General features: G+C 39.1%; 1 protein-coding gene across 1 annotated transcript; it reads left to right on the top strand.

The window, feature by feature from the left end:
- Window positions 1–6,231: 6,231 nt before the first annotated feature.
- On the top strand, window positions 6,232–120,211 carry LOC106093257 (5-hydroxytryptamine receptor 2A). The gene is made up of 5 exons (XM_059368217.1): window positions 6,232–6,864; window positions 99,643–99,843; window positions 109,062–109,769; window positions 113,338–113,740; window positions 118,518–120,211. The coding sequence occupies exons 1-5, from the start codon at window positions 6,279–6,281 to the stop codon at window positions 118,924–118,926; spliced, it is 2,307 nt and encodes a 768-aa protein (XP_059224200.1). The 5' UTR covers window positions 6,232–6,278; the 3' UTR covers window positions 118,927–120,211.
- Window positions 120,212–127,696: the final 7,485 nt, after the last annotated feature.

Here is a 127,696-nt window from a genome sequence, read left to right as displayed (position 1 = left end):
GGGGGAGGGGGCAGCATTAGACAGCAAGGAACACGTTTTTATATCAGCTTTCTACTATACTTTTAAATACCTTACATTTGATATCCATATTTTCCCAATCGGTAAATATGTCCTGTTGGGGGTTATGGGACGTAGGGAGGTCCCTCAGGCACCAAGGAATACATTTTTATGTCAGATTTGTACTCTACTTTTAAATACCTTTCATTTGATACCCATATTGCCCAAAGCGGTAAAAGTGTCCTGGTGGGTGGTGTTTTTGGGGAGTGGGGAATCCCCCCCATACTTAAAGTGACATTTTTATGCCAAGTACGTACTCTTCTCTTAAATACCTCTCATTTGATACCCATATTGCCCTAAGCGGTAAAAGTGTCCTGTTGGGTGGTGATTTTGGAGATGGGGGGGGGGGGGGGGGGGGGGGGACCTCCACCGACACTAAGGACGACATTTTTATGCCAAGTTCGTACTCTACTCTTTAATAATTTTCATTCGATACACATGTTGTCCTAGTCGGTAAACATGTCCGTTTGGATGGGGCGTCCCCCATGTTAGTTGACCCCAAAATTTCGTATTTCTGGGGTACCATAAGGTGGTGGTATGCAAAATTTCGCTTAAATTGTTGCACCTGTCTCCGAGATCTGGTGTTTTTGAGAAGTGGGATAAGGGGGAGGGTCCCCTTCGGTTATAAAAAAAAATTTAGTACCTTATTTTCACCGGGGCCTCGAATTCAACCATCTGTGAAAATTTAATAAAAATTGTTTCCCCGACACTAAGGGTGACATTTTTATGCCAAGTTCGTAATCTACTCTTAAATACCTTTCATGTGATACCCATGTTATCCTAGTCGGTAAACATGTCCGTTTGGGTGGGTTTTGGGATGGGGCGTCCCCCTTGTTTGTTGACCCCAAAATTTCGTAATTTTGGGGTACCATAAAGTGGTGGCATGCAAAAATTTCGCTTAAATCGTTGCACCCATCTCCGAGATCTGGCGTTTTTGAAAATTGTGATTAGGGGGAGGGACCGCCCCCCACTTCGGTTATAAAAAAATTTAGTAGCTGATTTTCACCGGGGCCTCAAACTCTACCATCCGTGGAAATTTCATGAAAATTGGTTCTGCCGTTTTTTAGTCTATACAGACCACACAAACAAACTTACGAACAAACAAACTAGCAGAGCCCAACAAATTCATTTTTATATAATAAGAAGAAGAATATAATGAGAAGATAGATTGTAGACTTTTTGAACTTGAATAGTTTATTATATTTCAAAATATCCCTTTTATTCTTGGATTGCCTCATATAAAGAAGTTCGATATAGTTAATTTAGTGGGAAAATAAATTATTTTGCGATAATAGATGCGTCGTTTTCATTATTTTATATGTTAAATTACTATGCCGTATGTAATGGCATTCCTGTGCATAGACTGACATAACCATAATGCCAACATTTGAACTAAAACTTTTTTTTTGATCATATTCGAAATTTATATTAATTATTGCTGCTTAAATGTTATGTTAAGGAGGCCACAGTAGCGCAGAGGTTAGCATGGACGCCTCGGATCAAATTCTGGCTAGACCACCAGTAAAAAGAAGTCTGCGGTGTTTTCCCCTCCTAATGCTGGCAACATTTGTGAGGTACTATGCTACGTAAAAACTTCTCTCCACAGAGTTGTCGCACCGCAGCACGCCGTTCGGACTAGGCTAAAAGAAGGAGACCCTTTTCATTAAGCTTGAACTTTAATCGGATTGCACTCATTAATATGTGAGAAGTTTACACCTGTTCCTTAGTGGAATGTTCATTGGAAAAATTTGCATTTGCAAATGTAAAGTCATGGGTGGCGTATGGGGTATGTTTTGTGTTCAGCACTATCACTCATACGTACCAGTGCACTTGCTGATAATCAATTTTTATAGAATTAATTTTAAACTGCATCACAGTGCTCTAAAATATTTCTCCCAATTGGATATAAAACAAGTAAAAAGGCGTTAAGTTCGGCCGGGCCGAACTTTGGATACCCACCACCTCGGGAAAACCACCTTTCGTCAAAATCCTGTGAAAAATGCAAACCTTATTCCCCATAGCAGCTATATCGAAATATGTTCCGAGTTGGACCAAATACTAATTAGTACAAGTCATTGTTCAATTGTGTATAACAAAATATTGGTCTTTTTAGCAGCTATATCTAAAAATGAACCGATCTGAACCATATACGACACGAGATCCTAACATAAGTAACTATGTCATATGGATTAAAAATGCGTCCTTTATGGGGCCAAGACCTTAAATCGAGATATCGGTCTATATGACAGCTATATCCAAATCTAAACCGATTTGGGCCAAGTTGAAGAGAAATGATGACGGCCCTAACACAACTCACTGTTCCAAATTTCGGCGACATCGGACAATAAATGAGCCTTTTATAGGCCCAAAACTTTAAATTGAGAGATCGTTCTATATGGCAGCTATATCCAAATCTGCACCGATCTGTGCCATATTATAGAAGAAGGTCGAGGGGCTAAACTTAACTCACTGTCCCAAAGTTCGGAGGCATCGGACAATAAATTCGCCTTTTATGGGCTCAAAAACTTAAATCGAGAGATTGGTCTATATGGCAGCTATATCCAAACCTAGACCGATCTAGGCCAAATTGAAGAGTAATGTTGAAGGGCCTAACTCAACTCATTGTTCCAAATTTCAGCAAAAACGGATAATAAATGGGTCTTTTATGGGGTCAAGACACTAAATCGAGAGATCGGTCTATATGGCAGCTATATCCAAATCTGAACCGATCTGGGCCATATTGCGAGAGGATGTCGAGGAGCTTAAGACAACTCACTGTCCCAAATTTGGGCATAATCGGATACTAAATGCGCCTTTTATGGGCCCAAAACCATTAATCGAGAGATCGGTATAGATGGAAGCTATATCCAAATCTGGACCGATCTGTGCCTTATTGCAGAAAGATGTCGAAGGGTCTAACACAACTCACTGTCCCAAATTTCATTAAAATCGGATAATAAATGTGGCTTTTATGGGCCTTGGTCTGTATGGGGGCTATATCATGATATAATCCAATATAGCCCATCTTCGAATTTAGCCTGCTTATGGACAAGAAAAAATCTGTGCAAAGTTTCAACTCAATATCGCTATTTTCAAAGACTGTAGCGTGATTTGAACAGACAGATGGACATACCGACGGACTTGGCTAGATCGGACAGACGGACGGACATGGCTAGATCGTCTAAGATTTTTGCACTGATAAAGAATACATATAATTTATAGGGTCGGAAATGGACAATTCGATGTGTTGCAAACGGAATGACAAAGCGAATATACCTCCATCCTTCGGTGGTGGGTATAAAAAAGAATGTCCCTTACCATCGAGCTTAAACTTGAATCCAACAGCACTCACTGATGTGTACGAAGTTTGCCCCTATTCCTTAGTGAAATGCTCATCGCGAAATTTGTCCATGAAGGGTGTTGTAGGGTGCATTGCAATGCCGGCATCGCCTGACTTTTGCCTTTTCTTACAGCAAAGCATTATTTTTGGAGTTGTGCGTTCATTTCAGGCGTTGTATGAACTGTAATTTCAATTTTAATCTTTTTCCCAAGTATTATTCTCTATGGTTCTTTTCACTTCTTTAGTTTAATGTTTATAAGCACATTCATTTTCATTAGGTTTCTGTGTAATAATCTCTCAACAAGTTCAAGGTTTTTTTTTTATGCTCTTAAAACTTTCACTTATAAACATGAGTCTTTAAAATAAACCACCATGTATAGATACATTATTGCTAGTCACTGAAACATGACTTTCACTTTCTTAGTTGTATTCAGAAACATGTTTTTGGTCTCTTTATAAAAGTTCTCTTAGAGAGGCTAAGAGAGCAAACGAGGTGAGTTTCTTGCTTTTGTCTTTGTTTGTGGTGACTTCTATGTACCATGAATGAATTGAACTCCGAAAAGCCGGCATGCGGCGCATGTATGTTGCGTGGTGAGTTGGACATTATGAATGATGGTTTTGGTAGGAATGCCAATGTTTTCAATGTAACTGGCAAAGGTAGTTTAAAGCAGTGCGTCGTATTGTTAACAAGCATAGAACGGTGCTATGGCAACAAAAACCTCAACGTGTGTGGGTGATGCAAATAAGCAACGCACCAAACAAATGTGCTTTCCCTATTAAGTTAGTGAGTGTGCATCGAAAAACAGTTAAGAGCAACAATTATGAAAATAAATGAAAGGGGAAATAAGTTGTGATAAAATTTAATAAGAAAATATGTAAATAAAGAAGGGGGGAAAAAATAATAGAAATTCAAAGAAATGAAGATAAAATTGAAATAAATTATTGAACAATAAATTGCTGAACAAAAATGAAGATAAAATTTTTCAAATAACAATATCGTATACGAAAAAGAATTCATAAAATATGATTGCCAAAATGTGTGACAAGAAATACTAATTAAAAATTATATAAAAAAAATTAATTAAAATAAAATAAGAAAGTGATTATTCGAAGAATTACAATGTTTGGTTGGATAATATAGAATTAAATAGACGAAATAAGGAATTTCAAGTGACAAATTGATAAAGGAACTAAAATAAATAAAAAACTTTTATACGAAAACCAAAAAGAAAACTAGGAAAAAGGAATGTGAAATAATAATAATAAAAAAAATAATAATTTACAAAAAGAAAATATTAAAAACTTAAAAAAATACTATTTAGTAAAAAATATAAGAAAAATTAAAAAAATAATCGAAACAAAAATAATAAAAAGAAAAAATAAAATAAAAATATTAAAAATGCTGCATAAAAAATTAAAAATGTTCTATGCAATCTCTGGCTTTCCTTTTCCACTTGCAAAGAAAATCTCCGATCATTGAGCTCGTCTCGAAAAAGAAACAAACAAAAATATTTTACAAAATTATAAAAAGAAGGAAAATGTTATAGAAAATTTTGAAAAATTTCTGAAAAAAGTAATTTTTAAACATTCTACTAAAAATAACAAAAGAAATGGACAAAGCTATTAATCAAATAAATATCTGATATATATTTATGTTCACTATATATTTGACAAAAACACAAAAATTATAAATTTTCTTTTAATGATAATGATATGAATTAAATTTTCTTAAAAATTTTAATACAATATTAAAAAACTTAAATCTGTAAAAATTAAAAAAGTGATTTTTGAACAAAAAATAATAAAAAAAAACTATTAAATAAAAAAATTTTTGACAAAAAAATTCATAAAATATACATTATTAAAACTATGCATAAAAAAACTAAAAAATTGTTTGTGTGAAATTAAAAATTTGCTAAAAAACTGAAACTGTGTTTGAAATATATTTTGTTTTTTAACAAAATCAAAAAAATAAGCAGTTAATTTAAGGGGAAAGTGAAAAGTGAAACCCAGAACATACGAATATGTTGGGCAAAAATAAAATGCAGGCTATGTTCATATGAACGCCTAAAAGTATGCTTCGATTATGTATTGGTCTATGTCCTTTGTTGTACAAGGTGGTGAAAATATTTTAAAAACGGATAAATTGAGCAAAAAGAAAATTCAGGACGTTCGAAGGAACGCCTAAAAGTATGCTTCTAATTACTAATGTTCTGTGTCTATTTTCAAAAAAGGTGGTGAAAATAACATTAAAACATCAAAAAGTACAACGAAATCAAAGAATTTAATTTTGAAATTATATTTTTATTAAAAATAAAAATATAATTAATAATAATAAGTAATATGGGATGAAAAGGAAAATGTATTGGAAGAATATAATATCAAAAAAAAAGATGTCACAAAGCTAAATAAAAACCCAGAAAAAATACCCAAGGCCACTTACAGATCAATATTTCAAGGCCACAAAATTCATGCAGAATGGGAAAAGTGCAATAAAAGTTTGTTTAGTAAAACACGCAAAAAAGGTGACAAATAAATTTTGGCTAAGCTTAAAAATAAATTTAAAAAATTGCTAATATCTATAAACACAGGAAATCACAAAAATGAAGTGGACAAAAAGCAAAAACTAAATTTTTAAAGAGGCTAAAGTGGGTAAAGTAGTTTTTTCTCTAAAAATCAAAAACCCTTCAACAATCCCAAAGAGTAGAAGCCCAGAGCAATGAATCATCACCATCAATAATAAGCAACAAATGTTATAATCTAAAAACTAAAATCACATTGTAATATGTTATGAGTCTCTAAAATCGGTAAAAGCCCATAGCCTTTCCCACAACCCCTATAAAACCAACACTCTTCCAAAAACAAACCGCTACACTACGCAATGACCATAACAAATCGTGAATACAGTGACCTAATCAATTACTTCACAATACGCAATGTTACCGATCACATCATATCATTGGCTTTGACAGTCAATGATTCCAGTGTCATGAATACAGCGGATACATCAAAGTTCATAGTGCCCCCAGGCACCACTTTAATGCTGGAACAGCCCTGGGATAACTTGGACACAGCAGACAACAATGGCAGCAGTACTTCCGCCACTTCTGCCATATTTCTCACATACAATGGAGATAATTCATCATTGCAATTTCCCTCCAATGACACATTGGCCAATCGTACTTTGTTTACGCCTCGCCGAACACGCAGCAATACCGAAATACCATTTTGGCTAATACCCTGCTACACCATCATCTTCTTCTTTGCCATAGTGGGTAATCTTTTGGTGGCGTCTACACTCTTCCAGAATCGTCGTATGCGTACCATCACCAATGTCTTTTTGGCCAATTTGGCCATATCGGATATGCTCTTGGGTGTGCTGTGTATGCCCATAACATTAGTTGGCACCTATTTGAGGCATTTCATTTTCGGTGAATTGGTGTGCAAATTTATACAATTCGCCCAGGGTAAGTAACAAAAAACCTAACAAAACAAAACAACGTAAATTAGATAATCTAAGTGGGAATCTTTTGCCCTAAATAGACTGATTGCGGGGGGGCTAAAAATGTCCACAAGTCCAAGCAAATAATCATAAAAGAGAAAAGTGGGTACACAAACTATTTTGTTGGGGCCAAAACAAACGCTAATAAATCATGATAAGCCACAATTGATGTCATGTTTGCAATACAATCAATTTATGGCATGCGAATGAGTGTGTAATCATTTGGTGAAAATAATACAAAAGAATAGCTGACAAGGTTACACCATTTCCTTTTTATATATATAAAAACAAGTAAAAGGGCATAAAGTTTGGCCGGTACAAATTTTGAACACCCACCACCTCGGGTATATATATTAACCACCTTTCATCATAATACGGAGAAAAAAACCGACAGGAGAAAGCTGTGAGTACCACACAGACCGGAACATTGAGGCCGGATCTATGTGATGTTCATTGCTGTCACGAGAAGCTGGCCTAAGAGCTTAAATCGGAAGATCGGTATATGTATGTGCCAGCCTTCTCCATTTATAGACTCGACCTTAATCATATTGAACACGAATGAAATTAAACAAGAATGTTGAGAAATGAAACATAACATACTGTCCCAAATTTTGGCGAAATCGGACAATAAATGCGCCTTTTATGGACCAAAGACTTTAAATCGAAAGATCGGTCGATATGGCAGTTATATCTAAATTTAGACCGACCTAGGTCAAATTAAACGAGGATATCGAGGAACCTAACACAACTCAATGTCACAAATTTCATCGAAATCCAACGATAAATCCGCTTTTTATGGGTTTAAAATCTTAAATCGAGAGATCGGTCTATATGACAGCTATATCCAAATTTGGAGTGGCCTAACATAACTCACTGCACCAAATTTCAGATTAATCGGTTGATAAATGTGACTTTAATGGGCCCAAGATCTTATATCGGCTGATCGGCCTTTTTGACTTTGAAGGTTTATACGAACATATAGTCCGATATAGCCCACCTTCGAACTTAACCCGCCTACGAAGAAACAAGTAAAACGGCGTTAAGTTCGGCCGGGCCGAACTTTGGATACCCACCACATCGAGTACATATGTGAACCACCTTTCTTCATAGCCCGGTGAAAAATGCATAATTAATGCCAACACAACAGCTATATCGAAATATGATCCGATTTGGACCAAATTCTGCATGGACATTGAATGGTCTAATAAGTATTAGAAGTCATTGTTCAATTTTGTAAAACAAAATATTGGTTTTTTGGTAGCAACATCCAAATATGGGCCGATATGAATCATATACGATACGGATGTTAAAAAGCCTAACATAAGTCACAATGTAAAATTTCAGCGAAATCGGATTATAAATGCTCTTTTTATGGGGCCAAGACCTTAAATTGAGAGATCGGTCTATATGGTAGCTATATTCAAATCTGAACCGATCTGGGCCAAGTCAAAGAGGGATATCGAAGGGCCTAACAGAACTTACTGGTCCAAATTTTGGTGAAATCGTACAATAAATGAGCCTTTTATAAACTAAAGCCTTAAATCGAGATATCGGTCTATATGGCAGCTATATCCAAATCGGCACCCATCTGAGCAAAATCATAGAGGAATGTCGGAGGGCCTAACAGAACTCACTGTCCCAAATTTTTGGCAAAATCGAACAATTATTGCGACTTTTATGGGCCAAAGACGTTAAATCGAGAGATCGTTCTATATGGCAGCTATATCAAAATCTGAACGGATCAAAGCCAAATTGAAAAACAATACTGAATGGCCAAACACAACTCACTGTTCCAAATTTCAGCAAAATCGGGTAATAAATGTGGCTTTTATGGGACTAAGACCCTAAAACGGCGGATCGGTCTATATGGCAGGTATATCCAAATCTGAACCGATCTGGGCCAAATTAACGAATAATGTCGAGGGTCCTAACACAACTCACTGTCTCAAGTTTTGACAACATTAGACAATTAATGCGCCTTTTATGGACCCAAAACCTTGACTCGAGAGATCGGTCTATATGGTAGCTATATTGAAATCTGAACCGATCTGGGCCAAATCAAAGAGGGATATCGAAGGGCCTAACAGAACTTACTGGTCCAAATTTTGGTGAAATCGTACAATAAATGAGCATTTTATAAACTAAAGCCTTAAATCGAGATATCGGTCTATATGGCAGCTATACCCAAATCGGCACCTATCTGAGCAAAATCAAAGGGAATGTCGGAGGGCCTAACAGAACTCACTGTCCCAAATTTCGGCAAAATCGAACAATTATTGCAATTTTTATAGGCCAAAGACATTAAATCGATAGTCGGTCTATATGGAAGCTATATCCAAATCTGAACCGATCAAAGCCAAATTGAAAAACAATACTGAATGGCCAAACACAACTCACCGTCCCAAATTTCAGCAAAATCGGGTAATTAATGTGGCTTTTATGGGCCTAAGACCCTAAATCGGCGGATCGGTCTATATGGCAGCTATATCCAAATCTGGACCGATCTGGGCCAAATTGCAGAGCGTTGTCGGGGGTCCTAACACAACTCGCTGTCTCAAGTTTTGGCAACATCGGACAGTTAATGCGCCTTTTATGAACTCAAAATCTTGAATCAAGAGATCGGTCTATATGGCAGCTATATCGTCACTTAGGTGGGCACATAATACCAGACATGAGCCAACTTAGGGGTGCTGTATGGAAAACAATTAAGGATAACCTAGATTTTCTTTTTGAGGTAACTTTTTTTAGTATTTAGAGCGCACAACAAGCCGATTACTGGCTTCAGCCAACTTAGGGGCGTAGTATGGAAAACAATTAAGGATTTTGTAAGTAACACGGAATTCTTAAACTAGATTTTCTTTTTCGAGGTTACTTTTTAGGTATTTAAGAAAATGTGAGACCTCGTACTAAAGGTTAGACACTAATAAAAGAAAAAGACAGGAGGAGTGGTAAACCTGAGCTGGGGGTGAAGAACCGCTCGTCTCTACGCAAGCACAGATCTACCTACGCCGGAGCCTGAGCCACGCCCCGTCGTAACCATTATGTTCCTCATCAAACCTCAGGAAACCTACCAGAGGTACGTTTGCAAGTTCACCCAGATCACAGAAAAAACGGCTCCCCAGAAAGAGAGCCTACGTCTCTGCAGATCCGGGCAGGACCACAGCAAGTGCTCAATAGTCTCCTCCTCATTCTCATCGGGGTAACTCCTACAGAAGTCATGGTGCGATAATCCCACGCGCGCTACCATGCGGCCTATGGGACAGTATCCGGTTATGACCCCTGCCAAAGTATTCAACGACCTCTTATCGAATGTCAGCAACTCCCTCATCCTCCTCCGGTCGATGACCAACCATAGCGCCTACGCTGTCCGGCAACCATTTACCGAGTCCCACCTCGCCACCGACGCCGCCCTGGCCATCCCATCTTCTGTGTTCAGTAGCTCGACAAATGGCACGTAAGCAAGACCGATGACTGGTCCGTCCTCTCATTTCCTGAAATACCCTCATGCCCAGGAACCTATGTCAGCGTCACATCGTGGGCCCGGAGCCAATCCAGGGATTCCAAACAATCCGTCACGAATCTCGATCTCACCATCCTCGACCCCAAGGCCTTGGGGTCTCTTGAGGCCACTGCAATGTCACAGACTTCTGCCTGAAAGACCGTACATTCGCCCGGCAGTCTCAGAGACATACTAATATTGCGTGCATCAGAGAAGACCCCCAATTCAGTCCCTGACTCCATCTTGGAGCCATCTGTGTTGATCGAGGTCTCATCCTCCTCAAGTACACCATCCGCCCTCCATTCGTCCCTCTCAGGAATTCGAATCGCGAATACCCTCAATCCAGTAGTTGGAGTCCATAAAACCCAGAATCGAACTGTGGCCGCAACCATCCTCCTAGAGCATGCCGAGCTCCCTCAGCCTAAGCGCGACCCTGGCGGCGCAGTTCCAAATATAGGCCCCAACGGGCTGCATATCCAGCATCGCCTCCAGGCCTGCCTGCGGTGTGGATCTCAGTGCCCCTGTGATCCCGACGAAGGCCAGTCTCTGGACCTTCTCGAACTACCACGCACACGTCCTATTCCCCACGGCATTCCACCATAACAGTGCTCCATAGGCCAGTATTGGTCTTACGATGGCCGCATACATCTAATGAAACCTCCTAGGAGTCAGCCCCACTTCCTACCGAACATCCTCCCGCATGAGAAAAAAGCGCACAGTTCCTAACGGCTTCTTTCCTCGGTGTTCCTCTTCCAGGACAGCTTCGAATCAAGGACTATGCCTAAGTACTTCGCCTCTTTCGACAGCCGCAAGGTCAATCTGTCCAAGGACGGGAGTCTGAACTCGGTATCTTGTATCTAAGCGTAAAGACCACCAGTTCCGTCTTCCCTGGGTTCGTCCTTAACCCATTTCTGGTAGGCCATGGCCACAACCTCCTCAGGGACCCTTCCATGATCTCGCTGATCGTCGACAAAAACTTGCCTCGGACCAGCAACACGACGTCGGCCGCATAAGCGATAATCCTAGTGCCTTCTCTACCGAGATCCATTAGGATGTCATTAATCACGAGATTCCATAGAGTCAGTGAGAACACCCTTCTTTGGGGCGTTTTTCTGGTCGCCCGCCTTCTGACCGCACTATCTCAAAGGTTTGCATTAATAATCCTGCCAGAAAGCAGATCATTTCCCCATTGGGAGATTAAGGGGTGAATCTCCGTGCGGTCCAGTGCGGTGACTATCACCCCAATCTCCACATTATCGCAAGCTCCCTCAATATCCAAGATGGCCGCCAAAGTGTAATCCTTCTGTCGGAGAGTCGTCTCGACCTCCTATACCACCTCGTGAAGGGCCGTCTCCACCGACCTGCCTTTGAGATATGCTTGTTGTGCCCCATCGAAGTTTCACGTTGTCAGTCCTCCTCTCACCTTCAGGTCAATCAGTCTTTCCAGTGTTTTCAGGAAAAACGATGACAGACTAATAGGCCTATAATCCATCGTCGTACTGTGGTTTATTCTTCCCGCCTTGGGGATAAATATTGAGATCATACTTTGCATGGATGTTGAAAGTCATAATACAGGTAATTGTTCCAAATTTCAGCCAAATCGGATGAAAATTTTGGGTTCTAGCGGCTTAAGAAGTCAAATCAGGGGATCGGTTTATATGGGGGCTATATCCAAATCTGAACTGATAAGGCCCATTTGCAATGCCCAACCACCTAAATCATTAGGATGTATCTGTGCAAATTTTCAAGCGGCTAGCTTTACGTGTTCGTCTGCTATCGTGATTTAGACAGACGGAAGGACGGACGTGGCTTGTTCGACTCTGAATGTCGGGAGAATTTTTTCTACTTTATTGGGTCGCAGATCAATATTTCGAGGTGTTACAAACGGAATGACTAGATTAGAATACCCCCATTCTATGGTGGTGGTTATAAAAATATTTGCTGATATTCTAGCCGGTAAGTCTACAGCAGCGACGAAGTAAGCGCGACCTGTGGTAGACTTCTTCTTGCATTCATCTCTGTCGAGCTGGCCCCAATATCCAGTCTTCAGTCTTCAGAAACTTTGCAATGCAAATGCAAATTTTGCCCATGAACATTCCACTAAGGAACAGGGGAAAACTTCTCACATATCAATGAGTGCAGCCCGATTCAAGTTTAAGCTCAATGATAAGGGGCCTCCCCCTTTATAGCCGAGTCCGAACGGCGTGCCGCAGGGCGACACCTCTTTGGAGAGAAGTTTTACATGGCATAGTACCTCACAAATGTTGCCAGCATTAGGGGGGGAAAACCACCACAGACAATTTTTTCTAATGGTCTCGCAGGGATTCGAAACCAGGCGTTCAGCGCCATAGGCGGACGTGCTAACCTCTACGCTACGGTGGCCTCCAAACTTTGCAATAATTTAGTCAATTGTCAACCGATTCTCGCGATATTTGGCACCATAACATTTCATATGGCTTTCGATATTTCAGCAGAATTATATAGAAATCGGTTCAGATTGTTATAGCTTTCATACATATCTCTCGTACGACTTTCACTTATAAGGCTCTATGAACTTAAAATTGTCAATCAAACTTCCCGAAATCTGTTAAATGTTGATTTACTAACCATTTGCGCATTTCTTGGGTTGCTTTGACTAATAGCTTTGACCATAGCTTCAGATTTAGATATAGCGTCCATAGTTCTTAAAAAAAAGGAATATTTATAACATTTGCTGATGTTTCTTTAGGAAATGGTATAACCATTTATGTTGTTGTATGCGCCTTTCGGTTCTTTTTCCTATGCAGCAAAATTCCTACTCACAAAAAGAAAAAAAATTTGGCTAGCAAAGCATTTGTTATGTGATCTGACAATCTAACAAACAAAAATTATTGCATACATTAAGGGATTTATGACTACCATAAAATTTGGCAGCATATTTTCCGGCATTCTTGCATAGAGACCAAGGAAATAAAGACATGACTCAACCTCCTCAACTATGCACAGAGTATGGCCCTAGGCAAACAAAACAATTGCTTGACATACACTGAATTTCCAGGGATTAGTTTGAACAATAGCAAAATATACATGGAATTTATTCACAATCCCTCCCTCCCTCTCTCTCTCTCTCTGTCACTCGGCACTAAACGGAATGACTGACGAAAAAAAAACAAGTATAAAAGCAAATATTGTGCCAATGTGGCAAGTTTGATTGTAATCCGATTTGGGATTTATTCTCATCTACTATGCAACACTTCTGAAATGACACACGGCAAAAGGCTTACCAAAAGTTATGTAGTCATGGTGTTTGTTTGTGTTTTGGACGATATGCGAGGGTATAAAATTTGGTTTCATTGTTAAGATTATGTTAAATCCAAAGGGAAAAAGAAAATCGATAAAGCAATGAAATTAAATTTAAATCACTTCGTGTGTTTATCTCAAAACATTGTTTAGTAGAAACAACACTTAGCTGTAGAATCTGCAAGTGTTTCATTGCTATGGATTTTATGATAATGAAAGGAGGATCTAAGAGAAACTAAAAACCATAAGTATAAGGAACAACTAAAAGGTCGTTAAGTTTGGCCGGGTCGAACTTTGGATATCCACCACCTCGACTATATATGTAAACCACTTTTGGTCATAATCCGTTGAAAAACGCATTATTTAAGCACCTATAGCAGGTATGTCGAAATATGGTCCGATTTCGACCAAATTCGGCGCCGAGATTGATCACTATTCAATATTGGTCGTTTTGGCAGCCATATGCCAATATGGACCGATCTGAACCATATAGGACTCGGATGTCGAAAAGTTTAAAATAAGTCACTGTATTAAATTTCAGCGAAATCGAATATTAGTCGAAATCGAGAGATCGGTCTATGTGGCAGCTATGTCCAAATCTAGACCGATCTGAGCCGACTTCAAGGAGCCTAACGCAACTTACTGTCCTAAATGTCAGCGAAATCCTACAACAACTGCATCTTTTATGGGCCCAAGACCTTAAAACGAAGGGCCTAACGCAACTTGCTATCCAAAATTTAAGCAAAATCGGACAATAAATGCGCCTTTTATGTGCCCATGACCTTAAATCGAGAGTTCGTTCTATATGGCAGCTATATCCAAATCTGGACCGATCTGCGCCAAATTGAAGAAAAAACTGAGTGGCCTAACACAACTCGTTGTCCCAAATTTCTGCATAATCGGATAATAAATGTGGCTTTTTGGGTCTAAGACTGATGGGTCTATAGGGGTTATATCTAGATATAGTCCAGTATAGCCCATCTCGGGGACTTAACCTGCCTATGAACAATGAAAGAACCTGCTCAAAGTTTCAGCTCAATATCTTAATTTTTAAAGAGTGTAGCGTGTCTTCAACGCACTTCCGTAGGGACATGGCTTGATGGTCTTAGATTTTTACAATGATCAAATATATAAAGGGTGATTTTTTAATAGCTATAGGAAAGTTTTTCAAAAGACAACACATTAAATTAAAACAAGGCGTTAAGCTCGGCCGGGCCGAACTTTGGATACCCACCACCTCGGGTACATATGTAAACCACCTTTCATCGAAATCCGGTGAAAGTTGCACACCTTATGTCCCATAGCAGTTATATCGAAATGTGTTCCGATTTAGACCAAATACTAATGAGTACAAGTCATTGTTCTATTGTGTATAACAAAATATTGGTCTATTTAGTAGCTATATCTAAAAAAAATCGACACAGATGCCGAACAGCCTAACACAACTTACTGTTTAAAATTTCGGCGAAATCGGACAATAAATGCGCCTTTTATGGCTCCAAAACCTTAAAACGAGGGATCGGTCTATATGGCAGCTATATCCAAATCTGAACCGATCTGTGCCATATTGCACAAGTATGTCGAGGGGTTTAACTAAACTGACTGTCCTAAATTTTGGCGACATCAGACAATAAATGCACCTTTTATAGGCCCAAAACCTTAAATCGGGTGATCGGTATATATGACAGCTATATCCAAATCTGAACCGATCAGGGCTGAATTGAAGGAAGATGCTGATGGGCCTAAGACAACTCACTGTCTTAAATTTCAGCAGCATCGGATAATAAATGTGGCTTTTATGGGCCTAAGACCCTTAATCGGAGGATCGGCCTATATGGCAGCTATATCCAAATCTAAACCGATCTGAGCCAAATTAATAAAGGATAACGAAGGGCCTAACAAAACTCACTGTCCCAAATATCAGCAAAATCGGATAAAAAATGTGGCTTTTATGGGCCTAAGACCCCAAATTCGGCGGATCGGTCTATATGGGGGCTATATCAAGATATAGTCCGATATAGCCCATCTTCGAATTTAACCTGCTTATGGACAAAAAAAGAATCTGTGCAAAGTTTCATCTCAATATCTCTATTTTTGAAGACTGTACAAATAAATGCTTCAATGTTGTCTTCTAAAGCGTCAATGAAAGAGGGCTTGTTTGTATAGACATATGCCTTAACATAGCCCCACAAAAATTGTCTAGAGTCGTTAAATCGCACAATCGTACGTGAAATAAAATGTTCACCGAACTCGCCTCTCAAAAAGTCCATTGCTACGCGTGCTGTGTGGTATGTGGCACTATCTTGTTGACACCACATGCCATGCAAGTCAAGCCCTTGCATTTTCGGCAAAAAAAGTGGGATATCATCTGACGGTAGCTTTCACCATTCATAGTTTCTTTACGATTCGCATCATCTATGAAGAAGTACGGTCTAATGATGCCACCAGCCCATAAACCTCACCCAACTGAGACTTTCTCTGGATGCATTGGTAGCTGTTGCATTGCTTCTGGCTGATCGTAACTCCAAAATCGACAATTCTTTTTATTTGCGTACCCATTGAGCCAAAAATGAGCTTCGTCGTAAAATGGAAGAAGCTCTCTATGAAATTTCGTAACAGAGCACGCATTTTAATAACAAAATTCAATAATATGCAAGCGTTATTCGTTCGTTAGACGATTGATGGTAAAATTATAGACCAAATTTAATATGCACGACAGTGAAACAAAACTCGAAACGTACGTGAGCTGATTAAACTAGTATTCCCAAAAAGATAATAGTTAAAAAATTACCCTTTATAATTTGTAGGGTCAGAAATGGATATTTCGTTATGTTGCAAACTGAATGACTTAATTAATATATCCCCTATCCTATGGTGTTGGGTATAGTAAACAAGTAAAAGCTTGCTAAGTTCGGGAATCTTGGAAACCCACAACCATGGATTCAGCTAAAATATGGGAGCTATATCTGGTTATTGACCGATTTAGACCGTTAGCATTGTTATTGGAAGTTGGAACAGAACACTTTATGCAAAATTTCAGCCAAATCGGATAAATATCGCGGCTTTAAGGGCTCAAGAAATCAAATCGGGAGACCGCTTTATATGGGAGCTATATCAGGTTCTTGAGCTATATCAGGTTGATATGGGAGCTATATCGGGTTATAGACTGATTTGGACCGTACTAAGCACAGTAATTGGAACTCATAACATAACACTATGTGCAAAATTTCAGCCAAAGCGGAAGAAAATTGAGGCTTTCAGGGGCTCAAGAAGTCATATCGGGATATCGGTTTATATGGGTTCTATATCAGGTTCCTGATCGATTTGGATTGTACTTGGCACTGTTGCTGGAAGTCATAACAGAACACGTCAAGCAAATTTTCAGCCAAATCGGACAAAAATTGCAGCTTCCAGGTGCTTAAGAAGTCAAATCGGAAGAGTAGTGAATGGGATCTAAGTGCCTGAGGGATACCTCCATTTAATGTCAAAATTCCCTACAAGGTGCATATATTTAGATATTTAGTTCATATGTTCTGCTGTATCTAATGGTTTAAGTTCTTGAGCCCATGCAAGTTGCATTTATTATCCAATCTTTTTGTTTTTGTTGTTGTAGCAGTGTATAGTGTTCTATCTTATATCTGCTTGATTCTGTTGAGTGCCCAAATATAGGAACTCTGCGACTAAGATGGGGTGCGTCCAGAGGGATGTGGGTCTGAAACGAGTGGGTCTGGCTGGGCAGTAATTACAGGTGACGTGTATTGTGAGGTCCCTGGTCACAGTTGGGACATACATCCTGCACGTTGGCATCAATCCTTGTTCAGTAGGAATTGCGGCGGCTGCAACTGCAGGATCGTAATTCAGCCAGAACTACTTTGGTTTGCCGGGGAGATCAATTTCTTCAGGTGCAATGGGAGGCGGTCGTTCTCCAAGGACCACATTCACCTGGTAGCTATTCGCCACATCTGCTACTGTGTCTGCATGAATGTTGTCTAGGCCCGATTGATACGCTGCTTGATCTAGGGGTTCTCTCATTTAGCGCTGGACCTCACGCTTTAGATAATGTAGATCTACCTTAGAGCTTCTCGGCGGTGAATACCTATCCACAAGATGATGATTTGGATGGTCTCGCGATAACAGCTCAGAAGGTATTGCTTACAGAGTATGTCTTCGCACGGATAGGATCTTTGCCTTCTGATGAAGGTGGTCGACATAAGAACTGAGAGAAAGCCCGTCGCGGTTCGAATGGCGGCATTCTGACAGATCTGTATATAATTCCACTGCTTGTTACAAAGCTGACGGGACCACATGGACTCTGCATTACTTACCACAGACCTGCCAACTGCTTTGTATGTGGTCAATAAGGTTTCTTTGTCAGCACTCCAGGTGCTGCTGGAAAGTAACTTGAGCACCTTGTTCCCACTTTTGACTTAATCGCAAATTGCTGTGGGATGTGGGGAGAATGTGTAAGACCTGGCAAATGTGACATCAAGTATTTTGGAACACATGATGGTCGGAATTGTCACTCTGTCGACCATCACCTTCAGCTCCCTACGCACCCCATGTGTGTATGTAGTGAACAATGTGGCTGAAGATTTGGTGGCAGATATCTTCAAATTTCTTGCAGCGAAATAATAGGCAAGTTCGTTGAGGTAGATGTTTAACCTATCGCAGCTATCATCAATGATTGGAGGGATTGCTGCCATGATCGTACAATCGCACGCATATGATACGATCTCTATGCCATCTGGAGGGGGTGGAATGGAGTATAGGTAGAGGTTAAACAGTGCCGGAGATATCACCCCGCCTTGGTGAACTCCCTGTTTCACTCTAGGGCGTTTCGATTTCTTATCTCCAAAATTCCACAAATAACTGGCGATCCAACAGGTAATTCGGGACCCAGCGTTTCAGGCCTGGTTGGAGGGACATATTGAAGATGTCCTCAAAAAGTTTGGCATGGCTGATCGTGTCTAATGCCTTCGATAGGTCGAGTGCCACGAGGACCGCCCTATCACATGGCCTGGGCTGATTGAAGCCGAAGAAAATGTGTGCGGTGACGACATGCAAAGCAGTTGTTGTGCTATGCAGTTTTCGAAATCCATGCTAATGCTCGGCGAATGGAAATTCTCCAACGAGGCTTGGGAGGAGTGGTCATTCAAGCATCTTGGCTACCGATGAGTGTAGGGAGATCGGTCTGTACGACTCACGCTTAATCGGATTCTTTCCAGGCTTCAATACCGGGATCACTCTGCTCATCTTTCAGACATCGGCTACTATAAGAGTGTTCAAAGACAGGTTAAGGACAATCGTAAAGTACTAGGCTCCACTTTGATCCAGATTCGTCAGCATTAGTGTTGAGATTCCTTCGAGGCCAAGGGCCTTGGATGACATCCGTAACTTCGTCCACGGTAAATTGTGATGGCTGCTCTTCGTCTCGGAGACCATGGTAACAACGAATGGCTTTCCTCCCACCCTTGTCATTCTCGGGATGCACAATAAATAAAACGCCAAAAGTGACTGAGGTCCGGTCGTGAATCTTTTTGTGATGTGGAATAGTGAGTTGTATTATACCGCCCTACATCCTAACCGTGGAGGCTTTAGTAGCGCAGAGGTTAGCATGTCCTCTTATGATGGAGGTGGTTATCCTCTTCTAATGCTGCCAACATTTGTGAGGAACAGAAGCCATTCTTCAAATGGCCGATTCTCTCGAAATTTGGCAGGAAGGATTTTTTATGACTCTCGACATTACTGGTGAATTTCATGGAAATCGGTGAAGATTTAGATATAGCTCTCATATATATTTATCACCCGATTTTCACTCCTAGAGCCACTGCAAGCGCATTTATTGATCAATATTCCCAAAACTTCGTACAATGCTTTCCTCGACGACTGACACAGTATCTGAGAAGTGTTCTCCAAATCGGTTAAGATTTAGATATAGCTCCCATAAATATGTTTGTCCGATTTGCAGTAATATTCCAATAAAATGGTCTTTTGTTAACCTATTCTCTCGAAATTTCGCAGGCAGGATTTTCTTATGACTCTCGACATTTATAATGCATTTCATGGCAATCGGTTAAGATTTAGATATAGCTCTCATATATATATTGGCCGATTTTCAATCCTAGAGCCACTGCAAGCGCATTGTTTGACCAATCTTTGCAAAATTTTGCACAACGCTTACCTCGACGACAGACACAGTATCTGAGAAGTGTTCTCCAAATCGGTTCAGATTTAGATATAGCTCCCACATATATGTTCGTCAGATTTTGGGTAATTTGCAATAATGTTGTCATTTGTTAATCGTAGTTATTACAGTTTGATAATATTTGCTCGCCGAGGTCCATCAAAATTGATTCAGAATTGGATATAGCTCCCACATTGTACTTATAGGGTAGGTGTAGGGCATTATACAGTCGGCACCGTCTGACTTTTGCCTTTCCTTACTGGTTTTATTGTCTTTTTTGCGAATTTTTTTAGTTTAATTAAAATATTTACCCTAAACTTGAATATTGAGATAACGAATCTTAATTCTGTTGCTGAACAAAAACGACAATTATTAGTGAAAATGAATGTTAGGGCTTTATACTTTGCCATCATGACAAATCCTCTTTGACCTTTTCTTCAATATCAAGGGTTGTTAATGTCCCAGCAAGTTGTTGAATATTGCCTGTGGTGAAACGGTTTTTCATATGTTTGACAATTACATACGATTCGCAGAATAAGGTGGCTAAAGCCACTATCCTGAAAGTCATATAAGCAGTATGTTAACAAAAACTGAAATAACCTTTTGTGTCGCCCTTCTCCGAAATCCTTTAAAAACTGAAAATTTATCATGATGAATGAAAATTAATTTGTAACTAAAAGTACAAAAAGTATGAGGGAAAGTTCCGACGAAGAACAAATCACTGTATGTTAACAAAGCTCAAAGAAAATGCTTAAAATATTCATTCTCTGGAGAATTTTTTCTAAAGGAAATCGAAACAGAAAAAGAAATTGCATTGTTCAAAGAGAGGAATTCAAAAAGAAAACTTATGAAAAGGATGCCAAAGAATCTAAGCTGTCGTTACTTTAACTTAACTCTCAGGGGCCCTTCGAAACCACCATATTTAGACAGTAGGGGTGATATAGTATTGAAGCAACAAAAATACCACACAACATCCGATTTTATTTCTTCAGTTCCGAGGAGCCCTAATTTAGACAAATGTAGATCAACATGTAGGAGGGCACCGTAGCGCAGAGGTTAGCATGTCCGCCTATGACGCTGAACTCCTGGGTTGGAATCTTGGCGAAACCATCAGAAAAAATTTTCAGCGGTGGTCTTCCCTTCCTAATGCTGGCAACATTGCCGGCACGCCGTTCGGAGTCGGTTACAAAAAGGAGGCCCCTTATCATTGAGCTTAAAACTTGAATCGGACCGCACTCATTGATATGTGAGAAGCTTGCCCCTGTTCCTTAGTGGAATGTTCATGGACAAAGTTTGCAATTTGCAGATCAACATTTAGTATCTTAAGTAAATGTACGTCAGGGTTCAAATATCTGTATGCGCATCCAACGGTGTTTATTCTTTTACTAATGCTGGCTCCATTTGTGAGGTATACTGCCATATTAAAACTTCTCTACCAAGTGGGGTCGCTATGCGGGAAATCACGCTACAGTCTTTAAAAATAGAGATATTGAGCTGAAACTTTGCACAGATTCTTTTTTTTTTGTTCATAAGCAGGTTAAGCTCGAAGATGGGCTATATCGGACTATATCTTGACATAGCCCCCATATAGACCGATTCGTCGGTTTTAGGTCATAGGCCCATAAAAGCCACATTTATTATCCGATTTTGTTGAAATTTGGGACAGAGAGTTGTATTAGTCCAGTCGACAATCTTATTCAATTTGGCCCAGATCGTTTCAGATTTGGATATAGCTGCTATATAGACCGATCTCTTGATTTAAGGTTTTGGGCACATAAAAGGCGCATTTATTGTCCGATTTCGCCAAAATTTTGGACAATGAGTTGTGTTAAGCTCAACGACATCTTCCTGCAATATGGCCTACATCGGTCTAAATTTGGGTATAGCTGCAATATAGACTGATCCGCTGATTTAGGGTCTTAGGCCCATAAAACCCACATTTCTTATCCGATCCGATTTTGCTGAAATTTGTTGGGCCAGTCGACAGCCTTCTTCAATTTGGCCCAGATCGGTTCACATTTGGATATAGCAGCCATATGAACCGATCTCTCGATTCTAGGTTTTGCACACATAAAAGGCGCATATAATGTCCAATGTCGCCAAAATTCGGGACAGTGAGTTGTGTTAAGCTCAACGATATCTTGCTGCAATATGGCTTAGATTGGTTCAGAATTGGGTATAACTGCCATATAGACCGATTTCCCGATTCAAAGTTTTGGGCCCTTAAAAGGCGCATTTATTGTCCGATGTCGCCGAAATTCGGGACAGTGAGTTGTGTTAGGCCCTTCGTCATCCCTCTTCAATTTGGCTCAGATCAGTTCAGATTTTGATATAGCTGCCAAATAGACCGATCACTCGATTTAAGCTCTTGGGCCCATAAAAGGCGCATTTATTGTCCGATGATGCCGAAATTCGGGACAGTGATTTGTGTTAGGCCCATCGTCAGCCATCTTCAATTTGGTCTAGATCCTTTCAGATTTTGATATAGCTGCCATATAGACCGATCTCTTGATTTAAGGTCTTGGGCCCATAGAAGGCACATTTATAGTCCGATTTCGGCGAAATTTGGGACAGTAAGTTGTATTAGGTTCTTCGACAACATCCTGCAAGTTAGCTAATATCGGTCCAGATTTGAATATAGCTGCCATATAGAACGATCTCTTGATTTAAGGTCTTGGGCCCATAAAAAGCGCATTTATTGTCCGATGTCGCCGAAATTCGGGACAATGAGTTGTGTTGAACCCAACGACATCCTCCTGCAATATGGGCTAGATCGGTCCAGATTTGGATATAGGTGTCATATAGACCGATCTCTCAATCTAAAGTCTTGACCCCATAAAACGCAAATTTATAATCCGATTTCACTGAAATTCGACACAGTGACTTTGTTAGGCTCTTCGACATCCGTATCTTATATGGTTCGGATCGGTCTATATTTGGATATGGCTACCAAAAAGACTAATATTTGGTTCTACAAAATTCAACAATGACTTGCACTTAATAGACCACTCAATATCCGTGTCGAATTTGGTCCAAAACAGACCATATTTCGATAAAGCTGCTATGGGGGCATAAGTTATGCTTTTTTCTCCGGATTATGACGAAAGGTGGTTTACATATAAACCCGAGGTGGTGAGTAACCAAAGTTCGGCACGGCCGAACTTAACGCCTTTTTACTTGTTTTTTTTTTTTTAACATTGCTTCGGAAGCTATGTGAATCACCAAACAGTTTGCAACGCAATTGACATCTTAGAAACAACATACACTTCTCGGAAAACTAACCTTACCTTTTTCTTGGAAAAAGGCAATTGATGGCAACAGGAAATAAACCATCTTATCAAGGGATAAATGTGACAACAGATTAATTGTGTATTTAATTTAGCTGGAAATTCATTTTAATCCCTAGATTGTTATCGAAACATTTGTTTCAGTCGCATTAGGACAAAAGTCAACCGAAGTTGGAGGAAAGACAACTTGGGCCATTTAATATTTTCAATTATTTTTCTCCATTGTTTTTGATCTTGATCAATGGGATGTTTATTTATCTTGATGTTTGCTGTATTTGTCTGCTTTTTGTTGGCTATAAAATTGTGACCTTGACTACATTTTGGGGAGTAAGAAGCAGTGTTTTCACGAGTTCTTTAAAATATTTACCAGCCCATTATCCCTAGAATGAGAACTGAATGGAAATATTTATTTTTAACCTTTTTATTCTCAAGTGTTGGTCAATTGTTGTTTTATTTATTGCTCAGGTATTTTGAAGTTCCTTTATGTTATGACCTTCTTTGAAATACTTTGAGGGTTTTTTTCTAAAGTTGTCTTGATGCAAAGGAAAAGTGTTGGTATGACACAAAAAGGATATCCTATTTAAGTGACTTAAATTGGTAGTGGTAAGCAAGTTATATGTATCAATGTCCAATAAATGTTCCTTTATAAGCATCAAATTGCACAGTCTAAAGATAAGGGTGATAATTTCATTCCTTCCAAATCGGGTTTTCAGGATGAATACACCAAAAAGTTTCTTGAAAATTCTTATTTTTCGTGGTTTTGATAAATAGGGTTTTTACCAAAAATAGTCGGTTTCTAAGTAATGGTTTAATTCTAACCATATCTATAAATATAAAGATAATAACCGCATATATTTAATTGATTTTTGTCTTTTTAAAATATTTTATTGGGGTTTCGCCTTTAAAAGTTAAACAATATTGAATATATCCAAATCTCAACCGATTTGGGACAAGTTTCAGAAAAATGTCGAAGAGCCTAACAGAACTCACTGTCCCGAATTTCGGCAAAATCGGACAATAAGTGCGGCTTTTATGTACCCAAAACCTTAAATCAAGAGATCGGTCTATATGACAGCTATATCCAAATCTGAAGCTATCTGTGCCATATTGCAGAAGTATGTTGAGGGGCCTAAATTAGCTCACTGTCCTAAATTTCGGCCACATCGGGCAATTAATACGCCTTTTATCTGCCCAAAACCTTAAATCGAGAGACCGATCTAAATGGCAGCTGTATCCAAATCTGGGCCAATTTGAGCCAAGTTGAAGAAAAATGTCGAAGGGCCTAACAAAACCCGCTGTCCCAAATCAACAGATCGGTCTATATCAAAATCTGTACCGATTTGAGCCAAATTGGAGAAGATTGTTGAAGGGCCTAACACAACTCACTTTCCCAAACTGCGGCGACATCGGACAATAAATGCGCCTTTTACGTGCCCAAAACCTTAAATCGAGAGATCGGTCTATATGACAGCTATATCCAAATCTGGACCGATCTGTGCCAAATTTAAGATGATTGTCAGAGGGCCTAGCACAACTCACTGTCCCAAATTTTGGCAAAATCGGACAAAAAATGCGCCTTTTATGGGCCTAAAACTTTAAATCGAGAGATCGGTCTATATTGCAGCTATATCGAAATCTGAACCAATCTTTGTCAAATTACAGAAAAAGAGCCTAACACTAATCATTGTCTCAAATTTCAGCAAAATCGGATAATAAATGTGATTTTTATGGGCGCAAGATCCTAAATCGGGGGATCGGTCTATCTGGCAAAAATTGCAAATTTTGCCCATGAACATTCCACTAAGGAACAGGGGCAAACTTCTCACCTATCAATGCAGTTCGATACAAGTTTAAGCTCAATGATAAGGGGCCTCCTTTTTATACCCGAGTCCGAACGGCGTGCCGCAGTGCGACACCTCTTTGGAGAGAAGTTTTACATGGCATAGTACCTCACACATGTTGCCAGCATTAGGAAGGGAAAGCCACCGCTGAAAATGTTTTCTGATGGTCTCGCCAGGATTCGAACACAGGCGTTCAGTGTCATAGGCGGACATGCTAACCTCTGCGCTACGGTGGCCTCCGTCGGTATATCAAAATCTAAACCGATCTGGGTCAAATTGAAGAAAGATGTCGAATGGCCTAACACAACTCACTGTTTCAAATTTTAGCAAAATCGGTTAATAAATGGGGCTTTTATGGGCGTAAGACCCCTAATCATCGGATCGGTCAATATGGCAGCTATATCCAAATCTAGACCGATCTGGGCCAATTGAAGAAGGAAGTCGAAGGGCCTAACACAACCCATTGACCCAAATTTCATATAGGACCGTATTTGGCACTGTTGTTGGAAGTCGTAACAGAACACCGCATTCAAAATTTCAGCCAAATCGGAAAAAAATTGCGGCTTGTAAGGGCTCAAGAAGTCAAATCGGGAGGCCATTTTATAGGGGAGCCATATCAGGTTATAGACCGACTTAGATCTTACTTGGCACGGTTGTAGAAAGTCGAATCGGGAGATCGGCTTATGTGGTACCTATAACAGGTTATAGTACGATTGGGACCGTACTTGACACAGTTGTTTGAAGTCATAACAAAATACTACCTGCAAAATTTCAGCCACATCAGACATAAATTGCGACTCCCATAGGCTCAAGAATTCAAATCGGGAGATCGGTTTATATGGGATTTATATCAGGTTATAATCCGATTAAGACCGTACTTGGCACCGTTGTTGGAAGTCATAATTGAACACGATTTGCAAAATTTCAGCCAAATCGGACAAAAATTGAGGCTATATGGGAGGTTTATATGGGAGCTATATCTAAATCTGAACCGATATGACCCATTTACAATCCCCGATGACCTACGTCAATACTAAGTGCATGTGTTTTTAGAAAAAATTTCATTTCATTACGCGTTCGACCGCTATCGTGAATTCGACAGACGGCCGAACGAATATGGCTAGATGGACTCCGAACTTTGACACGATTAAAAATATATATACTTTATGGGGTCTTGGACGAGTATTTCTAGGTGTAATCAGAATTAGACTACCCCCATCCTTTTATGGTGGATAAAAAAAATTATAAGTAAAATTGATTAATATTTTGATTAATATTTTCTTTGAAGAAAATTTCATTGAAATTTTGTCTTTTGAGAAAATTTCATTGAAATTTTGTCTTTAGAGAAAATTTCATTGAAATTTTGTCCTTAGAGAAAATTTCATTGAAATTTTGTCCTTAGAGAAAATTTCATTGAAATTTTGTCCTTAGAGAAAATTTCATTGAAAATTTGTCTTTAGAGAAAATTTCATTTAAATTTTGTCTTTAGAGAAAATTTCGTTGAAATTTTGTCTTTAGAGAAAATTTCATTGAAATTTTGTCTTTAGAGAAAATTTCATTGAAATTTTGTCTTTAGAGAAAATTTCATTGAAATTTTGTCTTTAGAGAAAATTTCATTGAAATTTTGTCTTTAGAGAAAATTTCATTGAAATTTTGTCTTTAGAGAAAATTTCATTGAAATTTTGTCTTTAGAGAAAATTTCATTGAAATTTTGTCTTTAGAGAAAATTTCATTGAAATTTTGTCTTTAGAGAAAATTTCATTGAAATTTTGTCTTTAGAGAAAATTTCATTGAAATTTTGTCTTTAGAGAAAATTTCATTGAAATTTTGTCTTTAGAGAAAATTTCATTGAAATTTTGTCTTTAGAGAAAATTTCATTGAAATTTTGTCTTTAGAGAAAATTTCATTGAAATTTTGTCTTTAGAGAAAATTTCATTGAAATTTTGTCTTTAGAGAAAATTTCATTGAAATTTTGTCTTTAGAGAAAATTTCATTGAAATTTTGTCTTTAGAGAAAATTTCATTGAAATTTTGTCTTTAGAGAAAATTTCATTGAAATTTTGTCTTTAGAGAAAATTTCATTGAAATTTTGTCTTTAGAGAAAATTTCGTTGAAATTTTGTCTTTAGAGAAAATTTCGTTGAAATTTTGTCTTTAGAGAAAATTTCATTGAAATTTTGTCTTTAGAGAAAATTTCATTGAAATTTTGTCTTTAGAGAAAATTTCATTGAAATTTTGTCTTTAGAGAAAATTTCATTGAAATTTTGTCTTTAGAGAAAATTTCATTGAAATTTTGTCTTTAGAGAAAATTTCATTGAAATTTTGTCTTTAGAGAAAATTTCATTGAAATTTTGTCTTTAGAGAAAATTTCATTGAAATTTTGTCTTTAGAGAAAATTTCATTGAAATTTTGTCTTTAGAGAAAATTTCATTGAAATTTTGTCTTTAGAGAAAATTTCGTTGAAATTTTGTTTTTAGAGAAAATTTCATTGAAATTTTGTCTTTAGAGAAAATTTAATTGAAATTTTGTCTTTAGAGAAAATTTCATTGAAATTTTGCCTTTAGAGAAAATTTCATTGAAATTTTGCCTTTAGAGAAAATTTCATTGAAATTTTGCCTTTAGAGAAAATTTCATTGAAATTTTGTTTTTAGAGAAAATTTCATTGAAATTTTGTCTTTAGAGAAAATTTCATTGAAATTTTGTCTTTAGAGAAAATTTCATTGAAATTTTGTCTTTAGAGAAAATTTCATTGAAATTTTGTCTTTAGAGAAAATTTCATTGAAATGTTGTCTTTAGAGAAAATTTCACTGAAATTTTGTCTTTAGAGAAAATTTCATTGAAATTTTGTCTTTAGAGAAAATTTCATTGAAATTTTGTCTTTAGAGAAAATTTCATTGAAATTTTATCTTTAGAGAAAATTTCATTGAAATTTTGTCTTTAGAGAAAATTTCATTGAAATTTTATCTTTAGAGAAAATTTCATTGAAATTTTGTCTTTAGAGAAAATTTCATTGAAATTTTGTCTTTAGAGAAAATATCATTGAAATTTTGTCTTCAGAGAAAATTTCATCGAGATTTTGTCTTTAGAGAAAATTTCATTGAAATTTTGTCTTGAGAGAAAATTTCATTTAAGAAAATTTTATTGAAAAAATTTAATTTTTGCACTTATCGTAAGGCCTTATGACAAGTCTTTAAAACAAACGGACGGTGATCAAGAATATTGTGAGAGTTCGATGGTGCGTATGCTTTTTTTTGTGGCTTGCGTTACTTATACGCTACGATGCCCACTTAATTCGTCTTTATATCGTACACCACTACTGTGATACAATTATACTCTACACTTCTACTATATATATATATATATTATATAACTTTCTGTAAATATTTGGAGCACCGTAGTTAGAGGTTAGCGTGTCCGCCTATGACGCTAAACACCTGGTTTCGAATTCCGGCTAGAACATAAGAAAATTTGTATCCGCCTATGACTCTAAAAGTCTGGTTTCGAATCCTGGCTAGAACATCAGAAAATGTGTCAGCAGTCGTTATCCCCTCCTAATGCTGGCAACATTTTTGAGGTACTATGCCATGTAAAAACATCTCCCCAAAGAGGTGTCGCACTGCGGTACGCCGTTCGGACTCGGCTATAGAAAGGAGGTCACTTATCATTGAGCTAAAATCGGACAGAACTCATTCCAGTGATACCTACCTGTGTCACCCCTGGGGATTAATTCTCCTCGAAATCGCTTTCGCTTTACTTTGAGGTTCACCCCATATCTGGTGTTTGTGCATATCATCATCGTTGTGTCTGCGTCCAGGTCTGTTTTCTTCCTGCGCAGTAATTGTTGGTCGGATTCCATTACTGATATCCATTATCTGGACCATTGTCCCCGGCGAAATGTTGTCAATCGCTGTTTCCAGTACCCTGCGTATTTCGACTGAGCTCTAGCAGTGGAAAAATGTGTGTCTCACATTGCAAGTTTTGTGGGAATCGGGAAAACATGACCAATTCAGTTAGGATTTTACAACTCTCCACCATTGGATGGGAGTTATAAAGGGTGATTTTTTTGAGGTTAGGATTTTCATGCATTAGTATTTGACAGATCACGTGGGATTTCAGACATGGTGTCAAAGAGAAAGATGCTCAGTATGCTTTGACATTTCATCATGAATAGACTTACTAACGAGCAACGCTTGCAAATCATTGAATTTTATTACCAAAATCAGTGTTCGGTTCGAAATGTGTTCAAGGGCGTCTAAGACCCCATCAAGTATATATATTCTTGGTCGTCAGGCCATTTTAAGACGATCTAGCCATGTCCGTCCGTCCATCTGTCTGTCGAAAGCATGCAAACTTTCGAAGGAGTCAAGCTAGCCGACTGAAATTTTACAAAAATACCTCTTATTAGTGAAGGTCGGTTGGAATTGTAAATGGGCCATATCGGTCTATGGTTTGATATAGCTGTCATATAAACCGATCTGGGGTCTTGCCTTCTTGATCTCTAGAGGGCGCAATTTCTATCCGATTTGACTGAAATTGTGCATGAGGTGTTTTGTAATAACTCCCAACAACTCTTGAATCTTGAATTATTGAGCCTCTAGAGGTCGTAATTTTTATCTGATTTGGCTGAAATTTTGCATAAGGTGTATCGTTATGACTCCCAGGAAGTGTGCCAAATACGTTTTAAATCGGTTGATAACCTGATATAGCTGCCCTATATACCGATCTTGGGTCTTGACTTCTTGAGCCTCTAGAGGGCGTAATTCTTATCCGATTTAGCTGAAATTTTGTGTGAAGTGTTTCGTTATGACTCCCAACAATTTTAAGTACGGTTGAAATCGGTTCATAACCTGATATAGCTGCCGTACAAACCGATCTTGAATATTGACTTATTGAGCCTATAGAGGGCGTAATTCTTATTTGATTTAACTGAAATTTCGAATGACGTGTTTTGTTATGACTTCCAATAAGTGTGCTAAATACGGTCTAAAATGGTTGATAATCTGATATAGCTGCCATATAAACCGTTCTGGGTTCTTGACTTTTTCAGCCTCTAGAGGGAGCAATTTTTATCCTATTTAACTGAAATTTTGCATGAAATGTTTCGTTATGACTCCTAACAATTGTGCTAAGTACGGTTGAAATCGGTTTATAACCTGATATAGCTGCCATATTAACCGATCTTGAATCTTGACTTCTTGAGCCTCTAGAGGGGGTAATTCTTATTCGATTTAACTGAAATTTGGCACGTCGTGTTATATTATGACTTCCAACAAGTGTGCCAAATACGGTTTAAAACGGTCCCTAACCTGATATAGCTGCCATATAAACCTATCTGGGAAGTTGACTTCTTGAGCCTCTAGAGGGAGCAATTATTATCCGATTTGGCTGAAAATCGCGGCTCCTCCCATGACCTTCAACATACGTGTCAAATATGGTATAAATCGGCCTATAGCCTGATACAGCTCCCATATAAACCGATCTCTATATTTTACTTCTTGATCCCCTAAAGGGCGCAATTCATATTCAAAATGGCTCAAATTTAAGGCAATGTCTTCTACTATGGTCCCCAACATTCGATTCATTTATGATCCATGGTGAAGGGTATATAAGATTCGGCACGGCCGAACTTAGAACGCTTGTACTTGTTCACCATTGGTTTACAACATGTAACACCTCATTGGATAAACGTCACCAAATCAAAATCTAAATTAAAAATTTTCAAGTTCATGTTGTAGGAGTTCATGGAAAAAATGGAGCCGAAAAATTAACAAAAAACCAGGAATTGTACTGGTTCATGGAATTAATAAACATTATTCTCTTTATATTCAATGTAAGGAGTGTTTAGATGCAAGGAAATATGCTTTTAGATTTAAGCTAATAAGAAATTTTCTAGAATCAGGATTGTTATCGGAGCCTTTGCGTCACTTCCAGGAAAATTCTGCGAAACATAAAGCCTGAATGATAACTAAGAACTTGAGCTGTTTTCTTTTGTTTCCCATTTTTTCAATACTTATTTTTTTCTCTTCCCAAAAGATATGTATTAGCTTTGAACAAAGGATAGATATTTTATACATGATCCTTGTGGGTTTCTTTGGAAACAAAATACAAAAAAAACAATGTGAGCTTGTTATGGAAAGGATTGAATTGTATTTGTCTGCAAAGAAAAACCACAATGTGGAGAGAATTGAAATTTAATTTTTAAATCTTTCCTTAAGTGTTTGTAAATTGCCTTTTTATACCCTCCACCATAAGATGGGGGGTATACTAATTTCGTCATTCTGTTTGTAACTACTCGAAATATTCGTCTGAGACCCCATAAAGTATATATATTCTTGATCGTCGTGACATTTTATGTCGATCTAGCCATGTCCGTCCGTCTGTCCGTCCGTCCGTCCGTCCGTCCGTCCGTCCGTCTGTCCGTCCGTCCGTCCGTCCGTCCGTCCGTCCGTCCGTCCGTCCGTCCGTCCGTCCGTCTGTCTGTCGAAAGCACGCTAACTTCCGAAGGAGTAAAGCTAGCCGCTTGAAATTTTGCACAAATACTTCTTATTAGTGTAGGTCGGTTGGTATTGTAAATGGGCCATATCGGTCCATGTTTTGATATAGCTGCCATATAAACTGATCTTGGGTCTTGACTTCTTGAGCCTCTAGAGTGCGCAAGTCTTATCCGATTGGAATGAAATTTTGCATGACGTGTTTTGCTATGATATCCAACAACTGTGCCAAGTATGGTTCAAATCGGTCCATAACCTGATATTGCTGCCATATAAACCGATCTTGGGTCTTGACTTCTTGAGCCTCTAGCGTGCGCAATTCTTATCCGATCAGAATGAAATTTTGCACGACGTGTTTTGTTATGATATCCAACAACTATGCCAAGTATGATTCAAATCGGTTCATAACCTGATATAGCCGCCATATAAACCGATCTTGGGTCTTGACTTCTTGAGCCTCTAGAGTGCGCAATTCTTATCCGATTGAAATGAAAATTTGCACGATCTTGGCACGAAGTATTTCGTTATAATATCCAACAATTGTGCCAAGTATGGTTCAAATCGGTTCATAACCTGATATAGCTGTCATATAAACAGATCTGGGGATTTGATTTCTTGAGCTTCTAGAGGGCGCAATTCCTATTCGATTTGGCTGAAATTTTGCACGACGTATTTTATTTTTACTTTCAACAACTGTGTCAAATAAGGTTCAAATCGGTTCATAACCTGATATAGCTGCCATATAAACCGATCCGGGATCTTGACTTCTTGACCCCTAGAGGTCGCAATTATTATCCGATATGCCTGAAATTTTGTACGATGGATCCTCTCATGACCATCAACAAACGTGTTTATTATGGTCTGAATCGGTCTATAGCCCGATACAGATCCCATATAAATCGTTCTCTCTATTTTACTTCGTGAGCCCCAATGGGCGTAATTCTTATACGAATTGGCTGAAATTTTAAACAGGTCTCCAACATATAATTTAATTGTGGTCCGAACCGGACCATATCTTGATATCGTTTTAATAGCAGAGCAACTCTTTTCTTATATCCTTTTTTGCCTAAGAAGAGATGCCGGGAAAAGAACTCGACAAATGCGATCCATGGTGGAGGGTATATAAGATTCGGCCCGGCCGAACTTAGCACGCTTTTACTTGTTATTCATTGTTTAAGTATAACAAAGACATTCACTGTTATGGCTTCTTAAAAAACCTTTGGCATTTCTCTCGTTGATTTCTTGATGCAGTTAGTGTTTGAAAAAGAAAGAAAAGGAAGATTGCGTTCACCGCCACATGGTAAAGGGTATCATAACTTTGGGCATTTATTTGCAAAGCTGAAAAAAGAAGAGCTAGACCCGTTGTAAAGTTCACCGATAGGATTAGTATCAACACACACATTAGTTCCTTATAATTTTATGTTTGAAGATTATTTCATCCAAATGTTGATCGTCATTGTGCCTCAAATAGTCCATACGCTTAGTCCAATAAAGCGGGCTTGCCTGTATAGACAAGAGCTTTGACATAACACCACAAGAAATAGTCAAAAGGCGTTAAATCGCACGATCTAGGCGGTCAATTGACCGATTCCGAACGTGAAATAAAATGTTTACCGAACTCGCCCCTGAATAAGTCCATTGTTACGCGTGCTATGTGGCACCTTTTTGTTAAAATTTGGATATTATATCACGATAGCTCTCACCGTTCACAGTTTAGTCACGATTCGCATCATCTTTGAAGAAGTACGGTCCAATGATGCCACCAGCCCATAAACCGCAGCAAACTGAGACTTTTTCTGGATGCAAAATTCAATAATTTGCAAGCGTTGTTCGTTTATAAGACGATTCATGGTTAAATTATAGACCAAACAGAAGATGTTTGACAGTGAAACTAAACGTGCGTGAGCTGTTTAAACTAGCATTGTCAAAAAGATAATAGTTAAAAAATCACCCCTTACCTCTTGAGCCTCAAGAGGAAGCAATTCTTATCTGATTTGAAGTTTGACAAATTGTTTGGGATCCAACGCGAACAAATTTTTTTGACTGTAAAATGTTCATGCAATATTACTTGTATGCTGGTCCCACTAATGCCGAAGGTTGTCTCAATCTCACGATAGGTCACGTGACGATCTTGCAGTATCAGTTGGCGCGAAATATAAAAGGCAACCCCCCTACTATGGTATTGGAGCTATACCAAAATATGAAACTGAATTGGGGTTATACTTGGTTTGACTGTTGGAGACCAAAGTAGAAGTGATTGTGCAACATTTCAGTATATATATTCTTGATCGTCGTTACATTTTATATCGATCTAGCCATGTCCGTCCGTCCGACCGTCTGTGTGTCGAAAGCACGCTAACTTTCGAAGGAGTAAAGCTAGCCGCTTGAAATTTTGCACTAATATTTCTTATCAGTGTAGGTCGGTTGGGATTGTAAATGGGCCATATCGGTCCATGTTTTGATATAGCTGCCATATAAACCGATCTTGGGTCTTGACTTATTGAGGCATTAGATGGCGCAATTCTTACCCGATTGGAATGAAATTTTGCTCGACGTATTCCTCTATGACTTTCAACAACTGTGCCAAGTATGGTTCAAATCGGTCCATAACCTGATATAGCTGCCATATAAACCGATCTTGGGTCTTGACTTCTTGAGCCTCTAGAGTGCGGAATTCTTATCCGATTGAAATTAAATTTTGCACGACGTGTTTTTTTATGATATCCAACAACTATATCAAGTATGGTTCAAATCGGTCCATAACCTGATATAGCTGCCATATAAACCGATCTTGGGTCTTGACTTCTTGAGCCTCTAGAGGGCGCAATTCTTATCCGATTGGAATGAAATTTTGCACGACGTGTTTTGTTATGATATCCAACAATTGTGCCAAGTATGGTTCAAATCGGACCATAACCCAATATAGTTGTCAAATAATCCGATATGTGGACTTGACTTCTTGAGCTTCTAGAGGGCGCAATTCCTATCCGATTTGGCTGAAATTTTGCATGACATATTTTATTATGACTTTCAACAGCTGTGCCAAATAAGGTTCAAATTGGTTCAGAACCTGATATAGCTGCCATATAAACCGATCTTGGGTCTTGACTTCTTGAGCCACTAGAGGGCGCAATTCTTACCCGATTGGAATAAAATTTTGCACGACGTGTTCCGCTATGACTTTCAACAACTGTGCCAAGTATGGTTCAAATCGGTCCATAATCTGATATAACTGCCATATAAACCGGTCTTGAATCTTGATTTCTTGAGCCACTAGAGGGCGCAATTCTCATCAGATTTGAATGAGATTTTGCACGAAGTATTTTGTTATGATATCTTACAGCTGTGCCAAGTATGCTTCAAATCGGACCATAACCTGATATAGTTGTCAAATAAACCGATATGTGGACTTGACTTCTTGAGCTTCTAGAGGTCGCAATTCCTATCCGATTTGGATGAAATTTTGCATGGCGTATTTTATTATGAATTCCACAACTGTGCCGGCTCAAAACCTGATATAGCTGCCATATAAACCGATCTGGGATCTTGACTTCTTGAGCCTCTAGAAGTCGCAATTATTATACCGAAATAAATTGCCGATTTGCCTGAAATTTTGTACGACGGATGCTCTCATGACCATCAGCATTCGTGTTTATTATGGTCCGATTCGGTCTATAGCCTGATACAACTCCCATATAAATCGATCTCCCTATTTTATTTCTTGAGCCCATAAAGGGAGCAATTCTTATTCGACTTGGCTGACATTTTATACAGGTCTCCATCATATAATATAATTGTCGTCCGAACCGGACCATATCTTGATATCGCTCTAATAGCAGAGCAAATCTTTTGTTTTATCCTTTTTTTTTGTCTAAGAAGAGGTGCCGGGAAAAGAACTCGACAAATGCGATACATGGTGGAGGGTATATAAGATTCGGCCCGGCCGAACTAAGCACGCTTTTACTTGTTTGATCAGACCTCGTGTATGTAAATTAAAATATAATGTATCTCCTACATACATATTTATTTTAATTTGGCAAGCATTACCAGCCAGTGGTAATTTTTGCAAAACTTTTAGCTTTTTGAAACTTTTATGGCTTTTTTTAATTTTCTTGTTGTTTAAAACCAACAAACCCAACATTTGGTTTTGCAATATGCATCTAATAAACGCTTGAGTAGCCTTAAATGTGTGGTTAAACATTTCTTTAGTATTCCATATTGCAATGCAAATTTGCAAAGAGAATTTTTATAATGAAAAAATTAGTAAACCGCCATCCTATGGTGGAGGGTATAAAAAATAATGAATTTGCAAAATTTGTGTGCTGTGTGCAAGATTGCCACTCTAAAATTTTTGTTTAAAACGACAAAAAATTCATTCATTTTAATATTTTTAAATATTTTTGTTTTTTATGGTCAATCTACCCACATTTCAATACAGTTGCTGTACATCAATTTCAAATATCAAATGTATGTCATTGACAAAAACGACTTTTAGGCAACTGGCGCAACACATATAAACCTTTGCATTTACTTACCCAGGAATGACGATATGACAAAATGAGGCTTTCAATGCTTCATTATGTGCGGATGGTTTAATGAGTGTGTGTGTAAATTCACCTTGATGACTGCCCATTAGAGTGTCCTACGTTGTTAGTATACATCGGAAACATATGCAAATGTATATCAGGTCAATATGTGGCCATTATGAAAGGTTTTTGAGAGCATAATACGAACTTGGCAATCAGTTATTTAACTATTAGGACTATATGGATGTATACCGATCTCATGATTTAAGCTTCCACAAAGTCCGATTGTACTGAAATTTTGCAGTAGTGTTTTGTTATGATTTCCAACAATCAACATTTTTTTTTAATTTAAGTTCTAAAACTACATTATATATGGCTGCCGCACGAAAAATGCAACTTTTTTTCTTCACCCATTTTACTGATTTATACTCAACTTTTTTTAGAAAAATTTTGAAAAAAAGTAGCATATAATTCACTGAATTGGCTGAAAAAAAGTAGAATTTTTCGTGAGACAGTCCTATGTTAAAACAAGTAAAAGCGTGCTAAGTTCGGCCGGGCCGAATCTTATATACCCTCCACCATGGATCGCATTTGTCGAGTTCTTTTCCCGGCATCTCTTCTTAGGCAAAAAAGGATATAAGAAAAGAGTTGCTCTGCTATTAAAACGATATCAAGATATGGTCCGGTTCGGACCACAATTAAATTATGTTGGAGACCTGTGTAAAATTTCAGCCAATTCGTATAAGAATTGCGCCCATTGGGGCTCACGAAGTAAAATAGAGAGAACGATTTATATGGGATCTGTATCGGGCTATAGACCGATTCAGACCATAATAAACACGTTTGTTGACGGTCATGAGAGGATCCATCGTACAAAATTTCAGGCATATCGGATAATAATTGCGACCTCTAGGGGTCAAGAAGTCAAGATCCCAGATCGGTTTATATGGCAGCTATATCAGGTTATGAACCTATTTGAACCTTATTTGACACAGTTGTTTAAAGTAAAAATAAAATACGTCATGCAAAATTTCAGCCAAATCGGATAGGAATTGCGCCCTCTAAAAGCTCAAGAAATCAAATCCTCAGATCTGTTTATATGACAGCTATATCAGGTTATGAACCGTTTTGATCCATAATTGGCACAGTTGTTAGATATCATAACGAAATACTTCGTGCAAAAACTCATTCAAATCGGATAAGAATTGTGCCCTCTAGAGGGTCAAGAAGTCAAGACCCAAGATCGGTTTATATGGTAGCTATATCAAGTTATGGACCGATTTGAGCCATACTTAGCACTGTTGTTGGATATTGTAGCAAAACACGTCGTGCAAAATTTCATTCCAATCGGATAAGAATTGCGCACTCTAGAGGATCAAGAAGTCAAGACCCAAGATCGGTTTATATGGCAGCTATATCAGGTTATGGACCGATTTGAAACATACTTGGCACAGTTATTGGATATCATAGCAAAACACGTCATGCAAAATTTCATTCCAATCGGATAAGAAGTGCGCACTCCACAGGCTCAAGAAGTCAAGACCCAAGATCGGTTTAAATGGCAGCTATATCAAAACATGGACCGATATGGCCCATTTACAATACCAACCGACCTACACTAATAAGAAGTATTTGTGCAAAATTTCAAGCGGCTAGCTTTACTCCTTCGGAAGTTAGCGTGCTTTCGACAGACAGACGGACGGACGGACGGACGGACGGACGGACGGACAGACGGACGGACATGGCTAGATCGACATAAAATGTCACGACGATCAAGAATATATATACTTTATGGGGTCTCAGACGAATATTTCGAGTAGTTACAAACAGAATGACGAAATTAGTATACCCCCCATCTTATGGTGGAGGGTATAATGATGATATTTAATGTAGTTTTAGAACTAAAATTTAAACAAGTAAAAGCACGCTAAGTTCGACCAGGCCGAATGTTGGGAACCCACCACCGTGGATTCTGCTTAAAATTTATACAAAAGAAATTAAGTTGTAGGGCATCAGGGCATATATCAGGCTATAGACCGATTTTTGGACCGTACTTGGCACAGTTGTTGAAAGTCAACATTTCAGCCAAATCGGAAAAAAATAAGGCTTCCAAGGAGCTATATCAGGTTATAGACTGATTTGAACCGTACTCATTGCAATCATTGGAAGTCATAACAGTATAGTACGTGCAAAATTTCAGCCAGATCGGACAAAAATTGTGGCTTCCCGGGGCTCAAGTAGTCAAATCGGGAGATCGGTATATATGGGAGCTATATCAGTTTTTTTTACCGCTTTGGGCCGTACTTAGCACAATTGTTGGAAGTCATAACGGAACACCATGACATGGCAAGATCGTTTCAGCCGATCCAGAATATATATACTTTATGGATTCTAAGACAAATATTTCGAGGTGTTACAAACGGAATGACTAGATTAGTATTACCCCATCCTATGGTGGTGGGTATAAAAAAAAATTACTGGTGGTTGCTGGATTCATAACTGAACACTACTGCACAATTTCAGCACAATCGGATCTTATAGCAGCTTTAAGCGGTTCAAGAAGTCAAATAGAGGAAATATATATGTATGAGCTATGTCTAAACCTGAACCCATACGGCCTATTAGAAATCCCCAACGACCTACATCAATAATAAGTATGTGTGCAAAATTTCAAGCGAATATCTTCATTCGTTCGACCACTATCGTGATTTTCACAGTTGGACGGACAGACAGACAGATGAGGACAGACAGGCGGACAGACAGACGGACGGACGGACGGATAGACAGATGATCAAAAATATATATAAATATATAAAGTTATGGGGACCCAGATCAATATTTCGAGGTGTTACAAACGGAACACCTCGTAGTTATAAAAGTGCGGCTGAGCCGAATCTGACAAGCAAAAACGCATTAAGTTAAAGGGAAGTTGGTCTATATGGTAGTTATATTCAAATATATTTCGATTTAAACCATATTCAGGATGTGTGGGAGTCTACCAAAACTCATTGTATCCAAATGACAGCTATATCCAACTATAGACCGATCTGACCATATAGGGCACGGAATTCGAAGAGCCTAACACTGCCTACTGTGCCTAATTTCAGCGAAATCTGTTAATAAATTCGGAATTTACGCATAGACCACACGGAATTTGTTCTTTTTAGCAAGAGATACAATTTATAAACAGTGGCAACTGTCTTCTTGGAAGAAAAGGATGACCATATACTAAGAGCGCAAAATACCTGGGTGTTTTGTTACACAGGAAATTTAACTTTAATTTAAACATTTTGTAAAGGGTAAGAAAAGAAACTCTTGTTCCATTCATTTGCAAGAGAGCCCTGGGGGTATACTGCAGTTGTCAGACCTACGAGTATAATGCTATATGATGTTGTGGTATGGTGAACGGAGTTTCAAAAGTCCACCTACTTTTATCCACCAAAGGATAGATAGTTTGTGCATCACAGCCACACTGAGAACAAAACCTTCTGATGCGCTTTATTTTATACTACGCCTAATGCCTCTGGTCAACAACGAGGCAGCCGGAGCCGACGGGTTACCCGCTGAACTATTTCAGACCGGAGGCTGCACGTATGCCTCAGCTTGTCTGCGCAATCTGGCTAGAAGAACGCATACCTGATGATTGGAACCTTAGCATACTATGTCACGTATACAAGAAAGGAGACAAGACGGAATGTGCCAACTATAGTGAAATAAGTCTTCTCCACATCGCATAAAGGTACTCTCGAGCGTACTGTGTGAAAGACTTAAACTTAAAGTCAATGCAATTGTATTGTGATTTTGCACCTAGGGTTTCTAGGGCACAACTTCTAAGAATTAGTGGTAGATTACGAGTGTGACAACCACCACAATTGACACACCCCACTGTGCAATGTAAGAAAGATTTTTAAATTCAAATTCAAGGTCACATTATTTATCCTTTCAGTGTTTCCACATCATTCAAATGAAAAAATCCACTTATGTCTTTTGGGAAAAAGTTAAATCGTTAACAAAAGCCTGAGCGAATGAAGACAAGAAAATTGTCTTTGACAACAAATCACTTATGACATTTGAGTATTTTTCATATTCCCACCATAGTATAAGCCTCAATCCCTTCATGTGTTCATTCTTTCATACATTCATTTTTAGCCCAACTAACCTTTCGTTCTTTAGGAATCATTGATGGTAAGTTGCAAAGATGATCAAAAGTTTGAAGAGCTAGGTTTTTCTTTTTTCGATATTTATGAAATTTACTCCAATTATTTGCAAAAATACTTGTATAAACAATTTAAAAAGGAAAAAAAAGCACCAAAAGCAAACTAAATTTCAAAACAACAAAGAAAATGTCCTCACAGAAGAGATGACGCCTAAAGTTATGCTTTGTTTTTACATCTACAATATAGCCCTGCAGCAGCATTTGCTTGGCTAAAAGAAAAATAAACTGTGAGGCCTTCAGAAAAGGTGTTTGTAAAATAAATTTTTTTACACGAAAACAACAACAAGTTGCCAAAGCATTCAAGTGCCAAATAAATTATTCATGTATACTAAAACACGCACACATACACATACACAGACGTTGTAGACAAGTTAAATATTTGTATAGAGTATAGACTGATGCCAACAATGGGGCTGCTTTTGTGAATAGAATATGAGAACGAGTAGACGTTTAACACTTGAACAATGATATGTCACGTATATGAAGAAAATGGAAAATCTTTAAGTATGTCAACAACACTGCGCCATCTATGTGTAATTGAATCTCAAGGATATCTATAATTAATTCAAAGAATATTGCGATAATAATTTTAAGTGTTAAGGTTCTTCAATGTGGTGGTACTCTAGATTTCAGTGTCTTCATGGGGTTTGCTAAGACAATGGTTAATTATAGGGAAAAAGATTTAATAATATGTTGAATGAAAATATTCTTAGAAAAAAAAAAAAAAATAAAGCAAGAATGGTTTATTTATATGGCAGCTATATCAGGATATGGAGTGATATATTTACCATAGTTGTTGGAAATCAAACCAAAACGATATGTGGAAAATTTTAGACAAATCGGATAAGAATTGCGCCCTCTAGAAACGCAAAAAGTCAAGACCCAAGAACGGTTTATATGGCAGCTGTATCAAACATAGACCGATTTGGCCCATTTACATTATCAACTGACCTACACTAATAAGAAGTATTTGTGCAAAATTTCAAGTGCCTTGCTTTACTCCTTTGAAACTTAGCGTGCTTATACCTACGATTGGAGTGTCTGAGAGAAGGATTTTTCGTTAAACTTATGGATCATTGTTCATATGACGATGCTGGCATAGTCAAATATATCAAAATACATGGAAGCTGGCACGAAGTGTTATCCAGTTTACATTCATATATCTGTCAAACTAGAGATGAGAGCCGCATGATATTTGTTTTGTAGCCAGCAGAATATATTGTTTAAAGCCACCAAAAGCGTTTGCTTTTGAGTTTGTTTAAAAAGAAAATTATCCGTGATAGCGTTCAAGCGTAGTCGTGTAATTGGATTTAAAATCACGACTGGCTATTGTTGGTGAACTAAAACACCTCAAAGTGAACAACAAGTTTGCGTATCGAATCATAAATTTTTATGGTGGTACGGATTGCTTTGCCAAACGCCATGATGGTGGACTAATGAAACTGCAACCACATCTGAAGTGGTTCGGATTGTGAAGGCTCGAATTTCACGAAATCCACGCCGTAGTGGCAACAAAATGGCTAACGATATGAAAGATCTGACGAGCCCTTAAAAGTATGCTACAATAAAGAATATGAAATAAAAAACGAACTCAAGGCAAAGTCTTACAAGTTCCATAAGGCACATAATGGTACACCATATCAAAAACGTGTTAAGTTCGGCAGGGCCGAATTTTGTATACCCTCCGCCATGGATGGCATTTGACGAGTTCTTTCCCGGTATCTCTTTTTCGACAACGAAGCGATAAAAGAAACGAACAAATGACTATAATTGAATTGAATGTTGGAGCCCATAGTAGAAGTCGTTGTGCAAAATTTCAGCCATTTCTTATAAGAATTGAGACCTTTAGGGGCTCAGGAAGTTAAATTGGTAGATCGGTTTATATGGGAGCTATATCAGGCTATAGATCGAATCAGACCATATTTGATTTCGGATAATAATTGCGCCCTCTAGAGGCTCAAGAAATCAAGGTCCGAGATCGAGATACGGCAGCTCTATCATGTTATGGATCGATTTAAACCATATTTGGTACAGTTGTTGGAAGTTATAACAAAACACGTCATGCTAAGTTTCAGCCATATCGGATAAGAATTGTGCCCCATGGTGGCTCAAGAAGTCAAGATCCCAGATCGGTTAATTATGCAGCTATATCAGGTTATAGACCGGTTCGGACCGGACAAAAATTGCGGCTTGTAAGAACTCATGAAGGCAAATCGGAAGATCGGTTTATATGGGAGCTAGATGAGGTCATAAACTGATTTGGAACGTACTTGGCACAGTTGTTGAAAATCATAACGGAAATACCACATGGAAAATATGAGATTAAACGGAAAAAAAATTGCGGCTTGTAAAGGCTCTAAAAGGCAAATCGGGAGATCGGCTTATATAGGAGCCAACCTGAACTGACATGACCCATTTGCTATCCCCAATGACCTACATAATATTAGGCAGGTGCAAAATTTCAAGCAGCTTTTTTACGCGTTCGACCGCAATCGTGATTTCGACGGACGGAAATGGCTAGATCGACTCGGAGCGTAGAGACGAATTTGCGCTAAATAGAAGAGGGCAGTCGAAGGACCTAACACAACTCACTGTCCCAAATTTTGGCGAAAACGAACAATAAATGCGCCTTTTAAGGGCCCAAAACCTTTAATCGAGAGATCGGTCTATATGGCAGCTATATCCAAATTTGAACTGATCTGCGCCAAATTGAAGAATGATGTCGAAGGCCCTAACACAACTCACTGTCCCAAATTGCGGCAAATTCGGACAATTAATGCGCCTTTTATGGGCCCAAAACTTTATATCGAGAGATCGGTCTATATGGCAGCTATATCCAAATCTGGACCGATCTGTGCCATATTGCAAATAGATATCGAGAGGCCTTACTTAACTCACTGTCCTAAATTTTGGCAACATCGGACAGTAAATGTGCCTTTAATGGGCCCAAAACTTCAAATCGAGAGATCGGTCTATATGGCAGCTATATCCAAATCTGGACCGATCTGTGCCATATTGCAAATAGATATCGAGAGGCCTTACTTAACTCACTGTCCTAAATTTTGGCAACATCGGACAGTAAATGTGCCTTTAATGGGCCCAAAACTTCAAATCGAGAGATGGGTCTATATGGCAGCTATATCCAAATCTTAACCGATCTGGTCCAAATTTCAGAAGTATATCAAAGGGTCTCACACAACTCACTGTCCTAAAATTTTGGCAAAATCGGACAATAAATGCGCCTTTTATGGGCCCAAGACCTTAAATCGAGAGATCGGTCTATATGGCATCTATATCCAAATCTGAACCGATCTGAGCCAAATTGATGACGGATGTAGACTGGCCTAACACTACTCACTGTCACAAATTTCAGTAAAATCGGTTAATAAATGTAGCTTTTATGGTCGCAAGATCCTACATCGGCGGATCGGTCTATATGGCAGCTATATTCAAATCTGAACCCATCAGGGCCAAATTGAAGAAAGATGTCGAATGGGTTAACATAACTCACTGTCCCAAATTTCAGTAAAATCAGATAAACAATGTGGCTTTTATTGGCCTAAGACCCTAAATCGGCGGATGGGTCCATATGAGGGCTATATCAAGATATAGTCCGATTTAGCCCATCTTCGAACTTAACCTGCTTATGGGCAAAAAAAGAATCTGTGCATAGTTACGGGTCAAGATGTGTTTTTTTTAACGACTGTAGAGTGCTTTCAAGAGGCAGACGGACAGACGGACGGACATGGATAGATCGTCTTAGACTTTTACGCTGATCAAAAATTTATATATTTTATAGGGTCGGAAATGGATATTTCGATGTGTTGCAAACGGAATGACAAAATGAATATAATGCCATCTTGCGGTGGTGGGTATTGAAAATGAGGACAATTAGCTGAAACTTTTCACAGATTTTTATACACCATTGGATGGGGGTATACTAATTTCGTCATTCTATATGTAACTCCTTGAAATATTCGTCTAAGGCGCCATAAAGTATATATATTCTTGATCGACATGACATTTTATGTCGATCTAGCCAAATCCGTCCGTCTGTCTGTCTGTCGAAAGCGATCTTGGGTATTGACTTCTTGAGCCTCTAGAGGGCGCAATTACTATCCCATTTGGCTGAAATTTAGCATAACGTGTTTTGTTGTGACTACAAACAACGGTGCTAAGCATGGTTTAAATCGGTTTATAACCTGATATAGCTATCATATAAACCGATCTGGGATTTTGATTTCTTGAGCTTCTAGAAGCTGTAATTTTATCCAATTTGGCTGAAATTTTAAACAACGGCTTCTCTCATAACCCCCAACGCACGTGTCAAAATCGGTCTATAGACTGATACAGCTCCCATATAAACCGATCTCCCTATTTTACTTCTTGAGCCTCTAAAGGGCGCAATTCATATCCGATTTGGCTGTAATTTTTCATGACACGTTTTGTTTTGACTTCCAACAATTGTACTTAGTATGGTTCAAATCGGTCTATAACCTAATATAGTTGTCATATAAACCGATCCGGGATCTTGACTTCTTGAGCTTCTTGAGGGCGCAATTATTATCCGAGTTGGCTGAAATTTTGTACAACGATTTCTCTCATGACCTTTAACAAATATGGTATGAATCGGTCTATAGACTGAAACAGCACAATAAAGATACCGCGAAAAGAACTCGACAAATTTGATCCATGGTGGAGGGTATATAAAATTCGGCCCGGCCGAACTTAACACACTTTTACTTGTTTTTTTCATACGTAGGTTATGTTCAAAGATGGGGGTTTTCTTGATATAGCCGCCATATAGACCGATTTTCATATTTAGAGGCTTGGACCTTCCACATTCATTACAAATACGGTCTTCATACCCCGCTCAGAAAACCAGTTTTCATAATGAAATTTTGAAAACGTTCGGCTAGGCTGAAATTTAATGTTAAATTTTCCAATTTTTTTTCCGCAATTTCTTTTCAAGTTATGTATTCCTTTCTCTAAGGAACTCTTCCACATTACTTACACATAAAATAGGCTTCCTAAAAAAGGCTTCCACATACATTAAGGTTTCTTGAGAAAAGCCTTTAACTAAGAACACGCACGAAAAGCATCTCAAATGCCTTAAAGTGAATAATAACAACTCGGACACCTCCCTTGGGTCTTTCACTACGTAGGAATTAAAATGGCATGCCAAAGAAGAGGAAAAAAAAAACATTTGAAAATGATGATGGCTTTGGAGAAAACCTGAAAAAGCATAAAAGTAACAAAATTCAAGGTCTTTGGCTTGCAAGACGCAAATATAAAATATTTCATTTAGAGATAATTTCTCAATGGTGTGTTACTTTCGTAATGTTGGCCAAAACGTTGCTGGCAAAAAAAAAAAATAAAATGTAAAATTTCGTCTATCAAATACCTATTTATGTAAGGTAGACAGACTTAATGGTTGAGATATAATTTTAAAACGCATAAATTTTAGTCTTACTCAATTTCGCTTTGATATATTGGTGTGCTTTTCTTGTTATCGTGGTTATAAAAAATGTGTGTGTGCAGAACAAAGGACAGAGGTATTTTCTTTCGTCTTTCCGTTTACAAAACATCGAAATATACATACATACATATATATATATATATATTTTCGGCCCTATAAAGTATATGAAGCCTGTTTCGGTTTTTCAAAACGCAGAACGAAACATTTGCAATCGGAAATTTCATTCCAATCGGATTAGAATTGCGCCCTCTATTGAACCAAGAAGTCAAGACCCAAGATCGGTTAATATGGCAGCTATATAAGGTTATCGACCGATTTGAACTTTACGTGGCACAGTTGTTGGATATTATAACAAAACACGTTGTGCAAAATTTCATTCCAATCGGATAATAATTGCGCCCTCTAGAGGCTCAAGAAGTCAAGACCCAAGATCGGTTTATATGGCAGCCATATCAGGTTATGGACCGATTTGAACTTTACGTGGTACAGTTGTTGGATTCATAACAAAACACCTTGTGGAAAATTTCATTCCAATCGGTTTAGAATTGCGCCCTCTAGAGGCTCATCAAGTCAAGACCCAAGATCGGTATATATGGCAGCTATATCAAAACATGGACCGATATGGCCCATTTACAATCCCAAACGACCTACGCTAATAAGAAGTATTTGTGCAAACTTTCATGCGGCTAGCTTTATTCCTTCGAAAGTTAGCGTGCTTTCGACAGACAGACGGACGGACGAACGGACGGACGGACGGACGGACGGACAGACGGACAGACGGACAGACGGACGGACATGGCAAGATCGACATAAAATGTCACGACGATCAAGAGTATATATGCTTTATGGGGTCTCAGACGAATGTTTCGAGGTGTTACAAAGAGAATGACGAAATAAGTATACCCCCATCTTATGGTGGAGGGTATAGAAATCGGTTCAAATTTGGATATAGCTCCCATATATATGTTCGTCCGATTTGCAGTAATACTGAAATAAAATGGTCATTTGTTAATCAATTCGCTCGAAATTTGGCAGGAAGGATTTTCATATGACTTCCGATGTCACAGGAGAATTTCACAGAAATCGGCCGAGATTAAAATATAGCTTTCATATATATATCTAGCCCGATTTTCACTCCTAGAGCCACTGCAAGCACATTTATTGACCAATCTTGCCAAAATATTCAACAATGTTTTCCTCGATGACTACCACAATACACAAAGAGTTTGGTCAAAATCGGTTCAGGTTTAGGTGTAGCTCCCATATATATGTTCGTCCGATTTGCAGTATTATTTCAATAAAATGGTTATTTGTTAACCGATTTTCTCGAAATTTAGCAGGAGGGATTTTCTCTTGACTCTCAATATTACAGGTGAATTTCATAGAAATCGGTTCAGATTTAGATATAGCTTTAACATATATATATCGCCCGATTTTAAATTCTAGAGTCACAGCAAGCGGTGACTAATCTTGCCAAAATATTGCACAATGCTTTCCTCGAGGACTACCACAATATACAAAGAGTTTGGTCAAAATCGGTTCAGATTTAGATGTAGCTCCCATATATATGTTCGTCCGATTTGCGGTAATATTGCCATAAAATGGTCATTTGTTAACCGATTTTCTCGAAATTTGGCAGAAGGGACTTTCACTTGACTCTGTTCCACAGGGTTGCATGTGCATTCGTCGCCCACGCCCTTAACTCGGACTGCGTCGACCTGAAAGGTTTCGAGTTAACCAAGTTTATTGACGACAATCGTTTGGCCTTCACCGCTAAATCGTCAGCCCTTTCATTTCCCTTTACTCCGTTATGGCCCGGCACCCAAACATTGCGGATTTTGCCATTCTCCGAGAAGGCGTTAATCTCCTTCTAACACTGAAAGACCGTTCGTGATCTTACCGTTGTTGGTTGTTATTGCCTTTATGGTAATTTTACTGTCCGTAAAGATGTTCACACTCGACGTCCTCTCGTTAGCACCACACCACCTCACGCATTACGTTATCGACCGGATCTCGGCCTGCAGGACCGTATTGTGGCCAGGCAGTCTAAAACAGATCTCAGTCACTGGATTCTCAATGTAGACCCCGAGGCCCCCTCAGTCCTCTAGCTTTGATCCATCCGTGTAACATAATCTTCCAGATGGCAATGCGGGCTAGGGTCCCGCAAATCCTGTGCCGCTGGCAGCAGTGCCTCGCACTCGACCCTAAGGTTAATCTCAGATATCTGCTGCTGTTAATTACCATGTTTTTTTTTGTTGCGGTCCAGTCTATTAGTCTCAACATATTATAGGACGCAACATTTTTCGACTGTTGCACCAAAGATGTTGTCCTTCCCTATCTTGGCATTGAAATATTCAAGAACGATTTTAACCCTCCGATGGGTGTGAAGGTCCCTGGGGACCTTGTTCAATTTAAAAATTAAACAAAATGCGTATTCACATAAAAATCCATACAAAAACTACAAGGTCCCTGTGCACCATGTGCGGGTATTCTATTCTCGTATTCTCTCTCAAGGCGCTCGAAGAAAATATCTTTGGTCTGCTCGTCCTTTTCTTCCGTTGGGGCATGGGAACAAATTAGGCTGATGTCGAAGATTTTGGCCTTTATGCGGATTGTGGCTAACCTCTCCTCCACCTGAAGACAATGTGTTTCAGTCTCTGACTAAGCGCAAATCCACAGCCAAGCCTCGTGTCATGGCAGCAATAGTATAGGGCGTCACCCTTTGGCATTGTTGTAAGGCCTTTCCTAATTCATAGCACACCCTTTAAGACGGTTATATCCGTCAGTGCGTATACTGCAAATGCAAATTTGCCGATGAACATTTAGTTAAGGAACAGGGGCAAACTTCTCACATATAACTGAGTGCTGTCCGATTCAGATTTGAAGTCACTGATAAGTGGCCTCCTCTTTATAGTCGAATACGAACAGCGTGCTGGAGTGCGGCACCTCTTTGGGAAGAAGTTTTTAAATGGCAAAAAACCTCACAAATGTAGCATAAGGAGGGGATGACTACCGCTGAACATTTTTTCTGATGATCGCACCAAGAATCGAATCCAAGCGTTCAGCATCATAGGCGGACATGCTAACCTCTGCGCTACAGTGGCCTCGGTGGGTATACTGCCACTTCTCTATAAAGAGTCTAGATAATCCAGGTCCAGGTCCGCAGATCATGGTCCTTTTTTCGTTTTCGTGGATCCTCACGTTAGGGAGTTCGTTTCTACTGTTCTTTTGTTTGCTAGAGTATTTTTATACCCACCACCGAAGGATGGGGGCATATTATTGGGGGGCATTTTGTCATTCCATTTGCAACACATCGAAATATCCAATTCCGACCCTATAGAGTATCTTGAACGTCGTGAAAATCTAAGACCATCTAGCCTTGTCCGTCCGTCCGTCTCTCTGTTGAAATCACTCTACAGTCTTTTAAAATAGAGATAATGAGCTGAAACTTTGCACAGATTCTTTTTTTTTTGTCCATGAGCAGTTAAGTTGATATTGCCCCCATATAGACCGATCCGCCGATTAAAGGTCTTTGGCTCATTAAAGCCACATTTATAATCTGATTTTGCTGAAATTTGGGACAGTGATTTGTGTTATGTTCTTCGATATACTTCTGCAATTCGATGGGTTCAGATTTAGATAGAGCTGCCATATAGACCAATCTCTCGATTTAAGGTCTTGGACCCATAAAAGGCGCATTTATTTTCCGATTTCGCTGAAATTTAGGACAGTGGGTTGTTTAAGGCCTTTCGACATCTTTCTGCAATTGGATTATCCGATGTCGCCGAAATTTGGGACAGTGAGTTGTGTTTGACTTTACGACATCGTTATGAAATTAGGCCCAGATCGGTTAAGATTTGAATATAGCTGCGATTTTAGTTCTTGAGCCCATAAAAAGCGCATTTATTGTCCAATTTTACCAAAATTTGAGACAGTGAGTTGTGTTGTGAGATCGGTCCAGATTTGGATATAACTGTCATTTGACGGATATCTGGATTTAAGGTCTTGGGCCCATAAAAAACGCATATATAATCCGATTTTGCCGAAATTTGGAACAGTGACTTATGTAAGGCTTTTCGACATCCATGTCGTTTGTGGTTCAGATTGGGCAATATTTGGATATGGCTACCAAAATGACCACTATTTTGTTCTGCAACATTGATCAATAACTTGTACTTATTAGACCACTCAATATCCGTGTCGAATTAGGTCGAAATCGGACTATATTTTGATAAAGCTATGATGAAAGGTGGTTTACATATATAGCCGAGGTGGTGGGTATCCAAAGTTGGGCCCGGCCGAACTTAACGCTGTATTATTTGTTTTTGATCTCAATATGGTGCTGATCGGATCACATTTCAGTTACCTGGATGCAAGTAAGCACAAAGAGTTTGACCGAATAAATATACCCCTAATACTATAGTAGTGGTTATAACATTTTTTAAGGCAACCTACCTTGTTGAGATACTTTTGGCTACCTCTGCCTTTATTTGATAATAAAATTTCAAAAGTTGGCTTGTGTGGAGGAGAGCTTGTTTTTCCCAAAATGACTATAATATAACTGCAATTTGTTGTACAGTTTTCAAGTAATTTATTATAAATAAACTTTCATCATATGCTTATATGATGAAAATTTATACGCCAATGACATCAGGAGTATCCTGCTCCACTTGTTTGCATTTTGCATTGGATATGCAAATGATGTGAGGCTTTAATCGTTGCTTGCAAGTTACCGCCTTGCAAGGACCTCTCTCTCTCTCACTCACTGCATGCCATCACTGGTGAACTGATATGCTAAAGTGGATTAAAATTCAAGGACTTATTGCGTATACCCCCACACTTTTTGTGAGGCATTGGAAGTTGGGTGTGTGCACGTGTGTGTGGGGGAACAAGAAAAATATATGTACAAATGTGCACAAAAATATAGTTTCCTATGAAATAAAAAAAAAGAATCTAGGAGAATAGTGTGTTGTAGGTTGGTTGTTTCTCTACATTAGTTATAAGTTAGTTGAAATTATTGTGGGTAATAAGATGGTAAGGTTAGGATAGGTTAGGTTTAAAAGAGGATGCGGATATACTTCCGACCAATGCCACTATGAACATACACCTCAGCCAGTAATCGGTTTTTTGTCCGCCCTAAATACAAAAAATCAATTTCGAGAAAGAAAATCTAATTTAGGAATTCCCTGCTATCTAGAAAATCCTTAAATGTTTTCCATATCACGCCCCTAGGTTGGTTCATGTCTAGTATGGTGTCCCCACCTAAGTGCCCCTGTCTGTTAGTCGCGAAAAGCGAGCAATGGCATAGATAATGCTCCAACGACAACGACGAATTTTAGCTTCTACAGCCGTAAGAGTCGAAAGGATTAACAGATATATATGGGAGCTTTACCTAAATCTGATTTGATTTTGATGGCATTTTTTGCATTTAGTTCGACGTCAAATAAAACAACATAAATAAACAACATATGGCAGCTATATATAAATCTGATCCGATTCTGATGAAATTTTGCACACATACTAGGACGTCAAAAAGGCACTTCGAGCCAAATTTGGAAAAGATTGGACCAAAATTGTGCCTTCTAAAGCCTTGAAATACCATATCGGATGAACGATATATATGGGAGCTGTATAAAAGTCGTATTCCATTCTGATGAAATTTTGCACACATATTGGGATACCACAAAAAGCACTTCGTGCCAAATTTGGTGAAGATCGGACCAAAATTGTGCCTTCTACAGCCTTAATAGGTCAAATCGGATGAAAGTTATATATGGGAGCTATATCAAAATCTAAACCGATTTGGATGAACTTTTGCAGATGTATTAAGACGCCACACGAAACATAGCCTGCTAAATTTGGTAGAGATCGGACGAAATTTGTGGCTCCTACAGCTTTAAAAGGGCATATCGTATGAAAGATATATATGGGAGCTATATCAAAATCTTGACTGATTTTTTTCAAAATAGATATTGGACCAAAAAAAGAGACTTATCCAAAATTTTGTGAAAATCGGACAACAAATGCGACCAGTACCTTGGTTACAACAATTCATGGACATAATCGAATCAGGAAGTGATTCTAAGCCGATCCGTATACTTATCGATGGGTCTAGCTCTTCCCCTTCTTGGCGTTGGAAACACATGTACATATCTATAATACCCTGTACCACAGTGGTGGTGTAGGAACCAAACACCGCGCGCAAAATTTCAGCCAAAATGAACAAAAAAATTTTGGCTTCCAAGCGATCCAGACTTGAATTCGTGAGATCGTTTTATATGGGAGCTATGTCAGGTTATAGACCGATTTCAACCGTACTTGACACAGTTGTTGGAAGTCCAACACTTCCAAGAAGAACACTACATTGGCAAAATTTTAGCCAAATCAGATAGAAATCAAGGACTGCAGGGTCTCAAGATGTCAAATCGGGAGATCGCGTTATATTAGAGCTATATCAGGTTATAGACCGATTTCAGCCGTACTTGGCACAATTGTTGGTCTTAGTCTTAGCAGAATAGTATATGCAAAATTTTAGCCAAATCGGGCAAAAATTACCCACTGCAGGGGTTCAAGGTGTCAAATCCGGAGATCCGGTTAGGTGGGAGCTTTGTCATATTATAGACCGATTTCAACCATACTTAATTTTACTAAATTTTAGCCAAATCGGACAAACATTTCGGCTTCCAGGTGCTCAAGATATCAAATTGGGAGATCGGGTTGTATGGGAGCTATGTCAGGCTATAGACCAATTTCAACCGTACTTCAAACTGTCCAGGCGATCAAGAATAAATATACTTTACTAGCCGAACCGAGCCCGCTCCGCTGTGATTTCTTTAATTCTCTAATATCTTTTGAGGGTTGGGATACTTCGCCTTGAATGTGTGTATCGAATTCGTGACACTGTAGCCTATGTGCGCCTATAACGCTGGATGCCTGCGTTCAAATCCTGGAGATAACATCGGATAAAACTTAAAGCGGTGGTGATCCTCTCTTATGCTGGCGACATTTGCCATGCATGGTCATGTAAAAATTCGCCCCAAAGAGATGTCGCACTGTGGCACGCCATACGGACTCGGCTATGAAAAAAAGTCCAGATCACTGAGTTTAAAATTGAATCGAAAAGCTTTCATTGATGTGTGAGAAGTGTGCCCCTGGTTAAATTTTTCTCCACTCCTCAATACCTTTCTTTTGAGTCCTATATTACCGAATCGGTAAATATTTCCGGTTTAGAGAGACCTTTTACTGAAATAATTGAAATATACGCTTCATGCTCTACTTTCATATACATTTTATATGAGCCCCATAATGTTGCCAATCATTATCCCGAAAATGAGTATGAATTTCCCGAAAGTCAATCAATTTAAACATCAAACAGCTTTCATATAATAGGGATGTGTTTTTAGGTGGGGCAGTTTCCCCAAACACATGGCTCTTCAATTGGATATAAAATTGTTTTTTTTTCTCAAGCACCTTTCATTTGAGCTCTATATTGTCGTGATTGGTCTATATACCCATTTGAGGGGTTTTGCACGGCCCCCGACCCTAATAATAGAAATCATGTTTTGTTTTGACTGTGAGAGTGCAAAAAAAAAATTTCGAACGAATCGCATTACCAATCTCCGAGATTTGGTGGTTTTGAAAATTAGGATAATGAGAAGTGCTTTTCAGAGGAGGGATGACACTCAGACATTTCGACTTAAATATGGATATGTGAACCCCATATTGCCATGGTCTGTAAATATGAAATTTTCTCAGGGTGTTTTGGGGCTGGGACCGCCAACGTCACTTTGCCCTGAAAATAGATATAAAATTCGTTATTTACTCCCATCTACCGTGGATTTGAGCTCCATATTGCCATAATCGAAAATTAAGTTCAGTTTAGGGGGCGTTTTAGGGCGTACCCCCAAACACTTGGCTCCAAAATTGGAGATCAAATTCGTTTTCTACTCTCAAATACCCTTCATTTGAGTCCCGTATTGCTATATAGGGTCAATCAACCTATTTGATTTATTTTTGGTGAGAAAAGCGCCACCTAGACTTGAACACAAATTTTAATGTTATATTCGTAATCTACTCCCATATATATTTCATTTGAGTCCCATATGGACATGATCGGCTAATATGCCCATTTGGGAGTACTTGAGGGTGGGGTGACCTCCCATTACTTGCATGCCATATTTATGCCATATTTGCAATCTATTGTCAATACTTTTCATTTTGAGGCCAATTATGACATGAACGTTGAATATATCTGTTTAAAGGAGTTTTTGGGTTGGGGAGGCCCGCTGGGTATTTGGACCCGAATTTTAACACGATATTCATTCGATACTTATATTGTCCCTATCGGTCCACTTTTTGTTTTGGATGGTGTTTTGGGGTAGGGGGAGGGACCGTCGCCATCCGATTTCTTAAAATTATATAGCCTATGTTTCCTTCCAGACAAACACTTACACTATCTGTGAAAATTTTAAGAAAATCGGTTCAGCCATTTTTGATTCTGCGGAGGAAACAAAAAAACCGAGTCCCATATAGTCATGGTGGGTCATATGCCAATTTAAGGCGTTTTTGGGCGGTAGGGTTACCCCCCAAACTTCGATCTGATTTTGTATGCCAGATTCGTAATCTACTACCGAATACCTTTCATTTGAAGCCCATATTGACATGAACGCCCAATATGTCTGTTTGGGGAATTTTAGGTTTGGGGCGGCCCGATGGGTACTTAGAGCCAAATTTTGATTTTGGATGATGTTTTTGGGTAAAGAGGGAGGGTCCGCCCCCCATTCGAAATCAACAAATATTCTTATTCGCAATATACTCACGAATACCTTTCATTTGAGTCCCATATTATCATGATGGTCCAAATATCCTATTTTAGGGGGTTTTGGGATTGGGGCGGCCCCCAGTTACTTGGACCCAATTTTTAATATGAAATTCGTACTCTACTCCTGAATATCTTTCATTTGAGTCCCATATAGTCCCGATCGGTCCACTTTAATTTTGGGTAGTACTTTTGGGGCAAGGGGGAGGGTCTGCCCCCCTTCCGATATAAAAAAAATATATAGCCTATGTTTCCTTCCAGACCAACCTACACAATCTGCGAAACAAACAAACTGACAAACGAACTGACAAACAAACAAACACAAATTCAATTTTATATATAATATAAGATGGGGTCGCAGATCAATATTTGGAGGTGTTACTGTCCTATGGTGCTGGATTTAAAAATATGTAATTAAAGGGGGGGTTACCCAAAGTTCGACCCAATATGTATGTATGTTATGCGTTTTTGGTTCTATGGTATACTTAAAGCTCTATCCAACTAAACAAATTGAGATTCAGCTCATAATCCGGGTTTTGGTATAACATAGGATGAGAGGATATCGTTCTCCGTTTCATTATGACAGATTTATTGCCTGCATTTTACAATTTCTAAACCACTGTGCAGTGATGGCTATAAAAATCGACTATATATTCTTCCAGAACATTTAATTTTCTGGAAACTTCCTTGATTTTAACTCAAAGCTACATTTCCTTGGCCACTTTAAGCGAAGCTATCGAATAAATCTTGATCTTGTCTATTTCCACACAATTGGTTCGCAGAAATTTGTTGACAAATGAAGCGAATGATAATTGCCCGACCACTGTGAGAGAATTTCTTGTTGATTTAGTTCGTCTTTTATATTTTCTTTAGCAGATAAAAACTTGCCAGCATCCTGGAACTTTATATTTAAGAGCATTTTTGTTTTGCCCCTGTTGTGCATGTGATGCCATGCCAGTCTTATAGAATTTTGCAAAAGTTCTTGCCATAAACCATCATGACAGGAATTATATGTGCAACATTTTGCAACAAAATTTCTGCAATTTCTTGCGTTTATTTCTTTTTGTCGCATTGCTTGTGAAGTGTGTCATTGGGAATGCAAATGGCTTCCTACCGATTCATCCTCTTTTCCACCTTCTAACTTTCCTCTTCTGCTGCAAATATTTTGCTTAAAATTGTCATGGATTTTTCCATTTCCTCTTTTGTTGTTGTTGTTGTTGTTTTTTTTTATGTGCACACTGAGATGAGAAATAAACTCAACGACGGAGATGTATTGCTGTGTGTGTGTGTGTGTGTGTGAGTGGGTTGGCCAAGGATACGTGTTAGCGAGGTAATGTTTATGTAAATGAGACAAATGCTACCTTCTCATGGAAGCTGTGAAGGCTTATGAGAATTGTTTGTAAAATCTTGGTGTTAACTCCTACACCGAATGTCTCTGTGAACCCCGGTGCGAGGGGGAGGAAATATTGATTGTTCTTATTGAATATATGAAGGAATCGTGAAATAATTTTGGTTAGAGGATCATTTCAATTTAAAATGGATTTTTTTTTATTAAATATGTGCCGTGCATAGACACAGAAAGTTAAAACCTCGCATTGGCCGGTATAAGGGGTATTATATATAGAGCTGATTTAATTTTAATCTGCCCATTTATTAGTCAAGCCGCTATATATGACTAAAACACTACAAAACAAGTAAAAAGGCGTTAAGTTCGACCGCGCCGAACTTTGGATACCACCACCACCTCGGGTATATATGTAAACCACCTTTCATCAAAATTTGGTGAAAATTTCATAGCAGTTCTATCAAAATATGTTCCATAAACGACACGGATGTCGAAAAGCCTAATATAAGTCACTGTGTCAAATTTCAGTGAAATCGGATTATAAATGAGCCTTTTTGAGGCTAACACTTTAAATCGAGATATCGGTCTATATGGCAGCTTTATTCAAATCTGAACGGAACGGTCTATATGGCAGCTTTATTCAAATCTGAACGGATTTGGGCCAAATTTCAGAACAATGTAGAAGAGCCTAATACAAAGCACTGACCCAAATTTCGGCGCAATCGGACAATAAAAGGGCCTTTTATAGGTCCAAAACCTTAAATCGAGAGATCGGTCTATATGGCAGCTATATTCAAATCTGGACCGATCTGGGATAAATTGAAGATGGACGTCGAAAAGCCTAACATAACTCACTGTCCCAAATTTCAGCGACATCGGACAATAAATGCACCTTTTACGACCCCAAAACCTAAAACCGAGATATCGGTCTATATGGCAGCTATATACAAATCTGAACCTATCTGGGCCAAATTGCAGAAAGATGTCGTAGAGCCTTCCAAATTTCGGCCAAATCGTGCGATAAAAGCGCCTTTTATGGGTCGAAAACCTTAAATCGAGAGATCGGTCTATATAGCAGCTATATTCAAATCTGGACCGATTTGAGCCAAATTTAAGATGGACGTCGATGGGCCTAACACAACTCACAGTCCAAAATTTCACCAAAATTGGATAATAAATGTGGCTTTTATAGGCCTAAGACCCTAAATCGGCGGATAGGTCTCTATGGGGGCTATATCAAGGTATAGTCCATCTTCGAACTTCACCTGCATATGGACAAAAAAAGAGTCTGTGCAAAGTTTCAGTTCAATATCTCTGTTTTTAAAGACTGTAGCATGATTTCAACAAACAGACATGGCTAGATCATCTTAGATTTTTACGCTGATCAAGAATATATATACTTTATAGGATCTGAAATGGATATTTCGATGTGTTGCAAACGGAATGACAAAATGAATATACCCCCATCCTTCGGTGGTGGGTATAAAAAAAATTTATATTTAAATTGTCCATCATATCCAGCATGGAATCGTCAACGTATAAAGAAGTGCTAAGATCGGCTGGGGCGAATCTTTGGCACCAAACCAAAACCGGAGAGCGGTTCATATGGGGGCTATATTAGTTAATTGACCGATTCAAACATACTTGGCATCGATGAGAAGTCCTTGTGTCAAATTTCAGCCAATTTGGGTGAAAACTAAGATTGCTAGCGGCTTAAAAAAATAAAAATCCAAAACCGGAGAGTGGTTTATATGGGGGCAATATAAGTTAATGGGACGATTCGGAACACACTTTTAGGCAAATCGGAAGAAAATGTACCCTAGGTCGGTTTATATGGTGGTTTTTATGTGGGAGCTGTATCAGGCTATAGCCTGATCCATAGATTCAGACCATATTAGAATGTATATTAAAGGTAATGGGAGAAGCCGTTGTACAAAATTTCAGCCAAATCGGATAAAAATGTCGCCCTCTGGAGGCTTAAGCAGCCAAGATCCCAGACCGGTTTTTATGGCAGCTATATCAGATTAGGTACTGATTTGAACCATACTTAGCACAGTTGTTGGAAGACATTGCAAAACATCTTATGAACAATTTTAGCCAGATTAAATGAGAATTGCGCCTTCTAGAGGCTTAAGAAGTTAAGATCGCAAATCGGCATATATGGCAGCTATATTAGATTATGGGCCGATTTGAACCATACTTAGCACATTTTGTGGAAGCCATTGCAAAACACCCCGACCAAATCGGATGAGAATTGCGCCCTCTTGTGGCTCAAGAAGTCAAGATCCAAGATCGGCTTATATGGCAGCTATATCAGGTTATATTCCGATTTAAGCCGTACTTAGCATAATTGTTGAAAGACATAAAAAAACACTCTGTGCAAGATTTCTGCCAAATCGGATGAGAATTGCGCCCTCTAGTGGCTCAAGAAGTCAAGATCCAAGATCGGTTTATGTGGTTATAGACCGATATAAACCATACTTAGCACAGTTGTTGAAAGTCATAACAAAACATTTCATGAACAATTTCAGATAAATCGGACGAGAATTGCGCCCTCTAGAGGTTCAAGAAGTCAAGACCCAAGATCGGTTTATCGGACGGACAGACGGACGGACAGACGGACGGACAGACGGACGGACAGACGGACGGACAGACGGACGGACGGACGGACGGACAGACGGATGGACGGATGGACAGACGGACGGACAGACGGACGGACAGACGGACATACAGACGGACAAACAGACGGACAGACGAACAGAGGGACGGACAGTCGGACGGACAGTCGGACGGACAGACGGACAGACGGATGGATGGACAGACGGATGGACGGACAGACGGGCGGACAGACGGACGGACAGACGGACGGACAGACGGACGGACAGACGTGGCTAGACCGACTTAAAATGTGATGAAGATCAAGAATACATATTCTTTATACCCCCATCCAAGGCGCAATTATTTTTCGATTTCGCTGAAATTTGGTAAAGTGATTTGTGTAAGTCCCTTCGACATCCTTATTTGATTTGAGCTAGATCGGTCCAGATTTTCATATAGTTCCCATATAGACCGATCTCTCGATTTTAAGTCTTGACCCCATAAAAGGCCTATTAGTTGTCCGAATTCTATGAAATTTGGGACAGTGAGTTATGTTAGGTTCAGATTTGGATATAGCTGTCATATTGACTGATTTAAGGTCTTGGCCCCTAAATGGGCGCATTTATTGTTCGATTTTTCAGAAATTTGGTATGGCGAGTTGTTTTAGACTCCTCGACAACCCTATTCAATGCGGCCCAGATTTGTTCAGATTTAGATATAGCTGTCATATAAACCGATCTCCCGATGTTTGGTTTTTGGCCCATAAGAGGGGAACTTATTAATCGATTTCACTGAAATTTAGCACAATGAGTTCTGTTAGGATCCTCGACATTCGTACTTTGTATGGTTAAGATCGGGCTATATTTGAATATAGCTGCCATATGTACCGATCTCCCAATTTAGGTTCTTTGAACAATAATAGCACGTTTATTACTCGATTTCGCTTAAATTTGACACAGTGGGCTGTATTAGGCTCTTCGACATTTATGTTCAACATGGTTCAGATCGGTTTATATTTATTTATTTATAGCTGGCATACATATACATATGCTGATCTGCCGATTTTAGTTCTTAGGCCCATAAAGGAGCATTTTTAACACATGAATTCGGTACTTACATAGCCTTCCTGCAGAATATGGTGGAGATCGGACAATATTTAGATATAGCCGCTATGGGCTCATAAGTTGGTTAATTTATATATCCGAAGTGGTGGGTATCCAATGCCAATCCAATTTTATTTCCATAGTCATGTTGATTGAATTCCCATTAATGGGATTACATCAATGTGTCAATCATTTCAAAAAGTAGACACATTTCTCAAAAAAAAAAAAAAAAAAATGATTGACACAGTTCCGTTTTGTTAAATTCACTGTTTAAAAAAGGATGATTACAAGTCCACAGACAGTATCCTGAAAAAAAAAACACAATGATTTTCCACAAAAGTAATAAATATTTATTTTTATTCCTCTTATGAGGTTAACTCATCAACAATTTTATGTAACTTTGGGATACAAAACTTGAAAATCTCTGGGGAGTTATCACAAGAAAACCAAATAAATATATAGGAGATTTCCAAGGAAACCCAAATAAATTTCAAAACAAGGAAAAATGGTTGAGCGTTAAATTCCAGTAAAAGGAAAAATCAGAAAATATTATTTCTTAAAAACTGCTCATGAAAGCAAACAAAAAATGTAATTTTGTAGAAACCCCAAAATATGGTGGTAAATAAAAAGTGTGACATTAAGATGCCTTGTGGTGGTATTAAACCTATTTCATTTGAATAAAAAATATATTTGGATACGTAGATATGTATGTGCATAAATGAAATGTAAACACCTTGGCAATTTTAGAATATTATGCTACTCTCTCAAGAGTAAAATAAGTAAAAAGGCGTTAAGTTCGGCCGGGCCGAACTTTGCATACCCACCACCTCGGGTATATATGTAAGTAACCTTTCATCAAAATCCGGTGAAAAATGCTTACCTTATGCCGCATAGCAGCTATATCGAAATATTTTTCGATTTGAACCAAATACTTATAAGAACAAGTCATTGTTCAATTGTGTATAACAAAATATTAGTCTTTTTAGTAGCTATATCTAAAAAAACCGATCTGAACCCTATACGACATGGATGTCGAAAAGCCTTACATGAGTCACTGTGTCAAATTTCAGTGAAATGGGATTATAAATGCGCCTTTTATGGGGCCAAGACTTTAAATCGAGATATCGGTCTTAATGGCAGCCATATCCAAATCTGAACCGATCTGGGCCAAATTTAAGATGGATATCAAAGGCCCTAACAAAACTCACTGTCCCAAATTTCGGCAACATCGCGCAATAAATGCGCCTTTTATGGGCCCAAGACCTTAAATCGAGAAATCGGTCTATATGGCATTTATGTCCAAATCTGGACCGATCTGGGCCAAATTGAAGAAGGATATCAAAGATCCTAACAAAACTCACTGTCCCAAATTTCGGCAAAATCGGATAATAAATGTGCCTTTTATGGGCCCAAGACCTTAAATCGTGAGATCGATCTATATGGCAGCTATGTCCAAACCTGGACCGATCTGGGCCAAATTGAAGAAGGATATCGAAGATCCTAACACAACTCACTGTCCCAAATTTTGGCGACATCGGACAATAAATGCGTCTTTAATGTTCCCAAAACCTTGAATCGAGAGATAGGGCTATATGGCAGCTATATCCAAATCTGAACCGATCTGGGCCAAATTGAAGAAGGATATCAAAGATCCTAACAAAACTCACTGTCCCAAATTTCGGCGACTTTGGACAATAAATGCGTTTTTTATGTGCCCAAGACCTTAAATCGTGAGATCGGTCTATATGTCAGCTATGTCCCAATCTGCACTGATCTGGGCCAAATTGAAGAAGTTTGTCGAAGGGCCTAACACAACTCACTGTCATAAATTTCGTCGACATCGGTCAATAAATGCGCCTTTTATGGGCCCAAAATCTTAAATTGTGAGATCGGTCTATATGACATCTATATCCAAATCTGGACCGATCTGGGCCAAATTGAAGAATGTTGTCGAGGTAACACAACTCACTGTCCCAAATTTTGGCGACATCGGACAATAAATGCGTCTTTAATGTGCCCAAGACCTTAAATCAAGAAATCCATCTATATGGCAGCTATATCCAAATCTGAACCGATCGAAGCCAAATTGAAGTAAGATATCTAAGGGCCTTAGCACAACTCTCTGTCCCAAAATTTCTGCAACATCGGACAAGAAATGCGCCTTTTATGGGCCCAAGACCTCAAATCGAGAGATCGGTCTATATGGCAGCATTGTCCAAATCTGGGCCGATCTAGGCCAAATTGAAGAAGATTGTCGAAGGGCCTAACACAACTCATTGTACCAAATTTCACCAAAAGCGGATAGTAAATGTGGCTTTTATGGACCTAAGACCCTAAATCGGAGGATCGGTCTATATGGCAGCTATAACCAAATCTGAACCGATCTGGGCCAAATTGAAGAAGGCTATCGAAGGGCCTAACACAACTCACTGTCCCAAATTTCAGCAAAATTGGATAATAAATGTGCCTTTATGGGCCTAAGACCCTAAATCGGCGTGTCGGTCTATATGGGGGCTATATCAAGATATAGTCCGATATAGCCCATCTTCGAACTTAACCTGCTTATGGACAAAAAAAGAATCTGTGCAAAATTTCAGCTCAATATCTCTATTTTTAAAGACTGTAGCGTGATTTCAACAGACAGACGGACGGACATTTCTAGATCGTCTTGAGATTTTTACGCTGATCAAGAATATCTATACTTTATGGGGTCGGAAATTGATATTTCGATGTGTTGCAAACGGAATGACAAAATGAATATACCCCCATCCTTCGGTGGTGGGTATTAAAAAAGCATTCAAGTGTCAAAGGTTGTGGTGTACATAAACGAGAAAATATGAAAACAGATTGGCATGATGACAAACACATTTCCTTGAACAAGACGATACTTTGCCGTAAGGATATTTTAAGAAGATTTTCTAATCAATAACAAATGAAAATATAAATGGAATTGAATGCAATTTTTTCGAAGAAACTAAAAGCCATTTAATGAGATTGTAAAAGACAAATACCAAGAAGACTTATATACCAGGAAAAATAAATCACCACAATACCAACAATCATCTCTCCAAAGAAATTCGAAATGAATACAACGCAAAGAAATATAACTTCTGCACAAAACGAGAGTGTGCTAAGAAGAAGTGAAGTGAACACCTGCATGTTATCATCAGCTTCACTTCCACAAAAAACAAGTTACCATTACCTGTAGCACTAAAGCCATATCATCCTTTATTGAATTACCTTCGAGTATACAAAACGCTACCACACCTGTGTTACACCTCTATAAACAGAAGCCTAGAAAGCCCACAACAAAAGCCATTGAATCTCAAATAGTCTGGGTATTCAATGCGACAGACATCTGTGTTTGTCAATCTAAAAACAAGGTCAGCATATGAACTCCATAAGCATCATGGAAATTCAATCAAAAGATATGAAGAATATTGAAAGAAACCTTATTTAGGCTAGGCTAGGCTAGAAGGCTAGAAGGTTAAGCTTAACTTGTATGAACTTTAAATAGCAATGGTATTGTGATCTTGATTTGCCCTATATTATATACGAATTATTGCTTGCTAAGTGTATGGAGTGGAATGTTTTTCTTTTCTAACATCACATAATTTCCTTCAAAGGCATTTTTATTACAAAACAATCTCACCAGGGAGCCAAGTTCTGTTGTGGCTGAAACAAGTGGCTCTATGCTCACTATTTTAACTTCCCACCTAGAAAACATAACACAATCTGTGGCACAATTTATTGTCAAAAACTTGTTATGAGTTGTGTTTTGCTTTTGGCTCAAACTTTTCTATTACGTCAAAGTTTCCTATTTGAACTCTTAGAGGAAGTGTTGTACATCAAAATGTCAGACCCTTTTGGTAGTGGAAAATCTGTTTTGCTTTAGACTTTGTAAATTATTTTAAAAAGAAATAATAGGGTGGTACCACTTGAGGATGAAGAATTTGGAAATGTTAACCCATGTTCCTTGAGGGAGCTGGCATCAAGCATTCGACTGGCCATATGGGTATTTGAGTATAATTTTTGAGCATCCAAAACATCCAATTTATGGCTCTTCCGCCTAACATTAAGATAACAAGTAAAAGTGTGCTAAGTTCGGCAGAGCCGAATCTTGGGAACTCACCAATTTGCAAAGGTTAGGTTAGGTTAAAGTAGCAGTCTGCCATCAAACTCTCAAGACGTTTTTGTCCATTGTGTTACCACAGGAACAGAAGAAGGAAGATGTCTTCTAGTTCCAACCGTTGAACCATCCAGATCCCTTTGAAAAGCCCAATAACATGCGAATTGCTCTAATACCTAAAATTGAGAGATCGGTCTATATGGCAGCTATATCCAAATATGGACCGATCTAGGTAAAATTAAAGCAGGAAGTGGAGGGGCCTAACACAACTCATAGCTCCAAATTTCGGTGCAATCGGACAATAAATTCGTCTTTTACGGGCCCAAGACCCTAAATCGAGAGAATGGTCTATATGGAAGCTATATCCCAATCTGAAGCAATCTGGGCCAAAATAAAGAGTGATATTGAGGGACCTCACACAACTCACTGTCCCAAATTTTGGCGAAATAGAATTCGTCTTTTATGGGCCCAAGACCTTAAATCGAGAGATCTGACTATATGGCAGCTATATTCAAATCTAAACCGATCTGAGCCAACTTGAAGGATGTCAAAGGCGCAAACACAACCCACCGTCCCAAATTTCAGCGAAATGGGTCAATAAATGCGCCTTTTATGGGTGCAAAACCTAAAATCGAGATTTCGGTATATATAGCTGCTATATCCAAATCTGAACCAATCTAGACCAAATTGCAGTAAGATACCGGGGGGACTAACACAACTCACAGTTCCAAATTTTGGCAAAATCGTACACTAAATGCTCCTTTTATGGACCCAAGACCTTAGATCGAGAGATCTGTCGATATGACAGCTATATCCAAATCTAGACCGATCCGAGCTAAATTGTAGAAGGATGTTGAAGGGCCTAACACAACTCGCTGTCCCAAATTTCAGCAAAATCGAATAATAAATGTGGCTGTTATGGGCCTAAGACCCTAAATCGGCGGTTCGGTCTATATGGGGGCTTTATCAAGTTCTAGTCCGAAATAGCCGTTCTTCGAAGTAAACATGCTTATGGAAAAAAAAAGAGTTTGTGGAAAGTTCCAGCTTAATATCTCTATTTTTAAAGACTTTACCATGATTTCAGCAGACAGACGGACAGACGGATGAATAAACCCCCATACTTGGGTGGTGAGTATAAAAATCCTTTTAAAATCGAAATTTAATTTGGAAATCTTAAAATGGCGCTTACTTCTAAACTATTCGGCTTAGAGGGAAATGGACCTTAATTCGTTACTCCTTCAAAAAAATATAAATGTTTAAAATTTCTCTTGGAAAACTTAAAACGGTTGTATCTCCTAAATTATGCTTGCTAGAGGGAAATTGGCCTTAATTCCGAACTCCATCAAAATATCTAAACATTTTTTGAAAATCTATTTAAAATCGAAATCTTACTTGGTAAAGAGTACAAGTCGGTCATTCAAATTTAGTGCAAAGTTGGCAGGCTATATCCAATAAAGAAAACATCCCAAAGTTTACGAGGGCTGGTATATAAGTTTCTGCCAAGGCAACATTAAGTGTTGTCGGCTCCAATCTGACTTTCTCATAGGAAAGTTTAACATTTCTCGATCAGATTTTATTCATATCCCAAGATTTCGTAAGTAACAGTTCCAGAGAAATCGGGTAAGAAATCCGCTTTTTATGGGGTTAAGACCCAAAATTAGAAATTCGGTCTAAATGACAGCTATATCTGTATAGTCTGATCTGATTCATATTTGGTTCGGATGTCGGGAAGCTTAAAATAACTCATTGTTTTAAATTTGAGCGAATTTTTATGGGATAGTATCCTATCCATAGACATACAGATTAAATATGAGCCAGCCATTGGGGCTATGAAACTAAAGACGATGAGAGAATAGATAGAGGATAATAGCAGGTCATTCCATCGCGCTATAATCGAGGGGACGATAGGAAACCTGATCACGGAATAAGTGAGGTGGGGTGGTGCTTACGCGAGGTCGTCGGGTGTGAACATCTTTACGGACAGTAAACTGGCCATAAGAGGAATAACAACCGGTACGGTAAAGTTACGCACAGCCATGGAGTTTAAGAAAGAGATTAACGTCTTCTCTGATAGCGGAGTAAGGGGGAATGAGAAAGCATACGGTTCGGCAGTGAGGCCAGAGGAGTGCGAAGAAGGTGGGTATAGATTTAGATATCACAACCGGACACGTAGGACTACGAGCTCATTTATGCAAAATCGGTGCGGAAAGAGATAGCGTATATAGGGCATTCAAGTTTCAACTCAATGATAAGGGACCATTTTTTATAGCCGAGTCCGAGAGGCGTCCCGCAGTGCGACACCTCTTTGGTGGAATTTTTTAAATGACCATGCACTGCATTGTACCTCACAAATGTCACCAACATTAAGAGGGGATAAACACCGCTCATCCCGATGTTCTCGCCAGGATTCGAAAGCGTTCAGCGTCATAGGCTACAATGGCACGAATTCGATATTCGCATTCAAGGCGAAGTGTCCCCACCCTAAAAAGATATTAGAGAATTAAAGAAGCCGCAGCGGAGCGGGCCCTGTGCGGCAAATACCCCATATAGACCGATCTGCCGATTTAGGTTTTTAGGCCCATAAAAGTCACATTTGTTATCCGATTTTGCTGAAATTTGGGACAGTGAGTTGTGTTAGGCCCTTCGACATCCTTCCTCAATTTGGCTCAGATCGATTCAGATTTGCCATATAGACCGATCTCCCGATTTAAGGTCTTGGGCCCATAAAAGGCGCATTTATTGTCGCTGAAATTTGGGACAGTGAGTTGTGTTAGGCCCTACGACATCCTTCTTTAATTTGAACCAGATAGGTCTAGATTTGGATGTAGCTGCCATATAGACCCATCTCTCGATTTAAGGTTGTGGGCCCATAAAAGGCGGATTTATTGTCCGAGGTCGCCTAAATTTGGAATAGTCAGTTAAATTAGGCCCCTCAACATCTTTCTGCAATATGTCACAGATCGGTCCAGATTTGGATATAGGTGCCATATAGACCGAGCTCTCGATTTAAGGTGTTGCGCCCATAAAAGGCGGATTTATTGTCCGATTTCGCCGACATTTGGACAGTGAGTTGTGTTAGGCCCTACGACATCCTTCTTTAATTTGAACCAGATCGGTCTAGATTTGGATATAGCTGCCATATAGACCGATCTCTCGATTTAAAGTCTTGGCCCCACAAAAAGCACATTCATAATCCGATTTCGCTAAAATTTGGGACAGTGACTTATGTTTCACTTTTCGACATCCGTGTGGTTTATGGTTCCGATCGTTCTATATTTGGATATGGTTACCAAAAAGACTAATATTTTGTTCTACAAAATTGAACAATGACTTTTGCTTATTAGTAGTTTACACATGTACCCGAGGTGGTGGGTATCCAAAATTCAGCCCAGTCCAACTTGACGCTGTATTACTTGTTATCCGATATGGGATTTGAAGGCTATAAAAGCCACAATTTTGGTTCGATCTTTAGAAAACTTTGCGTGAGATGTTTTATGTGACATTTCAATACGTTTGCAAAAATTCATTAAAATCAGTTCGGATTTAGATACAGCTCCCATATATCTTCCATCCGATATGGCCTTTTAGGGCTAAAGAAGTCAAATTTTTGGTTTATTTGTGTTTTATTTGTCGTCTTTGTACTTGTGTCCGTCCGGTTTTAGATATATGTAGCTCAGATATATATTTTTCTTATGATATGGCCTTTAAGACTGTAGTAGGTCTTATCGTAAGAAAATCTTACAAGATTCTATTCAAAGTATGGAAAATTAAAATCTGATTATATTTTAAATCTGACTGCATTGGTTCCATGCATTAAAAGTAGTACGCAGACTCGGTGATGTAGGGTATTATATAGTCGGCTCCGCCCGACTTTTGCCTTTCCTTACGGGAAAGACGAAGTTATTCTACTGCTTGACCGATCTAAAGTTTTAAGGGGGTTAGTGGAACAATTAATAACTCATCGAAATCCCTTAGAATTAAACTTCAACACAATGATTTAAACATCAATCCTACACCGATGAATACAGAAACTTCGCAAGAAATCCTCTTTCTTCGATAAGTCAAGTTGCGCAAGCGCAAATTGTTCAGTTTCATAGTTCATAAAGAAAACATTTTTCATATGTTGTAATTTAGCTATAAAAATTTCCATATGAAAAACAAAATATTGTACTTTCAAGGACCTTCCTACAAGACCTTCTGTTTTATGTGAGCCCTGTTAATGTTTGCACATGCCATTGCCTTGCCGACAGTCATTTTTAACAAGTAATGAAATTTGATTTTGTTGTGAATTTGAAAATTAAAAAACTTTTCTTTTGACTTTCCAACAATGTTAGACTTTTTGTGTCCTTTTAGAGCCTTTATGAACAGTTGCTCTTTTCTCTAGATTTCTGACTGGCTTTCCCTATCGGCAAATTATATGCAAAGTTATTTTAGAAATCTATTTTCAATTTCCAAACAAATCTATACGCCTTCTGCCCCATGCTGACCAGAAAACACAAACACAATGCATAAAGGCCACACAATATGTTTTAGAGGGCCTCAATTGGTGAGTTTTGAAATCTAATCGGAAGATTGCCATAAAGCAGTGTCGACTTGCTAGAAAACTGCCACTAACGAATTTATTTATAACCCCCAGGCCATGTTGCTATAATGCCAATGGCATCTGACATTGCCTTTACAATGTGTGTGTGTGAGTGTTTCAAAGAGAGTTTAACAGCCCATGACCCTCTTCCGTGGTATGTCAACTTTTCAAATAAATTTCAAGGAAAATATGGTTTCTCTTTTTTTATGCATTCCAACTCTGCCTATAAAGTTTCCGTAGCAAAGGTTGATAGGCTGCTGGTGGCTAGAGTCAGGGAGTCAATGAAATCGAAATGTCTTAAATTCAGATTTCCTTTGTGTTTTATTGATTTATGGCTTCACTAAGTTTCATCAAGATGGAAATTTATAGGCAAAACTTGAATCAAAATGTTTGTTGGAAAATAAAATCAAAAAGGAAGTGCTTTTGAATTGAGAAAAGTTGTGGTTGGAGACTCAATTGATACATTCATAATAAAAACGTGTTCACAAATTTGTGAAGTTAAATGAGAAAATAAAACATTTGAAACTTTATTCAAATGATGGGCGGGGAAGTTCATCGGAAAAGTCAATAAACTCTCATAAAGCGATTGTTTAAAAAGTAGTCCACATAAAAAATTTTCCTAGAAGACCAAAAGCCAAAGATCAAAATCGAGTATTCCATTTATAAATACACACTTTTCTTTTGCTCTTATGTAACCAAAAATTTTTTAAAATTTGGCACAGTTAACGTTATCGTATACATCAAAATTGTATGGCCCTCCCCTCGTAAAGTTCAATTCTCCACAAGAACTAAAAATAAAATGTGGTTTATTTAAGAGTCTCTTTAGATTATAAGGATCCGTCTCTACTGGTTATTTTTTATGGTCTTACGACCATCAGTCAAGGTTTTGAGACCATCGGTCAAGGCCTCACGACCATCGGTCAGGGTCTCACGACCATCGGTCAAGGCCTCACGACCATCGGTCAAGGCCTCACGACCATCGGTCAGGGTCTCACGACCATCGGTCAAGGTCTACTGACCACCAGTCATAACCTTATGACAATCGGTTATGGTTTCACGACCATCGTTTATGGTTTCAGGACATTCGACCACAGGTTATGGTACTAAGATTATCGGTTATGGTCTTACGACTATTGCTTAAGTTATTGTCTTCTCACTATTGTCAAATTTGTCCATGAACATTCAATAAAGAAACAGGTGCAAACTACTCACATATCAATGAGTGCAGTCCGATTCAAGTTGAAGCGTAATGGTATGGAGCCTCCTTGTAACATACGAGTCCGAACCCCGTGCCGAAGTGCGACACCTCTTGCGGAGAAGTTTTTACATGGCTTAGTATATCACAAATGTCGCCAGCATTAGAAGGGGATAACCACAGCTGACATTTTTTTTCTAATGTTCTTGCCAGGATTCGAACCCGGGCGAACAGCGTCACATGACGGCGGACATGTTAACCTCTGCGCCATGGTGGCCTGCAACGATTATTGGTTATGGTGCAACAATTCTGGGTCATGGTCTTACGATCACTGATTATGGTCTCCCGACCATCGGATATGGTCTGCTACCATTGGTTATGGCCTACCCATTGGTTAAGGTCTCACGACCATCGGTTATGGTCTTACGACGATCGGTTATGATCTTACGACCATCGGTTATGGTTTAACGACCATCGGTTATGGTCTAACGACCAACGGTTATGGTCGAACGACCAACAGTTATGGTCTAACGACCATTGGTTATGGACTTACGACCATAGGTTATGGTCTAACGACCATTGGTTATGGTCTCACGACCATCGCTTATGGTCTCACAACCATCGCTTATGGTCTCACGACTATCGCTTATGGTCTCACGACCATCGGTTATGGCCTCACGACCATCGGTTATAGTCATCATTGGTTATGGGGCAACAATTGTAGGTCATGGTTTTACGATCACTGGTTGTGGTCATACGAACATCGGTCATGATCTTACGACCATCGGTCATGGTCTTACGACCATTTGTCATGGTCTTACAACCATCGGTCATGGTCTTACGACCATTGGTTATGGTCTTACGATCATTGGTTATGGTCTTACGACCAGTGGTTATAGTCTTACGACCATTGGTTATGGTCTTACGACCATTGGTCAAGGTCTTACGGCCATTGGTTGCGGCCTTAGGAACACTGGTCTTGGTCTTTCGACCATCCATCACGGTCTAATGAACATCGGTTATGGTCTAATAACTATCGGTGACGATCTAATGACTATCGGTTATGGTCTTACTGCCATTGGTTATGGTCTTATGACCATTGGTCATGGTCTTATTACCATTGGTCATGGTCTTACTACCATTGGTTATGGTCTTACGACCATTGGTTATGGCCTTACGATCATTGGTCTTGGTCTTACGACTAGGTCTTGGTCATATGACCATTTGTCTCGATCCTACGACCATTGGTCTTTGTCTTCCAACCATTGGTCTTACAAACATTGGTCCTACAACCATTGATCTTGGTCTTACGACCATTGGTCTTGGTCTTACGACCATTGGTCTTTGTCTTTTGAACATTGGTCTTTGTCTTACAACCATTGATCAGGGTCTTACGACCATTGGTCTTGGTCTTTCGACTATGGGTCTCGGACTTACGATCGTTGGTCTCGATCTTACGACCATCGGTCATATTTTTACGACCATCGGTCATGGTCTAATGAACATTGGTTATGGTCTAATAATAATCGGTGACGATATAATGACCATCAGGTATGGTCTACGACCATTGGTTATGGTCTTACGACCATTGGTTATGGTCTTACGACAATTGGTTAAGGTCTTACGACCATTGGTCTTGGTTTTATGACCATTGCCCTTGGTCTTATGACTATTGGCCTTTGTCTTAAGACCATTGGTCTTGGTCTTATGACCATTGGCCTTTGTCTTACCACTATTGGTTTTGGTCTTACGACCATTGGTCTTGGTCTTATGACCATTGATCTTGTTTTACGACCATTGGTCTTGGTCTTACAACTGTTGGTCTTGGTCTTTCGACCATTGGCCTTGCTCTTGCGACCATTGGTATTGATCTTCGACTATTAGTCTGTATGTGATTCTTGGCCATAAACTGAACTGGAGAGGAAATGGTCTGAATGCACTTTATTACTGCCGCCAATCGATATTTAGGAGTTGCGATCTTAGGTGACGTTTTGGCTGAGTCTTACCTATGGATGTTTAGTATGGGATGAGGCTCCTAACAGCTGTGCAATGATGATTTCTGGAATAAAGAGGATTGATCAAAGCATAACCTTTCCATCTAATTGTTGAGTATAATGAGAAATCAGAAATTTAGCGTTTCTTAAACTAAGGATAATCTGTTCTGGGGGCTGGTGATGTGGCTTGTCGGCACTATATATGAGGCATAATGGAATGTGTTCCAAGAGAGCCCTTTCATGTTAACAGGTTGGTCGTCGATTCATCAAGCAGTAAGTCCTAGACTGTGTGCATTGCAGCCGAGTTGGTTACATACTTGGATTATCAAGGTGGGGATTGAGGATTCCATTCCTAACAGAGGCTTTAGTCTGTCGTTGCTGTAGTATAACAATGAACTAAAACTGTCTAGGTGATTATGTTAAAAGACAGCCATTCTAACCCTTGTTCTGGGTTGGAGGTACCTCTGCTTCCTCTGGACATTTTGTATATTGGGTTGGGTCCAAAACGGTAGCAGGCACTGGGTCAAAAATCCTCATTGAGTTCCTAGGAAGAGATATAGCCGTTTATAGCATATAATGGTGGCATATTTTTTACCGAATTCGCTAACATTTTGTAGTGGGAGGCCCCTCATCATTCTAGCTCAATGAGGTTTAGATGAGACAATGTTTGGATATCACTGCGTTACAGATATTTTTTTCTTTTGATTTAGGGCCTTGAGACCATGAAGAGCGTATTAATGATCTCACACTCCAACATTCTATGTGAAATAGTTCTGGATCAGACTATTTTTGGATAAAACTTTATAAAGACAAAAACCAACTAAAAAAACCAATTAATTATAGGTTAATTCTATTTAAATAACTAAAAAGCTTATTAATAGCAAGGAATAATATTGGGTTGCCCAAAAAGTAATTGCGGATTTTTTAAAAGAAAGTAAATGCATTTTTAATAAAACTTAGAATGAACTTTAATCAAATATACATTTTTTACACTTTTTTTTCTAAAGCATGCTAAAAGTAATAATAAATCAATTCCCTGCATTTTGGCTTTTTTCATGGTATTTTGGGTGAACCCATATTTATTTCGCGAACTGTATGTGCTTCACATAATGCGTTTTCACTTCTTTTTATTCAATTATTTTCTTCTTACATCTGTGTGTTGTGGGGTACCAAAAGGTCGGAAACGATTAATTTCATGTTGTCACACACATTTGGAAATATTTGAAATTGCCGCAGCTACTGCTTTCAATCTCTTAAGGTCTTAAGGTTTTTTCCTCAAAAATGTCTTAATCATGTAACAAAATGTTTTCCTTCCACTTCCTTATCTCAGTCTCCTAAACTAACATTTGGAGTATCTTTTAAACTTTTCATTTTTTTTCTGTAAAGATGCAAGCTTTTGTATTATTTTGTAGTATTGCGAGTAACTTATGCTTCCAACCAAAAGATAAGCTGTACCAAAATTAAGTTCATCTGAGGCAAAAGTATTCAAAAAGGAATTAGACTGATTTAATATTTCTTGTTATCTTTCAAAGACAAATTGCCATGGAACATGGCTCTGCCATTGGAAAGACGTTGGAGCCTAACGATGTTAATATGACTCCATACAACCGATGTGTGAAGTCATTACAAACACTTGTAGGGATTTGTGTGTGCGTGTGTGGGTGCGCAAATTTTTGTCATATAGTTCTCATTTGCATACATATGTATGTAGGGCTTTGTGTTAGGATATCCTTGAGCATTGCGTAAATACACTCATGCACATTCACATTCACATATTTACACAACAATATTACGCTGTTGTTTAATAAAGTCGGCATGTGCCCATTGTATTGCTAAGTGTGATTGTATGTATGCGTGTATGTGCCTCTGTATAGATTCTAAATTTGTCCTGCTTATATTAGAACGTGCCTGGATATGGCAGGCTTTGGCCAAGTACGTTTGTATGCATGCGAGTGTTGAGTTGCGTATAAAACCCAGGAAACGGAAATGTTATCAGACACCACAATATGATGTGGACATGGACGGAAATAGAATGGTGTATTTTCCTTTTTCTCTCTTCAAGTGTGTGCTCAAATAAAAAAAAATAAAAACATGAATGACTGCTCAAGCGAAAACTTGAGACTTACTTCTGTTATTTTCCAGTTCCCCTTATAGGAACAAACGGTCATATCATTTGAACACAAGAAATCATTTTTCTTGCATTCAATACCACACAAAAATATGGCGGAAAACATAAATCTTATTTATTTCTAGTACATATACTTTTCTTACAATATTCTATTAAAGAAAGGGGCCATTGTTTTCCCCCACAACACGTGCTTTGTTTCTTTTCATTTAGCATTGTTTAATCTTCATTATATACGAATATCATGGCTGTGGTAATTTTTATACACTCCACCTTAGGATGGGGGTATACTTACATCATCATTTCCTTTGTAACCCATCGAGGTGAGGCAAATAATCCTGCGGATTATCGGCCAATTGCGATATGCTCCGCTCTCTCCAAGGTCATAGAGGGCATGGTTAATCACCATCTTGTGAGGTATTTAGAGTCTAATGGCCATCTTAGCGACCAACAGTATGGGTTCTGCAGAAATCGCTCTACGGGCAACCTCATGGCACTTCTGTCGGAACATTGGAGTCGCCAATCCACCAGTTTGGTGAGAGTAAGGTTGTGGCTCTGGATATCTTCAAGGCATTTGATAGGGTCTGGCACGGTGCACTACTATCAAAGCTTGTCGCATTTGGTGTCGGTAATGGCTTCGTTCGATTTATTTAGAACTTTCTCAGAGATCGCACTATTCGAGTCGTTAGAGATGGGTTCTCCAATTCCAATGAGCACAAATTGACCGCAGGTATACCCCAGGGCTCTGTTTTTTCTCCTTCTCATTTTCTTATTTTCATCAACGACGATCTGTTGGGCTAGACATCGAATCCGATTCAATCATTTTGCGGATTACAGTAATCTCTGTCATTTGTACTCAATCGACCAGAGAGGCCGAGTCTTCGAGAGATTGAGGATAAGAGGCGGGTTACGGGTTATTCGAGTCGTTATAGATGGGTTCTCATCCAATGAGCACAAATTAACTGCAGGTGTACCCAAGGGCTCTGTTGTTTCCCCTTCTCTTTTTATACCCACCACCGAAGGATGGGGGTATATTCATTATGTCATTCCGTTTGCAACACATCGAAATATCCGTTTCCGACCCAATAAAGTCTATATATTTGTATGTATATATATTTTTACGCTGATCAAGAAGATCAGCGTAAAAATCTAAGACGATCTAGACATGTCCGTCCGTCTGTCTGTTGAAATCACGCTACAGTCTTTAAAAATTGAGATATTGAGCTGAAATTTTGCACAGATTCTTTTTTTGTACATAAGCATGTTAAGTTCGAAGATGGACTATATCGGACTATATCTTGATATAGCCCCCATATAGACCGATCCGCCGATTTAGGGTCTTAGGCCCATAAAAGCCACATTTATTATCCGATTTTGCTGAAATTTGAGACAGTGAGTTGCGTTGGGGCCCTTCGACATCCTTCGTCAATTTAGCTCAGATCGGTCCAAATTTGGATATAGCTGCCATATAGACCGATCCTCAGATTTAGGTTCTTAGGCATATAAAAGGCGTACTAATTGTCCGATTTCGCCGAAATTTGACAGTGAGTAAAGTTAAGCCCCTCGACATACTTCTGCAATATGGCACAGATCGGTCGAGATTTTGATATAGCTGCCATATAGACCGATCTCTCGATTTAAGGTTTTGGACCCATAAAGGTCGCATTTATTGTCCGATGTCCCCGAATTGTGGGACAGTGAGTTGTGTCAGGTTCTTCGATATTTTTTTGAAACTTGACCCAAATTGGCTCAGATTTGAATATAGCTGCCATATATACCAATATCTCGATTTAAAGTCTTGGCCCCATAAGGGGCGCATTTATGGTCCGATTTCACTGAAATTAGACACAGTGACTTATGTTAGGCTTCTCGACATCCGTGTGAAAATGGTTCAGATCAGTTTAGATATAGCTACTAAAAAGACCAATATTTTGTTATACACAATTGAATAATGACTTGTTATACTATTTGGTCCAAATCGGACCATATTTCGCTGTAGCTGCTATGGGGCATGAAGTATGCATTTTACACCGGAATTTGACGAGAGCTGGTTTACATATATACCCAAGGTAGTGGGTATCCCGACCGAACTTAAAGCCTTTTTTCTTGTTATACCCTCCACCACAGGATGGGGTGGAGTCGCTCTGTTTGTAATACCTCGAAATATACGTGTGAGACCCCATTGCAAATATTGCTAATATTGCTAATATTGCCCATGAACATTCCACTAAGGAACAGGGGCAAACTTCTTACATATCAATGAGTGCTGTCCGATTCAAGTTTAAGCTCAACGATAAGGGGCCTCCTTTTCATAGACGAGTCCGAACGGCGTGCCGCAGTGCTACACCTCCTTGGAGAGAAGTTTTACATTTCGTAGTACCTCACAAATGTTGCCTGCATTAGGAGGGGAAAACCACCGCTGAAAAATTTTTCTGATGGTCTCGCCAGGATTCGAACCCAGGCGTTCAGCGTCACAGGCGGACATGCTAACCTCTGCGCTACGGTGGGGTCTGGGACCCCATCAAGAATATATATTCTTGATCGTCATGTCATTTTAAGTCGATCTAGCCATGTCCGTCCGTCCGTCCGTCTATCGAAAGCACGGAAACTTTCGAAGGAGTAAAGCTAGCCACTTGAAAGTTTGCACAAATACTTTCTATTAGTGGAGGTCGGTTTATATTGTAAATGGGTCAAATCGGTCCATGTTTTGATATAGCTGCAATATCAACCGATCTTGGGTCTTGACTTCTTGAGCCTCTAGAGGGCGCAATTCTCACCCGATTTGAATGAAATTGGTATTTTGGTATTTTGGTATCACTTCCAACAACTGCGCTAAGTATAATTCAAATTGGTTCATAATCTGATATAGCTGACCATGTTTTGATATAACTGGCATATAAACCGATCTTGGATCTTGACTTCTTGAGCCAATAGAGGGCGCAATTCTTATCCGATTTGGCAGAAATTTTGCATGAGGTGTTTCGTTATGACTTCCAATAACTGTGTTAAGTATGGCTTAAATCGGTACATAACCTGATATAGCTGCCATATAAACCGATCTGGGTACTTGACTTCTTGAGCCTCTAGGGGGCGCAATTCTCATCCGATTTGGTTGAAGTTTTGTACAACGACTTCTCTCATGACCTTCAACATACGTGTTTATTATGGTCTGAATCGATCAATAGCTTGATACAGCTCCCATATAAGCCAATCTCCCATTTTTGCTTCTTGAGCCCCTACAAGGCGCAATTCTTATCCAAATGAACTGAAATATTACACAATGACTTTTACAATGTTCAGCATTCATTTATGGTCCGAATCGGACTATTACTTGATATAGCTCCTATAGCATAACAGCTCTAATTCAATATTCTTTGTTTGCCTAAAAAGAGATACCGAGCATAGAACTCGACAAATGCGATCCATGGTGGAGGGTATATAAGATTCGGCCCAGTCGCACTTAGAACGCTCTTACTTGTTTAAATATGACTATGGATATATAGTAGTAAAATTTTAATATGGGTTGCCCAAAAAGTAATTGCGGATTTTTTAAAAGAAAGTAAATGCATTTTTAATAAAACTTAGATTGAACTTTAATCAAATATACTTTTTTTACACTTTTTTTCTAAAGCAAGCTAAAAGTAACAGCTGATAACTGAAAGAAGAAAGAATGCAATTACAAAGTCACAAGCTGTGAAAAAATTTGTCAACGCCGACTATATGAAAAATTCGCAATTACTTTTTGGGCAACCCAATAAAAAGGATTATTATTATATCCTTGGTGGGGGGTATCCAAAGTTCGCCCGGCCGAACTTAACCCCTTTTTACTTGTTTTCACATGATGTGTAATTATGACATACAAAATAATGCCACCATGGCCCAAATAGGACCCAATAACGTTTAATTCCACAAATGAATAGGTCTTAAAGTTAAACATCTAATCTACAGGAGGACGAATTGACTAAAGTTTTGCAAGCTTATTTTATATATGCCTTCATATATATCCTGGAAGGTGTATGCATTTCCAACGCCTTAATTGGGTTTATGAATTTTAATGCTCATCTGAATACCTAATATGGCTAAATTACCTTTTATTAAAAAAAAGAGATTCCGTTGCAGGTTTTTTTTAAAAGTTTAATTGTGCTATTTCAGGCCACAAAAGCCATCCAAAGTTTTAAATTTTCCCCTTACGTGGTTTTATTTGCAAATTCTTTTTCACTTGCCATAGAAAATCTCATGCATATGTATAAATTAAAGCATTTTAATTAAATTGTGATCCCAAACGGCTTTCATGCACATATGTATATGTTTAGATAGCTTGTTTTTTATACACTCCACCAAAGGATGGGGGTATACTCATTTCGTCATGCTGTTTGTAACTACTCGTAATATTCGTCTGAGACCCCATAAAGTGTATATATTCTTGATCGTCGTGACATTTTATTTCGATCTAGCCATGCCCGTCCGTCTGTCCGTCTGTCTATCCGTCCGTCTGTCCATCCGTCTGTCCGTCCGTCTGTCCGTCCGTCTGTCCGTCCGTCTGTCCGTCCGTCTGTCCGTCCGTCTGTCCGTCCGTCCGTCTGTCCGTCCGTCTGTCCGTCCGTCTGTCCGTCCGTCTGTCCGTCCGTCTGTCCGTCCGTCTGTCTGTCCGTCCGTCTGTCCGTCCGTCTGTCCGTCCGTCTGTCCGTCCGTCTGTCGAAAGCACGCTAACTTTTGAAGGAGTAAAGGTAGACACTTGAAATTTTGCACAAATACTTCTTATTAGTGTAGGTCGGTTGGGATTGTAAATGGACCATATTGGTCCATGTTTTGATATAGCTACCATATAAACCGATATTAGGTCTTGACTTCTTGAGCCTCTGGAGGGTGCAATTCTTATCCGATTAGAATGAAATTTTGCACGGCTTGTTTTGTTATGATATCCAACAACTGTGCCAAGTATGGTTTAAATCGGTACCTAACCTGATATAGCTGCCATATAAACGGATCTGAGGCCGCATTTATTATCCGATTTGCCTGAAAGTTTGTACAACGACTTCTCTCATGACCCCCAACAGACTTGTAAATTATGGTCTGAATCGGTCTATAGCCTGATATAGTTCCCATATAAACCGATCTCCCTATTTTACTTCTTAGGCCCCTACAGGACGCAATTTTTATTCGAATTGGTTGAAATTTTACAATTCTTGTCTTTTTTTATATGTTGGCCTAAAAAGAGATGCCGGGAAAAGAACTCGACAAATCCGATCCATGGTGGAGGGTATATAAGATTCGACCTGGCTGAACTTAGCACGCTTTTACTTGTTTTTGTCTGTTTTTTTTTCTCATGGAATGCATATTTGTGTGGGATACATGCAACATTTGTTTTAGATGGGACTTGTTTCCTCCCGCCATTATAGCTTGTTCCGATGTGAACTTTATGAGCAAAAAAAAAAAAAACAAAATTTTTAGTCATACGTATTGGATACAAGAATTTGTTTTAGTTCATTGTGCTTTTGTACGGTTCAGATCTCAATGCCAAATGGATTATTTAAATGACTACGATTTTTGTTAGTTTTGTTTGGTGGGGGAAAAACATTTTCTATCCTCTTGTACATATGCTCGAAATATCAACAACAAATTTCAATTGCGAATTTTGATTTCCACGAAACATTCGTTTTTGAGGTATTCGATACTCATATGAGATTTCAATGAAATTTTCTATTACCATTGCGGGGATTAGGATTTGAGAGGTGGTATTACCATTGCGGGGATTAGAATTTGAGAGGTGAGCATTTAACAGCTCTTGGTTGAAAAGAATGGTCCTACATAGAATTCCAGTTTATTTGGTATTTGGATTCTTTGGTATTTGATTTGCTGTGTTTGTCATTTTAAACCTTCAATTAGTTGTTTCATATATTTTCAATTCAGTTATGAAGATTAGTTTTTTAGGAATCTTTCAAGGATTTCTGTGCATTTGGTAAACAGAAAAATAATTTCATTTGAAGTTTTAAATTCATAAATGGATGTGATTTAAAAGTAAACAAGTAGTAGAGTGTTGAGTTCGCCTGGACTGAACCTTTTATACTACACACCATGGACTCAGGACGCAATTAGTGTACACCCCATATTCCAATCTCATGGTAGCCGGTTGTACGTACCGGATTGACCCGATGGAGGTCTTCATAGGCAAGGACTGCCGCCTCAGTGTATAACACATTGCTACAACAACAAACAATAACCCCTCATTCTATTGTGGATGGCCATAGAATGAATAGTTTTGAAAATATTGCCCAAACAATTTAGAAAACCCATAAGGAAGGACAAAAGTCAGGCGATGCCAACTGTATAATACCCTACACCTACCCTATAAGTACAATGTGGAAGCTATATCCAATTCTGAACCATTTTTGATGGCCCTCGGAGAGCAAAAATGTGTTCAAACTGTAATAACTACGGTTGACAAATTAACCAAAATCTGACGAACATATATATGGAAGCTAAAACTAATACTGGACAGATTTCCATGAAATTCACCAGCAATGTCGAGAGTCATTAGAAAATCCTTCTTGCCAAAAGAAAATCGGTTAGCAAATGACCATTTTATTGCAGTATTACTGCAAATCGGTTGAACATATATATGGAAGCTATATCCAAATCTGAACCGATTTTTTCCAATTTCAATTGGCTTCGTCTCTAGGCCGAAAAACACGATCGGATGAAAATTGCGACCTGCAGTTTGTACACAAATTAACATGGACAGACGGACAGACAGACAGACAGACGGACGGACAGACAGACAGACGGACATAGCTAAATCGAATCAGAAAATGATTCTAAGTCGATCGGTATGCTTATCAATGGGTCTATTTCTCTTCCTTTTGGGTGTTACAAACTAATTAACTAAGTTATAATACCCTGTACCACAGTAGTGGTGTAGAGTATAATTAGAGATCACCTAACTAAGTTTTTTAAACATAATGTCGATGTGATACCCCCATATTGATTGATTCTTGAGCCTCTAGAGTGAGCAATTCTTAACCGAGTAGGGGGGAATGAGAAAGCAGACGATTTGGTAGTGAAGGCTAGAGAACTGCAGTTGTGATATTTGGTTAAACCAAAGCCTTTGTGTCGACGCAGTACGTGTTAAGGGCGTGGGCGACGCATGCGCATGCAATACTTTGGAACAGCGAAACCGTCGGTAGGATGGCGAAAATCCTATGGGGGATACAGATCGCGAAAAGACGAGGCTATTACTGAAAGGAAGTAAGAAGGTCAGTCCAGCTTTCGGTATCATAACGGGACATATAGGACTACGAGCTCACTTATGCAAATTCGGTGCGGCAAGTGATAGCATGTGTAGGGCATCCGGGGAAGATGATGAGACGTTGGAGCATTTCGTTTTTCATTGCTTGGTTTTCGCTGCTAACAGACAACGGCACTTAGGTGGGGACGCAATACCAGCCATGAACCAATTTAGGGGCGTGGCATTGAAAACAATTAAAGATTTTGTAAGTAGCAACGAATTCCTAACTTAAATTTTTTTGAGGTTACTTATTTAGTATTTAGAGCGCATGTCCATAATGGCATGGGGCGGATTTATATCTGCACCCCCTTTTTTTCAACCTTATCTATCTGCTTTGGCTGACAATTTGCATGAGGTCTTTTATTTCGGCTCTCAACAACTGTGCCAAGTATAATTCAAATCGGTTCATAAACTGATAGAGCTACCATATAATCCCATCTCCCGATTTTACTTCTTGAGGCTTTATATTGCGCAATTATTATCAGATTTTGCTAAAATTTTGCATGAAGTCTTTTGTCCTCTCCTTCAATAATTATGCCAAGATTTAAATCGGTCTTAACCCTGATATAGGTCTCATATAAATCGATCTGCCGATTTTATTTCTTAAGCCTAAAGAGGGCGCAATTCTTATCCGATTTGGATGAAGTTTTGTACAACGTCCGTCCTTTCGTCCGTCATTTCGTCCGTCCATTCGTCCTTCCTTTCGTCCGTCCTTTCGTCCATCTTTTCGTCCTTCCTTTCGTCCATCTTTTGGTCCTTTTAATCTGTTTGGCCTATAATTCGTTTTACTTCTGTCCGATCGTTCTTTTGTCCATCCTTTCTATCACCCGTCCGTCCATCCTCTCGTCCGACCTTTCGCCCGTCCTTTTGTCCGACCTTTCATCCTTTCATTCATTCTACTTCTGTCCGTTCGTTCTTTCGTACTTCTATTCGTAATTCTTTGGCTCGTCCTTTCCTTTGTTTTTCGTACTTCTGTCTGTAAGTACTTTCGCCCGTACGCCCATCCTTTCGTCAAAGGGGCAAAGAACTTGGCAAATGCTATCTGTGGTGGAAGGTATGTAAGATTCGGCGCTGCGCGCCTTTACTTGTTAAATATATTTATTCACCACCATAGGTGGGGTGGTATTTCCGCCCAATCTTTCGTTTGTGCTTGCATTCATTCTTGCTTTCGAACGTCCGTGAGTAGGGAAAGGCGAAAATTGGGAGGCGTCGACTATGCAATACCCTATAATAGAAATTTGAGCAATACCATGATATGAACTCTATATCCAAATCTGAACAAACTTTCGGCCTTCTATCCGGACGGATGTAAGTCCGTTCTGTTGTCCATCCGTTCTTTTATCCATTCTCTTTATCGTCCGTCCGTCCATCGGTCCTTTCGTCCCTTAGTCCTTCATTGCGCCCATCTTATCGACCGATCGTCCGTCCGTCCTTTTAATCCGTTTGGCCTCTAATTTGTTTTACTTTTTGCCCGTCCGTTTTTTCCTACATCTGTTCGTCCTTCCTTTCGCCCGACCTTTCCTCCGTTCTTTCGTACTTTTGTCTGCCCGTACTTACGTCCGTCCGTCCATCCTTTCGTCTGTCCTTTTGTTCGTGCGTACACCCTTTAATCTGTTCGACCTGTAACTCGTCTGTCCTTTAATACATCCATTCGTACGTTTCGTCTTTTCGTCCGTTCTTCATCGACTTTTCTGCTGTCCTTCGATCGTCCTTTCGTCTGTCCCTTCGTACTTCAGTTCATACGTTGTTTCGTACTTCGTTGTCTTTGTCCGTCTGTCCTTTTGTCTATCCGTCCATTCGTTTAACCGTCCCTTCAACCTTTAATCCGTCCATCCAAGAATCTGTCCATTTGTTCGTCCTTTCTTCCCACTGTCCTTTCTGCTCGCCGTCCGCCCGTCAACCCTTTAATCCGTTCCCCCATTCTTCCGTTAGTTCATTCGTTGGTTCCTCCTTTCGCCCTTTCGTCTTCCTTTTCATCCGTCCGCTATTTCGTTTGTCCTTCTGTCCGTCCCATCGTCCTTTCGTCAAACAGTCCATTCTCCCGTTCGTCCATTCAACAGTTCGTCCTTTCAACCGTTCGTCCTTTCAACCGGTCGTCCTTTCAACCGTTCGTGCTTTCAACCGTTCGTCATTTCAACCGTTTGTCCGTTCGTCCTTGCGTCCATTCGTCCTTTCGTTCGTTCTTCCATTCGTCATTTAATCCGTTTGTTAATTATTCCGTCTGTCCTGTAATTCCATGCTTTGGCCTATAATTCGTCTGTCATTTTATCTGTTCATTCGTCCGTCTGTCTTTTCTTCCTTCAATCAATCCGTCCTTTCTAGCTCTTTTCGTACTTCTGTCCATCCGTCCTTTCATCCATTCGACTTTTCACCCGTCCATCCTTTCGTCAGCTTCACCTTTTTTGTGAAGTTGCGGTCCCAAAGTATGTGGTGGAAATTTCTGATATATTCGCATTCTTATTTTCAAATTCATTTCGCCTGAAATTGTTGCGTTGTGTGGCAAAGGTAATGACATAATAATAAGATTCCTATCCTATGGTGTTAGCTATAAAACTATTTTTTAGCTAACACTGTTTCTCTCCCTCTTTACTCCAAATTTTTATGCCCAGTACTGAACGATGACGGTATATTCATTTTGTGATACCGTTTGCAAAACGCATATGCAATTTTGCCCATGAACATTCACAAAGGAACAGGGGTAAACTTCTCACATATCAATGAGTGTAGTCCGATTCAAGTTAAAGCTCAATGATATTCTTGATCGTCTCGACATTCTGAGTCGATCTAGCGATGTCCGTTCGTGCGTCTATCCGTCCGTCTGTCCGGCCGTTCGTCTATCCGTCTTTCCGTCCGTCCGTCTGTCCGTCCGCCTGTCCGTCCGTCTGTCCGTCCGTCTGTCCGTCCGTCTGTCGAAAGCACACTAACTTTCGAACGAGTAAAGCTAATAGTCCGTCCGTCCATCTGTCCGTCCGTCTGTCCGTCCGTCTGTCCGTCCGGCTGTCCGTCTATCCGTCTGTCCATCTGTCCGTCCATCCGCCTGTCCATCTGTCCGTCCGTCCGTCTGTCCATCTGTTCGTCCGTCTGTCCATCTGTCCGTCCGTCTGTCCGTCAGTCAGTCCGTCTGTTTGTCTGTCCGTCTCTCCGTCCATCTGTCCGTCCGTCTATCCGTCCGTCTGTCGAAAGCGCACTAACTTTCGAAGGTGTAAAGCTAATAGAGTAGGTCGGTTTGGATTGTAAATGGGCCAATTAGGTCCATGCTTTGATATAGCTGCCATATAAACCGACTCTAGGTCTTTATTTCTTAAGCCTCTACAGGGCCCATTTCTTATCCGATTTGACTGCACGTGGTATCACTTCTAACAACTATGTGAAGTATGGTTTATATCGGTTCATTACCTGATATAGCTGTCATCTAAGCCGATCTCCCGATTAGACTTCTAGAGCTGGTAGAGGGAGCAATTCTTATCCGATTTGGCAGAAATTTTTTTCATATGTCGTTTGGGTATGATTTCCAACAACTTTGCCAAGTATGGTCTAAATCGGTTGATAACCTGATATAGCTGCCATATAAACCGATCTCCCAATGTGACTCTCTGAGCCATTGGAGGACGCAATTTTTACTCGATTTACCTGAAATTTTGGAGGTTGTATTTTTCTATGACTTCTAACAGTCATGAAAAGTACGGTCCATAGCGGCCACTAACTTTATGTAGCTCATAAAAATTTATATTGAAAAAGTCATTCAAGGAATTCGACAAATTCGATATATTATAAAGGGTATCTAAGTTTCGACCCGGACGAACTTAGCTCACTTTTACTTGTTTTTTATTGAAATAGTTTTAACTTTCTCCATGTTTCTCCAGTTCACTTAAGAAAAAATCTGCTTTTGTTGGAGACAGCTTAAGCTTATCTCCTTTGCTGAGCATCCCAGGCTCTGCAAGAAAACAGTACATTTTTTACGTTGGCAAATGGGTTTGTTTGAGGTATTATGTCATCCATTAGTACGAAAACACTTTGCACATAAGTGATAAAAAAAATGAGTTAACTGGTGCTTGTACTTGTTTACAGGAAACTTTTTTAATTCGGAATACCAAGGTAAAGTAAGGGTATGGGCTTATCCCTCTTTTCACTTTATTGGACTTTATTTTTTTTTAACAAGGGTAACTTTAATGTTAAAAACTTTTTAATAGTTTTGGAATTGTTTCATTGACATACATGTACCATGTAAAGCAGCGTTGCAAAATTAGTTTTTTATGGTCTCAGGAAAACATAATTAAAAGTGCAAGAGAGTGGCAGTAAAGATGTATTACCATTATAACATCTGACGAGCTACATTAAGGAACTATCTATGAACACAAAGTGCTGAAAACATTTTTTGTGAGAAGATTTTCCTCGATTGGTGAAGTTTTCTTGCATTATTGTTATTAACATATTTCAGCCATTCGCTACAATACCACAAATTTCATAAATTTTCCCCATATATAGTTTCTGGATATAAATTTCCAGAATTTTAATATAAACTTTAATGTACGCACTCAAAATCTTCCCTGTTTTGTGTCTTATTTTTAATGAGCTTTCAATTTTGCCCCTGTGTCATTCTTGGAAAAACCACCTACAAAAAAACAATCCATTTGATATTCCAGTAAATTATTGCCAAATTGCATGACACTTATCTCTAATTTCGATAATAGCCAATTAGACGTGGCATGTTAACAATTTTTGACACAAACAAATTTAGTTGTTTCATATGTGATGGTACGAAAGGTCACGAGTGGGTGGTAGCATTATGTGGAATTCAATGGTCTAATTGGCTGCGATTTCGTGTCGATTATGTGGTGAAACAGATTAAATTTTCAACACAAAATCTGTGGGCTTTATGCATGGGGAAAGGGGAGGGAATGAAATTGTAAGGATATGAACAACAAAATGAGGAGAGTTGAGAGCGGGTAAATAAGAACGGCATTACTATATAAGTTAGACTTGTATTTGGTTGATTTCGATACAATTAAAAATATTAAGCTTGGTTATCATTCAAAGTCACATAAAGGGCAAAAAAGTCGATGAGTTCAAAACATCACACTGTTCAAAATACCTTCAATACCTGGTAAAACAGCGTATTTCTATACCTACCACCATAGGAAAAGGGGCATACTAACCTTGTCATTCCTTTTGTAACACCTCGAAATATTGATCTGCGACCCGATATTCTTGACATTTTCTTGTCTGGACATTTTGAGTCTAGCCATGTCCGTCCGTCCTTCCTTCCGTCCGTCCTTCCTTCCGTCCGTCCTTCCTTCCGTCCGTCCTTCCTTAATTCCGTCCTTCCGTCCGTCCTTCCTTCCGTCCGTCCGTCCTTCCTTCCCTCCGTCCGTCCTTCCGTTCGTCCTTCCTTCCCTCCGTCCTTCCTTCCGTCCTTCCTTCCGTCCTTCCTTCCGTCCGTCCTTCCTTCCGTCCGTCCTTCCTTCCGCCCGTCTATCGAAATCACGTAAGCAGTCAAACATATGAAGCTAGCCGCTTAATTTTGCACAGATACATCTTATTGATGCAAGTCGTTGGAGATTTCAAATAGGCCAAATAGGTTCTGATTTGGATATGGCTCTCATATAAACCGATCTCCCGATTTGACATATTTAGGCCCTAGAAGGGGTAATTGTTATCCGATTGGGCCAGCATTTTGTATGTATGGGTTGCCCAAAAAGTAATTGCGGATTTTTTAAAAGAAAGTAAATGCATTTTTAATAAGACTTAGAATGATCTTTAATCAAATATACTTTTTTACACTTTTTTTCTAAAGCAAGCTAAATGTAACAGCTGATAACCGACAGAAGAAAGAATGCAATTACAGAGTCACAAGCTGTGAAAAAATTTGTCAACGCCGACTATATGAAAAATCCGCAATTACTTTTTGGGCAACCTATAGTACTCAGTTCCGGTTTGGACGAAAATTTCAATAATATCGTCATTTGTGAACCGATTCTCACGAAATTTTGCACGAGGAGTTCTCTTATAAGTCTCGCTACTATTGGAGAATTTCGCAGAAATAAGACCAGATTTAGATAAAGCTCCCAAAAAATGTTCATCCGATTTGGAGTAGTATTGCAATAATTTGGTCATTTGTTAACCGATTCACATGAAAATTGGCACAAAGGAATTCCTTATAACTCCCAGTATTGATATTAAATTTAATAGAAATCGGTACAGATTTAGACATAGCTCCCATTAATGTTTTCATCCTATTTTGATAATACTCAATAATTTTAATAATTTGTTAACAAATCTTCACAAAATTTAGCATGAAGGTTAACTCTACTGATGAATTTCATTGAAATTTGTTCAGTTTTTGATATAGCTCCCATATATTGGGTTGCCCAAAAAGTAATTGCGGATTTTTTAAAAGAAAGTAAATGCATTTTTAATAAAACTTAGAATGAACTTTAATCAAATATACTTTTTTACACTTTTTTCTAAAGCAAGCTGAAAGTAACAGCTGATAACTGACAGAAGAAAGAATGCAATTACAGAGTCACAAGCTGTGAAAAAATTTTCCAACGCCGACTATATGAAAAATCCGCAATTACTTTTTGGGCAACCCAAAATATGCATCTCCCGATTTTCACTTTTAAGACCTTTGCTTACCCACTTATCAATCGATCTTCTCAAAAAATTAAAAAATTACTTAGCCTGCATATCCAATGTGATGTAGGGTATCAAAAGGTCGGCTTCGTCCGACTTAAGACTTGGATACCCACCACCTCGGGTATATATGTAAACCACCTTTCATCAAAATCGGCTGAAAATTGCATATCTTATGTCCCATAGCAGTTATATTGAAATATGATCCGATTTGGACTAAATAGTATAAAGAACAAGTCATTGTTCAATTGTGTATAACAAAAATATTGGTAGCTATATCTAAAAACAAACCGATCTAAGCCATATACGACATGGATGTCGTAAAGCCTAACATAAGTCAATGTGTCAAATTTCAGTTAAATCGGATTATAAATGCGGCTTTTTTTGGGGCCAAGACTTTAAATCGAGATATCGGTCTATATGGCAGCTATATGCAAACCTTTATCGATCTAGACCAAATTGCAGCAATATGTGAAGGGGTTTAACTTAACTCCCTGTCCAAAATTTCGGCAACATTGGACAATAAATGCGCTTTTTATGGGCCCAAAACATTAAATCGAGAGATCGGTCTATATGGCAGCTATTTCCAAATCTGGACCGATTTGAGCCAAATTGACGAAGGATGTCGAAGGGCCTAACACAACTCACTGTCCCAAATTTCAACAAAATCGGATAATAAATGTGGCTTTTATGGGCCTATGACCCTAAATCGGAGGATCGGTCTATATGGCAGCTATGTCCAAATCTGGACCGATCTGAGCCAAATTGACGGAGGATGTCGAAGGGCTTACCACAAGTCACTGTCCCAAATTTCAGCAAAATTGCATAATAAATGTGGCTTTTATGGGCCTAAGACCCTAAATCGAAGGATCGGTCTATATGGCAGCTATGTCCAAATCTAGACCGATCTGAGCCAAATTGACGAAGGATGTCGAAGGGCCTAACGCAACTCACTGTCTTATATTTCAGCAAAATCGGATAAAAAATGTGCCTTTTATGGGGGCTATATCAAGATATAGTCCGATATAGCCCATCATCGAACTTAACCTGCTCATGGACAAAAAAAGAATCTGTGCGAAGTTTCAGCTCAGTATCTGTAGCGTGATTTCAACAGACAGATGGACAGACGGACGGACCTGTCTAGATCGTCTTAGATTTTTACGCTGATCAAGAATATATATACTTTATAGGGTCGGAAATGGATATTTCGACTCTATATATTTATACCCACCATCCTTCGGTGGTGGGTGTAGTAAAGACTCATAGTGGTACATCAATGCGTATGATTTATATTATGGTGATATGACTATTTTGTTGCTCATACGACACGCAGTACGAAAGTTATCTGATATTAGTGCTTGATTAACAGCTCTGCGTTGATGAGAACACCTATAGTTATTAAGGCCTGATAAATTTTAATAGACGAATGTATCGAAATTATCATAGAAAATTTTGATCAAATAAAAGTCGGTTATAATGTTTGTAGCCATCTTGAAGGAGGCCACCGTAGCGCAGAGGTATCGAAATTATCATGGAAAATTTTGAATAAATAAAAGTCGGTTATAATGTTCGTAGTCAATTTGAAGGAGGCCACCGTAGCGCAGAGATTAGCATGTCCGCCTACGACGCTGAACGCCTGGGTTCGAATCCTGGCGAGACATTTGAAAAAATTTTCAGCAGTAGTTTTCTTCTCCTAATTTTGGCAACATTTGCGAGGTACTATGCCATGTAAAACTTCTCTCCAAAGAGGTGTCGCACTGCGGCACGCCGTTCGGACTCGGCTATAAAAAGGAGGTCCCTTATTATTGAGCTTAAAAACTTAAATCTAGCTGCACTCATTGATATGTGAGATTGCCCCTGTTCCTCAGTGGAATGTTCATGGGCAAAATTTGCAATTTTAGCCAATTTCAAGAGGAATGATTGAAAAATAATGTAAAAGTGAGCTAGGTTCAGAAGGACCTCTTGGCTACCCACCACCATGAATTCTGCTATGAATTTATACAAAAGAAATTAAGTTGTAGGGCATAATTTTATTCTACATACCAAACTTCTGTCAAACCAGCAAACTTAAAGCTTCTAGGAGAAGAATATATCAGGTTATAGACCGATTTTGGTTGTACCTGGCACAGTTGTTAAAAGTCATAACAAAACACTACATGCGAAATTTCAGTCAAATAAGTCAAAAATTGCAGCTTGTAAGGGCTCAAGAAATCAAATCGGTAGATCGGTTTATATTGGAACTATATCAGGTTATAGACCAAATTGAACCCTACTTGGCTCAGTTGTTGGAAGTCATAAAAGAACACCACGTGCAAAATTTCAGACAAATCGGACTCCCAGGGGCTCAAGAAGTCAAGTCGTGAGATCGGTTTATATGGGAGCTATATCAGGTTATGGACCGATTTGGAGCGTACTAGACACAGCTGTTGGAAATCATCGGACAAAAATTGTGGCTACAAGGGGCTCAAGAAATAAAATCGGGAGATCGGTTTATATGAGAGCTATATCTAAATCTGAACCGATATGGCTCATTTGCAATCCCCAAAATTCCAAGCGGCTAGCTTGACGCGTTCGACCTCTATCGTCATTTCGACAGACGGACGGACGGATATGGCTAGATCGATTCAGAACGACGAGACGATCAAGAATATATATATTGGGTTGACCAAAAAGTAATTGCGGATTTTTTAAAAGAAAGTAAATGCATTTTTAATAAAACTTAGAATGGACTTTAATCAAATATACTTTTTTTCACTTTTTTTCTTAAGCAAGCTAAAAGTAACAGCTGATAACTGACAGAAGAAAGAATGCAATTACAGAATCACAAGCTGTGAAAAAATTTGTCAACGCCGACTATATGAAAAATCCGCAATTACTTTTTGGGCAACCCAATACATTATGGGATCTTATATCAATATTTCGAGGTGTTATAAACGGAATGACTAGATTAGTATATCCCCATCCTATGGTGGTGAGTATAAAAAACAGGCAGTCGGACAGGCAGAAAGACAGGTAGACAGACACCTTCACCTTTTCTGCCGATGCGCATCTTTATTAATATGGTAGGTAGCATTTAAATTATTTTTTTAGTATGCAATAAGACGTTTAGCTGATAGACAGCCAAACACTGGTTAAATTGCATGGTAGAATCTCTTCTCCAATTATGGGACATGATATGCATGACATGAATACTAAAGAAACCCTCATTTTTAAAATAATAGTTTGCTCCTAAGCCTTTTTTGCTGGTTTCAACCACCTTGTTCATCATAAATTAATTATTTGCTACATGATGACAATAATTAAATCTTTGCTCCTCGTTTAACTGTTATATGAGAAAGAATAGAAGCCAAAAATTGTTTTTGAATATAGGTGTGTATGTGTGTGTGTCTTGTCTATTTCAACAATCACACTTATCTTGTCCTCTTGCAGAGACCATAAACCATTTGTTGGCAAAGCTCGCAAATAGTAAAAGTCAAACTATATACCACTCACAACATAGTTCAACAGATAGAACTGCAAACGCCTTTCTGTCCTGCCTAACCAACGGACAACATAAACAAAGGCATTTTTAAGGCCTTTGTTTATTTTGTTAGTTTGCCATGAAATGTTGTTGGTACACAGAATGTAAATGTTACTGCAAACTCGGTGAAACCACATGTATATGAGACGGTAAACGGAGGTACCACAGCAAGCAGAGTGACAAGGAGACGGTGGAGAGTTAGAAGTAGAAATACCATTCACATCACACAGCATCCGACCTTTTGATTAGCATTGTGGGAGGCAACGAATGCACTTTGGGAAGCCTTCTTTCGAGCGCAAATAATCACAACAGAAAAGCATTCAAGCCATTATACTATGCTGCCTCTTCTTGGATACACCCATGTTGCTAAGCTATGTTAGGCGTCTCTTTAAGGTCAGAGGTAAGAGGTAAGGGGCTGCATATTTTGCTTTATGTGGGTTTGTGGTTTGCTTGAACATAAGGTATATACACATCTTTTGTTAGTTATTGTTTTGTATTTAAACATTTTTTGCTTAAGGTAAACATTTAAATGAAAATTTTTAAAATAATGGCGTTAGATTAAAAAATAATTATGTATATTAAAAGTTTTTCATAAATTCTGATTGTTGTAACTTTTAACATAACTGCTGGAACAGTTATTATTCTTGCTTGGAATGTTTATAGCAGCATTTCGTAAACATATTTCAGCTTATTAGACTACCTTCTTCTTATAGCCACCATCATAGAATTGCAAATTTTCCCATGAACATTCCATTAAAGAACATGGCCAAACTTCTCACATATCAATAAGTTCTATGAGCTTCTAGTTTAGGCTCAATAATAAGGGACCTTCCTCTTATAGTCGAGTCCTAGTCCTTTGAGAAAAGCATTAGTACCCTTTCCTTTGGGAAATGGTACTAAAAAATCCTTTCCTTTAGGAAAAAGTATTGAACAACTTTTTTCCTCGGAAAAGTATAAAAAACTACCGATTCACTTCGGAAGCGGTACTAAACAATCTTTGCCTTGCGAAAGGATACTTAAACTACTCTTTTCTTTGGGAAAGGGTGCTTAAACTACCCTTTTCCTTTGGGAAAGGGTGCTAAAACTTATCTTTGCTTTGGAAAAGGGTGCCAGAACTACCCTTCCCTTCGGAAAGAGTGCTAAAACTACCTTTTACCTTGGGAAAGAGTGGAAAAACTACTCTTTCCCTTAGGAAAGGCTGTTAAAACAAACCTTCCCCTGTGGACAGAGTGCTCACTACCTTTTCCCTTGGGATAGGGTGCGCAAACTATGCTTTTCTTTAGGAGAGGATGCTAAAAATACCTTTTACCTCCGAAAGGGTATAAAAACTAACCTCTTCATTGGGAAAGGATGGTAGAACTACACTTTCCCTTGGGAAAGGGTGCTAGAACTAACCTCACCCTTGGGAAAGGGTGCTAAAGCTATCTCTTCCCTTAGAAACGGATGCTGATATTACTCTTTCTCTTGGGAAAGGGTACTAAAACTACTCTTTCCCTTGGGAATGGGTGCTAGAACTACCCTTTCCCTTGCGAATGGGTGCTAGAACTATCCTTTCCCTTAGGAAGGGGTGCGAAAACTAAAATTTTGTTTTGGAAAGGGTGTTAAAACTATCCTGAAAATACCCATTCCCTTGGGAAAGGGTGCTAAAACTACCTTATCCATTAGGAAAGGGGGGTAAAACTACCAATTTAATTGGGATTGGAAGTTTTCCCGTTGGATAGGTCCCTCGGGAAAGGGTGCTAAAACTACCCTATTCCTTGGGAAAGGGTGCTTAATCTACTCTTTCCCTTGGGAAAGTGTGAAACCACCCTTTTCCTTGCGAAAGGGTGCTAAAACTAACCTTTTCCTTGGGAAAGGTGGATTAATTTACTCTTTCGCATGAGAAAGGATGCTAAAACTACCCTTTTCCTTGGAAAAATTTGCTAAAACTGCCATTTTTCTTTACATTTTACATTGGGAAAATGTGCTTTAAGTACCCTTTCACATGGGAAGGAGAGGTATCGGGAGAAAAGAAGAGAGGAGAAACGTCTATTCCCCAGAAAGAAAAATAAAATGGAAAGACGTGAGTGTGAGCGAATTGAGATGTACAGGAGTGAAAATGAAGTCCGGAAATTCTACCAAAGGATTAAACATCAAACCGATGGCTTTGGTGCAGGCACATCCTCCTGCAGAGACAAAGAAGGAAATCTGGTAACTGACACAGATAACATGCTGAGGATATTGAAAGAACATTTTTCCCAACTGCTAGTGTCCGATGTTGGCGGCGAAGAGAATACTCAGAACCAATCCATGAACGGTGTATAGAATGATATAGAATGTAATAACAACAAGGCAGTAGGGGCCGACGGGTTATCCACTGAACTATTTAAAACCGGAGGTGACACGCTGATAAGGCAGATGCATCAGCTTATCTGCGCAAGCAGGTTAGAAGAACGCATACCCGATGATTGGAACCTCAGCATACTATGTCCCGTACACAAGAAAGGAGACAAGACGGAATGTGCCAACTACAGAGGAATAAGTCTCCTCTCCATCGCAAACAAGATACTCTTGAGCGTACTGTGTAAAAGATTAAAACCTAATGTCAATAAGATAATTGGGCCCTATCAATGTGGCTTTTGACCACCCTGGACCAGATGTTCACACTGCGGCAAATCCTGGAAAAGACCCGAAAAGGACAAATCAACAACTACCATCTCATTGTTGACTACAAAGCCTCCTTCGATACTCCTTTACGTTCAAAGGTATTTCAAGCCATGTCTGAGTTTGGTATCCCTGCAAAATTGATAAGGCTCTGCAGGATGACACGCGTTGCTCAGTAAGAATAGGAAAGAATCTCTTCGAACCATTTAATGGGTCTTCGTAAAAAAATGCGCCTATGATGGGCCCAAGATATATTAAATTGAGCGATCGGTCTATATGGCAGTTATATCTTAATTTCAGCAAAATCAGTTTATAAATTCACCTTTTATGGGCCTAGATTGTTTGTCTGTTCCGTATAGACTCGAAAACGGCCGAACCAATGGTAGAGTTTGGGCCCCCGGCCAAAATAGGGTACTATATTTTTTGATATCCGAAGGGGCGGCGGACCCTCCCCCATAACCCAATTTTCAAAAACGCCCGATCTCCGAAATACGTGCACAGATTTAACCGAAATTTTGTATGCCACCTTATGGTATTCCAAAAACACGAAATTGGTATAAAATTTTTGCGCCCATCCCAAAACCCATGGGGGGCGCCCCATCCCAAAACCCGTCCGGGCGGACATGTTTACCGATTGTGACAATATGGGTATCAAACGAAAGGTATTTAAGAGTAGAGTACGAACTTTATATACAAATTTTGCCCAAAGTGATCGGGGGTACCTCCACCCCAAAAAAAAAAAAAACCCAATAGGACTCTTTCACCGCTTTGGGCAATATGGGTATCAAATGAAAGGTATTTAAAAGTAAAGTACAAATCTGACATAAAAATTTATCCATATGAGGGCTCTCTTCAAGCCCCAAACCCCCCGAATCCGATATATGGGCGTCCACTTCACCGCCACAAATACCCACATACCGGATATATTAACCGATCACAGCAATATATGGCTCAAATGAAAGGTATTGGGGAGTAGACTACGAAAATGATATCAACATTGGGGCGAAATATCTGGAAGGCCGTACCAGTACCCCCAAACAGGACTTATTTCCTGCCCGTGTCATTATAGAGCTCAGATAAAATAAGAGAGTGGAGCGGGTCCTATCCCGCTAGTCTTATAAGTAAAAATCAATTTGTGTTTGTTTAACGGTTTGTTTGTTTGTTTGTGTGTTCCTTATAGACTCAAAAACGGCTGAACCGATTTTCTTGAAATTTTCACAGATGGTGCATAATAAACCCGTGGTGAAAACAGGGTACTAAAAATTGTTGATATATGAAGGGGGGCGGACCCTTCCCCCTTACACTTATTTTCAGAAACGCCAGATCTCGGTGATGGGTGGTGCGATTTGTGTGCTCTCTTATAGTAACCCACAAACAAAAATTTGATATTCAAATTTTGAATGGGGTACCTAGGGGAGCGCCCCACCCCAAAACCTACCAAATATATATATACACCAATCACGACAATATGGGACTCAAATGAAAGTTATTTAAGATTAGAAAACGTATTTGATATCCAATTGTCGGACCATGTGTTTAGGGGACCACCCCAACCCCCATACGAATCTGATATCCAAATTTGGAATAAAGTTTCTGGGGGTCCACCCCCAAAACACCTCGAAAACAGGACTTATTTACTGACCATGGCAATATGGGGCTTAAATAAAAGGTTTTTGAGTGTAGAATACGAATCTGATATCCAGATGTGGGACCAAATGTTTGGGGGCCGCCCGAGAACTTACTCCAAAGAGGACAAATTTACGACCATAGCAATATGAGACTCAATTGAAAGGTTTTTGGAAGTAAAGCACGAATCTGATATCAATGTGCGGGAAAAGTATCTATGGGGCCACTCCACCCCCATAACACCACCCAGATAGGAAGTATTTACAGACCATTGCAATATGAGGCTCAAATAAGAGGTATTTTAGAGTAGAACACGAATCTGATATATATTTTCAAGGCCAAGTCACTGAGTGGCCACCCCATCCTCCAAACCGGTCATGTTTGCCGAAAATGTAAAAATTAAGCTTAAATGAAGGGTATTTGGGAGTAGACCATGCATCTGACATCAACATTCGGAACCAACTGTCTAGGGAACGTCCCACCGCCATAACCACCCCCAAGTAGGACGAATCCCCAAGACAATTTGGGTCTTCAAAACAGTGGAGCTCGATATTCATAGTTTTTAAAGCCCATACCCCAAACCTGACATATTTGCTGGTATTTCCAACAAGGGGTTTAAGTGAATGGTATTTGAGATTAGAAAACGAATTTGATATGCAATTTTGAGGCCAATAGCAATATGGGGTTTAAATATATGAGAATAGAGCACGTTGCTGATATATTTTCAGGGTTTAGTGTTTGGGGGACCACCCCACTTCCCAAAATTGCGATCATGTCAATGTAGGGCTTAAATACAAGGTATTGGGAGGTAGAGCTAGAATTGATACCCATTTTTGGGACCAATTTTCTGGGGGTCTTCCCTTTTCCCAAAATATTTCAGAAACAGCAATTTTTTACTGACAATTGCAATATAGGGCTGAAATAATGGTATTTGGGAGTAGAATACGAATTTGATATCCAAATGTAGGACCATGGATTTAGGGCATCACCCCTTCCCAAAAACACCCCCGAAAAGGGTAAAAAATTTTCGATCATGCCAATATGTGGCTCAAATGAAAGGTATTTGAGATTAGAAAACGAATTTGGGGCCATGTGTTTGGGGGGACGCCTCATCCTGTAAACTCCCCTCAAAACCCATTGCAATAAAGGGTTTAAAAAAATGGTATTTGAGAGAAGAGCACGATGCTGATATTTTTTCAGGGCCAAGTGTCTGGGATCGTTTCAGCTAGTAAATTATAAATGTGGGCTTTTGAGCAAAAATACAATATGGGACATATACTTCCCTCAACGGGTTAATCATCCTCAAAGGGTTAACCATACACCAATTCTCTTTTAGAGTTCATATAACAGGTATTTTTTTTATCGAAACGAAAGTTTTGCTAATGATTTTAGGCTATATATTGTGACAGAAAGATTGAGTGGACAAGTTTGTCTTTATTTTTTCCATTTTATTTGGCAAATTGTTTGTCTTTATTTCATTTTTTCTATCAAACAGATGCGAGTTTAAAAGAGCAGTTGGTCAAAAACTTTTGAATGAATGCTTTTGAGCTACTATTTGCTATGTTTCAATTATAGAAACTTTTGATTTTTCAAATGGAAACGATTGAAAAGTATTGGACAGATTCATTTGTTTGGCATCATGGCATCTCCGTGCATTCATATCGAAAAATGCACATGAAAGAGTTTTTATATCAATAAACCATATTGGGTCGGGTAAAATAGAGAAATTTAAATTTGTTTTTTAAATTAAAACAAATAAGAAGGTTCAGTGGCAATTTTCAGGTGAATTTTTATACACACCACCGTAGGATAGGGGTATATTCATTTAGTCATTCCACACACATGGAAATAAAAATTTCCGACCCTACAAAAGTATATCCATATCGGATCGTCGTAAAAATCTAAGACGATTTAACGATGTCTGTGTGTCTGTCCGTTTATCCGTCTGTCCATCCGTCTGTTGTTATCACTCTACAGGCTTCAAAAATTGAGATATTGAGCTGAAATTTGACACAGATAAGTCTTTTTGATGCACGCTAGTTAAGTTCTTGAACGGGTCAAATCGGGTTATATTTGGATATAGCTGCTATATAGACCGACATTCTGATAAAGGGTTCAATGCCCATAAAAACTTTATTTTTCATCCGATTCTGCTGACATTTAAAACAGTGAGTAGTTTTAGGCTTCCCGACATCTGACCCAAATATGGTTTAGATCGGACTATATTTAGATATAGCTGCCATATAGACCGATCTGCCGGTAAAGGGTCTGAAGCCCATTAAAGCTTTATTTATTGTCCAATTTCGCTGAAATTTGAAACAGTGAGTAGTTTTAGGCCTACCAACATGTGACCCAAATATAGTTCAGATCGGACTATATTTAAATATAACTGCCATATAGACCGATCTGCCGGTAAAGGGTCTGAAGCCCATAAAAGCCTTATTTATTGCCCAATTTCGCTGAAATTTCATACAGTGAGTAGTTTCAGTCCTCCTAACATATGAGCCAAATATGGTCCAGATCGGTATATATTTAGATATAACTGCCATATAGACCGATCTCCCTATAAAGGGTCTGAAGCCCATAAAAGCTTTATTTTTTAACCGATTTCGCTGAAATTTGAAACAGTGAGTAGTTTTAGACCTACCAACATCTGACCCAAAAATATTGTTCAGATCGGACTATATTTAGATATAGCTGCCATATAGACCGATCTCTCGATAAAGGGTCTTAAGCCCATAAAAGCTTTATTTATTACCCAATTTCGCTGAAATTTGAAATACAAAATTTCAATTTGGGTGCATAAGTTATCCAATATTCATCGGACTGTGACTAAAGGGGGTTTTCGTATATATCCGAGGTGCTGGGTATCCAAAGTTCGGCCCATTTAATGACCTTTTACTTGTTTTTATACCCTCCACCATAGGATGGGGGTATACTAATTTCGCCATTTTGTTTGTAACTACTCGTAATATTCGTCTGAGACCCCATAAGGCATATATATTCTTGATCGTCGCGACATTTTATGTCGATCTAGCCATGTCCGTCCGTCCGTCTGTCTGTCGAAAGCATGCTAACTTCCGAAGCAGTAAAGCTAGCCATTTGAAATTTTGCACAAATATTTCTTATTATTGTAGGTCGGTTGGTATTGTAAATAGGCCATATCGGTCCATGTTTTGATATAGCTACCATATAAACCGATCTTGGGTCTTGACTTCTTGAGCCTCTAGAGTGCGCAATTCTTATCAGATCGGAATGAAATTTTGCACGACGTGTTTTATTATGATATCCAACAACTGTGCCAAGTATGGTTCAAATCGGTTTATAACCTGATATAGCTGTCATATAAACAGATCTGGGGACTTGACTTTTTGAGCTTCTAGAGGGCGCAATTCCTATTCAATTTGGCAGAAATTTTGCAAGACGCATTTTATTCTTACTTTTAACAACTATGTCAAATAAGGTTCAAATCGGTTCATAACCTGATATAGCTGCCATATAAACCGATTTGCGATCTTGACTTCTTGAGCCCCTAGAGGTCGCAATTATTATCCGATTTGCCTGAAATTTTGTACGACGGACTCCCTCATAACCACCAACCTACGTGTTTATTATGGTCTGAATCGGTCTATAGCCCGATACAGCTCCCATATAAATCTATCTCTCAATTTTACTTCTTAAGCCACCAAAGGGCGCAATTCTTATTCGAATTGGCTGAGATTTTACATAGGTCTCCAACATATAATTTAATTGTGGTCCAAACCGAACCATATCTTGATATCACTTTAATAGCAGAACAAATCATCTCTTATATCTTTTTTTGCCTAAGAAGATATGCCGGGAAAAGAACTCGACAAATGCGATCCATGGTGGAGGGTATATAAGATTCGGCCCGCCCGAAGTTAGCACGCTTTTACTTGTTTTTTTTAAGGAATGCAGATTGACTAGACCTGGAAAGACGGACTTGGTGAGTTGGCAGCAGGAAGGGCACAGAGAGCCATAAATAATTGGAATAAAGAAGGGGACAGTCGTCATACAAACGGACATGGCTTATAAAGAATTAAGAGGCGATTCTCAGCCTAACTGTGTTTTCAACTTTGTGCAGCTTTCCTCCTTGTACAGCATCAAGCAAATTCTCATAAGCTGTTATAATACACCACTGTACCATAGTAGTACAGGTGTAATGGGATCTATTAATCTTAATTGTTAGTCCATTTTTACTCATCATAATGTTAAATTTTCCCATAAACTGAGGTTGTTGTTATCCCTCTGACTGCATTAAATTGATTAATATCTGAAAACAAAATTCACTTTCACTTTTGTTTTCGTTTTGTGTGTCTTTTGCAGCTGCTTCCGTTGCTGTCTCATCGTGGACCCTGGTGGCCATATCCTGTGAACGTTATTACGCCATATGCCATCCATTGCGTTCGAGGACGTGGCAAACGATAAATCATGCCTACAAGATAATTGGCTGCATTTGGTTTGGCAGCATTGTGTGCATGGCCCCCATAGCGATTTTCAGTCAATTGATACCGACCAGCAGACAGGGTGAGTATTAAATCCTATTGACGTAAATGTCAACCATTTGCAACTCGTTGTGTTATTGTTTACAACCATCGCCAGTTAATTTGATGATTAATTGCCCTTTCAATGGAAGTGAATGAAGGAACTGTATGAATCGCTATTAAGTGGGTGTGCTTTGCAAGTGCAGTTGGCGTTTGAAAATAATAACAACAAAAAAAAATTATAGGTGACTATTAATAAGAAGCTTTAATTATATGAAAATGGTCAAGGTCTATTTTTAAACTTAAATGCATGCAATTCTCGATGACCTTTGAAATAAGGTTTAGTCGAAATTTTGAATAAACAAGCTGAATCGCTCCCGCTCTGCTGCGACTTTTTTTACTTTGTATGGAACAAAATTGTCCTTTAAATATTTATTTTCGACAATTTAAGAGCTTTTAGTGAAATATTGAACTATGAAAATAGTATATGTATGTCGCTTGACTAACAGTATAACAATATAAGCGCCTTTGTCTGAATGCCTTACGATTTTAGTTCGCTTGGTGGGTAAGGGGTCATTTAAGTTTGGACCTTAGATGTACTCCATTCTTAAAAACTTAATTTGAGCCCGATAAACTCATGGTGACACTTGGTCCTGAAAAAATATCACCATCCTGCTCTACTCTCAAATACTATTTATTTAAACCCCATATTGCCATTTGTTTAAGGCGAGTTTAGGGGATAGGGCGTCCGCCAAACACTTGGCCGCAAAATTGGTTTTCAAAATCGATTTCTAATCTCAAATAGCTTTCATTTGGGCCCCATACTGCCAGAGTCTGTAAATTTGTTTAGAGGAAGGAGCAAAAAAATAAAAAATGATTTGCCCATTAAGGAACAGGGCCAAACTTCTCACATATCAATGAGTGCAGTACGATTCAAATTTAAGCTCAATGATAAGGGGCCTCCTTTTTATAGCCGAGTCCGAACGGCGTGCCGCAGTGCGACACCTCTTTGGAGAGAAGTTTAACATGGCATAGTAGCTCACAAATGTTGCCAGCATTAGGAGGGGAAATCAACCGCTGAAAATTTTTTCTGATGGTCTCGCCAGGATTCGAACCCAGGCGTTCAGCGTTATCGGCGGACATGCTAACCTCTGCGCTACGGTGGGAAAGTTGCATAGCCCCAAATACATGGTCCCACATTTGGATATCAAATTCGTATTCTACTCCCAAATATCTTTATTTGAGCCTGCCATTTGTGGGGTGTTTTGGGGAGGAGGTAGACCCCCAAAAAATTGGTCCCTAAAGTGTGTATCAATTCTGTGCTCTACTACAATTCATTTGAGCCTCACATTGATATGGTCGGTAAATATGCCCGATTTTGGGTTGGGTTGATCCCCCAAACACTTAGCCCTGAAAACATGTCACCAACGTACTCTAATCCCAAATATCATTTACTTAAACCCTATATTGCCATTGGACTCAAAATGGGATATCTAATTCTTTTTCGCATCTCATATGCCTTTCATTTAAACCCCTTATTGCAAAAGTCATTAAACATGTCCGGTTTGGGGTATGGGCCCTCAAAAACCAACAACGTTGAACTACACTCTCTTTAGGACCTAAATTGTCATGGTGAGCAAATATGTCCTATTAGGGGGTTGTTATGGGATTGAGATGTCTCCTTGACAGTTGGTTTCGAATGTTGATATCAGATTCGTGGTCTACTCCCAAATACCTTTCATTTGAGCTCCATTTTTCCATGGTCGGCAAACATGACCCGTTTGGGGAGTTTTGGGGGATGGGTCGCCCACTCAGTGACTTGGCCCTGAAAATATATATCAGATTCGTGTTCTACTCTAAAATATCTCTTATTACAGCCCCATAATGGAATGGTCAGCAAATACGTCCTATATGCGTGATATTATAGAGTTGAGTTGGCCCCATAGACACTTTTCTCGAATATTGATATCAGATAAGTGCTTTACTCCCAAAGACCTTTCATTTAAGCCACATATTGCTAGGGTCGCAAATTTCTCCTCTTTTGGGGGAGTTTTTGAGACACGGTCCCCAAACAATTGGCGTCCTATATGGGTGATATTATAGAGGTGGGGTGGCCCCATAGACACTTTTTCCCGAATATTGATATCAGATTCGTGCTTTACTTCCAAAGACCTTTCCTTTAAGCCCTATATTGCTAGGGTCGCAAATTTCTCCTCTTTTGGGGGAGTTTTTGAGAGACAACGGCCCCCCAAACACTTGACATTTGGATATCAGATTCGTATTCTACACTCAAATACGTTTCATTTTAGCCCCAAATTGCCATGGACAGTAAATAAGTCCCGTTTGGGGGTGTTTTGGGGAAGGGGTGGGCTCTCAGAAACTTGATCCCACATTTAGATATCAGATACGTATTCTGGTCGCAAATACCATTCGTTTCGGTCCCATATTGCCATGGTCGGTAAATATGTCCGATTTAGGGTTTGTGGGGGGTGGTCCCCCTAACACTTGGTCCGACATTTGGATATCAGATACGTTTTCTTATTCTAAATACCTTTCATTTGGGTCCCATATTGTCGTGATTGGTCTAAATAGGTTGGTAGTTTTTTTTTTTTTTTGGTGGGGGGGGGGGGCGGCCCCCCCAGGTACCCCATTCGAAAATTGGATATCAAATTTTTATTTTTAGGGTACAGTAAGAGAGCACACAAAAATTCGCTTAAATCGCACCACCCATCACCAAGATTTGGCGTTTCTGAAAATTAGGGTAAGGGGGAGGTTCCGCCCCCCTTCAGATATCAAAAAATGTAGTACCCCTATTTAACCACGGGATCATTAGGCACCATCAGTGAAAATTTCATGGAAAGCGGTTCAGCCGTTTTTGAGTCTATAAGGAACACACCAACAAACAAACAAACCGACAAACCAACACAAATTAATTTTTTTTACCCTCCACCATAGGATGGGGGTATACTAATTTCGTCATTCTGTTTGTAACTACTCTAAGCATTCGTCTGAGACCCCATAAAGTATATATATTCTTGATCGTCGTGACATTTTATGTCGATTTAGCCATATACGTCCGTCTGTCCGTCTGTCTGTCTGTCCGTCTGTCCGTCCGTCCGTCCGTCCGTCCGTCTGTCTTGTTTAAACATTTTTGTTTCAATTTGGACATCACTTTGGTTAGGTTTCCACCACCATCATGTGCAACATAAAACCTCAATGAGACTTTGCCCATTAGATAAATAAAAATGTTAATGTTTTCAGCATAACTTAAAAAATTTTATTGTCACCATTAAGCAAAATTTGACACTCGACAATAAAAAAAAAATTCCCAGGAAAATGCAATAAAAGCTTAAAATCTACACAATTAGTGTCATATTTTCAAAGTCATCTCATGAAAAATTAACATAATTTTCGCCAAAGAAGAAAGTGAATTATGCCATTAAATCAGCGATACATAAATTCTCACTTTCACCAAAAGCTTTGCTGTCTATGCAATGCCTAGCATATACCACACTCCTCCCAACTCCCAAATGACTAGCAAAAATATTTGCCTAGCTTTAAAAATGGATGACTTAATAGCTAATTGCCACAATTTATCTTAAACTGCCAGGCTGCGAAAGTTACAGCGCCTGGTCTCACGCAATCGCGTGTTGGCAGGCCAACTTTTTTTTTGATAATCATGAAATCATCCGCATCATTGAAGTCGGATGATGCTGTAATGCCGTTGTGGTTATCCCTATTTGGCTGTGAGGAACATTAAAGCCTTCAATGAAACTCTTGAAAGTTGTTCAGTTCAAAAGTTAAATGTAGACTGGTAAGTTATGGGTATCTATTTTGAGACTTTCATGAAAAGTTTTAGCATGGAAAAATAGGATTTTGATAAAGTCCTCTTTAAGTAAACCCAATTTTGATGATATTATAAAATATAATACTTTAAAACGAAATAGGCAACCAAACACTGTGAAAATTACAAAAGTATAGCAGTAGGGGAAGGCAAAAGTCGTGCAGCGCCGACTGTATAATTCCCTACGCCAGTTTCTGAACCAAAAAAGTTTGAGGTATCTTTATTAATTTCACAGCAACAGAAAAATTTTGAAAATTTTTGATTTTGAAAAAATTTTGGGTGGCCCCCCCCCCCCCCCAAAAAAAAAGAAAACAAATCCTGGCTACGTCCCTGGCCCCCATATAAACCGAACTCCCGATTTGACTTTTTGAGCCCCTGGATGCCGTGATTTTTGTCCGATTTGGCTGAAATTTTGCCCAAAATGTTCTGTTATGACTTTCACCATCTTCCCCAAGTACGGTTAAAATCGGTCTATAACCTCATATAGCTCCCCGTATAAACCGATCTCCCGATTTGACTCCTTGAGCTCCTAGAACCCACATTTTTTGTCGAGTTTGGCTGAAATTTTGCACATAGTGTAACATTTCGATATCAAATTCGTATTCTACTCCCAAATACCTTTATTTGAGCCCCATATTGCGATGGTCCCTAAAAAATTGCTGTTTATGGGGTATTTTGGGAAAGGGGTAGACCCCAGAAAATTGGTCCCGAAAATTCTTCAATTCTTACTCTACCCCCCAATAACTCTCATTTAAGCCCCACATTGACATGGTCGGTAAATATGACCGATTTAGGGGTGTTTTGGGGATTAGGGTGGTCCCCCAAACACTAGGCCGGGAAAATATATCAGCAACGTGCTCTATTCTCATATGTCATTTATTTGAACCCCATATTGCCATTGCCCTCGAAATTGGATATCAAAAGTCAGCAAATATGTCCGGTTTGGGGTATTGGCCCTAAAAACTATGAATTCCACTCTCTTGAAGACCCAACTTGTCTTGGGGAGCAAATTCGTCCTACTTGGGGGTTGTTATGGTGGTGAGACGTCCCCTAGACAGTTGGTCCCTAATGTTGATATCAGATACGTGGTCTACTCCCAAATACCTTTAATTTGAGCCCCATATTTCTATAGTCGGCAAACATGACCGGCTTGGCGGTGTTTTGGGGGATGGGCGACCACTCAGTGAGTTGGTCTTGAAAATATATATATATATATAGATCTAAAAACCCTCTTATTTGAGCCTCTTATAGCAATAATCAGCAAATACTTCCTATTTGGGTGGTGTTGTGGGGGTGGGGTGGCCCCATAGACGCTTTCCCCGAATATTGATATCAAATTCGTGCTTTACTACCAAAGACCTTTCATGTGAGCCCCATATTGCTATGGTCGTAAATTTGTCTTCTTTGGGGGATGTTCTCGGGGATGGGCGATACCCCAAACACTTGGTCCCACATCTGAATATCAGATTCGTATTCTACTCGCAAATAGCATTTATTTAAGCTCCATATTGTCATGCTCAGTAAATAAGTCCTGTTTGGGGGGTGTTTTGGGGAAAGGGTGGACCCCTAGAAACTTTTCCCAAACTTGGATATCAGATTCGTAGTTTACTTGCAAAAACCTTTCATTTGAGTCCAATATTGCCATGGTCGGGTTTTGAGGGTTGGGGTGGTCCCCCAAACACTTGGTCCGGCAATTTTATATCCGAAACGTTTTCTGCTCTTAAATACCTTTCATTTGAGTTCCATATTGTCGTGATTGGTGTATATATATATTTGGTAGGTCTTTCAATGGGGCGACCCCCTCCCCCCTAGGTACCCCATCCGAAATTTGGATACCAAATTTTTGTTTGTAGGTTATTATAAGAGAGCACACGAAATTTCACTTAAATCGTTCCACCCATCTCCGAGAGCTGGCGTTTCTGAAAATGAGAGTAAGGGGGAGGGTCCGCTCCCCCTTCAGATATCAAAAAACGTTGTACTCTTTTTTCACCACGGGATCATTGTGCACCATCAGTGAAAATTTCAATAAAATCGGTTCAGCCATTTCTGAGTCTATAAGAAAAACACAAACAAACCTACAAACAAACACAAATTGATTTTTATTCCCTCCACCTTAGGATGGGGGTATACTAATTTCGTCATTCTGTCTGTAACACCTCGAAATATGCGCCTAAAACGCCATAAAGTATATATATTCTTGATCGTCGTGACATTTTAAGTCGAACTAGCCATGTCCATCCGTCTGTCTGTCCGTCCGTCGTCGGTCGTCCGTCCGTCGTCCGCCCGTCCGTTGTCCGTCCGTCCGTCTGTCTGTCGAAAGCACGCTAACTTTTGAAGGAGTAGAGCTAGCCGCTTGAAATTTTGCACAAATACTTCTTATTAGTGTAGGTCGGTTGGGATTGTAAATGGACCAAATCGGTCCATGTTTTTATATAGCTGCCATATAAACCGATCTTGTGTCTTGACTTCATGAACCTCTGGAGGGTGCCATTCTCGTCCGATTGGACTGAAATTTGGCCCACAGTGTTTTGATATCACTTTCAACAATTGTGCTAAGTATGGTTCAAATCGTTATATAACCTGATATAGCTACCATATAAACCGATCTTGGGTCTTGATTTCTTCAGCCTCTGGAGGGCGCAATTCTCGTCCGATTAGACTGAAATTTCGCCCATAGTGCTTTGATATCACTTCCAACAACTGTGCGTTGTATGGTTCAAATCAGTATATAACCTGATATAGCTACCATATATACCGATCTTGGGTCTTGACTTCTTGAGCCTCTGGAGGGCGCAATTTTGATCCGATTTAACTGAAATTTTGCACATAGTGTTTTGATATCACTTCCAACAACTGTGTGTAGTATGGTCTTAATCGGTTCATAACCTAATATAGATGCCATATAAACCGATCTTGGGTCTTGACTTCTTAAGCCTCTGGAGGGCGTATTTCTTATCCGATTGGAATGAAGTCTGGCACGACCTGTTTTGTTATGATATCCAACAATTGTGCCAAGTATGGTTCAAATCGGTCCATAACCTAATATAGCTGCCATAGAAACCGATCTTAGGTCTTGACTTCTTGAGCCTCTAGAAGGCGCAATTCTCATCCGATTTGGCACAAATTTTGTACAACGGCTGCTCCCATAGCCTTCAAATTACGTGTGCAATATGGTCAGAATTGATGTATAGCTTGATACAGCTCCCATATAAACCGATCTCCCGATTTCGCTTCTTGAGCCCCGCATCGGACTATAACTTGATATAGCTGCTCCTCCGTCCTTTTTATTCCCACCACCGAAGGATGGGGGTATATTCATTTTGTCATTCCGTTTGCTACACACCTCGAAATATCCATTTCCGACCCTATAATGTATATATATTCTTGATCAGCGTAAAAATCTAAGACGATCTAGACATGTCCGTCCGTCTGTCCGTCTGTCTGTTGAAATCATGCTACAGTCTTCAAAAATTGATATTGAGCTGAAACTTTGCACAGATTTTTTTTTTGTCCATAAGCAGGATAAGTTCGAAGATGGGCCAAATCGGATATAGCCGATTTAGGGTCTTAGGCCCATAAAAGCCACATTTATTATCCGATTTTGCTGAAATTTCGGACAGTGAGTTGTCTTAGGCCCTTCGACATCCTTCGCCAATTTGGCCTTGATCGGTTCAGTTTTGGATATAGCTGCCGTATAGACCGATCTCTTGATTTAAGGTTTTGGGGCCATAATAGGCGCATTTATTGTCCGATTTCGCCGAAATTTGGGACAGTGAGTTGTGTTAGGCTCTTCGGCATGTATCTGCAACTTGGTCGAAATCGGTCCAGACCGATATCTCGATGAAAAGCCTTGGCCCAATAAAAGGCGCTTTTATAATCCGATTTCACTGAAATTTGACACTGCGACGTATGCTAGGCTTTTCGACGTCCGTGTCGTTTATGGTTCAGAGCGGTTTATTTTTAGATATAGCTACTAAAAAGAGCAACATTTTGTTTTAGACAGTTGAACAATGACTTGTACTTAATAGTATTTGGTCCAAATCGGAACATATTTTTATATAGCTGCTAGGGGTATGCATTTTTCCCCGGATTTGACGAAAGGTGATTTATATGTATACCTGAAGTGGTGGGTATCCAAAGTTCGGCCCGGCCGAACTTAACGCCTTTTTACTTGTTCATTATACTTTGTTTGTAGAAACAGATACTGTACAAAGAATTCGACAGCTGCGGCCATGGTGGAGGGTATATAAGACTCGGCCCGGCCGAACTTAGCACGCTCTTTCTAGTTATATATAAGATAAGATCGGAAATGGATATTTCGATGTGTTGCAAACGGAATGACAGAATGAATATACCCCCATCCTTTGGAAGTGGGTATGAAAAAAGATAGACGGACAACTATTAAGAAAGAAATGACTGACAGGCGGACATAACCATAAAGTATGAATTAGTTACGGACGGACAATGTCCCACTCCATTAAGTACGAGTATAGGTATACTTGATCGTCTTGACACTTTGAGTCGATCTAGCCATATTCGTCTGTCCGTCTGTGGAAATCACTGTAACGGTCAAACGCCATTCGAAATGTATAGGCTTAACTTTTTGTACCGGCTTAAATTTTTGCCTGATTTGCCAGAAATTTTTTATGTCGAAATTCGTTGAATAACCCACATTTGTTTGTGGATATTTGTATTGTTTGTATCCCTGCTGTTCCGTAAACCATATTTTCGTTGCCTTCTTGTATATCGTTGTAGAGCCCACACGTTTATCACACACCCTTTTATATACTTTATAGGGTAGTAAGTCGATATTTTGTCATAATGCGTACTAAGGAGCTGGGTTGGTTAGTATATGCAGGCAATATGAAATTGTAATATCTTTAATGGACAACCATATCAATAGCTTCTCTTTAATTTTTTTTTGGATATCTCTCAATGCCTTTGTGCTGTTTGGTATTATTTCGAAAGAAAAAACTAACCCATTTTTAATTCTGTGGGATAGATGGATGACACAGGATAATGGATTTTGGTCAACATATTTCCATATTCTTAATAAACTCATAGCTCATACAATGGTTTCTATTTTTTTTTTTTTGTGGAGCGTATAGCATCTAATATTGAATTCCTGGGAATCCGTCAAGTCTATGACAAACAAAATTCACTGGAGCAGATGAAGAATCTTTGTAAGAATTTCAATATATTTAAAAGCCAATGCAAACAATGCCAAGCCCCATTGAGCGAAACACATAATTTGTTTGAAAAATGTTATGTTTGGTTTTTTTTTTTTTTTTTTTGGGGTCACCCAGAGAGAAAAGCCATTGTAGAAAGTTTTTATTTTAGCAAAAATATATATTAAATATAACATTTCAATTTTCTTTTCTTTTTTGTTCTTCTGCTTTCAATTTCATCTTCGACAGGCCTTCGCAAGTGCCGTGAACAATGGCCCGAGCAGGCGGTGGGCTATGAGAGATCCTACAACATTTTCCTGGACCTCATACTGCTGGTGCTGCCACTGGGAATACTGTGCATAGCCTACATTCTGATAACGCGAACTTTATATCTGGGCATTAAGGATGAAAAGGCTCTCATATTCGGCAGTAAAAATAATAATGTGGTCAGTGGTAGTGGCGGTGGCGGTGGCGGCTTGGGCAACACCCATTCCACCGCCACTGTGGGCGATGGCAAAGTCTACACCCAAGTGGCATCTTCGGCGGATATGAAAACAACAAATGTTTTTAAATTGAACTTTTCCTTTCGCTATCCCTCGCAGAGGGGTGGCCCAGCCAGCTCTCTGGGAGCCGCTAGCTCCGGCAATAATGGCGATGGTATGCTACAAATTGTAAAGTCCACTTCCTCCAATGGCAATGGCAATGGCAAGGATATCAAATATTTGGGCCCAGCGTCTGGGGATTCAGCCACACACATACACAGGATATCAAATAATGACACAAGGACTCGGCCGGCATCTGTCGCAGAGGCGGCAGTTTGTAAATCAACGAAGGAATCCCATAATGAAATTCAACAGCAGCAATCACATGATAAACAACCACAAAATCCAGCTACAGCTACAGCTTCAGCCCTAGCTCCAGCCTCCGTCTCCTCGTCAACGATACAGCTGTGCTATGGTAAGTAAGCTGATGCCATGGCCAGATGCTACACTGCCGTGTAGTTTTCTTGAGGCTTCTTCGTATTTATTTGGAATTTTTAATATGACAGCCCGAATATCATGTTTCGACTTTGCGAGACAATAAAATTTATTTAATTTAATGGAATTTAACAATGTCGAAACTAATAAAGAATTATCATCGCCATGAACAAAAGCCAATTAACTAATTTGAAGGAAACGACAATTACACGCCAAGATAAGTTTTAAGGGGAGCCACAAAGAAGTTTTAAGGATATCAGGTTGTTGGTGTAATGGGTGTAGTCGCTTGAAGGACTTTAATGAAAGGTACCACATTGTGACGTATGGCACATAGTTTTTGTATACCCCCCACTCCAGCTTGGGTTGGGAGTATTGCCATTCCATGGTGGAAATATTAATTCATCACATTACCGTCATGTTAAGGTGGAGGTGTGCTTTAAAATTGAGCTTATTTTTCTTGTAGATTGGAGTCGCAGAGCAATTAATTTCTGCAAATATTTGTATACCCACCACCATAGGATGAGGGTATACTAATTCTAGACATTCCGTGATCTATGGGCTGCCCAAAAAGTAATTGCGGATTTTTTAAAAGAAAGTAAATGCATTTTTAATAAAACTTAGAATGAACTTTAATCAAATATACTTTTTTTTGCACTTTTTTTCTAAAGCAAGCTAAAAGTAACAGCTGATAACTGACAGAAGAAAGAATGCAATTACAGAGTCACAAGCTGTGAAAAAATTTGTCAACGCCGACTATATGAAAAATCCGCAATTACTTTTTGGGCAACCCATATATTCAAAATTCAATTTGTGTTTGTTTGTTCCGTATAGACTCAAAAACGGCCGAACCAATAACCTTGAAATTTTCACAGATTGTGTAGGTCGGTCTGGAAGGAAACATTGGCTATATAATTTTTTGATATCGGGAGGGAGGCGGACCCTCCCCCTTACCCCAAAAGTACTAGCCAAAAATAAAAGTAGACCGATCTCGACAATATGGGCTTCAAATGAAAGCTATTCAAGATAAGAGTACGAATTTCATAATAAAAGTTGGGTCCAAGTACCTGGGGGGCCGCCCCAGCCAAAAACCCATTAAAATAGGTTTATTTTTCGGTCATGACAATATGGGACTCAAATGAAAGGCATTTGGGAGTATATTACGAATATGGTCACGAAGTAGGAATAGGCGTAATAATTTGTTGATAACGAAAGGGGGCGAACCCTCCCCCGTTACCCACAAAAACACCACCCAAAACAAAAGATGACCGATAAGGACAATATGGGTATCAAATGAAAAGTAAGCGAGAGTAGATAACGAATCTGGCATACAAATTTATGTCGAAATATAGGGGGTCACCGCACCCCACTAAAACCGCCCAAAATTGCTACATTAGCCAATCGCGGATATACGGGACTCGGTTTGTTTGTTTCGTATAGACTGAAAAACAGCAGAACCGATTTTCTCGAAATTTTCGCATATTGTGTAGGGTGGTTTGGTAGGAAACATAGGCTATATAATTTTTCGATATCGGACGTTGGTCGGACCCTCCCCCTTATGCCAAGAGCATAACCCAAAATCAAAAGTAGACCGATCGAGACAATATATGTATCAAATGAAAGGTATTGGAGAGAATACGAATATGGTATTAAAATTTGAGTCTAAATACATATCGGGCCGCCCCAACCCCAAAACTCCCCCAAACAGACATATTGGACGTTCATGGCAATACGGGGCCCAAGTGAAAGGTATACGGGAGTAGATTTCGAATCAGATCGGTATTCGGGAGTAGATTTCGAATCAGTAAATTTAATAAAAGTTCATTCTAAGTTTTATTAAAAATGTATTTACTTTCTTTTAAAAAATCCGCAATTACTTTTTGGGCAACCCAATATAAGAATGTTCAAAGACAGGTTGATGGCCATTTGAAAGTAGATTCAGATTCCTTAGCCTTGAATGACTTGGCTCCACGGATGACATTAGCAACTTCGTCTACGGAAAATTGTGATGTCTGTCCTTTGGCTCGGTGACCACGGTTACGACGAATGGCTATCCTTCATGCCTTGTCACTTTCGGGATGCATAATAAATTGACGGTTGAACAAACTGGCGCATCTCTTCGGATCAGTCACAGTTACGCCGGCAAAGGTGACTGAGATTCTGTCGTCCCGTCTACCGGGGCTCGAGTGTGACTTAACAGTAGAACACAGCTGGCCTACACTGGTATTTAAGATACATTGCTTCAAGTGTTCCAGCCACAATTTCCGCTTATGTTCGTTGACTACCTTGTTAATTTCCAGCTTTAGCTCGCTCGCAATGAGTGTCATTACGCTTGTCTGCGAGTACCACTGCCTGCGCCGGGAAATTGGGCGGCACTTAGGGTATTCGACCGGCTGGTATAATGCGAGCGGCTGCTGCAATCGACTCTGGAGTCGAGTAAAAATTCTTCTATATCGCAGCCCTGGTTTGTGGTTCCAAGAGTGAGCGCTATTAGTTTTGAACGAAATCCGATCAGATAAAGCCCACTTATGTATCTATCAGCCGATATGGACTCTTAAGGCTGAAGAAGTCAAAATTGTGGTCCGAAATTTTGCATGAAGTGTTTCACTTGAAGTGCCATCATATGTGCGTAGTTTCATCCAAATCGGTCCAGATTTACTATAGCTCCCATATAAATGTTTTTACGCTTTTAAGACTTTTAAGACATTCTATCGTGAGAAAATCTTAAATTAAAATCTAATAAAAATTTAGAGATCGATTCTTTGTATTAAAAATAGAACACATATTCGGATTGGTGTGGGGTATTACATTATGAGCTCCGTCAGTTTTTTGCCATTCCTTACTGGTTACTTGTTTGCAGTGTCCACGGTTGTACGTGATCAGTCTATTACATGTCCGGGATCTATGATTTCGCCCATGTATTATTTAACAGGGGTTTTGGGTCGTAAATTTGTCAAGAGTATTGAGCATAAATAATTTATTGCTACTCGCTATCTCTTCTGACTGAATAATTGAATTTCAAATGTTTTTGTCCATGTGCCTCATAAAATTGTAAGACACTCAATATCGAATAATGACTGATATAAAGAAAACACGAAAACACCATAAACTGCTCGCTGACAGTTCAAATGAAAGAGGCTTTAAAATGTTCAACATGTTGGCAGCTTTAAAAATTGATTGCTTTCTGTTGTACAAAATTCAAAATTGTCTGTTATTGGATTAATATTGAGGGAGTCAAGAAAATTATGCTTGCTGTACTTAAATATTTATGGCCTTACTTAAGGATATTTTGGGCATTGTGAAATTTAATCAATTGCCCTTAGGTGTAGGCGCAGAGCTGTGAATGAATTGAAAAGTTTTTGATTATAAGTTTTAACTTTAAACTCAAATAAAAATGTTAAATACCACAAATTAAAGACCTTCTCCTCAGTTTACCCTAATAACCACAGGCAATTGGTTGCCATCCAAAAGGCAAACCCCAGCATAATGGCATTTAATTTCATATTGCCTTAATTAACTGTCGCATGTTCATGCTTCCACTACCGTTTCAGATGACATCACCCAAATGGCCCCTAATACAGCTGCATCCGATGCGGCCACAAACATAATTAATCCATTGAACAACAGCAAACGCGCCATTGTGGCCAAAACCGCAGATGGGCGCCGCCAGCAGCTGTACTGCATGCGTTCTGCCTCCTTTAAGTCCTTCAACCGCAGCAGTAGAACCAGTGCCGATAGTGAGGATACAACCTCCTCGTCATGCCATTCACTGAACGCATTGTCCAACAAGTTCCAGAGGCATTCAAAACTACAATCGTCGAACCAGCATTCAACAGTGGTGCGTCAATCGCAATACCACCAACAACAGCTGCAACAGTCGTCCATTGATGTACCTGAGAAGCGTAAATTGAATGCATCACCAAGTTTACGCATCACAGAATCTGCATTGAGAAGGTAAGTGCGGTTGTGGTGGGATACAAATTCACCAATTGTTTGTTTGGACATTTATTTATTCTTATTTAAACAAAATAAGGGGAAATTAACACGAACCATTCTTGTCATGTACAAGGATGAGAAAGAAGATTTATTATATTGGGTTGCCCAAAAAGTAATTGCGGATTTTTTAAAAGAAAGTAAAAGCAGTTTTAATAACACTTAGAATGAACTTTAATTAAATATACTTTTTTTACACTTTTTTTCTAAAGCAAGCTAAAAGAAACAGCTGATAACTGCCAGAAGAAAGAATGCAATTACAGAGTCACAAGCCGTTGAAAAAATTTGTCAACGCCGACTATATGAAAAATCCGCAATTACTTCTTGGGCAACCCAATAGTATTTTGTTGTTTTTTTATTTAATTAAACCTGTTTTAAATCGACCAATATAGAGTAGAGGGAGTATCCATTTTGTCTTTTCATTTGTACTACTTCGAAATATAGATTTGTTACTCTGTTAACCAACTCTGTAGTAATCAAAGTTCGACCACATCGAATCGTATATACCCTCCACCATGGATCGCATTTGTTGAGTTCTATGTGTGGTATCTCTTTTTGGACAAACATAGAATATTGAATAAGAACTGTCATGCTATTGGAGTTATATCAAGTTATAGTTCGATTCGGACCGTAAATAAATGCTGAACATTGTAGAAGTCATTGTGCGATATTTCAGTTCATTCGGATAAGAATTGCGCCTTGTAGGGACTCAAGAAGTAAAAATCGGGAGATAGGTTTATATGGGAGCTGTATCAAGCTATTGATCGATTCAGACCATATTGGACACGTATGTTGAAGGTCATGATGGAAACAGTTGTACAAAACTTCAACCAAATCGGATGAGAATTACGCCCTCTAGAGGTTCAGGAAGTCAAGATCCCAGATCAGTTTATATGGCAACTATATGAGGTTCTATACCGATTTACGCCATACTTAGCACAGTTATTGGAAGTCATAACAGAACACCTCATGCAAAATTTCAGCAAAATCGGATGAGAATTGCGCATTGCAATCGGACGAAAATTGCGCCCTCTGGAGGCTCTAGAAGTCAAAATCGAAGACCGGTTTATATGACAGCTATATCAAAACATAGACCGATGTAAACCATACTTAGCGTAGTCGTTGGAAGTGATACCAAAACACTACGTGCAAAATTTCCATAAAATCGGATAAGAATTGCGCCCTCTAGAGGCTTAAGAAGTCAAGAGCCAAGATCTGTTTATATGGCAGCTATATCAAAACATAGACCGATTAAAACCATACTTAGAGTAGTTGTTGGAAGTGATACCAAAACACTACGTGCAAAATTTCAATAAAATCGGATAAGAAATGTGCCCCCTAGAGGCTCAAGAAGTCAAGGACCAAGATGGGTTTATGTGGCAGCTATATCAAAACATGGACCGATTTAAACCATACTTAGCTTAGTTATTGGAAGTGCTACCAAAACACTACGTGCAAAATTTCAGTTAAATCAGATGAGAATTGCGCCCTCTAGAGGCTCAAGAAGTCAAGACCCAAGATCGGTTTATATGGCAGCTATATCAAAACATAGACCGATGTAAACCATACTTAGCGTAGTTGTTGGAAGTGATACTAAAACACTACATGCAAAATTTCCATAAAATCGGACAAGAATTGCGCCCTCTAGAGGCTTAAGAAGTCAAGACCCAAGATCTGTTTATATGGCAGCTATACCAAAACATAGACCTATGTAAACCATACTTAGCGTAGTTGTTGGAAGTGATACCAAAACACAACGTGCAAAATTTCAATAAAATCGGATAAGAATTGCGCACTCTAGAGGCTCAAGAAGTCAAGACCCAGGATCGGTTTATATGGCAGCTATATCAGGTTATAAACCGATTTGAACCATACTTGGCACAATTGTTGGATATCATTAGTGATATCCAATAAGCAAAATTTCATTCCAATCGGATAAGAATTGCGCACTCTGGAGGCTCAAGAAGTCAAGACCCAAGATCGGTTTATATGGCAACTATATCAAAACATTTACCGATTTGGCCCATTGACCATTGACCAACCGACCTACAATAATAAAAAGTATTTGTGCAAAATTTCAAGTCGATAGCTTTACTCTTTCGAAAGTTAGCGTGCTTTCGACAGACAGACGGACGGGCGGACAGACGGACGGACATTGCTAGATCGACTTAAAATGACATGACGATCGAAAATATATGTACTTTAGACGCATATTTCGATTTGTTACAAACAGAATGATGAAATTAGTGTACCCCCATCCTATGGTGGAGGGTATGAAAACGCATTTAATCGAAAGAACAACTGCTTATTAAATGGGGACCAAGGCCGTGATAATAAGATCGGTCTTTATGTGAGACCAGCTGACCCGGGCCCGCTCCGTTGCGCCTTCTTTTACTTTATATGGAACAAAAGTTTCCTTGGAATATTTATTTTAGATAATTAAAGATTTTTTGGTGAAATACCATGATGCCCTAAATAAATGGTCCTACACTTGGATATCAAATTCGTATTCTACTCCCAAAAACTTTTATTTGAGCCCCATACTGCGATGGTTAGTAAAAAATTGCTGTTTGTGGGGTATTTAGGGAAAGGAGTAGACCCCCAGAAAATTGGTCCCGAAAATGGGTATCAATTCCGTGCTCAACCCCTCCCCCCAATTCCTTTCATTTAAGCTCCACATTGACATGGTCGGTAAATATGCCCGATTCTGGGGTATTTTGGGGATTGGGGTGGTTCCCCAAACACTAAGCCCTGAAAATATTTCAGCAACGTGCTCTATTCTCATATATCTATATATCATTTATTTGAATCCCATATTGCCATTGCCCTCAAAATTGGATATGAAATTAGTTTTCTAATCTCATTTAAACTCCTTATTGCAAAAGTCAGCAAATATGTCCGGTTTGGGGTATTGGCCCTAAAAACTATGAACATTTAGTTCCATTCTCTTTAAGACCCAAATTGTCTTGGTGAGCAAATATGTCCTATTTGGGGTTGTTATGGTGGTGGTACGTCCCCTAGACAGTTGGTCCCTAATGTTGATATCAGAAACGTGGTCTACTCCCAAATACCTTTAATTTGAGCCGCATATTTCCATAGTCGGCAAAAATGACCGGCTTGGGGGGGGGGGGGGGGTTTGGGGGATGGGCTATATCAGATTCGTATTCTACTCGCAAATACCTTTCATATGAGTCCCATATTGCCATGGTCGGTAAATATTGGGTTGCCCAAAAAGTAATTGCGGATTTTTCATATAGTCGGCGTTGACAAATAAAAAAAGTATATTTGATTAAAGTTCATTCTAAGTTTTATTAAAAATGCATTTACTTTCTTTTAAAAAATCCGCAATTACTTTTTGGGCAACCCAATATGTCCGATTTAGGGGTGTTTTGGGGCTTGGGGTGGTCCCCTAGCACTTGGTACGCTAATTGGATATCAGATACGTTTTCTTATCCTAAATACCTTTTATATGAGTCCCATATTGTCGTGATTGTTCTAAATATATGTTTGGTAGGTTTTAGGGTGGGGCAGCCCCCCTAGGTACCCCATCCGAAATTTGGATACCAAATTTTTATTTTTAGGGTACTACATAAGAGCACCGAGGCATGAGAGCATGAGGAGGCCACCGTAGCGCAGAGGTTAGCATGTCCCCCTATGACGCTAAACGCCTGGGTTCGAATCTTGGCGAAACCATCAGAATAAAATTCTCAGCGGTGGTTTTCCCCTCCTAATGCTGGCAACATTTGTGAGGTACTGTGCCATGTCAAACTTCTCTCCAATGAATTGTCGCACTGCGGCACGCCGTTCGGACTCGGCTATAAAAAGGAGGCCACTTATCATTAAAACTTAAATCGGACTGCACTCATTGATATGTGAGAAGTTTACCCCTGTTCCTTAGTGGAATGTTCATGGGCAAAATTTGCAATTTTTTACAGAGAGAGCACACAAAATTTCGCTTAAATCGCACCACCCGTCTCTGAGATCTGGCGTTTCCGAAAATTGGGGTAAGGGGGAGGGTCCGCCGCCCCTTCAGATATCAAAAAATGTAGTAACCTATTTTCACCACGGGATAATTATGCACTAGCTGTGAAAATTTCAAGAAAATCGGTTCAGCCGTTTCTGAGTCTATAAGGAACACACAAACATAAAAACAAACAAACAGACAAACCTACGAACAAAAACAAATTGATTTTTACATATATTGGGTTGCCCAAAAAGTAATTGCGGATTTTTCATATAGTCGGCGTTGACAAATTTTTTCACAGCTTGTGACTCTGTAATTGCATTCTTTCTTCTGTCAGTTATCAGCTGTTACTTTTAGCTTGCTTTAGAAAAAAAGGGTAAAAAAAGTATATTTGATTAAAGTTCATTCTAAGTTTTATTAAAAATGCATTTAATTTCTTTTAAAAAATCCGCAATTACTTATTGGGCAACCCAATATAAGAAGAATTGGGTCTCAGATCACTATTTCGATGTGTCACAAACGGTATGACGAAATTAACATACCCCCTATGCTATGGGTTGATATAAAAATTGTTCTCCCAGGATTTTAGAAAATATTTTTTGAAACTGTTTTTTTTTTTTTTCCCATTTTTCTTTCTCTCCTCCATTGTGACCACTTTTCAAAGAGCCCCTAGTATGAAAACACTATCTTAAACAATTAACATCAAAAACCTTGCCATGTTCGTTCTAACGGTCTACTTTTTTTTGTACTCACTTCTTTTTTTTTCAATTTCAGATCTAATCTTGAGAAGAATTTGGAGAGCAAAAAACGCGTTGTGAAAATGCTCTTTGTGCTTGTGCTGGAGTTTTTCATCTGCTGGACACCACTCTATGTCATCAATACGGTGGCCATGTTTATTGGTCCGGCCATTTATGAGTATGTCGACTATACCACGATAAGTTTTTTCCAACTTCTGGCCTATTCATCGAGTTGTTGTAATCCCATAACCTATTGCTTTATGAATGCCAGTTTTCGTCGGGCTTTTGTCGACACATTCCGTGGTATCCATTTGAATGGAGGCACTTTCTGGCATAAAAGCTCCAAGACAGCGACGAATCTATCAATGGCTGGAAATTCAATTGCCATGGGCAATAGCTGTACCGTGGTGACTGCCAACACAGTGCTGGATAGTCCCCGACTTTGAGGTCCCATGCTGGTAATGACTAATAAACCAAATAAAAGAGCTTTGTTGACATGTGATGAGGAGACGTCAGTTTGTTAATTGGAATTGAAGTGATTTTGTTGTTCATATTTCATGGAGCATTTGTGTTTTTTTTTTTTTGTTTTTCTGTATTAGAAGCGAAAATAATTGAGTAAATTGGGGTAATAATAACAGAAAAAGAAAAACGGGGGAAAGGCAATCAAAAGCAGACATGCATGTCATTATTCATAAAAAATTTATATATTCTTATTGGAATTTGTGTAGGCTATTTAGTTATAGCCCATTTAGTTAAAGAGTCGCATGAGTTTCATAAATGTAGCTCAAATTTAAGTTAAGCAACACTCGATAATGTATTTGAATCTCTCATCCTTTTTTTCAACAAAAATGAGTTGGTGAGATATTTTTTTAATATTTCATTTCATTCATATTGGAGATTTGAAGATTCTAAGAAAAACCATTAAGAACGGCTTTAGTACTACTGGGCATGATTTTGGGTACTTATCACATTTAAACAAACATGGTGGTAGTTAAAAAAGAAGATGGAAATACGCAGATAGAGATGCACTCCAGTGTCAACATTTCCCTGTGGCATCTCGAAGTCAAGATCTGAGGTCCAGGCAGATGACCCATCCGAAGTAATGCTTTCTTAGCCTCTAGGCTAAGCGTTGTCCTTTTTCGTGAAATACTCGGCCACAGGGCCCTCGCCACCGTGCAACTGACATTACAAGCTCAATTTTCTTAGTAGAGAGCTTCCACCCTACCATACAACTCCCACAAGTGAAGGCTTACTGATTTCGTAACACAATGAGCGCTTATAGATCCAATATATTCTTGCCAATTCGTCGGCCGCTTTGTTCCCCATCACAACATTATATCCTTAGAACCAGTAACGCCTGACAGTTATCGTAGAAAGCATCCACCCTACCTTGATAATCAGCGATTCATTAATGGCCAGTTCGTCAGCCGCCTTGTTCCTCATCTCCTGATGGTATGGACACAGCAGAGCCTGACAGCTCGCGTGGCCCGATGATAGAGCCTTCCGCGCGCTCTCACTGTCCACACAAATCGTGACAGTACGATCGGTCCAGCTTCCGCAACTACATAGTCTCCACTGCCATCAAGACCTCGAAAACCTTCAGCTGAACTTGTTCAGCTTCTACACCAAAAGTTTGTATTTTCCCTTATTCCAAGCAAGAATCCAGCTCGGTGCACTCATCTAACTAAAATCCATTCGGAAATGGCGGGGTACCCGCGGCCCAGAGACCTATTTTCGCAAAAACTGCGTTAAACCCATCAACAAGGAAAAATCCCCCTGGTTAATAAACATTCTGCTGCCTACAACATGCTGTCACGCTGCATCTTCATTCCCCAACAAATCAGAAGAGTGCTCAAAGTGTAAGGAGCGGCAAACTTCCGACTCCCGCATTCGGCGCAACTCATCATACCGCAAAGATCACTGTTGTCTTGAAGCCGTAGATTAAAATAGGCCGAACAACTGCCGTAAACATCCAATGTCTTTTCCATGGCCTCAAACCTCAACGCTTTCCTATCGAGGCCTATATATGATTTCCAAATCGTATCTAGTCCTATTTTGACCATTTCCACGAAGTTCCCTTTTCAGCATATTTTTTGTTCGAGAATAACGCCTAGTTACTTGGCCTCCTAAGAGAGCAACAGCTTGGCCCCATCCAGAGCAGGTCTCCCGAAAACACGAATCAGCACAGCACAGGGTTAAAGGAAGTTGATTTTTGCCCATGCAGACAGAGTATCGAATCACCCTGAACGAGGTAGTCGTAGTCGTAGAAAGCAATAGGCAAATCACCATGAAGACGACGTCATCCTCCTAAGCAACCATCTTCAGGCTCTTCTTCTAGAAAGACCTCAGGTAACCACAAACAAAAACAAGTAAAAAGGCATTAAGTTCGGCCGGGCCGAACCTTGGATACTCACCACCTCGGGTATATATGTAAACCACCTTTCATCAAAATCCGGTGAAAATTGGATATCTTATGTCCCATAGCACATATATCCAAATATATTCCGATTTGGATCAAATACTAATAAGTACAGTAGCTATATCTAAACAAAAACCGATCTGAACCATATACGACACGGATGTCGAAAAGCCTATCCTAAGTCACTGTGTCAAATATCAGTGAAATGGGAAATCGGTCTTTTATGGGGCCAAGATTTTAAATTGAGATATCGATCTACATGGCAGCTATATCCAAATCTGGACCGATTTGGACCAAGTTGCAGAAAAATGTCGAAGAGTCTAACACAAAGCACTGTCCCAAATTTCGGCGAATTCGGCAATAAATGCGCCTTTAATTGGCCCCAAAATACTAAATCGAGAGATTGGACTATATGGCAGCTATATTCAAATTTGAACCGATCTGGGCCAAATTGAAGAAGGACGTCGAAAAGTCTTATTAGACTCATTGTCTCAAATTTCAGCCACATAAATGCGCCTATATGACAGCTATATCCAAATCTGGAACGATCTGTGCCATAATGCACAAATATGCCTAGGGGCATAATTTAACTCAAAGTCCCAAATTTCGGCGACATCGCACAAAAACGCGCCATTTATGGGCCCAAAACCTTAAATCGTGAGATCGGTCTATATGGCAGCTATATCCAAATATGATCCCATCAGGTTCAAATTGAAGGGAGATGTCAAGGGGCCTAAGGCAACTCACTGTCCCAAATTTCAGCAAAATCGGACAATAAATGTGGCCTAAGACCCTAAATCGGCGAATCGGTAGCTATAACTAAATCTGGACCGATCTGAACCAAAGTGAAAAAAGATGTCGAAGGGCCTAACACAACCCACTGTCTCAAATTCCAGCACAATCGGATAACAAATGTGGCTTTTATCGGAGAATCGGTCTATATGGCAGCTATATCCAAATCTAAACCGATCTTTGCCAAATTGACGAAGGATGTCGAAGGGCATTAATACAACTCATTGTTCCAAATTTTTGCAAAATTGGACAATAAATGCGCCTTTTATTGGCGTAAGACCTTAAATCGAGAGATCGGTCTATATGGCAGCTATATCCAAATCTGAACCGATCTCTGCCAAATTGGCGAAGGATGTCGAAGGGCATTAATAGAACTTATATTCCAAATTGGACAATAAATGCGCCTTTTATTGGCCTATGACCCTAAATCGGAGGATCGGTCTATATGGGGGCTATATCAAGATATAGTCCGATATAACCCATCTTCGAACTTAACCTGCTTATGGGCCAAAGAACAATCTGTGCAAAGTTTCAGCTCAATATCTTTATTTTATACCCTCCACCATAGGATGGGGGTATACTGATTTCGTCATTCAGTTTGTAACACCTCGAAATATGCGTCTGAGACCCCATAAAATATATATATTCTAGATCGTCATGTCATTTCAAGTCTATCTAGCCATGTCTGTCCGAAATTTTGCACGACGTGTTTTGTTATGATATCCAACAACTGTGCCAAGTATAGTTTAAATCGGTCCATAACCAGATATAGCTGCCATATAAACCGATCTTGGGTCTTGACTTCTTGAGCCTCTAGAGTGCGCAATTCTTATCCGATTGAAATGAAATTTTGCACGACGTGTTTTGTTATTATATCCAACAACTGTGCCAAGTATGGTTCAAATCGGTTCATAACCTGATATAGCTGCCATATAAACCGATCTTGGGTCTTGACTTCTTGAGCCTCTAGAGTGCGCAATTCTTATCCGATTGGAATGATATTTGCACGAAGTGTTTCGCTATGACATTCAACAACTTTGCCGAGTACGGTTCAAATCGGTGTATAACCTGATATAGCTGTCATATAAACCGATCTTGGGTCTTGACTTCTTGAGCCTCTAAAGTGCGCAATTCTTATCCGATTGTAATGAAATTTTGCACGACGTGTTTCGCTATGACATTCAACTACCGTGCCGAGTATGGTTAAAATCGGTCCATAACCTGATATAGCTGCCATATAAACCGATCTTGGGTCTTGACTTCTTGAGCCTCTAGAGGGCGCAATTCTTATCCAATTGGACTGGAATTTTGCACGACGTGTTTTGTTATGATATTCAACAACTGTGCCAAGTATGGTTCAAATCGGTATATAACCTGATATAGCTGTCATATAAACCGATCTTGGGTCTTGACTTCTTGAGCTTCTAGAGAGCGCAATTCGTATCCGATTTGAATGAATTTTGGCACGACGTGTTTTGTCATGATATCCAACAACTCTGCCAAGAATGGTTCAAATCGGTTCATAACCTGATATAGCTGCCATATAAACCGATCTGGCATCTTGACTTCTTGAGCCTCTAGAGGTCGCAATTATTATCCGAATTGCCTGAAATTTTGTGCGACGGATCCTCTCATGACCATCAACATACGTATTTATTATGGACTAAATCGGTCTATAGCCCCATACAGCTCCCATATAAATCGATCTCTCTATTTGTCTTCTTGAGCCCCCAAAGGGAGCAATTCTTATTTTCTTCTTGAGCCCCCAAAGGGCGCAATTCTTATTCGAATTAGCTTACATTTTACACAGGTCTCCAACATATAATTTAATTGTAGTCCAAGCCGCACCATATCTTGATATCGCTCTAATAGCAGAGGAAATCTTTTCTTATATCCTTTTTTTGGCTAAGAAGAAATGCCGGGAAAAGAACTCGACAAATGCGATCCATGGTGGAGGTTATATAAGATTCGGCCCGGCCGAACTTAGCACGCTTTTACTTGTTTAAGAGCTCTTTAATTGACGAAACTAAATATTCAGAGGATGATATTCTTCCATTTAAAGTAAAAGAAGGCGCAGCGGAGCGGGCACGGTTCTGCTAGTATCTACAATACATAAAAATTGATCTGATAGGTCCCCAAAGTGATGTAAATATAGGCCCTATTTGAATCTGGGTCTAATTTGACATCAAGAGCCCTTTCATTCAATCAACATGTTTGCCTGCTTGAACAATGTTTCGATTCTAGGATCAGCCGAATTGAACCCTCTTTACCTATTGTGGCCATTATAGTCTACTCATAAGGATTACAATGCCTTCATAAAGTAGTTCATGACATTTAAATTTATATTTCAATCAATTCTGAATTCCTCACAAATTTAAAGTTAATTACCATGTGAAAAAAATCTAAGTTAAAAGTTAATAAATTTGTTTAAGGCTTTAAAGGTATATTATTTGCTACTCATATTTTGTTATACATGGCATGCATTGTAAGTTTAAGGATATAATATGAATAGATTAGATAAATCGGTTTGCATGTCTTAGATAGTTATAGAAAGTTAAAGATAGATAGCGCTATAGAGAAGTCTAACTTCGTAATTATTATGGGAAGCGTTTAATAAAACAAAAACAAACAAATCATAGAAATTAAAAAGAAAAAAAATTGTCATTGGCAGAAAATGTTGTGATTTCAAGGAGATTGTTTAGTGTTAGGTCTCAAAGGCCATAAATCAAAAACAACAAAATCTAAAACAATACACATGCAGCATAAACAATACCTAAATACTAATACAAACACATATTAATGCTAAGGTTTATATTAACTCTGTATTATATTAACTTTGTAAGTGTACAGGGTGGCTGATGAATATTGCTACAATGATGAATATTGCTACATTTTTTTTTCGGTGTATGGAATACATTTTTCTTTTATTCATGTTAAATTAAATTATTAAATTAATTATTAAATTATTATTAATTAAATTAATTAATTAATTAATTAAATTAATTATTAAATTATTATTATTAAATAGAAAAAAAGTTATTACATTTTTTTTTGGTAGCGGCTTTCATCAGCCACCCTGTATATGTGTAACAGTATTCAATAAATAATGTGTTGTAAATATTTAAAATCTCTGATCAATAAAAATAACTTTCCAATCTGCTTAATTAACAATGTATTTATGTGTGTATATGTGTTTCAAACAAATAATTCCTTATCGATAAGAAAATCAATACACTTAAATATTGTGCAGTGAACATTTTTAATTCAAGGCTAATGCCTTGAGTTGATGGTAAAACTAGTTTACAATAAATAATCAAAAAAAAAAAAAAAAAAAAAACAAATAAAAATGTTCTGAGTTCAGCCAGGTCGAATCTTGGGAACCCACCACCATGGATTCTGCTAAAAATGTATCTTCTTATATATAAAACAAGTAGAGAGTGCTAAGTTCGGCCAAATCTTGCAAACCACCACCATGGATTCTGCTTAAAATGTACCCTTCAGCGAAATCGGGTAAATACTAAGGCTGCTATGAGCTGAAGAAGTTAAATCCGGAGATACATCTATGTGGTGGCTATATATTTGTGAACCTGTCTGGGTGGGATTTGGCGTAAGCTATGGAGTGGGGGTGTGTGTGTGTGTGTGTACTTTACGTATAAAATTTCAGCCAAATCGTATGAAAATGTAGGCTTCTTGGGGCTCATGTCAAATCAAATCCGTAGATCGGTTTATATGACAGCTATATCGAAATCTGAACCAATACAGTCCATTTGCAACCCCCAACGACCTACATCAAATTCAAGGCTACCAGGGGCTCAAGAGGTCAAATCCGAGATCTGTTTATATGGAACAATTCGTATCATACTTAGCGCGGATAATGAAAGTCAGAACAGTAGATCAGCCAAATCGAATGAAAATTGAGGACTCTAGAGATTCAAGAAGTCAATACGGAAGATCGGTTTATATGACGTCTATATCCAAATCTAAACCGATATGGCCCATTTGCAACATCCAACAACCTACTTCAAATTTGAGGCTTACAGGGACTGAAGAAGTTAAATCCGAGATCTGTTTATATGGAAGTATTTGGATCATACTTAGCACGTATGACGGAAGTCAAAACTAAATTTACTCTCTAACAAGTCAAAAGGCGTTAAGTTTGGCCGGGCCGAACTTTGGATACCCACCACCTCGGGTATATATGTAAACCATCTTTCGGCAAAATCCGGTGAAAAATGCATACCTTATGTCCAATAGCAAACTTTGCCAATGAACATTCCACTAAAGAACAAGGGCAAACCATGCCCCATAGCAGCTACATCGAAATATGTTCCGATTTAGACCAAGTACTAATAAGCACAAGTCATTCTTCAATGGTGTAAAACAAAATTTTGATTTTTTTTTAATAGCTTTATCTAAAAATAAACCGATCTGAACCATATACGACACGGAAGTCGAAAAGCCTAACATAAGTGACTGTGTCAAATTTCAGGGAAATCGGATTATATATGCGCCTTTTACCGGGTTAGAGGTTAGCATGTCCGCCTATGACGCTGAACGCCTGGGTTCGAATCCTGGCGAGACCATCAGAAAAATTTTCAACTGTGGTTTTCCCCTCCTAATGCTGGCGACATTTGTGAGGTACTATGCCATGTAGAAGTTGTCTCCAAAGAGGTGTCGCACTGCGGCACGCCGTTCGGACTCGGCTATAAAAAAGGAGGCCCCTTATCATTGAGCTTAAAACTTGAATCGGACTGCACTCATTGATATGTGAGAAGTTTGCCCCTGTTCCTTAGTGGAATGTTCATGGGCAAAATTTGCAATTTGCTTTTAATGGGGCCAAGACTTTAAATCGAGATATCGGTCTTTATGGCAGCTATATCCAAATCTGCACCGATTTAAGCCTAACACAACACACTGTCTCAAATTTTAGCGACATCGGACAATAAATGCGCCTTTCAAGGACCCAAAACCTTAAATCCAGAGATCGGTCTGTATATCCAAATTTGGACCGATCTGAGCCAAATTGAAGAAGGACGTCTAAGGGCCTAACACAACTCAATGTCTAAAATTTCGGCGACTTCGGGCAATAAATGCGCCTTTTATTCGCCCAAAACATTAAATCGAGAGATCGGTCTATCGGACAATAAATGCGTTTTTTGTGGGCCCAAAACCTCAAATCGAGAAATCGATCTATATGGCAGCTATATCCAAATCTGAACCGATCTAGACCAAATTTAAGAAGGATGTCGAAGGGCCTTATACTCACTGTCCCAAATTTCGGAGACATCGGACAATAAATGCGCCTTTTATGGCAACAAAACATTAAATCGAGAGATCTGTCTATATGGCAGCTATATCCAAATCTGGACCTATCTGGGCCAAATTGAAGAAGCATGTCGAAGAGCCTAACACAACTCACTGTCCCAAATTTCGGCGACTTCGGGCAATAAATGCGCCTTTTATTCGCCCAAAACATTAAATCGAGAGATCGGTCTATATGACAGCTATATCCAAATCTGGACCTATCTAGGCCAAATTGAAGAAGGATATCGAAGGATCTAACACAAATCACTGTCACAAATATCGGCCAATAAATGCGCCTTTTATGGGCCCAAAATTTTAAATCGAGAAATCGGTCATTAAGGCAGCTATATCCAAATCTGGACCGATCTGTGCCATATTGCAGAAATATGTAGAGGGGTGAAATCGGACAATAAATGCGCCTTTCATGGGCCCAAAACCTTAAATCGAGAGATCGGTCTATATGGCCGCTATATCCAAATCTGAACCGATCTGAACCAAATTGAAGAAGGATATCGAAGGGCCTTACACCACTCACTGTGCCAAATTTTGGCAAAGTCGGACAATAAATGCGCATTTTATGGGTCCAAAATCTTAAATCAAAGATCCGGATTTTTCATATAGTCGGCGTTGACAAATTTTTTCAACGGCTTGTAACTCTGTAATTGCGTTCTTTCTTCTGTCAGTTATCAGCTGTTACTTTT

The sequence above is a fragment of the Stomoxys calcitrans genome, chromosome 4 (assembly GCF_963082655.1).
Source record: "Stomoxys calcitrans chromosome 4, idStoCalc2.1, whole genome shotgun sequence".
Lineage (NCBI taxonomy): Eukaryota > Metazoa > Arthropoda > Insecta > Diptera > Muscidae > Stomoxys > Stomoxys calcitrans.
The sequence above is the reverse complement of the archived record's forward strand: the minus strand, read 5'-3'. Positions and strand labels throughout refer to the sequence as shown.

Coding starts and splice junctions, on each gene's coding strand:
- LOC106093257 (XM_059368217.1), top strand. CDS start 6,279: ATGACCATAACAAATCGTGAATACAGTGACCTAATCAATTACTTCACA. Junction 99,844..109,061: donor GATACCGACCAGCAGACAGG/GTGAGTATTAAA, acceptor CATCTTCGACAG/GCCTTCGCAAGTGCCGTGAA. Junction 113,741..118,517: donor ACAGAATCTGCATTGAGAAG/GTAAGTGCGGTT, acceptor TTTCAATTTCAG/ATCTAATCTTGAGAAGAATT.